The following is a 144,179-nucleotide window of genomic DNA, read 5'->3' on the forward strand; positions in this document are numbered from 1 at the left end:
GCCATGTTTCCCTTAAATGTACAATGTGCAACTGGCTGTTTCGAATGTGAGTATATGTGCATTCTGAGTGCAAAGTTGAAACACAAAGGGTGAGTTGTCGAAGCAGAGGACTAAAGAAACAAATACTGGAACTCTCTCGGACAAACACTGTGACGTAAACCTACCTCAGGTTCCCTAGCTGAGATCAGCTAATGTTAAGAGGAAACTGGCTGACCAGTGGAATATACTCTCACTTTGACTACTGGAATGAGAACGTCCTGATGCATTTTTTGGGGGAGATTGGTGCAAATGAGTGGTTCCTACCAGAGTTTCTCAAAAGCAAGTCCTACGAAAGAAGCTGAAAGAGCTCCATTCTTTCTTTGTGTATGCAAAGGGAAAAGTACCATTACAGAGACATTTATCCAGATAAACAAACTTTCCCTCAATTTCTCTAGACACACTTGAAAAGCAATTGCAACAAATATGAATTTGTATTTGATGGAACAGTAGGCTCTGACAGAGGTTCAGAAATGAGGACAGGTCTTTTTTCATGCAGTCAGGATTCCCTCCAAATTTCTGATTCCACTTCTGAGGAGCTTCTGTGATAAATGATGCTGGAAGCTGGAGCAAGAGATCTGAGTAAACTCTGATGATGCACTGCCTACTGAGCACCTCAGTAAAACTGACTGACTATGGATTAGGTGGGACATATCCTTCACAGGAAAGGTGAGAGGCCTCCAAAGAGGCACGTAGGCAGCCATGACTTTCTGTGTCTTGGTGGAGTCTCAGGCTCCTTGTAAGATGGGAAGCTCTTACAAACCCCACCCAAAGTAGTGGCATCCACCTTCCTCACGTTTCTGCGTGCAAAAATCATCGTAGTTATTTTTAAACAGAATACTTAAACTTACTGACCCCTGGTGAATGCATAATTGTGACACACAGACTATGGTAACGGCAGGATTTCAAGCACTGTTGGACAAACAGGTCATTCAGAGTAGTCTGCTTGGTACCTGCTTTCTGAGAGTACTTCTGAGTAACGCTAGCTTACAGATACCTAGGGAAGACCCTCAGAAGAATTGACCTTTCTCCCTATAATTTCTTTGATACCTCTGAGGTCAGAGGTCAAATTACCCAGAAAGTCATTTGCAATTTTCCTGCTGCCAAGAATGGCTTTGGAAATGCTGCAGTGCACATGCAGGTAGCCCCGTGGTTATAATGGTTTAGAATAACTCGAGGTTTGGTGATGCGTTTTTGTTTAAAATTTCTTAAGCCAATTCAACTTTGTCAGCTTTGAATGTTTCTAATTTAACACCTACTTCACTATCCTGTGAGTAATAAGATGAAAAATGAGATGTGGATGGAATTTATAAACTCTCAGGTAGTACAATAGTTTCCATTAATAAATAGTGAAAAAGCCTTTACTGGGTGTATTCAAAACTCTACTGAAGGAAAAAGGTTAAGGATTAAATGTGCAGACATACAGAGTTGATCTTTTCCATTTTCAATTTCTGTGTAATTTGATTGATACATATTTCCTGGTTTTATCTTATATATCGCACATGATTTTTCTATACTTACAGTTCTGCCTGTGTCTATAGTAATCAAGGTCATAACTATACACAAGGGGTCTCTAAATAATTAGGGTGGGTAGTTAAAGCTTCAGTGAATCCAATACAATTGAAACCCAGTGCAAGTGATCTGCAATTTGATTGTGTTAAAAACGATGCAGCATGTATAGAAATGAGGTAGTTTACCAAATGAATTAACTTCTTATAAATCATGGGAGCACTAAAATAAAATGTTGACTTTGTAAACTTAACACTGCTGATTTATATATAGATGTGATGAAAAGACAAAATAAGAAGCTAACTAAAGTATCAGCTGAGTATATTTAATACTTACAGATGACACTGCAATCATAGTAAATAAAGAAACATTTTATCTGGTGGTGGCAAAGTCCAAAATAAAAGACATTCTAGAATCCTAAATGCAATTTAAGATTATTTTCCTTGTTTTAATTATCAGAGATATATCATCTGAGACTCAAAGTGTAAAAAATGAAAAGCATAAGGCATAAAAAACTATGACATGTTTAAAAACAAAAGCAGAAATAGCAATGAAAACAATCAAGAGGACTTTATTTTTAATTAAGCATCGACAGAAAAAATAATGAAGTTTCTCTTCATTTGTAAATGGCTCACATACTCAGGTAATCTTTCTGGCTTCTATGAACAATCTTGTTGAGCAAAACTCAGCCAAAAAAAGTTATTAAATAAATATGTTCTTCAACAAACTGTCAGTGGCAATGCTGGATTCAAGCGAGAAACATAGAAAGTGGCTCATATACACTACTAAGCTGCAATAAATAATTACTAAATTAACACCAGTTGTTATTTGACTTTTCTGAATACAGCTTCTCCGTATTTCTATTGCAATAGCCCATTTATCACTTGCTTTCCCTGCATGGCTTAAAAACTCTTAGTTCTACATTTACCTCTGTTCTCCCCAAGCTACATTCCAATTTACTAGTAAGGTTATTTGGAGATATCACTTCTAGTCTTTAATCTTTGAGAAATCCCTTCACCAGATCATCGCCGCTGCACAACAGGGACTCATAATCATTGTACCTTATTGAGAGAGATAAAACCAAGGCAGACAATATTGATTTTACAGATATTTGAATACAGAGGGAAGTACAGAACCAGATTCACAAGGGTACTAAGGCTTTGAATTTATATTTTAAAGCTTTATTTCCTATGAAACCAGGGAGTGGTTGGTGTTAAACTAGAGTCGGGTATGTAAACATCCAAAAGCACTGAGGACTAGGAAGAATGTAGATTATAAGATCCAGGCCACCTCTTCAGACCTTCTTCCACTTGTACTGGTTTTGCCCATGTAGCATGAAATTAATTACTCTAACTTTTGTCTTAAAATTGCTTCATGTACAACTGCTGTATGATTATGTCCTGTCTCCACTGTCACTTTACAAAACAGGTGCAGTTTCCTTTCCAATTTAACCTTTTGAGAATGTCAAAAGAGAGAATAACTTATACTTTTCTTTGAGTTACATTTCAGAAACTACCTTTTGAAAACAGTTCACTGAAGCAACTAGTCCTTACGTTTCAGAGTGAAACAACACCTCCTTTTCTGTTATCTGGGAAGTTCAGACTTCAATGGTCGTAGGGCTCCCTTGGTCTCTTATTTTTTTAGCCTCAGTCAAAGCTAAACAGAGACAGTCAATCAAATTCCTGCTTAACTTTTACAATAAAGGCAAAAATAAAAGATGAAGGGTCCTTAGTACTTCAAGCTCTGGAAGCTGAAGCAACAAAAAAACTAGGAAAAAGTTAGCTGGATCTTGAATTTAGTAAATGAGATGAAGTTAAGCAAATTATGATCAACACTGAGTATCAAGAGACGATTCCAAATAATAAGATCTATTAAAATGTGTATCATCTTATGTGTAGGAAGGAAAATTCTCACCACTGTAATTAAACCTTGAGTAAACTGGAGAGAATGATGTCTGTAGATGCAGAAAGATAATACCACTTTCTCATTTTCCTATGTAAATCAGTTTCTGTATTTTAAGTATGTTTTAAAAACACAAATACATAGAGCCTGCAAAACCCATAAATCGGAAAGTGAGAGGGCAAACACCATGAACTCAATTAGGGTTTTATATTTGCCTGGCTGTATCTCTGTTATCAAAACTGCTACAAAGTCTGTGCTGATACACAACTGGTGAAGAGAATTTGATGACTATTTAAGTGAAACTGCTGGAAAATAAACTTAATTATTGTAATATCTTTCATAATTCTTTGAGAAGATGAAGTGGATGAAGAACAAGCCTCTAAAAATGTCCAAGCAAATTCTGATTTATTTTATTTTTTTAAATATAGCTGTTAACAGCATCTATTAAGTAGTTACAGGAAAGATCATAAAAGTTAAGAACGAACGAGAATACGACTTGCTCTTCTATGAGAAGAAGCAGCGTAAGTTTGTGGAGAAGCATGATCTTGTCACAAGCTGCCTGGAGATCTACTACTATCTCCCACATAGTTACAGCAAAGAGATGTCAGTAGACATTTCACTTAAGCATGTCAGTATTTTTGAAACTCTAACCTTAAAGAGGTAGAGAAGGACATATCTGGACTTTCCAGTGCACCTCAGTGCCCATGCTGCTTGGACACTTTCGAAAAATAATTTACTACACCTCTCTCAATCTCTCTGTGTCTAATTGTAACTGGCCATTTGTCCCTTAACAATTCTGTAGGCCAGCGGATACACTTCTAAACGAGAATTATAATGTTTAATTAAATAAAACTGAAAATTACTTGGTGACCTCAAATGGGACACTCCAGGGAAGAAAAACATGTTAAATATATCACACAATAAAGCACCAGTGTAGAAGACAAGCTACATCTTTTTGGAATCTTGTGCCTTTATAAATAACAAACTTAACTGGTAGGAGCAAGAAAGGATTTCTCAATTGGTGAGTTTTTGGCCGAGAGAGAAGAATTTTTGTCACAGTCAACAGCAACCTGTTTTTAGCTCATTCATATTAGCTTCTAAAAACTTGTGCAGCTTCTCTAACGCGAATCTGCTTAAGTAAGGGTTTAGACTAGTTTAAAATTGCTTTGGTTTGAAAACAGTCTGTTGATTTAGATATAAACAATGTTGTAAACATTTGATACATATCATTATCAATATACTCTGTGACAAAAGGGTTTTTCATCTGCTTACATTTCACATAACTATTTTGTGATCATTTTCCTTTCCTTAATGTACTTGCTGCTTCTGGGACTAAAAATGCTGCACAAATTCATCTCACATTTTAAATTATCTTAGTCATCTTTTTCATGCTCCTATCTCTCAGAACTACATTTACTATGTTTATGGTGTTTGTTTCTATACTTTGTTATTTCACAACTACAGGACTGGTAACTAGCAACTAGATATTTGATTGCCTTGCTACCACAGTCCCAATACTAATACTTTCTTCCTAACTTTTCCAGGAATCACTGATTCAACACAGACATAAACATAAAGGAAAACTGCATGCATCATGTATTGTTATGTAAAACAGCACAATGAATCTCTAGAGGATTCGTTAGGTACAAAATTGTTTGCCTGAAGAAAGCTGCACCCTCCTCATGACAGTAAACTGGCTGTGGTCCTGCTGAAAACAGGCAGTGGGATCTGCCTACAAGTGATTTTATCACTTCTTACAAGCCTGGGCTGCTGTATTCACATGGGTTACGTCTGCAGAGCTCCCCTGCCTGCTTCTTGCCAGTCAGCTTCCATCACTTTACAGTGATCCGATGTGTTCAATATATCAGTGTGTGCCATAAGCCCCTACTGCCACGACAGCTCTACAGTTTCTTGACACCTTCACAACAATTGTGAAAATCAAACCCTATCATTCAGGAAATCCACTCTGCATTCAAGTTATTCTTATTGCAATTTAATTGACCAAAATGTTGTAATGCTACCAGATAGAAATTGTTCGCTGTGATGCATGCACTGACTGGCATAGCTCAGATTTGTCTAAATGTCAGACTGACTTATAATAGCCTGCTATCTCTTTAATATTTTTTCTGAATTATTTCCTATCAGTAAACTTGGCATCTTGGTATTAGAGGAGTAAATATTAGTGGAATATAAACTGGGAAATCTGCAGAGCTTTCTGATGCCATTAGTTTAAGATGGGAGATTAAATTGTTAGATGTTCTGATGGAGTCCTGCGATGATTAGTTACTATATCCGCAGAGAGGTTTCCAAGCCATGCCAGATTTACTTTTTTTTTTCCTTTTTAAAGTGTTGTTTATACCTGGCAAGTCCTGTTTTAGTGGGCTAAACAACAAAGAATCTTTAAGTAGTGCCTTCCCTGTGTAACTTCACAGGTGGCTTGTATATCCATCCTAGATGCCTTCTCACTCAAGCTTGTGCATATTCTTTGTGAAGTAGGAGACATTTTTATTAACAGGGAGAGTAAAGGGTACAGAACATAGTGAAGACAAGAAGTAAAATGAATTTATTACTTGATCGGTTCCTATTCCCCACAGACTTTCGAAAGAGGAGAAGACCAATTTTGTCCACAATCCATTCAGACTTTGAATTTTGTATGGAACGAAGATTCAGGATATCTTCTTGATATGCACGCAGTGCTATCAGATGTCAAGGGTTTTGGCAGGAAGTTAAAAACCCTGATCTATACAATATACAGTATATGGAAAAAAAAATCATACCTGACAGTTTATAATTCTGCCAATGCTATAGAAATTTTTATAATGGCAGTAGAAGGCACCTCTCTAGCCCAAAGACTCTCTCCTGCCAAGCTTCCAAAATGTGCAGCTAATCATGATGAAACTGGAGCTGCTAAAGTTATAACCATTTTTTTTTATTATGGAAAGCACTAGACAAACTGAGTTAGAGGCTGCTATTCCTTCTATCACAATGCCTACACAGTAATGAAATAATTATGTCAAGCAATCGCTTTTGAAATAAAAATATGCTTGCAAATTTTGAATATATGGTTCTAAAAAAACATCTACATTGAAGATTGGAAAAGCAGTGCTTACATTTAGTTTGATAAGGCAGCAAAGACTTACAGGTTTCTGACTGACTTCTAGACTAAGGCAGGAACTTTTCAACAAATTCTTTTTCTGAAAAAAAGGACATCCTCTTTGCAGCCACCCTTTAAGTACTGGAATACTGTGACGAGATGCCTCCGAGCCCTCTCCTCTCCAGGGAGAGACTAACTCCATCAGTCTTTCCTCACAGGGCAGGTTCTCCAGTCCTTTGATCATCTTCGTGGCCCTCCTTTAGACGTTCTCCTGTCAGTCCGCGTCTTTCTTGAATTGTGGGGACCAGACTGAACACAGTACTCCAGGTGTGGCATGACAAGCACTGCGTAACTGATTTTGCAAATTTTACAGTTTGGAACGATCTTTATAAATGAAGATATTTTTTGCTGTGGCTTCTAACCCTATTTTTAATGATATCAAATTAAGGAAAATATAAAAAATTGCTCATTTAAATCAGTGGATTTTAGGTTTGAGAAAAGAGCTTTGGGAAGACAGGATATGCTTCAAAGGAAACAGTAAACAGTGCCATTTAGAAGACACAAAAATTGCAATTTGTATAAAAATATACAGAGAAAATTACAACAGAATTGAGGATTGCAGATTTGGATCAACACACACTGTATGACAGCAAAACTGTCCTGGGAGCAAAAAGGTTGAAAGGAAAAGAACGCTGCTTTGTCCCTTTTAGAGTACGAAGTGCTATTACCATCAGACTTTCTACATAGTGACGTCATAAATTATATTGTTGTAACAGTAGCTAAGGGAATGATGTCTTTAGGAGAAAGAGTTGTTAGCTATGTTTTTTTCTGTGATTGTAGAGAAGAAACTTTCAGTCAAAATAACTATTGCAAATGTGGTTAAAGACACCACAGAGAAACTGCTTTCAGAAGATTTATTTGTAAGAAACAAAGAAAATGGATTTTTAGATGTTAACAACGGAAAGCTACTAAGGCTTCTCCAAGAATACAGTATCCAAAATATTAAAGATTGGCAGCAGCTTTTTTTTCTTCTCTTTGGTAAGTAATACGTGTCTTTTTTTTCCTTGTTCAGAAACATACCTTCAGGTCTGAAGAATTCATTATCCTTTTACCATTTTTAAAGCTTTCAAACCTAGCAACATTGTAAAGCTACTCTTCTGCTTTTGCTTGCTATTTATCTATTTTCAAAGAAGATGGTAGACTTGTTTAAAGTCTCTGCTTGTCAGTTCCTAATTATAAGCTTTTGCCTTGTTAAATGTTTGTATACATGTTCTTATAAGCATTTACTTAATTCAAAAATTATTATTCTTTCCATAAAAAGACCCTAAATATAAAAATATTGTGTCCAGAGTCTGTAAAATTTAGTTTTTGAAAATAATGTTCAAAACGTCTGTGGAGAGACACAAGGAACATAGAGAGCTTAAAATACTGTATTCTAAAAATTAAAAGACCTTGCCAGTAATGAATACTAACAGTATATTGAATGATATGATGGTTTTGCAGCTGTATTCTCAGCTGCCCATAATTAGAATGAATAGTACATATATAGAGAACAATAATTATTGAGAATCTGTCCCAACATTGTGCCTCGGTTTCAAATGAACAACATCTCACGTGGACTTGTAAAGTATGCATTCAGGCTCAAAATTATCATCATAGAAAAGTGAAAATTAACACCTTAAAGTATGAGTTACTTCATGATTAACAAAGTTATTTACAGTAAAATTTGGAAAGCTAAGGTATTCCATAAATAATATTACATTCTAAAATGCCATTTGGTTGTCATTATTCTATTAGCAACAAGAGTTTTCTCCCTCTTCCACTTGGTAACACTGTTGTATATTACTTTGTTTTAGTAAGTATGAGAAAGACTGATGTCCACAACTTGTTGTTTTGCGAGCAAGCAAACAAAGACCTCAGGTACCTGAGTGGCTACCATGGAGAAAAAGTTAAGAAAACGCATGCCTGTTTACAAAAGGCTTGAACAAAAGCCTGCGGAACAAAGCTTTGTAGGGTCCAGGAATACTATCAGACTTCAGCAGTCAGGTTAACCTCAGTTTATCCTCCTCTTTATTTTATGCTTTCTAAGTAAATGGTCTGATCCATCTCTATGGCTACTTAGCAAGCAACAAGTTTTTGACAAGTTTTGTGACATTATTACCACCACCCTTCCCTAGCTCTCAGTCTGATTCTTGACTAAGGCACAAGATGAATTTCTGTTGCCAGGAAGCACAAAATCAAACACTAGGGCTTCCATTATTTTGGTGCTGGAACAAATTTCCAGTAGTAACGACTCAGTGGTTAACTCCTCTTGCAGCTCACGTAGCTGACAGGAAGATCTTACCTATAGTCATGAGGATACTGCCAACTTAACTCACACCTTTACATCTTCAAGCAAATCATCCTAAGCCTCTCAGCAACACATTTTAGATGTATGTTTATATGTACATATGTCTGCTTACTTACATATGCCACTGTTCAAATTGCTTCAGCTCACAAACCTACTGAGCATACTTTGTAGTACATGAAATGGGTGGCCCATAAAGAAGACTTTCTTTTTTATCTTTGTATAACCTTGTGGGCAGATACAAGCTGGTTTTGCTGATGGATGTGTGACTGCATTAATATGGCACCAAACCCACACGAGTAAGTTCTTTGAGAAGACTGGAGAGACAAGCTCCATCTCAGCAACTTGCTAACGCAGTCTCTGGCTTTTGGACTAGAGCAGACTCATGTGCTGTTTACTCAGAACGTAAAGAACTTGTTTGTACCTGCCATCCATACAACACTGTAGCTGTGCTTCACAAAGCTGTCTACAAACTAAGCATTACTAACATGACTTTTCTTCAGTATTATCTCTTACGTTGTTGGACCTCTCCTTTATCCTTCCCTTCTCTCCTGCCCAAAGGAAAAAAGGTAGCTGCCCATGCAATGGAATATTTCGGTTGTTTTCAAGTATGTAAAGCTTCAACTTTCCTTATCTGCTCCTGAAGGGAAAAACAGCAGTTCTATGTGTGAGGAATGTTTTGTTTTCAGGTATGTAAAACTTCATTAAAAAGACGCAGATAAAGAAATGCCTTTGTATAAGGAGCTGAAAGCAGTTAGAAAAGACCACCAGCATATGCAGGTCACAAGGTAAAGCGATGAGGGAAGCATTTGCACGAAATAATACAGCAATCAATGCTCTAAATGCAGTATTAGATCTTTCTGCATTCTGCATCTTCCTATAGCAGCTTTCTCTGGCTGATGACTGTAGCACTAGCTATTGTGGAGGCTTTATTGCGAGTCCAGAAATATGTGATAAAGGGTGAAATATGGTCCAGGAATCTGTTGTTCAGCTTTTTGAGTTATTTGAAAAAGTCTATTTTGAGTTTCTGCGCTCATAGTTACAAAAAAAATGAAAGCAGAGATTGTGGAATCTCTGACATCAGAAGGTAACTTTTATTATTATTTTAATCTTAAAAGAGTAGATACTTAAAGTCACTTGGGCTTGCTTTCAGCATTTGGCTCACTGTTTTTAATACTTATGATTACTGGATTAGTGATCCATGGCCTTCTCTCTTCCTTGCTCATTTCTGAAATACTAAGGTGCATGTGGATCAAATATTCATTTTTTTTCCTGGGACCGCAATAACTAGAAATGTATTTTAAAGACATGAACACTGATATTCTCTTCTAAAGACATGGTTAAATAAGCAGTGCTTTAAGGCTTTAAAATAAACATTAGAAAACAAAATTCAGTATGGAGTCATGAATTCACAAGAGGTATGTGCTAAGTCCTCTACATCACATATATCTCATGCAAATTCTTACATCTGTCCGTTCTCCTCTTTATGATCCAAGTGGTACCTGCTTAGGAGACAGAGAACAGAGACTACCTGAAGGCTTTTCTGAAATCCCCCACATTTGAGTTGGGGGTATGAGACAAAAGATGGTGAAAAAATACCTTTCTCCTTTTCCCACAATTACATTGTTAGTTAAAACATCCACCCTGGAGGAGAGGACTTCTCTCACTTCAGGTCTCACTTTTGCTCCATCCTTTCACCAACTTGCAAGAGTTAGTTGAAGTTGGTGAGAAATGCAGTGGCGGCAACGGCAGGTTCCGTGGCTGGGTGCTAGATTGAGGCGGGCAAGGAGGTTCTCAGAACCAGGGGAACCCGAGGAAGAGCAGAGACACCCACCAGGAGCCGGATGCTCTCACGAGTGAGGGTGATGTGGCTTGGGCATTGCCAGGAGCAACCACGGGAAATTTAAACACGGCAAAAACAGAAGCAACACTCAGTCAGCGAGGTATTTTAAAGACATGTGGATGAGGTGCTTAGGGACATGGTTTAATGGTGGACTTAGCAGCGTTTGGTTAACGGTTGGACTTGATGATCTTAATGGTCTTTTCCAACCCAAATGATTATATATTTCTATGAAGTTAATCCTTGGGCATGGAGTCAATGGCTTCAAGTAAAGCTTTTAGGATATACCTCAGTGAAAAATCAGACTTACTAGAGCTATGCTGCACTGTATTAGCACATGTTCCCATGCCATCAAGTCAGGACACCCTCCCAGGGTTGGTTGGAGCAGATGGTATAGGCAATGGTTTTCATGTATCTGTAGGTCTCTAACCCAAACCTCTGATCTCTGCATTTGGTGAATTAAGCAGACTTGGAGGCACAATCCTTTCTCAGGACACCACTTATGAAGAGAACTGCTTATTATCAGGAGGGTCGGAGACTACAATTGACTTGTGTAATCACTACATCATTTTTTTTCTTCCCTGTTAAAGACATTCTGGTGACACTTTGAAGAAAAGAAACTCTCCTTAGCTGTGGAGGAGAGGGAAGAGATGTGGTCCTCTAGTCAATGATTACACAATGCTCATTTTCTGGATGCTTATTTGCAACCTGATTTACAGACAGGCCGAGAACCTCTCACGGGACCATTTACCATCAGTGCAAGTTTTGCTTTCTAACAAGAAGTTAATCAGAAAGCATATTTGGGGGGGGGGGGGTAGGTGGCGGGGGGGGGACAGAAAAAAAATCACAAACTGGGTGCCTAGACTATAGTGCAGTAAGCATAAAAATTCTTTTTCTCTGCAGCATCTCTGCAGGAGCTCTCAGTGTTGATGGTATGGTTGAGCAAAACCAGTGGAACAACTCAGCACAGAAGAAAATGGCAAAGGCTTGAACTAAAATACTTACATATGGAGTAGGATTTTTTTTGCTGTCACTCATGCTTTATTTCCAATTTTGTTTCTCAATTTTACTTTTGCACAGACATCTTGAAAGCATAAATGGTAGGGGAATTAATATCTGTTACCAGCATGTATAGTTTTGTTATTTTTGAATGTAAAAGTATGAATACCTTTTTAGTAACTTTGTGCTGGTTGACTCAGGCCTGTGAATAGCACCGTCCAGTTATACAGTAGTAACTGGATTACTTTGGAACTTTGCTAAGTACTTCGCTCTCAAGCTGAAGAAAGGAAAACAGGCAACTGTCGTACCAGAAGAAAGTTCAAAACTGAGTAGGACGAGAAATATGAGAAAGTTAGAATCTGGAAATTCTCTGATGTCCCCAACAGAAGAAAGCATTGAACTAGTCACGGTTCACAGCAGAATAAAAGGGAAAGACTTAAGAGAACCCAGACAACTGAATCCAGGCAAACAGTAACATCTTAAGTAATCCACCAGCACTCATTTTCACAGGGTTGAAGAACCACCATTCCGGGTACTAAAGGACAGGCTGCTGTTTCTCCTGGAAGGGACTGTTAAGAACTAAAACTGCAAGCAACAGCTGAAAGCAAAGGAAGAGCTACAGAATTTGACAGCTATGACATTAAAAATACCCGTGTACCTGTATGTCTGAAGCAAATAATATTGTACCTTAAAAGCTTAAGTTAGGAGAGCATGTTTTAGCCATAGCTCTCAGGCCATCAGATCACCTGAAACAAGTCAGAATGAAAAAGCGAGTGCAGCACAGCATTTAGTGTGCTGTCAGTGCCCAATAACAGATACACTACTTACTGAGCTGTGGTTTTGTTGTCATCGTCTGGCAGCAAGATCATTTGTTTTAATGACCTTCTGCCATCATGTGAAAGAAATAGCTCTTTTGATTGGACATGTGGTAAAATTAAAGGCTAATTGGTATTCCACTGACAATATACAGTAGGTGCCTCATTGTGCTGCTGACAAGATCTGATGGATGCTGCTTCAAGAACATACAAGTTTAAAGAAAATTAGTTTGATAGGAAAAAAATTGCAGTGCCACATTTTCAAGTTATCTACTAGTGTTCTATTTCACAAGAGATATTATACTATCCAATTTAATACATACCAGGCAGAAGAAACCAGAATGACAATAATCCTAAATATTATTGTGGTATCTGTCATATGCTGTATAAGGTTATTTTTGTATCACAGTTTTGAAACAAGCACACCTGAAAACAGCAATAATTTAACCAGAGTGAAGACAGCAGAGTACCAGTTTATCAAAACAGGCAAGTCTTGAGGTCAACAACAGCTCTCCTATCCTCATCTCCGTTTTCCTACTAGAAATGTTAAAGGAAGTCCTGAAGATTAGTGCTGGGCTGCTAGACACCTAGAAACCCTGCATACGCTAAGTAGTTGCAAAGGTGTAGTGCGTCTAGAGTGTTAGAAGTGCTATATACGGCTTCAGAGTTTATCTAGTTGCATACAATTAGTACAACGCATTTTGGATACTATCTATTCTGCAGAACATAAAAGCTTAACTGATCAGAATTTAAGCTTACATTACTCATTAAAGACAACCTTTTAAAATGGCATGGGAACTCTAGATCCAGACTAAAGAATGCAAATAAGTGACCTTAGATTCTGAGATGCTGAGCGTCCATTACCTTCAGTGATTTCAAAGACATTTGGATATGAAAACTATGATTTTAAACTTGAGATTAGAAAGACAACTTCCTGAATGCATGCCTTCCAATTACCTTCTGTATCCAGTAGAGAGCCTAAAATACAGCAAAAACTGCTGTGCGCATACACGCTTTTGAATCCAGCTTTTAACTCTCCTAGCTTTGCAAAGTAACATGAACACTAAAAATGTATTCCAACAGTACATTAAGAAGCTATGACTTCCATTATTACAATCCATTTTCAAAATAAAAAAACAGTGTATCAAATGCCACATCAAAATATGGCATGTGGAATCATTTTTCTGTTATGATGAAGCAAAGCAGGGGGCAATAAAGGAGTAGACTGTGGCAAAGGGAAAAGTGGCCAGCCATAAATCCAATATTGTGTTCAGCCCAAATGAAGGAGCCACAACAGAGGTCATCCTAGTGCAACATCCCTTTTACAGGACACTGCACCTAAAACTGGAGACGATATGCCGCTACCACAAACATCATTCTTCACCATGATTTTTCTCATTGCAAGTGAATGTTGCATTGTTACCGCAGGTAAAGAAATTAAGGCAGTGAGTGTCAAAAGCCCAATGCTATCCCAATAAGATTTGCAGCCCACCTTTGCTGACTGAGACAGGGCATTTGAGATTCATACTTCTATTTATGCAAGCAAATGAGGAAAAAAAGGAACAGACAAATGAGGAAGCTGTCACTTCTGTGTTTGTCAAACATAACTTTTTCTAATGAAGCAGAAATTTGTTGATGAAAGAATTGCTACCCTTGTGTTTTAGACACACATAAAATGTGCATGTTCTATGATGCACAACCTCTTTGGCAACTTTTAGAATTAAATAAAAGCTCTAAGATCCAGATGATAAACTGTACTCAGACACTTTAACTATTATATTCCTATGGCACAAAGGAATATAATCTGCATCCTGGGATATCTTGTAATTATGTTGTAGATTCCCCTGTGAAGATATGTAATAACTTATGCTACTTAAAAGCATGCCATGCATGAATAAACGCTCTTATTCTCTCCCTTCAGCATCTTCCAGTCAATAGCATTTACAACAACGTATAAAATAATTGTATATTGCTGTATTGTGCATATTGTATATACTGTATATATATATAGCCTTGCTATATAACAAAAGTCCATTGTTCTACAATTCTGAATAGGTCTCTCTGGAGTGTGTTTATCTCTTTTTTTCCTTTACTCATTTTCTCCATATTCTTTTCTGGTATACTTTGCTGCTGCTTATACTCTTTTCCTTCCTGAAAACTCAGCCTTTCTGTCTCTAGATCTAATACCACCACATGTGGTGGGTTGACCCTGGCTGGACACCAGGTGCCCACCAAAGCCGCTCTACCAATCCCCTCCTCAACTGCACAGGGGAGAGAAAATATAACTAAAGGCTCGTGGGTCGAGATAAGGACAGGGAAATCACTCACCAATTACCATCACGGGCAAAACAGACTCGACTTAGAGAAATTAATTTAATTTATTACCAATCAAATCAGAGTAAGGTAATGAGAAATAAAACAAAATGTTAAAACACCTTCCCCCCACCCCTCCCTTCTTCTTGGGCTTAATTTTTCTCTCAATTTTCTCTACCTCCTCCCCTCAAGTGGCGCAGGAGGACAGGGAATGGGGGTTGCTATCAGTTCATCACACATTGTCTCTGCCGCCTTCCTCCTCAGGGGGAGGTCTCCTCACACTCTTCCCCTGCTCCCGCATGGGGTCCCTCCCACGGGAGACAGTTCTCCACAAATGTCTCCAACGTGAGCCCTTCCTATGGGCTACAGTTCTTCACAAACTGCTCCAGTGTGAGTCCTTTCCACGGGGTGCAGTCCTTCAGGAACAGACTGCTCCAGCGTGGGTCCCCCACGGCGTCACAAGTTCTGCCAGCAAACCTGTCCAGCGTGGGCTCCTCTCTCTCCACGGGTCCTGCCAGGAGCTTGCTCCAGCACGGGCTTCCCACAGGGTCAGAGCCTCTTCTGGGCACCCACCTGCTCCAGCGTGGGGTCCTCTGGGGTGGGTATCTGCTCCACCATGGACCTCCCTGGGCTGCAGGAGGACAGCCTGCATCACCGTGGGCTTCACCATGGGCTGCAGGGGAACCTCTGCTCCGGCACCTGGAACACCTCCTCCCCCTCCTTCTTCTCTGACCTTGGTGTCTGCAGGGCTGTTTCTCTCACAGATTCTCACTCCTCTCTCTGCTGCTGTTGTTGCACAGCAGTTTTTTTTCCCCTTTTTAAATATGTTATCACAGAGGGACTACCACCATTGCAGATGGTCTCGGCCTTGGCCAGCGGTGGGTCCATCTTGGAGCTGGCTGGCTTTGGCTCTCTCGGACACAGGGGAAGCTTCTAGCAGCCACTTACAGAAGCCATGCCTGTAGCCCCCCTGCTACCAAAACCTTACCATGCGAACCCAGTACACCAAAATACCCAAAGAACAGTAATTACTAGAGGTTACTTAATCTTGTTGCCCAGTAAAGCCAGGCTGCCGCTGCTATGGGTCCAGCCAGTAAGAAGGCTGAGTATGTCCTCTCAATAGGTCGAGATGCACACTGTACACATACACACAGCCGGCCACACGGATATGCAGACAGAAAACGCAGCCCTCACACAATCACCAACAGCACCAGCAGCCACATCCTGTTCCCCAGTGCCGCTGATTAGGATGAAAGCCCATTAACAGCAACACGTACAAGGATACGATAGATTCCTCCAGCAGCTGCTCTGAGACACTCCATCTGTCCCATAACTGGCCTCTAGATCCTCTGGTGTCTCCAGTTGCTGGCATCTCGACATATAAGCCCCTGAGGCCCATCGCCCCACACGGGTTGCTGGCACTCAGACCCCCGGTGCACATGCACACAGGCACACGCTGATACAGACGCTGTGACTCTCTCTAGTAACTGGCCTTAGTCTCTCTAGAACCTGGCCCCTGAATCCCCTGGTCTGACAGGGACCTCATGCACAAAGGCATATGCAAACAGGCTCTCTCGTAGCTGGTACCCCGATCCCATGTGTCCTTCCAGCAGCTGGCTTGGACCTCCCGCTCCCTCCCATAGCCAACACTCAGGGTGCTCTGGTTTCTCCAGTATGCAGCCCAGGCTTATGGCTGCTTCAGTACTTGGCTCCCAAGTCCCTGGCCCTTATCCTACTAGCCTGCTAGTCCAGCTTAACGTTCATTAGCAATTACACACACTGATGTACGTGTCCACACAACATGCATGCACTCCAGTCTCTCCATTTGCTGCCACTCCAGACACACAGACATGTATGACGCTTGGCCCTCTCTCCAGTTGCTGGCACTCAGACCTCCATGCACTCCAGTCTTTCCAGCTGCTGGTATCACAGAACTATGTGCCCCTGTGATCCCCAGACCCCTCTCCATCTGCTGTCCATCCACACAGAACAAACAGACCCTCCCCCAGGAAAACACTTAGAAACGAGTTCAGTAACAAGACTGGACAGGCAGCAGTGATCACATACAGGGCACGGCCAGAGAAGCATACTGACCAGCAGCCTTGCAGCTGGCTCCTTTTGTCACCTCTTCCCCATCTTCTCACATTTGTTCCTCCTCAAATCATGTTGATCCTCCTTTTCTCCACCTCGGTCCTTCCCCTAAACATTTTATAATAAATCTTGCATAATCCCACAATGACTCCAATGTCCCTCTCAGGGTGACGGGGTGTCTGTAGTGACCCAGGGAGCCTCTTTCGAGTTCCACACTTGGACATGAGGCTGATCCTCCCCCTTTGACAGCCCAGGTCCAGATCAGGGTGTTTTCCCTGACTAGGTCACTGGAGTTTCACCACCTGTCCCTGCTCCTCTGTGCTTGTGGTGATGAGCCTCTGATCATGTCATGTACAGCTTACACTAAGATACCTTCTGTGTTATTGTTACACTATCAAGCAAAGCTTAACAATTTACAATTTATTTTCAATACTGGTATTATAGAATAGAATAGAATAGAATAGAATAGAATAGAATAGAATAGACTATTTCAGTTGGTAGGGACCTACAACGATCACTTAGTCCAACTGTCTGACCACTTTAGGGCTGAGCAAAAGTTAAAGTATGTTATTAGGGGCATTGTCCAAACGCCTTTTAAACACTGACAGGCTTGGGGCATCGACCACCTCTCAAAATATTCTAGATACATCATAAGCATTGAAGACCACAAAATACAACCAAAATTACTGACAACAAGAACTGCAATAGACCCAAACTGTGAAGTTCTTGATTTACAAATAACTGGCGACCACATGCTCAGATCATAGGAGTTTTTCCACTGACTTCAATAACTGATGGATCAGGCTAAAGGTAAAAGATGATCTGCAGGGAAAAAATAGCATAACTTTAATATTTTATTTCCATTCTTTACTATTTTAATCATTTCAGGGCTTATTCTTTAGAAATTATTTGTAAACAGGCCTAAACTGAAATGCCATGACTGTAGCCAAGATTTGTAAGAAAAAGATATAAGTCAAAGCCCTACCCCGGCAGTTAGTGCTTCCCCAGGGGTTTGTGCAGCTAAGCACAGCACAAAAGGATCTAATGCTCTTGCTGTGCAGCTTCCAAATAATTGTTTCTTTTGTTAAAACCTCTCCTTTTCTGAGATGGAAAAGGAAAATAATTTGTTGACATGAGAATGAGCCACTAAAGAGAGACAGGAGCACAGTAGAAGGTCCTGGAGATTCTTACATAAGGACTTATGTACTGCTTGTTAGTATCACTGTTGAAGGATGTATGTTTACAAATGTTTTGTTACTTAAGAAATGATTGCTCTGTACACATGCTAATAAGAAAACCCCAAAGCTGAACTTGCAGCTTGCTGAAAATCTGCAGCCATTCAGCAGACGCAACTAGTAATGCTGTTTTTTCCTATATATAATTCTAAGTATTTTGAAAACCAATACAGAACAAATATTGATAAAATTAAGGACATTGCTACATTAAAATATGTCTTTAGGACTTAAAATATAGTACCATCAAATATGGAATTGCTAACTAGTTGTTCAGTATGGTGTTGGAGAGAGGTACCTATTGGAACAGTAACAGAAGGAATTGCTGCTTTGGAGATTTCTTTACAATTGTGAAATGCTGTTAATAGAACAAAAGGATTACTGGAGATTTTTAAGAAATAACATGGGAGTTTTGCATGGGGTTACACCTGTCCAGAAATTGTGTGGTAGCAGCTCTGTAGTTTAAAACAAATATTTTTGTAATTTTTAAGAGTTTTCATTTTTTTTATATATTTAGTATTTTTAATCACATAGCTGTTCTCAATGAAAAGGCAAGGGAATATAAAACTTCTCAAATTTTAAGAAACTTTTCAGAAGTAGAAGCTTAGAGGGACCACAGCAGAGCAGTTCTTGGCATCATGCTCAGGGCCACTTCCCTGCCCACTTACATCACCTCCTACATGTGTAATGTTGGACCCATACAACACGTTGTGACGAAGCCTTGCAATAGCTAGCAATTGCAAGCAAAGAGACTAGAACTGCATGAACAGCCAGCTCATTACTGGTCCCAATCTGGTAAGTTTAAAGGCATTTGCCCTGACACATACTCAGCAAAGCAATCAAGAAATTTTTGGGCAACTCTAGTCGCAACAGTTAAGCAGGTGGTATTATTTCATAAACTCTTCCACTTCCATCATATTCTTCCTCATTCATCTCTTCTCCAAGCTGAAAAGGCTGTCACCTCCTGAAAAGCCCTTCTGAATAGAAAAAAACTGAACAAAACACATAAAAATCCCAACAAGGATGATCTTTTCAGTTCCCAACATACCCTTTTTGAAATAGAAGCCTGGAGCTACACGTTGTAGTTAAGATGCAGTCCCATGATGGATTAAGACAGCTGTTGAACTTCTTCCCGGTTTGTTCTCTGTTGACTCTCTAAATAATGCTTCCTGTTTGTCTACAGGTTGAGAGATTTTTATACATTCATTAAACCATCCACAAGGGACACCAAGACCCTTGTTTTACTTGATCACAGCTACTCTGGAGCTCATGGTTGGACATGCATTCATATTAAGTCACTGGAAAACAGAAAGGGCAAACCCAACTAAAGCACTTTAATTTTACCACAAGATAAACTTACTGAGATCAGTTCAGGTACTGTGAAACAGATCTAACCTCCAGTTTTACCACAAATAAGTTTTTTAGGTGGATTGTTTTTACGAGCATTTTTTTTTCCTAGCTGATGTGTGTTACCTACTCAAATTAAAATTAAATAGAAAAAAGAGGATAGCATTTTAGCACTGAAGACCTGTTCTGTGAGACCAGCGCTCTGACACTTAGATCTGTAAATGACCTTGACAAGATGTGAGAGGAAAGTGCAGATTTGACACAATGAAACAGCTGGAGACAGTGGATGCATTCAAGAGGCTAGAAAAACAGGCTCCGTCATTTAGCAGCTGTAATTTGAAAAAATTGGGAAAAAAAAATAATTTACAACAATCAAATGCCTACTATTAGCGTCTTAGGCATAAATGTTGCATTACTGATATATTACAAGGGCATCCAGCAAGCAATATTCATGCAAAATGAATTAGCATTAAAAAAACAACACCACCCACTCCTGCATTATAAAAAAGAGAGCCTGCCTCTCTTCCTCCATGGGAAAAAAAAGAGTAAGGTTGAGGGACACAATTTTTTCAATACTTCAAAAGCTACTGCACGGAATAAAGCCGTAACCTTCTGACCTGCTGCTCTCTGTTTCTGGAGCTGTTCACAACACGTATTTCCCTTCTGTCCTTCAGTCAGCTGAACTCACAAACAGAAAGTTGGAGGTATTAGGCATAAAGAAGATAGATCTGTCACCTCCTGACTGGTGAGCAAGGTGGTATTGTGAAGAGCAGCAGACAGCAGGAGAATGATGGCTGAGAATGGTTTGACTGTTAAGTCGCTGGCGTAACATTCAGGAGCCATCAGTAATGCCAGATCCTAGGGCAGGATTCTGTGCTGCCTTCACACTCCAGCAAGCTGAAAAACCTTGGCAATTGACCACACAAGAGGCCAAATTCCAAATCCAGCTGGGATGGGTAAGCAGAACTGCACCCACTGTACTAGCAATATTAATCAATGTGATGGTAGAAAGTAAAACTCTGGAAGTGGTGGAGGAAGAAAGAGGAAACACAAGAGAGCCTACGCCTGGGACATACAGCAGTCACAGGGTCATGGCCAGTTGAGAAAAGTGGTACAGCAAAGCAACAACTGAAAAATACAGTATGCCTATTCAGAAGAAAGCAACATGTTTTCAGCAAGTTTCAAGCCTTTCTCAGAGGTGATCTCGGTCTTTCCTTATTGTTTTTTTGTCCACCCGTGCACAGAGTACAGCTTTCTTCTGCTAGATCATTAATTATAGTGACAGGTTCAACCAAACAGTGCTCACTGCAATACCCTACTGGGGTGACACTGCTTGCCATTTACCCACACCCCTGTTCACAACCAGTCAGTCCACTTCCAGTCCTTGCTTGCCACACACATACTCTTTTCAAGACTGGGAGTCCTCATACAAAACCTTTCCAAAGACTCTACGGGTCGCCACCACACCTAGCACATTCACCTAAACCATGGCTGCAAGCCCAGAATGACTTGTGTTTTCAGGGAGTACTGCTCTCTCATCTACTGTTGATTTTAAGTCTCTTGGCAGTATTTCACACCTCCCAATGAACCACTTCTGAACAACACTACATCTAAATTTCAGTATTTTTGGAAATAGGGTGAAACAACAAAGTCGGTACCGAGCCCGCAATCGGGACGGTTTTCGGAGAGGGGTAACTCAGTAACAACTAGTTTGTTATTAAGCAGGCATTCTTTAACACAGCGCTGGGCAGCACTGGGGATTGGTCCGCCATGAGTGCTCCAGCAGGTTAGCAAAGTACATCAGTTCATATACAGAAAAATCATACATATTCATCAGATTTCCTGGAAAGGGCAGGCTTATGTGGATGAGTTCCCGGAATTAATTTGCATAGTCCAAACATGCGCAGTAAAATTAGGGTTAGGGTCTTTTCACCCTCCAGTGGTTGTCCATAGTCTTCCTCACACTGTCCGCTAGTTGAACTTTGGGCTTCCTTTGTCCATACACGGTTATGGAATTGGCTCATCCACCCTTTAGCCTCAGAATGTTACAAAAGGGTCAGTTTGAACTAGTTCTTTGGCACCTATCTTGACACAAATGTCCCGAGTCCCTGTTATCAGTGGTATACTCAGGAGGCATAACGAGCTATCTCAAGGCCTATTTGATGTTGCCAGGCAAGAAGTTACACGTCTTAAAATATTCTGTTATCAACTCTGCTCACAAATAACTAAACTTATGCACGTAAAGCTTTTATGTATCACAGCAGGGTCCCAGGCAGGGACTGTCAGTGATTCAACCCTTCATTCTGAGGAGCAACTCGGGGCTCAGCCTTCCTCTCAGGTCACCTCCTCCCTACCGCTGACCCTCACCCCAGCTGACACGGGGGGGGCCTCCTGGGCCCCCTCGAGCTCTCCGGGCAAAGGGTGCCCCCCGCGGCTGGCGAGGGCTGGGCTGGGCCAGGCGGTCCCCACAGACCCGCACAAACCGCCGGGACCCCAGAGCTGCGCCCACCGCCCCCTCCCGCAGGGCACTCGCACTGCGAGGGGAGGCGGCGACAGATCGGGGGCGCGCCGGGGCCCTCTCTCCCCGCCGCCTTCACAAGTGCCGGCGGCGGTTCCACCCGACGTCGAGGCCACCCGCTCTCCACCGCCGCCACGCGCTCCGCCGTCCCCACGTGGCACCCACTTCGCTTCCCCGTAGGCCGCCGCAGAGACACGTGACGGCCGCCGCAGAGACACGTGACGGCCGCCGCACCCGGAAGAGGAAAGGAAGGGGGCGGAGAGCCGCTGGCGCGCGCGCGTGGGCAGCGGGCGGCCTAGGGTCCGGCGGCGGCAGCGCCCGTCCCGTCGGGGGGCGAGGTAACCTCCTCCCGTCGCGGCGGGCAGGCTGCGGGGCGGGCGTGTGCGCCTCATGATTGGGCTAGGGCCGGCAGCCGCGTGGCGGCGGGGCGGGGCGGGCCGGGCCGCTGGAGCTGCCGCCGGGTGAGGCGGGGCCGCGCTGGGCCCGGCCGGCCGCTGCATCGCTCCGGGGCTGCGCTCGTCCCCGCCCCCGGCATGCGTTAGCAGCCGGGGGACAGCGGGCACGCGCCGCCCGGAAAGCGCCGGGGCCGCCCCTCCCGGCCTGTGCTCGCTGGGGGCCGCGGGCCGGGCCCGGTCGCAGCCTCGGCGCTCTGGGGGGCGGCGGGCCTCTGGGGTTTGCGACGAGGACCGCGAGCGCTCGTGCTGCTGCGGGTCCCGGCGGTGGTGCTGGGTTTTTCAGGCTGATTATAGCCTTACTGAAAACTATGAAGTTTTCTGTCTTATGTTATGTTCACTGTGCCTCCCTGAAAAAGGGCTAAGGCAGCCTTCTGACATAGTCCTGCACGCGGCCTAAATATCCGTTAATTCGTAGCCTTGCTGGAGTATTTATGGAATAAACCACACAAATTTCATGCTTGTGAACGCTTGGCCCACAGCAGTGGTCTGCATGCCTAATGAAGGAGATATAAGATAGCAGTGTTAAAACACAGATGGAATGTGATGGCATAAAAAATGTTTTTCGTGGAGTGCTGAAGACTCACCCTGCTGGCTTGCCAAGAGCTTTGGGAAATCCCGTGATGGAAGGATTTTTTGATGTATTTTTTTTTTTTAAAGCAGGAATATACAATTTACAGTAGCTATTCCTTGCTAAGAGTGAAATTATAAGGCTTCTCTTAAGCACAAGAAAAGCCTCACCTAGAGCTCAGTTGGTGCACCCTTGAGAATGCTCTCATTGTTTAGTTTGTGTTAGAAAACGGACTCAGGCCAAGCTAAACAGAGGTAAGCTTAGACCTGGGGGTGTTTACAGCCAGTGACCTCACTGTGGTATGCAGTTTCATCTCCTGTTACCTGAGGCCACGCATCTTGGAAAAATACTGAATGTGTAAGAAATTTAAATGGTTCTTCTTACTGCATTGATACTTTGAGCAGGGTTTGTTTTGGTTTGTTGTGGGTGTCTTTGGTTTAAGCAACTTAATGAACATCTATTACAGAGGAAGATGTGATCAGTGCTATGCAAACTGTTAAGATTTTCTTCTTTTTCTGTATTTTTTTCACTGCTAAAAGGAAACTGCAATGGAGAGTACTGTGTCGGTCAGTTTCCTTGCATTGTTTTCCATACTACTGTGTGAAAACTATCATCATGGAGTGGAGACAGCTACTGTTGTGCATACACCAGAGAGAACTTTTCCAGAAAAGGCAGCTGGCATTAATATTGACTTGGCAGGATTAATACAGAAGTTTCACCTTCAAGAACTTTTTCATCGTTATGGAGAAAATAACTCTCTGTCGATTGAAGGGTTTAGAAAACTGCTCCAGAACATAGGTATAGATAAAATGAAAAGGATTAAAATAGACCATGATCATGACCATGATCATCACCTTCATCATAATCATGTTTCGTTGAGTAAAAACTCTGAGAAGACTGTTTGTCCAAACCATGACTCTGATGTTAAAAAAGAACACAGGAACAGTCACTCAAAGGAACCTCATAAAGTAGAGAATGTAGAGCATCAGCAGAACTTCGTACGCAGCAAGAACGCTGTTAATGAAATAGCAGCATCTATCATCACTGTTCCTGCAGATGGCCACTCTGAATTACAGAATGTGCAACCTGGGGAAATCAAGCCAGTTCCTCGTTTAGGTCTGACTAGCTCTAATACCATTAATGTCACAGGTGGAAGCAATGCAAGCTGGCTTGCTAACAGCAAAGGAAATGAATCTCATGCTTCTCCAAAGGAATTGGAAAGAGGAAGTTACCTGTATTCTAAACTGAAAAACCAAAATACCCAAGAGGTGAGACTGATTCTGTTGTACTCTTGGGAATCCAGATCCTCCGGGAATGTTGTTATGGCTTATTTGTCAGGTGGTTAGCATTTAACCGGGTACGAGCTTTGTGGTATAACAGTACTCATAGCAAAACACACACAAACAACTTTCCTTGAAACTTAATATTTTGAACGAATGTTGTGTTATGTTCACAAGCTCAGAGGAAAATATATATGCAATCTAGTTATTTTCATTTTTTAATTTTTTCCTAAAAAGAAATATGTACTTATATTAAGTATAGCCATACCCTTGGTTTTGTATATTTATACTAAATAATTTATTGTTTTATACTAAAAATGAAAACCACTTCAAATTTATAACTTGCTGTTCTGCCTTAAAGCCAGAATCTGACTTGTTTTCCTAATAATGTGGTGAAAGTTAAAAAAAAAAAAAAAAAAAAAATCTAGTTAAAGTACTGTTGTTCTTATCAAAACTGCCTTATAAGTGTTAGATAATCCTATGGCAGATAGTATAGAACTGCAGGGAAGTAACTGACACCTTCCTCTTTCAACTCCCTCCCTCCCCGTCTTCTTTAAGATTGTATGTAGAGACCAACTGTAAAAAAGATTGCTGCAAAATGTTATCTGTTACTTAAAATACTAAAAATTAGTGCTGATAAAGTCTGTAGTTGTGTTGTAGAGTTTTCTTGCACAATCAGATCCTTCTCCGTTAAAGGCTTTAAAAAGAAAGTGTCTCTCTGGGATCATAATGTATGCAGCTATGCCAGGTAATTCGGAGTGGGTGTTGTGTAGTGTATGATCGTAGGTGCTGAATTCACAAGTTGTTACTGTGTTCTGCACAGTCGGAGCAGAAGTACTACTGTTATTTAAACCCAGCGAGACTGTAGGTTGTACAGTGGGGAACTCTTTACTGGAGGAAGCGTATGCAGAACACATTCTGTATAAGACTTTCCATAGTAATCACTTAAACCAAAAGGTATTTAACCTTGTTACTACTTCCTTATATGGCCTCTAAAATGGGGTGAAAAGTGTTAGGCTTTTTCTATTTGCACAGCAAACCATCTGACCCCCCTGTGCTGAGAATGAGTGATAGTTACCTGTCATCTACCAGGACTCCCAAACTAGCTTTCTGGGCCAGAAGAGGAGTGGAGGTACAGTTCTTACTAAATTGGTTTGTTACCAGTTTTTAATTACTGTTGATACAGCTTTTTTCAGGTGGTGCCACTGCATTTCAATTAAAATGTGATGTGTAGGCCTCTTGAGATATATCATGGTATTTTGATTCTGGTTAATCTTTAACACATGTGTCTTTCCACAGTGTTCCAGTGCGTCAAAACTGATGCAGTCCCATGGAATAGGCACTCAAGTATTGTTGACTGCTACAGAATTTAGTTACCTCTGTCCAGCTCTTATTAATCAGATCGATGGCAAATACTGCATAGTCCATGCAACTAGTGAAAAAGCTGAAACTCCTCCAAAAAGTTACTCTCTGCAAATAGGTAGGTTGTTTTTTTAACATGGAATAAAAGCTTACTGGAAACCCATTTATGTTGGTTATAAATTTGAGAAACATACTTCAAAGTTGAAAGAAGTTTGTAATTTTCTTTTGGCACTTGACCATGTCTAGAGATAAATCTTTGTGGCTTACCATTTGTTAACATCTGATTAATCAAATGATCGGGAGAGTTTGATAACAGGAATGTTAAGCAAACAAAATCTCATACAGCTGTTATTTATTCTTGTTAATGTTTCCTTTTTTTTTTCTTTTACCAGCTTGGATTGGTGGCTTTATATCCATCTCTGTCATCAGTTTTCTTTCCTTATTGGGTGTTATATTGGTACCGCTGATGAACCGGGTATTTTTCAAATTTCTTCTAAGTTTCCTTGTGGCATTGGCTGTGGGGACTCTGAGTGGAGATGCTTTCTTACATCTCCTTCCACATGTAAGTATTAATTACTGTTTCATTCATTATCTCAAAGCAGAGAATTTGACACCTGTCTGTACTTCTTAGCGATAAATTTAATCCCTATTAATTAATAACTATTTGGTGAGTCATTTCTCAACCTTGTAAAATAGATTATTTGATGGAAAGGTTTCCCATTTGGAACTGTTTGTATTAATCATTTCACAATCTTACAGTGTAAGAACTTCACACCATTATCCCTCAATGTATTTCTTGTTCTTAGTCATACATGCTGCCAAATCACTCATTGTTCCTTGCATGCAAAAATTTTGCATAAATGTTTTTAGTCACTTACTGCAATGCTGCCTTTTTATTTTCTTTTTCTAGTTTAATGAACTTTATAGATAGCGGAAATCGCTCACTGTACACTTGAAATGTGGAATAGATAATCCACTATTTTCTGTTAACAGCCACTTATGTTGATTGCTTAACCGTTGTAATTTTTTGATCAGAATAAAGCATTTCTGAAGTCCTGGGAAAAAATTACTTGACAGACTTTGGAGTTACATATTGCTGTTATGTAATAAGGACAATGGAATTGCAATATGATTGCTAAATATCTACCTTTCTTGAAGCTCTTAAACAGACATTCCCCCTGCCCTGCTTCCCCTTCTCCCCCCACCCCCCAAAGGTAACTTATTCCAGCTTTCAGATTAAGATGGATAAAAAGGACTGCAGATCCTATGGTGGTTTCTGAGCCCTCTCTGTAATTCGTCAGGTTATTCTTTTACCTTTCAGTTAATTTTGCATTTTCTATGTAAGCCTATGTAAATCTAAGCGTGTGTGAGTGGGGTGTCCTAGAAGTTTTTCGATTCTGAACATATCAGTAGCCAGTGAGGAGGGGAAGAATGTCAAACTTGCTTTAAAGAGAAAAAAAATTACTGCTAAGTTCCTTGTAGAAAAAGGTGTTTGATGTCATCTTTGAGCTGTCTCAGATGGCAAAGTAATTGGTATGCTGCCTGTGACTACTACTTAAAATGCAGTTTCCTTAACAATGTCAGGAGTTTTTGTGGGGGCCGTTGTACATCTTGCATTGAGCAGTATGCATGTAGCTTCAGTGAGTGTAAATACCAGGTCTACTCTCACTCCTTGCAATGTTTCTTCCTATCAACAGATTTCTTCATAATTGTTTGAGTTTGTATACAGATCATTTATCCCTTGAAAATTGTCAAATCTGGACTCCAGACTTGAGGAAAAGAATGTGAAGAATACTTGCTATGTTTCTTATGTTGTCGGTTCTTTTTAATATAATGACTTTCCCCATTTGGTTCTTTCCTTAGTCTCATGGAAACCATCACCATCACCATGAAAAACCTCTGCTTGAACAAAACAAAGGCTCTATGTTCAAACATCTTGTTTTTCAAAGTATAGAGGAGAGTGCTTACCTGGATTCTACATGGAAGGGACTTACAGCACTTGGAGGCTTGTATTTCATGTTTCTGGTGGAGCATTTGATCACTTTAATAAAGCAGTTTAAAGACAAGAAGAAAAAGGTAGAGAAACTATTATTTTGAAGCTATATTGTATTGCATGATCATTTCCGAATACTTACAAAAAACCTTTTGAGTATCATATATCTGTCTGGATTTAATAGTGATTGCTGACTTGATTAGTGGTATAATTTCATTTATATTAGTGACGTATACTTTTAAGCTACATGATAACTTTTTTGTGTGGTCCTATTATGGAAGAGCTCTGAGCTATTTCCTTAACCAGACATATAGTACAGACTTGACACTACAATGAATTGTTTAATAAGCAAACATCCAATTGCACCCTTTGTTTTAACAGAGTGGTTTAAGAAGCTAATGTTTGTTATTGACTTCCTTCAGACATCTCAAGGCGATTATATAACTATGTTTTTATTATTAATTCTCATACTGGATGAAATAAATGGCCTTGTACAGTTATTGTACTCTTGTTGAGGGGGGCACTTGGACAAAACAGGTAAGGATGGCAGTAAGCAGTTAACAAATAAGCATCCAGTTACACTGTAGAAAGTGACTTCATTAGATAGCGTTTCATTTGGAAACACAGTCTGCCAAGCCCCTCGTTTCTTTCCGTTCTCTCCCCCCAAAAAGAAAAGCAATACAGCTTTCAGATTACTATGCTGGTTTTTATGTGAAAGGTAAATAATAACTGAATTTTGGCGGGTCATAAATGTTGGTAACTTGCCAATTATTGGTAACTGTACCCAGGAACAAACAATGATGTAATGTTGACTCAGTAAAAAAGATACAGTAAAAGCTGGCGATATCTTAAACTTTGCTTGAAGAAAGTTAGTAAACTACTAATTGCTTAGCTTAAAAATAGCTATTTTCTAGGCTACCACAATGACTGATAATCTCTGTTTAGTTTTATTGTTAAATTGGTCATTAAGGCAGCAGTGTCAGAGCAGATGCCATGCAAGCTCTTTGACTTCACTCACGGGAGGTTGTGTTGGTGGGGTTTATACTGAAGCTAAACCAACCGTGAGCAACACGACCGCTTTCCCTATCTCTAATTACATTTATTTGCCAAGAAATGATATAGAGTTCCAAGCAAAGCAAGTATTTTCTGGGTCCTTCTCTCAGCCATTGGGAGGAAGAGATTTCCTCTTAGACTAATTACATCCTTCTAAATACAGAGTCACTGATTGTAAATTGTTGTGATACAGACATTAGTGAGCAATGATTGGAGATTTTGCTTGGTTTTCCTTCAGTACACTAGAAAAAAAACATTATGCTGACATAACAATGGAGAAAAATTAGTGGAATAACTTTTACTCAGCATTTGACGTGTTTTGCTTCTCAGATGAACCCCTCTGCTTATTCCACCTGCAAAAATGTAGTATTTATGCATGTGGGTTTGTTTTTTGTGGGGTTTTTTTTTTTCTTCCTATGGAGCCTGAGGAACCTTTGTTGTCTTATTGTACTTAGCTGAGTTTCTTATGTTCCTCTTCTGCACTCTTTATATGGCTTCCATGTTGTCCTCTTTCTGTGCAGGCTGCATAAATGTTGTGACTATAATGTTGCTCATGTATATCCTGAAAAATAAGTAAAATATTCATAACTACAGTATTTTCTTTTGGAATAAGAAAAAAACCGAAGATGATGGAGAAAGTAAGAAGTTTTCAGCGAATGAAGAAAAGTTAGATGCAGATGATCGTAAGTCTCAGTAATATTGCGCAGTTGTTATTTTTTTAAACGGTGCTGCCACAAAATATCTGATTGATGGCAGCTCAAAGATCTGCTTCTTACTGTAGGTTGGATCACTACCTACTTGAATTCTTTTCAAAACAAAACCTGTCTGTGCATTGGTATGTAGAGGACTAGCTCTATTTGTTGCTTTCCTTTAAAAAGGATCGGTAGGTTGGAAGTAGTGAATTCACAGTTTTGAAACCGTAAGCCTTTTAATTCTGGATTTAACAGTAGAAGTCAAAGTCATTCTGTGAAGCTCTTCTGGCTGTGCCTGTTTCAAGTACAGCTGTGCCTTCTCTTTAGACTGTTAGATGTTATATGCATGATCCATTATTTAGATTTCTGTATGTCTTAAGTCTGGACTTTGTTTGACTATTTATTTATAAGGCTGATAATCTAAAATCCTAGAGGTTACTTCAAGTATTTGGATTGCAGATGATCATGTGTCCCCAAGATCAAGCTGTAAGCCAAAACACACCTCACTAGATACTTGTTAGCTCTTGTAGCTAAAAGAGGTGTTCAGTTTTTCCGAATAATTTTATAACTAATGAAAGAGTTGTCAGTAATGCAGGAAAAAAATGTATTCATTTAATTGCAGGGGAAGAATTTAGCAAGTTTTCGGATTTAGTTAAAATAACCAACCGTAGTGTGCCACTAATGTTTATATGAGGATGTTTCATGGTCTGTGTTGATGGTTGATGACTTTATTTTTCAGTGTTTATTTTTCAGGTGTTCAAACTTAAGCTCCTGCATTTATATGAAATACAGGAGTTTCCAAAATTATCTTTAATGTAGTCCTCTTCTGCATTCTTATTCTTCAGCCCTAAGATGAATAAATGGCATATGCTTGCCAGACATTTTGTCTTTCCGAAGCAATTGAACTAACAGCCTTCATGCTTTTTTACGTTTTAGGAGGCATTTGTGCCCATAATGTAGGGGCTGCTTCAGTAGTAAGGGACAGAAACAAAAAGGTTTTTCATATTTTGAACTGTTGAGAATTATCCCAGAAATCTGATTAAAGAAAAATAAGTTGTGGAAACCCTTGGAAAAAAACCTTCTGGTACAAGAAGCTGGGGTGTCAGTCTCAAGTTGTAGACTTCTTATAGTTTCTTCTTTACTGCATCGCTTACTCAACTTGTTTATTATATCTTTGCTTCCTCAGTGATTTTAAAAATGTATAATATTATACTCTGGGTTTTTGTAACAGGGCCTGAGGGATATTTAGGGACAGACTCTCAAGATCCATCACCCTTCATTTCTCAGCAGCCAACTGCACAAGAAGAAGAAGAAGTGATGATAGCTCATTCTCATCAAGAGGAGGTGGACAACGAATATGTATCCAGGGGTTGTAGAAACAAATGTCATTCTCACTTACACGATACTCTAGGACAGACAGATCATCTTAGTCATCACCACCATGACTACCATCATATTCTGCATCACCATCATCATCAGAACCATCATCCCCACAGTCACAGCCAGCGCTACTCGCGTGAAGAACTGAAGGACGCAGGGATAGCAACTTTGGCATGGATGGTGATTATGGGAGATGGACTACACAATTTTAGTGATGGCCTAGCAATTGGTAAGTGTTAGCTTGGACACTGCAGCTTTGTTGCATGTGAGGACAGCAAAGTCTTTGTGCTGTCACTTACCTCTTTATTAGGAACATAACTGATTAGTGGTGGATCTTTTGAAGCCTAAACTTTCATTTGATAGCAACTCTGAATGAGTAAGAAAAAACTACAGTTTAATAGCCTGGAGATCAGTGACAAATGAAACAGAAATTACGTGCTTACAACTATGTTTCTTTAGGAAATCTATAAACTTTACTTTATTTTCTACTTTTAGCAAAGTTAAAGCTAACATTTTTCAAAACTAAAACTAGGCTTATAAAACAGTATTTAGGACTTAGAGCTGACTTTATTTCAATGCCTGCAAGTGCTCAGCAGTTGTTTGTTTGGTTTTTTTTGACAAGCTTGTCGTCTTGGTCATGTATAAAGTAACTGTGGTTTTTCCACTTCAGTCAGGCCACTGGTATCATTGGCTTCTTTATTTCTTTTTCTTTTCCTGCTTCACTTGTTACACAGCAAGGTCAGGTTCTATACTTTGCATGTCTGGCTTTCCCTGTACTGGGCCCTGGATACACATCATGTGTTAAGTTTCCCCAGAGCACTGGTGAGCAGGGAGATGGGACCCTGGTTTCAATCTGCTTTAGCTTGAAGATTACCTAAATGGGTTAGGCAATATGTATGTGTGATTTTTGTGCTGTGGGAGGTAGGCATGCATTCATTTTTACTGTAAAATGAATTTGGTCCAAGGCATTGTGTTCTCTAAGGTGCTTTTACACTTCTGCAGTGCTGTCCTGTCACATCCAGATTCTCAGATCTTACCATCCACTAAAGAGCAGCATTGCAGTTCTTCCTAGTGCTTGTACTAACCTTCCAGAGAAGGTCTGTGCTGCTTTTTGTATCCTAGGAATGTGTGAGTAGGGCATTAATTAATAGGACATTGGTTAGCTATTACCTGTCAGAAATATGATTCATGGAGAAGATACCAATAAAATCACTATATATTTCCTTTATGCAGATTTTTTTATTAAGAGTGTATATATCAATTAAAGGAGTGTAGCATAAGTAGATTCCTTCAGATGCTCGGTGTGCTGTGCTCAGTCTCTCTTCTTGGAAAAGTACTTAAAAAAAAAAAAATTATTTTCTTAAACACCAGTCATGCTCTACTCCAAATCTTGTTCTTAAAGTTGAGTGCAATAGTCCTTTTTTTGTTTTTTTTTTAATTTAAACTGCTATAAACAGTTATTTTACATGTAAACAGAACATTTAGCTTTTTTGTTCCTTTTTTGTTCATGTCCCTATTTTTCCCCATGTTGTAGTTTTTCAGGCTTTCTTGAAAATGCTTCAGTGAAAAGATTTCTTTATCCCCAAAATAAGATTGAATATTATGTTTTGGACTTCTGGCAGGGAGGTCAGGTTTGGCAACTCACTTGTGTTTTCTAGAAGGAGAGCTAGACTACAGGTATTTTACTTTAACCTTTTAAATTTAAGTTACAGGAGGTTAAATCAAATCAGTAATCCTCAATTCTTATGCTAGTCTTTTGTAATCTTGACTTTAGTATTTAAGACTAATCTGTACAGGTATTGGATTAATTTCTAGCTTGTATAGCATACTGGGGTCAGTTCAGCAGTATCAGTCTTTCTGTAAATTTTATTGTAGAAACAAGTTCATTCTTGTTTGAGGAGAAAACCCAATAATAACTATTTTCTTACAGCAGTATTTGCAGTTGTTCAGATTCAGTCCGTTCAGAGTATAATGTGAAAAGAGACATTTGATTTAATCTCCTTTTTGATGAAAGTTAAAGCATGGAATGTAAATTTCCGAGTAGATCAGTAGTGAAAATGAGGTAGAAGGAGGAGGATTTGCATACAGATGACAAGCAGAATCAATTACCTCTTAGCATTAGGGAGATTTGGGAAGGAGCTATGACTTTATAGTTATGAAGGGAAAAGTGTGAGGAAGGTTAATAATGGCTTATTGAACAAGTGAGAGCAATAGCTTTTAGGAGTCCTGCTGTGTAGCTTGTTCAGGCTAATGGAAGTGTGGGTTTCCTTCAGTTCTGGATGTGCTCAAAACTATTATGGAAAAACATCAATTTGATGTTGTGAAAATGCCAGTATACTGGTATACTACTTGTATAGTATTTTGCCTTTATTTCAATGAAGATGTGAATGCTTATGTAAAGATAGCTTCAGCCAGAGTAACCCTTCACTTAAGTTCATTCATTTAATGCGATTTGTTATTCATAACTACCATCAGTTACTTCTTTTCCTCAAATCTGTTGTGCTAATTATATAGGAATAAGTTTTAAAAATGCTTATTTTTCTATTAAAGCATGGAACAGTTGCATCTGACTAATTTGTACAAAATGATCTTCTGTGATTTGAACTTTTCTGTGTAGCTTCAACTAAATAACTAAAATGTAGAACACTATTTTTACACTAATCTTGCATATATATTTTTTTCTTTAGCTCTTTTTTGAGAGAAGTGATGTCTTAAAAGTATATTTTAAGATACCATGACACTATTAAATCAACTTCTCAAGAGGGGATAATACCAGATATATTAATGTAGTCTTCAATTTGTTAATGTTTCAAGACAACTTTTTAGCAGTGAAAAATAAAAGTAGATATTCCTGTAATTTAAGCTTGTACTTTAGTTGCTATGTATCTGTACGGTATACAGCCATATCAGCCACCTAGGTACTTTGCAAAGCAGTCAGGTTTTGTTTGGCTTGCCTTTGTGGTCCCAAAATTACATTTATCATGTGTGATTAAGCTGGATTCTTGTATTTTTAGTTTTCCTCTAATAAGCAATAAAACTGGGAAAACCTTGTATAGAGAGAGTAATATAGAGGAATTTGTAGTTTATTGAGGATGCAGGCATGGGAGAAGGCAATTACCTTCTGCTTTCCTCTACTTATCTAGTCTCCTCAGAAACTGAAGCCTGATTGAATGGTGATGAATTCTCCTGTCTTAGTAGGAGATAACTGTAGCTATCCTGTCTGTCTCTCAAAACCTGACTCCAAAACTATAAAGCAGTGTTTGGAGGTGGTGGAAACAGACTGATACCTAGAAAAGATTGATGGTGATGACTAATAACCTCTTTTGCTAGTCAGGTGGCAGTAATTCCCGTCACTTACCTGTTAATTACTGTGTAGACTCCTGTGATGTTTAGAGTGCAGTGGAAAACACTCCTGCTGAGGGCTCAAGTCAAAACAGCTTTTGTCTTGCATGTTTTGCATCTCTGAATTAGACTTCACAAATAGTCCTAGAAATGGGTGACCTCTAGAGGTCATCTAGTCAAACCCTCTGCTTGAAACAGCTCTTGGGAACACTAGATTGGGTCAGCCATCGCTTTGCGTAGCCAAGCCTTGAAAACCTCCACAGATGGAGAGATTCCACCGCATCTGTGGCTGACCTCTTCTAGTGTTGCACTACTGTCTCTTAATAAAGTTTTATTTACGTCCAGCCCAAAGGTCCCAAATTGTGATTTGCAGTATATCCCCCTGTTGTGTCATCTGTCACTACTTTGAAGAGTTAGGTTTCTTCGTATTTGTGACTGCACTAAAGGTACTTAGAAGCTGCTGTTAGACCACGCCTTAGTCTGGTGGAGGGGGAGGTTAAATATACCTAGCTTCCTCAAGCTTTAGGCCTTATGTTGTAGACCTCTGATCATCTTGTCAGCCTCTGTTGGACAGTATTTATATCCACCTTGAACTGGGACATCCCAAAGTGGACAGAACCCCAGCAACAGCTTCACCAGTGCTTAGCAGAGGAGGGTAAGAACTTAGTCTGCTGGCCTTGCTTCTCCTATGACTACACAGTTTGTGGTTCACTGTACTTGCAATGAGAGCACACTGTTGACTCATATTCAACTTGTCCATCATAATCCTCACATCCTTTTCGGGAAGGCTGCTATTTCAGCCGGTCAGTTCCTACCTTGTACTAATAAATGAGGTTGTTCTGCCCCATGTGCAGAACTTCTCACTTTTCCTCTTTGAACTTCATAAGATTTCTGTTGGTCTAGTCTTCAGGTTTACCATGGTCTGTCTTGTCTAAAGCTGTAGTGCTTGATGTGTCAACTCAGCCCTTACTTTCTTGCCCATGCCCCTCAACTTAGTGTCATCTGCAAGTTTGCTGATGCTGTAGTCTGTTTCATCCAGATCATCAGTGAAGATATTGAAGAAAATGGGTCACAGTATTTGTCCTTGTGAACTCTACTTGTTACTAACCAGCCATCAAGCCCTGTTAGCCCAGCAGTCCAGCCAATGTGCAATCATCTGTCAAGCCCCTATTTCCTCTGCTTCCAGATGAGACTGCTGTAGGATACAGTATCAGAAATCCTACTAAAGTCAAGTCCTGTTATATTCACTGCTGTTGCCATCTCTATAGTCAGTTATTTCCTCAAGCTGGGTCAAGTGTTTGGAGAGGGATTTGAAGAAGATATTCAATATGGTCTTTCCAGGAACTGAGATGAGGCTGACTGTTCTCTGAGTCTTATTCTTTGCCTTTCTTAAAGATGAGAATAATGTTACCCTTTTCCCAGAGTTCCACTGGGGCATTCTGTAGCCATGGTTTTCCATAGATGGTAGACTGCAGCCTTGCAGTCATATCAGTCAACTTTGTCAGCACCCTTGGGTGAGTCCCATCCTGGGATGCATGTAAGCATTTCCAGTTTTTTCTAGGTATCTCTAAACTGTTGCTTCTCTGCTGTTCAGTGTCCCTTTCTTTCTGGAATGGTGCTGGGATCTGGCTTTGTCTATGAAGACTGAGATGAAGCCGGTGCTGGTACTTCAGCCTCTTATGTCTACTGCTTGGTTCTCTTCCCCATCCATCAACAGACCCAAATTTTTCCTGAACCTTGTTTCTCAGCTAGCATTCCTGTAGAACTGTTTCTTGTTATCCTTGGCATCTTGTTAGTCTTAGCTCCAGCTGGGCTTTGGTCTTCCTCCTTTTTGTTCCACTCTTTTATCTTCCTTGTTGCCAGTCTTTGTTTCTAGTGTGCTTCCTTTTTGAGTCTTAATTCATTAAGACACACTCTGCTTAGCTGGGTGTATCTTCTGTTGGAAGTCCTAGTGTTCCTGCACAAACAGGTTAGTTCATTTGTGCACTGTCAGCGTGCTTTACAAATCAGCCACTTCTTCTGGGCACTTTTTCCCCTTTGACTGTTTACCAGGGTATTCTACCCTGCAATTCCTTAAATAACCCAAGGTCTGCTTCATTAAAATCTAGAGTCCTTATTCTGCTTCTTCCTTTCCCATCCTTGCTCTGTATCCTGAGCTCAGTTACCTCATGCTCACTGGAGCTCAAGATGCCATTTTTTGCTCTATTTGCCATCAGTTCTTCCTCATTTGTGAGCAGCGGGTCACGTAGAACTCTAGTCCTGGCTGACTCTTCTATCATAATTTTATTGGGAAACCATTGCCAACACAATTAAGGAACATCCTGGATTGTGTGCCCAATGCTGTTACCTTCACAGCTGAAAGATCTCATGTGAATGGTGATGTCTTCTGTGGTTCATAGGTCGCCTTAGCTGCCACCTTTTCTTGATTAGGTGGTTTTTAGTCATATTTGTAGTGTTACTCTGATTTTGACCAAGAGATTAAATAGGCACAAGGAACTGCATTCATATGTAGTTTTATACTGGAGCTCTGTGCAGTCAAGGAACTCCTTTATGTAGATAGGTGCAAAAAAAAAAGTTACTTGTGTTCTGTCTTTTCTAGGCAGTTTGTATCTATCCATGAAAGACCAAATGAGCTTTGTCTCCACAGCATCATCAAGGCAGGCTCCAGGCAAGCAATGGGCTTCCCTGGGCAGTAGCTCTGGTCGGTAGGTCTGCCTCTGCCCTCTATCCTGCATGAGAGGAAATCTCCTATCACTAAAAATCTTTCCTTTCTTTTTGTATTGCTGGCCCTAGTCTTATGTGCTGAATGAATGTTCTGGGCTAGGCAGAACTCATTTATCCTTTTGCTGCTGCCAGGATCATGACCATGTTCTTTAGATTAGCAGCTGCAAGTGGGGACGGAGGGTTCTTCCTGTTGCCAAGTTTCACTATTTTCAAATACTACCCATCTGGGAGTTCACGTTTCCTGTTCCAGTGCTACTTTGGTCCTGCCTTTTTCTTTAGTCTGAAGGGGCTTGGGCTCTTGCCTCTGTAGAACCTCTTCTGAAGACCCTCTCAATCCCCTGTTCATTATCTGTTATACAAAGATGCCTGCTTACTACTTCTTGCATCTCCCTCGCTGAGTGCCACAGCATGCATCCCAGAGGTAAAGCTGCTGTTTTTGTCGCTGCAGGGAGGAGCATCAGTCATTTCTTGCAGATGAAGACCTGCATAGCAGTGTCCACCTTCAGGAGTTGCATCTGGGTAGAGGCAGCTGGAATACTGGGGTGGTGACCCCAGCAGAGAGAGGGGATTGTCTCCTGTGGTCTCATTGCCATTGTAGCTCTTCTGTAAGCAGTACTCCTGGGTCCCTTGTGTGCCAGCTACTGCAACATGGCCTCGTGCCTCTGACTGCACCTTGTTTGCTGGCATGCTCCTGGTAGCAGCTGAAGAGGAAACTGGATGTGGTTCTGCTGCACCCCTCAGTGAGGCTCTCCATGCAGCTGGGGACCTCCTGTGCTGTGTGAGAGCTGTGGTTCAGCTCTTCAGCCCTGCTGTGTGCTGCTTCCTCCTGAGCTGCTGCCAAATAGAAAAATAGCAAGCAACAGGAGTGGAGAAAACAAGAAAGATGAGGACTGTTGGACTAGTTTAAGGGGGTTTTGTGATGTTTTTTTTCTCCACTTAAAGTATGATAGTTCACTTATGTGCAAGCTGCCTAGAATTCACAATCTTTCACTGCTGATTTCACATGACTATACAGCTTCTCTTACTGTTGAGTTGGTTTCCCTTTTTCGCAGTGCCTGACTCTCAGAGGCAGTTGAGCTGCCTTCTTTCCTTTGTATCTTTAAAAAAAAGTCTCTTCTGACAATATTTCAATTTTTTTGCTTTTTTTTTGGGAGGGTTGTGTTCTTGAAAGGTATTGGGCTTAGTTCAGAAATAAGATAGTGAAATTTGGTTTGCTTTAATTGGAGGATTCTGTGTTGCTTCTGATTTTGAAACTTATGAATCATAAACAACAACTGTTCAGTTAAAGTTTAAATGCTTCCACAAGCATAAGAAAAATTTGAGTGAAACTAGTATGTCCTAATCTGATACAAGCATATGCAACAATGCTTCTGCACTTGATGTGTGAATATGCAGTTATGTTTTTATTTTTCTCCCTGTCTCTTCATAGGAGCAGCCTTTACTGAAGGGTTATCTAGTGGTTTAAGCACTTCTGTGGCTGTATTTTGCCATGAATTACCTCATGAGTTAGGTAAGACCGCAATATTTCCATATGCTGCAGATATAGGTACTTACAGGTGTGTTTTGGAGAATCATAAATTATTTTATTCTGGGGCACAGTAAAATTTGATCAGAGAACTTTATCTGTGTCAGATTGTTTACTCAAGAGTACTTTTAACTTACTTAAAGACTGTTTTATTTCTTAAGTGAATTAATCTTCCTTTTAAAAATGAAATATTTCAGCTACTTTGTTTAAAACTCCATATCTCCTGCAGTTACTTACAACTTGTTCTGTATAGTTCAGCTGTAGTTTTTATTCTCCTTTGAAACGTACGTTGTGAATTGCAGGAGAATGCATGTCAGAATTTGCCTTTCACATCTCTGTTTAATTTTATTCTTGTGTTTGTGCTGTTAAAAGGAAGGTCAACAATTAGTCAAACTCCTTTCTGTATAATATTTGCTGCTTTTTCATTAAGTCTTGCAAAGAACTTCTGTAGCTCTAAATTAAAGTTGGAACTACTTAGACAAACTATTTCGGAGAGAGATTTCTTTCAAGCTCAAGTGATTTAAATTCATTACCATAATTTCTTATGGAAATGCACGTGTCTTACGTTATAAGTTTAGTATTTGGCTCTTTTGCAGGGCAGCTCATGAGAACAGCACGTAGCTGCTTAGTTTAACTCGGAATGAAGCTGATCTTTCCAACTGTCGAATCATTTTGAATGTGCAACTGGTATTTCTTTCTTAGCTGTCATGGCCACAGTCATACCTGGTGTAGAGAATGAGGAAAGAACAGTTTGCTTGCACTTCTTTTAGGTTTAATTCTATAGACAGTAGAATGCTGGAGTAAACCAGTATGTGTATACATTGAACTATTTATTAAACGTTTAATAAAATGTTTGATATATTCATCTGTCTGTACAATAATGTTACACAGAAATACATTACTCTGGGGAAGATGTACCTGGTTTTATGACATGGGAGGAATTGAGTCTTGTTCGTCTTAATGTAAATTCCACGGGAATCATGGAACTTGTATTAATTACATGTACTAAGTGTTGTTAGTACAAATATACAAAATAAATTCATGTTATGATTCTGATAAGTTTAGATTCAACTATTCTGTTGGTTTTGGAAGCAAGAAAAATCTTTTTAAAACTTAAATCATGCTTCTTTAATCAGCACAGAAAATTTGCTAGAAATACCTTCTTTAACAGGGGACATGAAATGGCATAGGAGTACTGAAACAAATGGGACTAGCTGAAGTTTGCTGAGGATAAAATAGGATCATTCTGTTGTTAATGCTAAACATTTGTAACATACTGGTTCATCTGTTGTAACAAATTACTCAACTCAGTTTTGAAGATTGCTTTTGTTTACTTTAACTGGAGGTAACCTATGTTTTTATATAGAATCCATTTTATTTCCAAATAATAAACTTATATTATTTTACTGGTTTAGATCTACTTTATCTAAACAAAAATCTATTTTGAATTATGGAAAACCTGTTTCTGGCTGGTAGGCTATCATTCCTTCAAGTAAAAATAAGATGCTAAGGATCATTTACAGGAATTAATAAATTATTTCTAAATTTATGACACAGCTAGACTTAAAGTACAAAGAGCAGTTACAGGATAATAAATGGAATCATCACCATTGCTTTATGCAATTAAATGGGAACATTTTATTTTAGAGACTTCTTTAGAATGCTCACGCGTATGGGGTACTGCAGTATTTTACGGTGTTGGTTTAAATGCAAACTACACTAAAAACTGCTTCTTCCAAAAATCTGAAGACTTTAAGGTTATAAACTTACAATGTTAGCTACTGTGTTGTTCTTCATGTGCACTTCTTAATTTTCTGTCCCCAGTGATTTCTGATACTATGAAGGAAAAAAATAAGGCAGACAGCAGCATAAAAATAGCTTAGTAATCTTGTAAGAGGAGAACTCATGAATACTGCAATCTGAGTATGAAAACTTTATTTTTTCCCCTGTTATAGGAGATTTCGCTGTACTTCTAAAAGCCGGTATGACTGTCAAGCAAGCTGTGCTTTATAATGCTCTGTCAGCTATGCTCGCCTATCTTGGAATGGCGACTGGGATACTTATTGGTCATTATGCAGATAATGTTTCAATGTGGATATTTGCACTTACTGCTGGCTTGTTCATGTATGTGGCTCTTGTGGATATGGTAAGTGGCTAGGCCTGCTTGAATTTTATGCAACATAGTTTAAGAATTAATGCTAATTATAGTTTGATCTCAAAATAAATTCTTCCATCTTTTCTCCCTCAATTAACTTTCTCTACACTTGAAGGTGCTAATGAGTACACAGTGTAAGTGCTCAGTTAAATCTTCAGGTGGAAGAATGCTTTTATTTAGATTACTCTATGAACAGAGGTTGTTTGTCCCTTAGTTGTTAAACAGAGGCAGTTAACAGTAGAAGTAAAGGAAGAAGATTGCTTCTGGCAGTGGCTAGTATAGCAGATAGTGTGCAACTTGCAGTCTTACTGACTATTGGCACCACCAAATGTGCTTCGGCTTTTGCATTAAATCATTACTGCTTCTTAGGATGAAGGCAGAATTGTATTAAAACCTATACTGTACCTTAGAAGCATGTTGGTACAGGAGTACAAAGTATTTGGTGGATGTTTGTGAAAGCTTGACTATCTTAAGAATAAAGTTCTTGGTGTGGCTTGAGTAAATCACTTGGTAAATAATCATATCCTGAGTAAATGGCTCCACTACCTGAGGCCTCATGGTTGAAGAACTGGGTTTGAAGTAACTGTTTATTCTGAAGGCATTTAACACTTTCTTGTTTGTTTAGGTGCCTGAAATGCTCCACAATGATGCCAGTGATCATGGATGTAGCCGCTGGGGATACTTCCTGTTACAGAACGCTGGGATTTTGTTGGGTTTTGGGATAATGCTGCTTATCTCCGTATTTGAACATAAGATTGTATTCAGCATAAACCTGTAATCCTGTTTGCCAGCAAGAGAGCTTGGTGTTAAATTATAAGTGGTAGTTTTTTTCTATTGAATTACTTAATGGAGAGGTACGTTTGATATAGACTAGATATTTTTATTGGTGTGCTTCGTTGTTGTGTCCCTCCCTTCTCCCCCTGATAGAAATGAACACTGTAAGGTTTTTTCACTTAGGATTTAGCATTGCATATGGTACTGTGGAAAGTTGTACTTAGTAAAACATGGTTAAAGTGCCAAATCTGTTAAAGAAGTATTGTCTGGGGGGCTAGGGGTTTTTTTAGTAAATTTATTCACTGTTTGTAATTATAAGTAACATTTTTTTACTTCAATGGTTTTGTTGGTTTAAAGAAATAAAACAGTGTTTTTTATTTTAGCACAATCAAAATCAGTGGATACAAAGCACAGTGAGCAGTGTAAAACAAGAAAAAGACATGTAATGGGTAGCATGTGTTTATATTGGTAGAAACTCATCTCTTCTGCGTCCACCTAGTTTACTTGGAGTGGCAGATGAGTCCACTCCATCCTTTTTGCAGTGGTTCTTCTCTCAGTAGCTTGTGGATTCTTTGTGTCTTATTTCAGTTGGTTTCTACTCCAAACACATTATTGGGAAATCCTGTTTTAATTGTTTGCACCAAATGTTTTACCTGTTTCATCCCTTCTGATGTGAGTTGTTCTTCACAGATTTCTCAAATCAGCAACAAAAGTACAGCTATTAGATTGCAAAAGCATAGCTCTAGCTCCAATATACGTAAATTCCATCAAAAAGACTTTTAAAGTAGTGCTATATCCCTCTTATGCTGCCTGAAATGGCAAAGGTGTATTAAAGTCTGTTTGATACCAAGGGGAGGAGTGCTACAGGCTGAGACAAACAGTCATTTACTACAACAGCATTCTTAAGTAAAGTGTAGATTTACTTTGGGAAATGAGCTGAGTGGGAGAGCTGACTACTTTTAGTTCAGCAATAAACCTATGCTTGCAGAACAGATTCTTTGCAGCAACTAAAGCTGAGAAATCCGAAGTAACAAAATTTCTTTGACAGCATATATACGGAAGCAGCATGTTAAGGGTAGTTAACAGTGTATATGTAAGTATGTAGTTTGAGCTTACAGTCTTAATATTTTAACCACACTGAAAGTAACTGGAGGAAGGAAAAGGATGAAAAAGACAGTGGCAAAATAAATAAATTCTGCATTTGCAGGAAATGTGAACATCAGACAACTTCTATATAATGAATAAGCAACAGCATTATGGTACCTTAACTAGCTAGCTTTAAAAATCCTAGGAACAAACCAATTAGAACTTATTTCTGATTCAACTTTACCACTGCTTCAAATCATCAGCTGAATAAAAAGCTTGAACAAAGAGGAAGTGTTTGGTAATACCATGTCTGACAGGTTAAAACAGTCTGGCATATGCTGGTCTGGCATAAAATGAAAGCCAAAACCACTGTATCACCTCAGAAATAGATGTTTGGAATGAATTGAGAGGTTTGTGTTTTAGGTTTTTTTTTTTTTACTTGTTAAGAAATGGGGATTGCAGTTTCTGCAGCCAGTGGAATATTAGCTTTTCCTCCTCTTTCAGTCTTTCCTCAGGTTAACAAGACTGAGGTTTAATCTTCTTTCCACTGTGATGAAATCCTGTTCCTTACCTCCTTTCAAGTCAGAGGGTAGAGAAAGGTGTACTTCATCAGCTCTCCTAATGCATCCTGAGGGGAGCAGTAAGCTGTGGTGGGGTCTTGCCAGCTCCCCCAGGTCTGCACATGTTTGAACCTGTGTATCTCTTTGCTTGGTGAGCAGTTGTTTGGAGAGAACAGACTTCTCTTTTGGGACCACTCATTTTCCTCTCCCTGACTGACTTGGCATCACTAGAAACTACTCTGGTGCTGGGCTTTCATCTCTAACAAGAACACTGACAAAATACTGGTAGGTTTGTTCCTTCCCTTTATCAAGCACTTCACATTTTGTTTCTTTTATTCTATGCTAGCACATTTTGATTAAGCCTCTGCACTTTTGTTAAAGGCATATCTCTGAATAAAGGGCAGATGCAGTCTTCCAGAGGAATTCTTCAACGTGATGTGCAGAAGAATCATGCCATGGTACAATAGCCATCTGCTATGTTTTCATAGCATCTCCTTGATCATTCTGTGCTCTTTTTCTTCTAGCAGTTGTGTTCTAGCATTCCCAAGCTTTAATTGGTAGTATCTGTGAATATGATGAAAAATGGGTATGTATCTACCCATTGTTTCTGTATCTTCCATGCTTTTAAATTGTTAGTTCATTTGAACTGTCTCTGAGGAGATGGTAACTTCTATTTTTTCAAATTATCTAAATTCTTATGACACTTCTGCCCTTACTTGTGCTATGACTGTTTTCTGACTTTGTTGTAGCTAAAACTATGGCTGAAACCCAGGTGCTGATCTTCATCTTTCCTTTGCTTGAATACCAGAATCTCTGGCTCATCGAAAGCTGTTCAGTCTCTGGTGTGTGCATGTCTCAGCTTTCTTTAGAAAAACAAGTTCAACACACACAACCTGTCAAAACTGAATTTTTACTGCCTTTTCCTGTACTGACCTCCTGTTTTGTCTGTCCCACCTCATTCCAGATCTCTCAAAATGTGGCTGCTTTTCCTTTGGCAGTCTTTTCTTGCTGTCCCTGTTGCAGTTGAACATGCTGCCTGTTGGAGCTATCCTGTTTAAATGAGTCTTGCCTTTGCTGGGGGGAATGGTGCTGGTCACCACTAGAGCTGCCATGCCTCTGTGCTCCTGTACTGTTCCACACAAGCAAAATGCATTCCTGGGGAAAAAAAAAAGCCCATGGCAAAAAACTTCGGCATGGCTTCACACACACACACACCCCCCCCCCTTCCCTTCAAACCTCTCATCACAGCTCTGTTCTGCTGAAAGGGAGTGATCCAACCTCACTGCATCCTAGTGGATTTTGTAGGGCTTGGGCATTGTGTTTACCAGTGGTCTGATTTCAGAGTTGGATGGGTCCTAGCTCAGTTTACTTAGAATTTTTTTTTTTTACCAGTGGTTTTTGTAAGCCTACAGCCTTAATAGCTGCTGGTTCAGGTGGTGGGTGTGAAAGAGGAAGCAGGCATGCTGTCTACAATTTTTAAAATCAATGACTAAATGATGGAGATAAATCTAGAAGTTTCAGTCAGTTCTTGGCTAGCTTTTCATGTAATCAACTGCCGTTAAAATATCTGCATATCAAAACACATTGCTAATGTAACGTGAAAGATAAATTGCCTTTAGAGCATGTGGGCAGAAATGGCTTGATAAGCTAGACATGAGTGTATCCCACCCCTTCAGTGCTCTTTAATCTTTGGTGGAGAGAGGTCCATGACAAACACGTGTCCAAACTAGTAATTGAGAAGACTATAGAGTGAAACCTGCTGTAGGTTTGTACCAGTGAGATGACAAAAGTTTGTTTTCTTGGGTTTTTTTCCCTTTGTGAGCCTTGTAAAGTAGGATCTGCATCTGTTGCAATGTACTCGCACTGAAAATACTCATGGTTTGGCAAACTGATGGGGCACAGCCTCTAAACAGCCCTTTATTTTTATGCATCTAATTTTCTGCAGCGGTTCGTAATGTGCCTGCTTATTCTGGCTGATAAATGGAAGTGTCTCTGTTTTGTGTATCTGTCTGTACCTTAATTATGGTACAGACCTTAATTTTATATGCTGTTACAGCTGCCTTATTTAAGTGCCTGTGCTAGATGCAGGCAAACAGAGTAGGAAACAATGCTGGAATCAAAGCTGTTTTCTTTGTCGCATGTTCTTCTAACGCTTTTGGCCTGTAATTGTACAGAAGTGTTGTGTGTAGTTACTATGTGCAGTGGGAGTCAAAACAGAAGGTGTGAAGTTCCCGCCTGCTTGCCCTGTGCCGTTCAGGGGCTGGTACCCGTTCTCTGCTCAGTGATGCCAAACGTGTTGTGGGGGTGCAGCTCGGTGATGTTTATTTAAATACAGTCAAGGCTAAAACATCATTCAGAGGCTCTCCTGCTGCCTGAAGGTGAGTCCAGCCTAACGGAAACTTCTGTAGAAAAACGGGGTCATTCCGTTTGCCACAAGCAAGAAACAAAAAGCTGTTTTGATGAAATGCGTTTTTATTTAAAATACTGCATTTAAAAAAACTATTCCTGTATTGCTGTGCGCTGGAGAAAATAAACCACTGAGCCAGACGCTGGTTTTGAGCGCTTCCTCAGCCGTGCCGGTGGGGCCAGTTACGGCTCTCGCTCACTTCCTCAGAAGACAAGAAGAACTCCGTAACCCCCTGTGTCCTTACGGTTACCAACGCGCCCCGCCGCCTACCGGACCGGCGTCCCCGCGCGCGCGGGGAGGATTTCGCCGCGGACCCCCTCTCGCCCTCCGGGGGGGGCGGGGCCCACCCGTGCGTCATCGCGGCGCGCCGGCGGGCGGCATGGCGGCGGCGGCGCGGGGCGGCGCGGAGCGGTACTTTACGCGCTGGTACAAGCCAGGTACCGCCGGGCGGGGGGGGCCGGGGCCGGGGGCGGCAGCGGCGGGGCGGTCACTGGTGTTTGTGCCCTGTTGCAGACGTGAAGGGGCGGCCGTGCGAGGACTTCTGCGTGCTGCAGCACTCCAACAGGCGAGTGGCGCGCCCGGGGGCTCGGGGGGGGGTTGGGGGCCGCCTCCGCCCTTTCCTGAGGAGAGGCGCCTGCGGTCCGCCCGGAGCCGCCGGGCTCTGACTCCCGGGAGCCTCCGGCTCTCGTTAGAGAAGGAACCGCCGCTGCTTTCCGGCAGAACACGGGAGCCCCCCGCCGCCTCCCCCTTTGACTCTCGCAGGCGGCGTAGCGAGGGGCTGAGCCCCGGCGTCCTCCCCCCCCCCCCGCCCGCCGCTCCTTTTCCTGGCGCTGGGAGGGGCGCAGCGATGGCTGCCGCCTGCTTGCACTTGGGGTGTTGAACCAAGAGGCACCGCTCCTGCAGAAAGGCCTTGAGAGGGACAGGTGCAAAATGCCAGGCGAGCCTGGGTTTTCCTGGAAGACGGGAGGATGGGAGGGCGACAGATCTTAGCCTTCCTCTGCCCTTCTGTAATTGCTCCTCCAGTAAGAACAGTGGCGCTTGAACTCTTCCCCTCCCCCCGTTGCTCAGCAGATTTTTAAAAAGGCCCCTTCAGTGCCCCTAGGGCTGCCCTCCCGTCCCTGCATCGCTCCTGCTGAAAGGGCCCTTCACATCACCTCCAGGAGCAGAAGAGCACATTTCAAAAGGCTTCGCCATCGTGACATTTAGAAGGAGTCTGTTTAACTTGGTGTCTAGGAAATTAATTGGCTCGATTTGAACATTTAGCTTTTTCTATATACAACTTTTTTAATTGCTTTTAATTGTACATTTATGTACTATGGACAGTGAATGCAAGACAGGAAATAAAACGTCATACGTTGTATCCAGTCATTTGGAATAAATCAACCCTGTACCTGCTTAGTTCTCCAATAACATACCTTACCTTCCCTAGCTCCCGGCCCCCGGCTCCAGCCTCCTCTGACTGCAGGGTGGCTTGGTGGCATCGTGGGTGTTTCTGGGGTGTTCAGTCCCTGAGGGAAGACCAGAACTTAACTACTGTCTGCACAAAAATGGGCAGTGCCAATCACTCGCGTGTTGAGGGGAGCTGAGGAGGTGTTCGTCATTCCCAGTGGGTTGCCTGCTGCTGTTTGTTAGGAATTCAGAGGCCCAGGAAGGGTGTGCTGGGCACAGGGTGGAACATCGCCTCGCCGCAGCCTTCAGCGCTGGGGCTTCGCTGTAGCTGCTTCAGGCGGTTCACTTTCTCGTTCTTTGGAAACAGAAACCCAAGTACCTACCTGGGAATGACAGGTATGACAGCAACAGCAAGACAGGACACCCTCACTTTTGTGCTAAATACTACATATGTAGTTACTAGTCTCAGCTGTCTCATACAAACAACAGTTTAAATCCTGTTGCTATGGGGGAAAGGAAATAAAAATATACCACACTTTTTCAAATATCTATAAAGATTATTTTGCTGTTTTGAATTCTGAAATATCAGGGCCCTTGGCTTCTACAGCAGCTTAGCCAAATGCTCAATAAAGTATTTTACCATTATTATGTGTGGGGCTGTGGCTCAGTTGGATATTTCTAAGCAGTGTAAAATTCTCTGTTGATTTTTTGTTTTGCCAGGTCTCAGCTCCAATAGATGACAGCTCAAATAGATGATTTGTCATCTTCCTCCTAGACAGAGGCTAGGGTCAAGAGGAGGTCCTGGTCCCTGTGAGCTGCTGGGGCACGCTGAAAGCACTGGCCAGGATCCAGCTCCCTCTTGTGGGGAGCTGCGCAGAAGAACTTGCAGAGAGGAGTGCAGGGAGATGGGTGATGCACCTGCAGGGAAAGAGCTGGTTCTATGCCATGGTTTTCTCTACAGTTACTGTACTAAAATTCTGGTCCTTGCTCTAGTTTTTACACTCTTCTTAAACAGAATAGCTTCATCTCTGTTCATTTATTGGCAAGTTCTGGGCTCTCCGTGTTTGTGCATTATTTGATCCTGCATCTGACATTTTGTAAGTGGGAAACTAAAATTTGTCTCTGATCTACAGCCAACAATTGTCCTCCATGCTCCTTCATTAGCTCGGGTAAATTGTGGTTTAGGTTACCCTACTCAACCCCTATACTGTCACCCAGACCTGTCTGTCCTTGCTTCCTCCCTGAGCCTGGCAGGTGCCCGTCCTGTGACTCCTGCTGCAGTTAAGCTGAAGTATCAGCTTAACTTCCCTGCTAAACTAGTAAACAACAGCTTTCACAACACTGAAAGTTTTGCTCACATTTCTGACTAGGAGTGCAAATGAAGTAGTCAGTATCAGTTTTAAATCCTACCAGTATAGGCAGAGAAGGTTATGGAGCTTGCTTACAGCATCTAAGAGCATGGCTTCTCACAACTACAGCATAGTACTTGTATTTCTTTTTGCAGAATCTGTGTCATCACCTTGGCAGAAGCCCATCCTCTTCTTCAAAGTGGAAAAACAATTAAAAGCATTAATTACCAAATCAGCGCCAACTGTAGCAGACTCCAGAATAAAGTCTCTGGGAAGTCAAAAAGGGTATGGCTTTTTGATTTGGTTAGTTTTCATTTTACTCTCTCACAGTGCCTGGGACTTTCTGCCCTTTGTAGGATAGGAACTTACCAACTTACCTCTGCATTTTATTTTAAAACAGCCCCTCCACAGTTGAAAAATTCAGACTTTCTCAAGAGGTGCCTAACTGTCGCGGTGCTGTTTTTCTCCTCTCTCCCCTGATTTTAATCTGATGAAACTGCAAGTCTATTATTCTGCGAGAAACTTAATTATGGCTAAATCTGTAAGGTCTTAACAAGCCTCTATTTGATTTGTGCACATAACTAAGTTGGCATCTTCCCTTCTGCAGGGAAGCACAGCTATGTAACATGCAAGGACCTCCAACTATCGCACTTCCTTGCTTTGTTCTGAGAAGCTTACAAACTTCTGTTGCTGATGGTAGTACTTTAAAAAGCCCTGTGTAATTAAAAGTGTGTGTGTGTATATATATATATATTTAATGTTTGTTTATTTTTCAAATGCAGGGAGCTCAGTTTTTAACAGAACTTGCCCCTCTGTGCAGGATATCTTCATCAGATGGAGAGGAATACACCATTTATAGGTAAGGTTTTTCCCTTTCTCTTCTTACCTTGACATACCATGAACTTCCACTGAATCAAAACACTTTTGCAGTTGTATACGAGGGCGACTGATAGAAGTGAATGAAAACATTCTTAGCAACCCCGCTCTTCTGCAAGAAAAGGTAAGACACTTTCTTGCTTTTTATTTTCTAACTTTTATTTCGCTGCTAACTTCAGTCTTGCTTTTTAGCCATCAACTGAGGGATACATCGCAGTGGTTCTACCCAAATTTGAAGAAAGCAAGAGTATAACTCAAGGACTTCTGACGCAGAAGGAGTACGAGGAAGTTTTGTTGAAACGTCTTAATTCTTCTTCATGAAATTAATTACACAGTTATCATCTCTGTTTGATACTAAATAAGCTACTTCTGTTGTACACCGTAACTTTCATGGGATCGAAAGGCCTAGCGCCTGTTTAAAAGTGGAACTTTAACTTGATTCATACAAGAATAAACCAGTTCAAATAGTTTGTATATTAAAATTTGCTTTCTCTTTTTCTCTGAATTCTAGTACTACAAGTTTTTTAAATAAGCACAGAATGATATGTTGGAGAGTATTTATGTTCCACAGCCAGCTTTGTTTCTGCTCAGTGCAAGCATAATACATACAGAAAAATCATGTGATTTAGCTGTCACTTAATTTAGCTTAAACTAATACAATATGGAGTTTGGCAAAGGTGAAATGAAAATAAAAATACAACAGAAGCCTATGTACAAAGAGCAGATAAACTGGAAAATACGTATTTCACACCAGGTTGTATTTTCATGGCATCCTGAAGTCAAATAATGCCTTTTGTACAGAAGTTTGTCATAATCAGTGTCTATTTTCTTAAGTTTTAAATGGTATAATGTAAAGTCTACATAATACTTCAGTGGTTCTACATGCAATTCAAATTCTGCTCCGTAAGTTTTAATAAAAAAGGAAGCAACAACTGCCATCTACAAATAAAGATGGTAAAAGAAAAAGGGTTTGAGTCAAGAGTATTAATCACTTAGAAATACACTTTTGGAAATATGAGTCATGTCAACAAGATTAAAATTCAGTGGTGCAGCTATTTGAAGAGGGATTTTTTCCTAGAAACTACTTCATTGCAGGTATAACTAAGATAACATTTCAGTGCTTTAGGCCACAGCCTTTCAGACTATATTCCTGATTCTGCTTTATCAAACACATAGACTGAAATAGGCCAGAGATGAGTTTACAGACTTCAACAGTAGTGTTACATAGAGCATATGCAGCACAAAGTTCTTTATATAAAATGTCTATTAGCAGCATCTTTGGGTTGAAACATCCAGTAAGACATTCATAAGCATTAATTACAAAACTGGTAATCAATAGTGAGCATAGGCAAGGCATTCACATTATAAAAATACAAAACAATTAGACTAGTTGGTGTTGTAATTGCTAAGTAATGGGACATCTATTAGATGTGACAAAGGTCAACAGTTTTAATTCAAATTAACCTGGTTTGACTTTCCATAAATGAAAGTAATATTGAAAATTCAGCAAGTGTTATTTTCAAATGGGAGTTCCTGCATTTCTAAGTGCTGTAATTACTTGCTCTCTAAAAATGTCATGTTTGTTACATGATTTTCTAAAGACTTGGTGCCAAATGTCTCAGCTCTTCTTTCTGGAGTATGTGCATTTGTAGCAGTTCGTATTCTCTCTTCTCTCCATGGTGGAGCAGGTTTAAGACAGCCATTTCCTGCTTTATTCTGTATATAGAAAAAAATTTCTTCAAACAAACAAAAAACCAAAAAAACCCCAACCAAACAAAAAAAAAATCTTTAAAATACTGTAGATGAATCAAATACTCACCTTTCTCAGTAATTTGCAGCAAAGGGGAAGAAGTTGGCATAAGAGAGTCATCATGTTCCTCGTTTTCAGAATGCATGCATCAACCTAAACAAGACAATTGAGAGTAAAGTAAGACCACTCATTACTTTTCTTAGGCAATTGTTTAATGCATGAGATGAGATGATAATCTATTTCAAGCTTGACTAGGTAATATTTGTCCTTCATAAATCCCTTCTAATCAAAAGGTTTTGCCAACCTATTTTGAATTTCTCTATATAATACGTGTAAAGCAACAGCATCCTTCTGTTAACCCAAGACTTGAGCTAGGAAGCAGAAGGGAATGACACACATCCCAGGAGAAGGAACTAATAATATAAAACAGTAATAAAAGTGTCTTGGAAAGGAGCTCTTACCATCTGGGTATGATTCATCGCAATTCTTCACGTTTTCCCTTTTGTTTTATGTCCTATCAGCATGATTTAGAAAGCCATGCATCATGTAAGCCTTACCTCGGTATGAGTTACACTGTGAGTTAGCTAAATCTTAAAGCATTTGAGTTTATGCCTGAAGTCTAACACTCAGCACAGATCACAAGTCTCGCCCTCGACAAACATTAATTTGATAGCCTATTATCACTATGTAGTGATACATCACACTGTACAAACAGACTGGAGTTCCCATTTAGTTTAGCTAGAGAGTGTACAACAAACCAAGCGGTAGCCCTGAGGTGCTCAGTTTGGTTTTGAGTGGCTTGGATGCTCTAGCCAGCTTCAGTCCCTGCTGTAAAATTGAAACATCTTTTCCATAGCTCACTGGAAACAAACATCCAGGTGCACAGAAATGGTCTTGCTCATACTGATCATATTGCTGCTCAGGGGTACTCCAAGTTCTTCAAAAAGCCTGACCTCTATTCCCTGCTAAGGTTTGCGGATCTATTTCTCGTGGTGACAATGCTGAAACTTTTATGGCAGCTGTATACATACTTACTTATAACACATATGAATAATATCAGAATAAACTCTGGGCAGTCTAGGGTAGACTACCTACTGAGAAGCAAGCATGTATTTCAGTAACAGTCTTTGGCATTTGGAATTTGTTACATTTATGTTAAGCATCAATAATAACAGAATAACAATAATTACTACAGTATTACCTTCATTAATACTTTGATCACTGAAGTCCTTTCTTAATGAGGTACGCTTAATTACAGTTCATGTTTCTCTGAATGAAGTTCTAGTAGATTACAGTATTATTACTGTAATCTCTTGGATTACAGTATTATTATATACAATATTACTCCATCTCATAGTATTCACCTGAAAATACTCAGTTGCATCATGATAGAATTCCAGTACCTCCCTTTATCTAGTGGGTAAGCTGAGGGAGATGTTGATGGAAGTTCTTTGAAAGAAGTTCTCATCAGTAAAAAGCAATATAAAGTAGTAGAAGCCTACAGACAGCTTTCCACCTGGTTTTTTTGTGTTTTTTTTTTTTTTTTTTTTTTAAGAGCAGTCCTGGAACACCCTTGTCTTGGGAAACATTTCTGTAAACTCTTTCACTAACAGTGAAATCCAAAACCCAAATGATGATTTCAGTACTTTTAGTAATAAGAAGGAAAAAAATCCTATTATTTACATTATTTTACTGATTCTTAGACTCTAAAGTTGATAAGCTAGGGGTAGGGAAACTGTTCCTTAAAATGTTAATATCAATGATATGTCTGTGGCCACTGGACTGGTTAAACGAAACTTGGATAGCCATGCTCCCTAAAGAAAGCATTCATGTAAGCCTGTAGAGTAATACTATCCAAGCTATCCACTGGCAGGCTTCCATGTATGCTGGGGGCCAGTGTACCATATTTTGCCTCCTATCAAACTCTCAGCATGAATGAGGGGGTCAGGTCAGGATAAACTTCACTGAAGCCATTCTCTGGTAGTAGGGAAAAAAAAGGAAAAAAAAAATTTAAAAAGTCTAGAAAACAGTAGCACCCATGCTGAAGAAAATCCTTTCTGAGACAAGATAGTGTGGTAAATGGCTTGGATTACAGTTATCAGTAAGGGATGTCCAAATAGACAAAACATTTTCAGCAACGGGAACAGTTCTTACTGTTCTTCCTCTATGCTTCGCACATCAGCTTCTCAAAATACATTAAGTGCAAAACAGTACTTGAAGTAAATTCCTCTTCTACATAAGGAACAGGAATGATGACATATTGCATAGCAGAAAAATGCTTGCACAACAGCATAAAATTTTGTACTTATTAATTTTTATGGTCCTCTGTCAATCTAAGAAGTTCCGCTGTCATGAACTGTTTCATATTTTAACAGGAGCATAAATTAGTAAATTACTGTATTTCAAGACAAGTTAGATCTTACTTTCAGGAATATATGTAAGTTTTACCTTACCTTTGTAAATGTAGCACTTTTACCCTGAACAGAAGCTTTAGCTGTTATCTGGAGCTGCTTGCACATAGACATCAGTTTTTCAGCCTCCAAAAGAAGCAAAGGTTTGTCATCATCATGTACCTGAAATGTGTTTCAGGAAGACAAAACCACTCTGTGTTAAAGACCCTGATATTAAGTTAATGGGGAAGACAGCACAACCAGCTTTTAAGCAGTATCACTAGCATCATAAGCTGAGCAGCTGTTTTAGAGGTCATACATCACCTGATCAGAAAAGGCATGAAGAGCTGAAGCAAGCTTTGTGCCCTCTGTAGCAAAAATCTGAAAGAGGGAGAAAGCATGTAGAAAAATGAACCACAATGAAAGATGAGGCTCTTTTTCCTTGTTGTTTTAATAAACAGCATGCTATTATGTAAAAAGGTAGCAGGAAATATTTGTGATAGTTGTATACATATATGATTAACAAGTCAGCAGTTTGCAGTGACTTCTGAAATAACAAGCTACACTACAAATTGCCATTCTCCCAGATAAGCAAAGTTTAAAGGCTTTCCCTTTACATATAAAAAAACCTGATTTCCAATTATTTTTTTCACTGTAGCAGAGTTTTGTGGGTAGATGACACCTGCCATGTTTGTTTACTGTCCTGACAAAGGTAACCAGTCTCCTGTTAAACACAGGCATGTATCTTGGGAAATATCACACCACATTCCTTCATTTGACCCCTTGTCTTTTGTTTGTGTTATTCAAATGTTTACATCTTACCTCTTTCTCATGAAAATACTGCTGCTCAGACTAGGATGGCATATCTGTTAACACTACCAGGGGCTAAGCTAAGTGACACAATGAATACTACTAATGCACTGAAGTCCACTATATTTGCTGTAATGCCAGTCTGCTATTCCTACTCCTAACTGGAATCTGTCAGTTTAATGAATGCTGTCTTAAGCTGCTACTGGAACACTGAAAAGTCAGCTTTCAGAAAGTATGTACCAAGAGTTAGGGTGCTTAAAATCTACAGTTGCCAGTCAATTCATGGTACACTGTACTTATGTGTAAGGAATCAGAGAGTTAAGTTCCAATTTGTTCTTCACTCAGAGTGCCTAACTCCTATTTTGTTAAAAATACATTACCTCTGCTTGATGAAATAAATCTTGAGTAGTTTTCAGAAGTCCTTCTCCTCTGTGGGAAATAATGAAAGCAGAATATATGCCATGTATAGACTACAGATTATTTTGCCTGCTATTTGCAGAATTTATAGCATTTCTCTCTCTCTCCCATTCACACCACTGAACTGTAAAATATCACTCTTTTAGAAGATACTATGCACAACAATAACTTACTACAGGAACTGCATTTCAAAATATTATATAAACACCTCAGTGGCTAGAGCACTATTGGGAAATTGGCAGTGGTTCAGCTCTCATCAGCTGAACAAGGGAAAAATCCATGTCTCTGGCATACTGAGTATTATTGGACTAGTAGGTAAGAAAAAAATCTCAACTCTTACAAAAAAAACCTCCTAAATTCTTTGAATAAGAAAGCTGACATTGCATGGGCAAGTTTCAGAAGAACACCTTTCAGCACAGCAAAGATGAGTAATTCTAATCTACAGTTATATACCTGTGCTTTAATTCCCTTAATTTTGAAAGTATTTATGAACATGCTTCTTAAAATGTTTTCCATACCCAAGAGATATTTAAATAGCTGTTCTGCAACAAAACAGATGTTCAGCACTTCAAAAAACCCTAATTTTATTATTAAACAGCTTAGAAATTTGCAAGAATTTATAAAGCTTAAGAATAGAAATTAAAGCTCCTTTCTGAACGTGTCACAATTATTATAGTTTGAAAATGAAATTGTCTTATTTCTTATAAACACTGTTAATGCTCTTTTTCCCACCAAAACATGCTGCATACACTGTAATTACCTGGTAAATAAATACATGGAGTAGGCCATACTGGACATGCCCTGTCCATGCTGCACGATCTCATTCTCCTGATCCTCCCATTTTTCTGTCTCAGAATCCACATCAGATGTGAGCAGATGCAATTCTAGTCCAAGTTTTGCAATTTTTGCCTGTTCCTGTAAACAGTAACCATATTTACGGCACTTGAAAATACATTCTTCAGACGAGAAAAAAAAAAATTCAGTTTTTGTTTTTTGTTTTTTTTTTTTTTTTTTTTTACGAAAATGACGGCATCTTACCTCAGTATCTAGTTTGACTGGCTTTAATGCTTTCAGATTTGCATTATGCTTCTGTTTCAAACAAAAAAATAATAGTTTTAAATAAAAGGGATTAGTAATCATTTTACTAACAAATCATAAAAGGTGGCTCTATACTCAGAGGCAGACTTGGCAGGTGAGTTCCACTGGTTCGGATAAACTTCTCAGTATAAGCTGAGAACCTGTTCTGATCTGGCTGTTCTCCTGAAATGGCATGTGCAAACAGGGTCCGTGCCTACAGTCACCCTGAAGTTTCAAAGAAAAGACCTCCTCCACAGTTCTCAGACTCCACTTCCTCATGCAGTACCATCTCTTCCCCTTACCCTCTAAATCCTCAGTAATACTTAGGAGTAAATAAAGAGTCTTGATCAAGTACTACTGCACTGATTTTTCCATCAAAGATGCTACTGATATAACAGGGACTTGGAAGTTGATCTAGCTAGTAGCGAGCTGATCTAGGGTACAACCCATGTAAATGCTAGTGTGACAATCTAGCTCATTATCCTGTCACTTTGTTGAAGTAGCTAGAAACAAATACAGACACTTTATCTTTTTATGGGTTTCCTTCTTTTATTTAAGTCATGAACTATCTGAAATACTAGTCTGGTTGCGAGCCAAATATTGGCTCAGCCTGAACGATAATTAGTGGTACTGATGCGAGCGGACTATCTAATAAGGCAGAGCTTGCCAACTGCATAACACATAGACACAATAATTCATTATTTGTTTCAAATCAATTTGCATGTAGAGAGCAGCAGTTCCTGGCTTTAACTTCATGTGCTGGTGCTGTCACTGTGCAAAACCAGCAAAAACTAAACGGTCATGGGAGCCACAGTCCACATTCAGAAACTGCACTGGAGTGCAGAGGAATGGAAAGTACAAAGTTGGTGTCATAACTTGGAGGGAGAGGTGTGAGCCACTGGAGAAGGTTGGATGATACGAGTGCAGGACCGAGATCCTTGTCTGAGAATCTGAAAAGGGCTGCTATTCCTTAGTGGGAGTACTTGGGCAAATTAGGCTCAGTAATGCCTGCAAGGGGAAAGAAAAGCACTATTCATTGTGAACAGCATCAGAAATAAGCTCCAGGAAGTCTCCATCTCTCACTTGAAGAGTCTGAGCAAAAATAAAGTACTACTATTGAAGTTCCTACTGCAAATTTGCTGCTCAGTTTAGCTTTCATGCCATTTCTCTTTCCCCATCCCAAAATTTTTAAATATTCTGAATCTTATGAAAGTCTACCCAGATTAGACACTGTAATTCTGCCTATGTATTAGAAATGCTGATCTCATATAGAAAGATTTACCAAAAAGTGTAAGAACTGATACTTCTAATTGTCATTTGACTTTGACCATATTGTATATTAGAGATGCAATTCAAGAAATGCTGGTTTTAAGGCAGAGTCTTAAAAGAATCACAGAATCACAAAATCACTAAGGTTAGAAAAGACCTGTAAGATCATCAAGTCCAACCAACAACCACCACGATGCCCATTAAACCATGTCCCACAATGCCACGTCCACATGTTCCTTGAACACCTCCAGGGAGGGTGACTCCACCACTTCCCTGGGCAGTCTGTTCCAGTGCTTCACCACTCTCTCTGTAAAGAAATTTTTCCAAATATCCAGCCTGAACCTCCCCTGGCGCAACTTGAGGCCATTTCCTCTTGTCCTGTCACTAGTCACTTGGGAGAAGAGACCAACACCCACCTCTCTGCAACCCCCTTTCAGGTAATTGTAGAGAGCGATGAGGTCTCCCCTCAGCCTCCTCTTCTCCAGACTGAACAACCCCAGTTCCCTCAGCTGCTCCACATAAGACTTGTGCTCCAGACCCCTCACCAGCTTCGTTGCCCTTCTCTGGACACGCTCCAGCACCTCAATGTCCTTCTTGTAGTGAGGGGCCCAAAACTGAACACAGTATTCGAGGTGCAGCCTCGAAGGAACACAAAAGCCTAACTAGATTTGTATGTAAACACAAACTTTGGGCTACAAGGTATGGCAAATACTTAAGCTGCTGAGCAAAGGGTATTCAATAAAACCAGCACTCTAGCACAGGTAAGTTTTTCTATCCACAAGTAACTAATGAAATCTCAGAATATTTGTCAGATTTGTAGTTTTCTCCATTCTAGTATTCACTCACACTATTTGAATAGGAGAATTGGTAAAAACCAGATAAGCAGTTATTCCACTTTTAAAACATGATTTGACACTCAATACTATAGAGAAAAATATACCTGTGCATCAAGCACACACATGAATCATCACTACTGCTCTGTCCTCAACTATGGCATGGTCTAGGATGCCACTCATTACCCGCAAACAGCACAGTAGCAATTTAAAAGAGATGTAACAAAATCTGTAATCTAATTAGATCGACAGGAACAGTGTGGCTTCTGTGCAGGGACAGCGTGGGCACAGCAGACCTCTGATGGAAGTAGGGAGAGAAGAGGCAGAACTGAGAGTCACAGCACTGGGAAGAGAGGCAGTTCCAAAGGTTAGTGCATCACTTAGGCAAAGAAATTACTCTGTGAAGATACTCTGTTGTCTTATGGACGTAATCTACATTTCCTGTCTACTTCAAAACTGTGTATTAATCATAATCCCCCAAATCTATGAATCTTGCAAAATTCAAAAGGCGGCAGCAACCTTTCAAACAACAACAAAGCAGAACTGTTTAAATCCTGGGAACAAACTTTTTATTGAAAGTATTTTTAAAAGGCATATGAAGCAGTAAGTGGGAATCTGACTTCAAACCTCTCTTCTTTAAATTTTGGCTGAAGTCCAGAAACTATGTAGCTTAGTCAAACCGGTGAGGGACAAAAACCCTATCAGAAGTCACTGAACCAATCTTACTTTCCAGCCTCAATATTTAGTTCCATAACTGTGAAATTCACCCATGCTCACTCAACCTAACATTACATTTTATTTAAATCTGCAGATTGGATTTATAATGTATGACCTCTTCTGTTGTCATTAAGGGTCAGAAGTAGTATATTGTCTTTGAAGTCTGAATTGCATAACAGCAGACATGGAGACAAGGGATCATTTCACACCCAAATTCCTCAACACCACAGGTTAAGGAGAGAAAGCAAGAAGAGAAAGAAACAAGCTAGTGCTTACTGTACCTTCTGAGATCATTCTTCCCCTTTTTCCTACCCGTGAAAAGATTCAGTATGTAGCAAGTGAACCAAGTGATAGCTTACTCATGTAAGCTAACAAGGTTTAGGAGGTTTCCTAACACAAAGATGCTCTCAGAAAAAATGTAATATCAATTATAATCATCTAAGCTTATTAATTACCTCACAACTAAACCTGGACATTTGGTGTAGCTTTTTGCTCTGCATTAAAAACATTTAAGACCAAAGAAGGAAACAAGAACCCATTATTTGAAGAGCCTACAACAGGCTCAAACACGTCCATTTGTTCCGAATTGGTCAACTGAGGCAACGTCGTTTAAAAAAATCAGGTTACCAAGACATGTTTTCAGTATGTTGCAGTGTATTCTTACTGTTTTAATAGTAACAATGCATTTTTTATTACATAGCATGACAGTTGAGTACGTAGTAAAAAACATATTAATGAACAGGAATTAAAGCTCATGTACAATCTAAGTGATTAAGCCACTATGGTAACTACTTACATAATATATGTTTGTTATTCATTTAATAAATGGACAAAGTTTTATATTTTACTGCCAACCATCCAGTCAGGATGCATGGTACCCAGATATTGCTATGTCCTCATCAAGGTGTGACATGGAAAGAAGTCAATTAGTTAATAGCAGATATAAAGTAAATACAACAATGCCAAAAGCAACTTACCCCTGGTCTAGGCAGTGATAGGTAGACACGCTTCTCTCCTATGAAGAACACACACATTTACACCAAAATTTGTATGCAGATTTTAATCAGTCGGATCACATGCCTTACTTCATCCTTCCTTAAGTTGCAGTACTATAAAAACTAATTACTTACCTGCAATTCCTCCTCTTTGAATATTGCAGAGGATTCCCTCTCCGTCTTGTGCTTCCAGAGAGACAAGCCAAGAACTCTGTACTGTTCAGATTTTAGCTCTCAGCAACTGGCAGTTAAGAAAGCTCCTCTGAACAGTTTCCCCTCAGTAAGATTTCTAGTCCCCCGTCTGCAATCCACAAGTGACTAAAGAAACCCTCTCCAGTGACTGAGTAGCTATCACTACATGCACTCATTTTGTTACAAAGTACAGAACACACAATAGTAGTTCCACCTAAAGCTTTTCTTGGCATGGTTTGGGTGGTCTAAAATTTGGAGTAGGCAAAGCCACTAGTGAGAAATACCTAAGCAGGTCTTTTTAAGTAATGCCAATAAAACCCTCCTGTTGTACTGTACTATACATATCCCATGTGCATTGTATTTTACAAAGAAAAAAATTCTATAGCATTTTACATACTTATTGAATTATTTCTTATATCCCCAGAAGCCTCAGATATTCCAAGTCTGAGCAAAACAAACAGAGAAAAAAAAAAAATCTTTTTAGGTGTTACCTAAAAGTGGCTAAGAAGAGTTTATCAGCAAGAGGAAACAGTGCCTAGGCTCACAGCCTAGGATTAGAGCTCCAGTTACCAGAAGACTTAATTATCTACGAAGACTTACATTTATTACAATAGATTCAGGAGAGGAAAATCTGCTAAATAAAATAAAAATAAAATAAATAAGAAACTTAAGAGCTAGTGAAAAATAGATTTTACCTGAAGAAACAAAGGGCTACTATAATGGATATTGGTTTGCATCTTTATGCAAAACCTGGTTTGCATGCAGATGATGCATCTTGACAGACAAAGGACAAGCAACAAACCCCTACTACAATTGCTATTTCCTCCTTTTGTATCAGCTCCTAGAGAAATTCCGTTCTGAGTCCTCAAAAGACAGTTCTCTTGTGCATTCATGATTTTTTTTGAAAGTATGGTCTTTATCTCCTGACACCGCAGAAAGATCATGAGCTCCATGCTTAGGCAACTGACTCCTAAAAACCAAATTCCATTAAGGTGACAAGTGTCCCTCAGCCCTCTTGATAAGTATGAAAAATGTAATTCTTCCTTTCTAAGATCACCTTTCCCTTCCCCTACCCAGTTTTGCGAAAGATGAAATGAGCTATGAGAGCACAAACTGCCTAACTATTTTTTTCAGACTGCAGAGTTATTCAGATATTAATTGCCCAAACATGCATCCAAGCAGTATTTCTCACTAAAGACTGATACAAATTATGGAGAAGTGATTTACAACATCCTATGTATCAAAACATCAGCTAAAGGGCATGTAAGAAAGCATGTAAAATGTACCAAGAACAAAAGCTAACTTGTAAGTTTAAAATGCTGTAGCATAAAAGATCTCCTTGGTGCCACGTAAAAACCTGGTGCCACATTAAAAAAGAAGTTCAAACACAGAAAGCTTTGACATAACAAATGGAATACAAATGCATACTGACAGAACATACTCCTCGCACACACAAGGTGGGCATTCAGAATTATGGAAACCAAATGGAAAGAGGTGGTAAACAGAAATTAAAAAAAAAGAAATTTGTTTTTGCTCTTCAATCAATTCCCATTATTTGGCTTTTCAAGTTTAGTTGTTCACCATATTCAGAAAGAGGAAGGATGTCACTATTTATTTCTTGGAACATTAAAAAACCCAGCACAAAACAAAACAAAAACCCAAAACACACATACAAAAGAACCCACCTCACTGGACCCACAAATACCAGACCTTTCAAAAGCGCAGATCAACTCAGGCCAGAGATAATCCTACTTCATCAGAAAACAGTTAATTACATCAGTATAGTCACAGAATTTATATTTGATTCAGTTAACAGAATACACTCATATTTTTTCAGGTATTTAATTTCTTTAGTTTGTAAGTTATATCTTTGCTATAATAGCAAAAGGCATTTCGCCATATTACGATCTTCCTTTTATTTCTTCGAGTCTGCCTTTGTTTTTCCTAATATATTTTCTCTAACATGTTTTTCCTTTTTTATTTTTTCATTTGAAATTAGTTTTTGTTATTTCATCCTCTTTGTCTTCCAATTCTCTGCTTTCCAGTAGTTCCAGTCATGTTTTTCCCTCCAAAATATCTCTATTTCAACTTCTAAATCCTGATTGTTATCTCACTTCTTATCTGAGAGTAGGATGGCTGCATCCCTGCTTAACCCTTCTTTCTAGAACTCTCATTTCTAAATTCTGAAATTCTGATCTGTATCCCCAGTTCAGCAACTATGGCCCTTCCAAGTCCTCACGGTCATTTAACTCCTCTCAAATCAAGTGGGCAAAACAAAAGAGGAGGGCAGAAAAGGAAGTTATCTTCATAAGTCATTCTCTCACTTCAGACCACGTTACAAAGGAGCAATCAGGGGATTGTTCACGTTCTTCTCCAGCATGTTGAAACCAAAAAGTTAGAAGAAAAAAACCCCAAGAGATTGGCTGACATCCAACAGATTGGATCAATGAGAGGTACTTTCATTAGGTGACTCATCTCAAAGTGCAAGAGCGTCCCAGTTAAGCGTCTAACCTGAACTAGTAATTCTGAGAACAGACCCTCCCAGCTGACAGGAGCCAGCCTCTAGAGGAGCCCGGCTCTCTCCTCAGCCCAGCCCAGCCGCGCAACGTTTCAAACACCATCATTGTGCAGAATGGACCTCCTCACCGTTGGATTAAGAAGTGGTTTAGGATTAAGCAAAGGAAGTCCAACTCTACCTCACTGTACAGTTCTGCATAGCAGAGACATTTTCAAAATATACGTGAGGGTTACTGCGCTGCGGTGTGCTCACCAACCTTCCCCACCCCTACGTGAATGTGCACCCCCCTCCCCGAGACAAGCCCATTCCAATTTGGGCATGATCTGGCACGATTACATTAAAACTGAGCAAAATATCGCTTCATCTCCAAGCTAAATCTGGCTCTCTATCCATATGCGTTTTGAACCTCAGTATGAGAAATACCTAATTTGCTGATGCGAAAGAAACGCTGGATAAGGAGTTATGCAATTGCTCGTAAAAATAAAGAAATTAGTATAGACAACATGAATCTAGTGTAATCAGAAAAATGCTTCTTTTATTTGATGTGTCCAGCACATTTAGTCACCATTCGATTTTTGCCTCTTAAGCTGTATTCTGAACTCTCTAACAAAGCCAAACATTTAAATTGGTAGTACAAAAATACAAGTTTTTAAACTGAGGAGAAGAAAGAAAATATATACCTTCTGACTGTAATTCTATCTTTTGTTACGCACAATCACAATTCTACTAGGAATAAAGCACTTGTTACATTTTAGTCTGAAAATGAAGACACTTTTACCAACCTCAAGACAAGTATCATGAGTTACGAGAAGAATAAAATTGTATAAAATATTGTAAAACTTCATTGTGTTTGGAGGCAAAAGTTTTGTGAATGCTGCTCTTATAATCTCTTAGCAAACAAATATTTTAGTTTCATTTATTTATTGGGTCATCAGTCATGTTTTCTAGGAGAAAAAAAATGTTGAAAGTGGCAAGGTAATTTTACAGTATTTTCTGGAAGCAAAAAGGTGGAGGTATTTGGGTGAGATTTTTTCCCTTTTTTTTTTTTTTTTTGGATGAGAGTCACTTTGAAGTCCAACAAGAGAAAACAAGCAAACAAAAACGATTAGCCCGCAATACAGAGAAAAATTTTTTAGAAGATGGGTGGATATAGGAGACCAAGTTATTTCTAAGAAGATAGCTGACCGTCAATATGAAACAATCCAGATTCAGAGAGAAGTCCCTTACTAGGCCAGGCCACGAGACAAGGAAAATGGAGACATGATTTCTTAAGCATCATTTTGGCAATACAAGACCCAATACACCCAAGGCCATATAAAGAATACAAGCTACGCTTACTGTCTTACCAATGGTGGTATCAGAACACTTTATGCTGAAAGAAAGACTGAGCAAACGAGAGACACTAACAAGAACAGACTCATCTGGCTATGCCAAACAGAAGACAGTCTTCACTGCACCCAGGCCCACACACGCTATAACCTTCAACATGCTCGGCAACACCTACCCATTCTCTCTCCTTCAAGCAATGACATTGAGTTGCCTTGTGACGCTTTAAAGAAATTGGAAAGTACCACTTGTGGAAAATGACTGTTACCTGCTGTCAACAGCCACAAGAGAAGAGAAAGTTACTAACTACAGGAGAGGCTAAGAATCTGCTCAACACTTCAAGAACTATTTGTTTGGAGAGCTAAGTATATGCTTTGCTGTGGCTGCATGATTCTCATCTTATTATTTTAAAATATGGTAATATATGTGTGTATACACACACATGCACACATATCTATAAATATATAAAAAGGTTATCAATCAAGCCTGCTAGACCATTGTCTGAATATGAAAAAAATCAGATACTGCATGATCAGCTCTGCAAATTCCAAATTCATTGTTAACACATTAACATTAGAGTAATACCACATTTTAAGTTGTATTATATAAAATTTAATGCCACGTTTAAAGAAAGTCAGTATGTCCTTGGCTCCCAAAACAAACAAAAAGCCCACTGAAGGTTAAAAGGCCCATAAACAGGATCTCTGATTGTCACACTTCTTTATATGGCACTCCGGACCAAGATGGAAGAACAAGTAGGGTAACAATCATGTATTTCTCAAATGCCTCAAATTCCCAGTAACCTGCGCTACACACAATTATTGTAACCCCACTCAGAATTTCAATATACGTTTTCCTTTTACAAGTTTTCAGGCTCAGACACACATTCATCTAGCAACCAGCAGCAACAATTTAAGATATTACTGTTCTGTCGTTGGTTGTTCACCATCCTCACAACACTGGCAGAAAAGAACTGCTAACACAAAAACCTGATCAAGTACAGAAAGTTAAACTGACAAAATAAACTCTGAAATGGAAAAAGGTCTCACGTTAATAGCAAGATGAAGTATTGTATCATTGATAAATTAAAACCTTATGCAGGTTAGATGACACTTTTTCTGTATCTTAGATACAGAAAAATGAAGTCCCTTACTTAACTAAATCTAAACTTTTAAACCTGAGTGATTTTCTTAAAAATACAAGACATTCAGTATTACTATGTATTACATTCTATCTGTATGCAATTATACCTTGAAGACGGAAACACATAGCCGCAAGAAGTGCGACAGGCTACACTAAAGACATTATCTGAAAAAAACAAAATTAAGTTAGATAAAAATGAAAAACCAAAAGGCTTCCATTTTTAAGGTGAATTACCCTATGCTAAAAGTAAACAGTGAATTTTTTTTCTTAAGATTCCAAGGTTTTCTTTCTACATGTTGTACAAATACCAATAAACTTACCAACCAGAGAAAATATCCCAAGATTGTGCAGAGTCGTCAGAGATTCCATCCAGGAGAAAGGACAGCAGTTTAAAAATCAAATAACTACATTCACTACATTATGAAGTGAATACAAGGCAAGTTGACAGTACAGAATATACCTGTGTGTATATATATATTTTCCAGAAATATAGGAAATTAATTAAACATGTCACACAAACAATTTCTATCTTGATTGTCATGAACTGATAGGTCCTAGACAAATCAAAAGGTGGGATGAAAGCCCTACCCCCCTAATATTTGGACACCACTGGCAAAGAGCTGTGTTGAATACTTTTGTGTCCTTTGAGAGTTCCATTTGATTTTGCTGGAACTAATCACAGTGCAGAAATTTAAATATACCTAATTTTACACAAATCAGGCCTTTAGTTTTCTGGCTATTTTTCTTTGAAAAAAAAATCCAATAAGGACCCTATTTGACATCTATACAAAAATAATATGTGTATTGCCACCTAGATTCCACATTGCCATATGGGACGTGGGACTGTTTATTGCGCTCTTAAGAAAACAGTATTTCCTAAATCACACTTCAAATTCTTAGACTACATGTTTTGAAAACTACATTTTTCTATTTCTCCATAGCATTCTTACCTCTTCTTCCTTCAAACACATCATTGATTTCTCTTAACAACATAGACATGTCACTCAGTTGAGACTCCCAGGCCTCACAGAACACCTCAAGATTTTCTTTTGCAATCTTGCTAGATGGATGTAATGCCAGTGTTTCTGCAGCAGAAATTATCTGGACAGAGAACAAAATATTTGCTATTGGAAGTCCTAGCACATAGTGTTGCACATGAATTCACAAATGCCTTCACAGACAAAACACAAAATTAAACGGCTACTATTATGTCTTTGTACTGTATTCATTCGACATTTGCAGGCTTGATGATCTCCCTTGTGCATTCTTTTAGCTACTGCCCAACATTAAAGTGTAAGTCTTTCTTAGAAATGCTTTTAACAGTTCAACATTAGGTCTCCAAAAAACAGATACAAGTCATTTTTACTGATTTATGTCCAGTAGAAGTGGCCAGATAAAAGCTAAGCATACCTGTGGGCCAGTGACCTGAAAGGTATCTTCTGCATGTATGCAAGTAATCTCGAGGGGCTCAGTTCCAGAAACATGCCTCAGTAAGCGACACATCTAAATATTTTTTACAAATTTAAAGAGAAAAGAATGGTAAAAAATATGCTTTCATTAGTAGTGAGAAAAGGTGCACATGCACAAACACATATTCACAAACACAAAGTTATTGATAGTCCTTTCAGAAACTTATTGAGGACCACACAGCTGGGTGTCTCTCAGGGAGCATTTGTGATAAAAACAGGGCTAAATCCTGACTTGGAATCTGTAGAAAATCACCAAAAGGAAGACAAGTCTTAATAAAGAAATAAAAGTAACAACAATTTCACATATTTGTGACCGAGTAAACCTGAAAGTAGTCAGACACCTACAGAACTTGGAAAAATTGTAGCATAAACGCCTTCACCAAAACAGGCTTACTCAGCAATTCGCAACCATGTGGAAAATTCGTCTTTTCATCATTCAGGGGACTGAATTATCACTGACCAAATCAGCGTCAAATTAATTTAGGAAAGAAATACTGTTCACTTCCACAGTAAGCAAAATGTAGTCTTTTTTTTTTTTTTAACGATTAAGAGTGAACTTTGGGCTGAGAAGGAACATCAAAGTTTTCAGATCAAAGAAGAATTTATAAGACAGAGACAGCACACATGAAACTAACTGCACTGGCCATCACCAGAAACGCTATAAGGCCTCACATACAAACACTATTTAACCTCATGGTTATGCCTGGGAAAAAAAAAAAAAAATAAAAAAAAAAAAATCAGTGTCTCACTGGAACACTAATTAGTCACAGAAAAAGGAAGTTCTAAGAGCCATGACCTCTTAGTAGTCTTGGAAGTCCTATTTGTTCACATGTGTGAATACTACCATACGAAACCATGAATGTATTAGCACATGAAACATACACACTGCTTTTCATGAAGGAGAAAAGATTTTCAGTGGCCCTCGTGACTGACAAAAACTACACAAGATCTTAAAAACAGTCAAGTTCACTGCATTAAGAAACTTAACCTTACATTCCCAGCATTCTTAAAATGAGTCTTTGGATTCAGCTGTTGCTGGACGCCTACTGCTTGAAAGAAAAAGGCTATCATCTCTACTTGGATCCAGAAAACTATTTTTTAATGAATATTTTAGCCCCAATATATATATACAGATTGAGTCTAGATCCAGGAGGAGAATTGCACATGACTGTACATCCCTTCTACAACAACTGTATGCCACAGTGATGCCTCTGGCTCAGACACTACCACAAACAATACAAAATTCAACAGTATACTAGGAAAATAAAATAAAAATTACAAAAACACAGACCAAAGCCTTCCTAAAGAATACATTAAGACAAATCCAGCCACTCATTTTCTAAGCACCTTACAAAATGAAAGCAGCCGTGAACTTACCTCAACCAGTTGTTCTTTCTGCTCTGATAGCTTGCAAGTGTATTCTGCTACAGCTTCAAGATTTCCTTCTACTCCCGTGATTTTTAATGCTTTGAGAACCATATGATCTGTATGGTATTTTAGCAAATCTGCTGCCAAAGACGTTGCTGCACTGTGGACCTTGAGTAGCATTAAAAGAAGAAGGAGAGATAAACCTTGGAAGGAAAAAAATTCATCCAGTCCCAAGTCAAATAAACTTAAGAGACAAATTGATTTTTCCAAGGAGCAAAAAAATTTACTGCCACGAAAGCTCATACACAGTCTGCATATTATCCGCAGCTTTAATTCTTCAATTTCTATTCAAAGCAAAAAAATAAAATCCACTGCACTCCAAAATAAACCCCCACAACCAAATACGGAGAGAAACAAAAGAGCAGCTGGGTAAAATGAGGACATGAAGTTATCACACTGCTGCTTTCTGATAATGTTACAATTGGGAAAAAACAGGTGCATGAATTCATGGGGCACAAAGTTCAGCATAAGCATGGCACTCTACCTCAAGAAGAACACACATGAAACTGTGTGAATCAGACTGAAGCCACACAGCATCTGAGTTTGTAATATATTAGAAATTAAGTTCCTATGAATAAATTGAATTCTCAGTGATGCAAAGGAAAGCTTGAATATAATCAGCTTGTGACACAGCCTTAAAAAAGTAAAAAGCATCTTTTCTGCAAGGAGACTGAAGCCAGAGGTGGGTCTTGGAGAAGTCTCAAACACTCTCCCTACACTCCCAACAAGCAAGGAGAAGCTTCCCCTTGAAACACTTCCCTAAATCCAGACACACTTTCAGACCCATGGATCTGCTGAAATTGTGCTGTGAAGGACTCTGCTTGACAGCAGCTACCAGTGACAGCTGCTGCTAGTTCTAGTGACTAGTCACAGGAAGTTTACCTATGCCCTGTAATCAGCCCCTTTTTAAAAACATAGGTAAAAACAGAATAGCAACCTCTTTAGAAATAGCAGAGCATTCTTATGCTCGTAAGACTATTATGAGTCTTGTAATACTACACTCACTTTGCTGGACTGCACTGACTATACAACTGTCTGTTCAAGAAGAAAGTTCAAGTTTATGAATGCAACGAGCTTGGAACTGTGATACTGGTGGGCCTTGACTCTGTAGAGAAGAAAATGTTCTCTAGAACGATATGTTGGGTTTTTATTCCACTGGATTCTACTTATTTTTACCTTCCTGTGCAGTCCAGAATTAAGGGGTTTTTTACTTCTGTTTTTGTTTTGTTTTTTTTTTTTTAATTTCATGCAAGAAACCTGAACTGTTGCCTCAAAACCTGCTGTGACTGTTTTTTAGAGAGAAAAAAGCTGTGACAACCTGTTATAAACTATTTATATAGCATCGCTCGCATGCCATTAAAAATTAGCACAAACCAGTAATCTCAGAAATGAAGTCAGCTCTGAAGAAAGATCTGCAAGGCTTGTAATGTTAGAGTAGGAACTAACAATTCTCATTTATATATAGGCTACATAGAGATTACCTTTTCATTAGAGATTCTTTTCATCCTGATCTAAAAAAGAAATTTACTTCTACCTAATGCTGTCTCTGATCATTAGCAGGAACATCATGTCAAGGAAGGAACATACCTTTCATTTCTTCCATAAAGTGACAGAGATGAGAAAGAACTACTTTTAACAAGGCTGTCTTATGTTCTCAGCCACTCAGGCTCTCAAAAACATTTTAATTAGAGTCACAATATTTAAATTTCACCAATAGAGATGCTGGCTGCTGACTGATACACTGCAGCACCCAAGGTCAGACTGACAGAACAGTCCTCCTCAGCCATGTACAGAAGCATGGCTCCTCTGGGATCAATCCAATCACTACATAGAGAACAAGGAAAATGACATAATACTCTAAATTTACTTCAACAAGTAGCATGAATGCTGTGCATTTTAAAAAAGCTTTTACTAAGCAAGCTTTCATACTCCGCAGGTCCACACCCACTGAATTTGATTCATAATTTCTAAACCAGCACTCTACATTTTCACCTGCATTGCTTTTAATATGGAGCTACATCACAGGGCACAGGTAACCCACTATTTTGTATTTTATGCCACCTCTGTTAGAAAATTACCTTCTGTAAACCAGCTATTATTGTCACCTGACAAAATTCTTTAACTTAAATGTAGTAAATGCGTAGTCTTTGTTGCATGCCATTTTCATAAATAGAAACCTGTGGGCAGGACAATATGGCAAGATTTACATTTATGGAGCTGCAAGAAAATACAAGATATTAATGATTTCTTCCACATATTATATTTCAGCTACCTTTGGCTTTATGATCTCTGCAATTACATAGTCACATACTATTTTGACTGGGAACCCTTCCTCCTCATTCAGCACACAAGAGCGATGTTACTCAAAAAAGGATGATCTTACAGTTAAAGCAGCTGAATGTCACTCTGGAAAAGCTCTGCTACTGACTTCATACATAATGGTGACCAAAGAAAAAGCTATTAATCAAAGTGCACAAATTACGTATCCTCCATTTCCTGGGAGCCCAACACACAGCCTGACAGCAGAAGCGCAAAGCACTTAACTGCAACTGAAATAGATTCAAAGCACTGTTCAAATCTTCAGAACAGCTGCAGGAATTACAATCTGGAAGATGAAAGTCTTATGAGGAGCGGCTGAGGGAACTGGGGTTGTTCAGTCTGGAGAAGAGGAGGCTGAGGGGAGACCTTATCGCTCTCTACAATTACCTGAAAGGGGGTTTGTAGTGAGGTGGGTGTTGGTCTCTTCTCCCAGGTGACTAGTGATAGGACAAGAGGAAATGGCCTCAAGTCGTGCCAGGGGAGGATTAGGTTGGATATTAGGAAAAATTTCTTCACTGAAAGGGTTATCAAACATTGGAACAGGCTGCCCAGGGAGGTGGTTGAGTCACCATCACTGGAGGTATTTAAAAGATGTGTAGATGTGGCACTTAGGGACATGGTTTAGTGGTGGACTTGGCAGTGTTAGGTTAACAGTTGGACTCAATGATCTTAAAGGTCTTTTCCAACCTAAATGATTCTATGATTTTGCCTCTGTTAAAAAATATGCAGCATGATTTTTGAGCACTTGAGGTTTCCCAGTTACAGCAGCCGAGAGCTCAGTCTAAGCAAGTTCACCATACTTCTCTAACATCTTTGCACTTCTCTGTAGTGTAGTATTGAAACCCTCACTGTCCTTAGTCTTCATTTCTCTAGGAAGCCGTTGAAAAGACATCTGAATGCTTTGCAAGTATTTCGGAAGCTGCCAGAAACCAGCAATTCTGTATTTGGCTCAAATCTGTGGAACAGACCAGGCACCAATGCTATCCGTTAAGAGTGGGGGGAAGGACCCTGATCGGTAAGTGCAGTCTGTCCCCTGTACCAAATGAGGCAGCTATCTCATATGTGTATATAAGGTGACACTCAGCATGCTTGTGTTTAGGAAAAGAATTATTTACAACAAGCGCATACACAGCTGCCACCTGTCTAGAAAAATACCTGAGTATTTAAAACAGTGATGCATGCATCCGCAAGGGAAGTTTAGCCTTTACATTTAAAGTAATGATTATACACATAGTACTTATTTCCAAACACTTCTCTTTTATTATTGTTGTCATGAGTTAGTAAAGAGCCTATGTATCCAACAGATTTCTAATCAGTTCTAAGTAAGAACACAGAAGATGACTGCATACTAGCACCCTCATGTAACTCCGATTTAGTTACTCTTGTCTAAAAATACATACTACCCTTTTTGGGTACAGGATTCTGTTTTACAACTTCACATAGAACAAGTAAGAAATTCAAGCTTTTATTCAGTTTATGCTTGCTTAAACTAGACTTACCTCTCTTTTAAGTTCATTCATGCACTGACATGTTTTTAAAATGGCTACTTCCAAGTCTTCCATGAGATCCTTTGTCTTCTGGTTTTGCTACAAGCCAAAGAAAGTAACCGACAAAACATTACACAAAAAACCCATCAAATCCCACCTTCACATCATGTGTCATTACTTCAAGTTGCTTTAGAAGACAGACTTTTCTTTCTAGATGTAATGTTTCCATTTGCACATCCTGTGTATACTTTACTTGAAAAATTCTTCTATAAAAACATTTATCACCAAATCACTTCTAAAATAATAGTGATGCAAGCTAATTGACTGCTTATGTTCAACAGGAATTTATTTCTGAACCTCACTGAGCTTTTTTCAGGAAAAGAGTTTCCTTAAGCTTTGCAACTTCCAAAAACCTTCTGTCTAAACAACGGCAATAGTTTAAGGATTCTTTTTTTACAGAAACATAAATAACCTTTTAAAATAAAGCGGTACCTAAAATGTTCTACCAACGGTTCTACACTGAATTACAGAAAGGTTACTTAAAGCATCCTTGTAAGACTTTAGATCACTGTCTAATTTAAATAAGTATAGTAGCTAACAACATTTTGTTGAGGCAGCTTCAAGACAGAGCTCCCACTTTTGCAAACAGCACCCGTCTATGAAACAACACATATGCTGGGAAAAGTTGAGTAGCAGTGATTTTGCATTCTCCCCCAAAATATACTAGAAACAATTATCCTAGGTGGGACCATTAACATGGCCATAGCTGCAAAAAAATTAGCCACTCAGAGTCTAAATTAACATAAACATACACACCCAAAATATGCATAGGTGTAGACACTCACACTCTCCATTTTATTTAAAGGGAAAAAAAACCCCACCCAAGCCAATATGATAATTTTCTCAGGTATTCTTATTTGTTCCAAGTCTCAAAGCTACCCGTCCCTCAAATTTAATGCTTTTCTTTAAGTAATTTGTGTAAAAGCATAACATGACAAAATCATTTTTAACACAAGGAGCATAATGTTTTACACTCTAGTGAGAGTGTCCTTTTTATTTCTTTTACTTATTTAATGTGCACATTTTGGCTCCTTCTATGTGCAACTTCTTTTTTTTTTTTTTTTTTTTTTAAAAACACAAGTGATGGAATTTTCTAGCCAAAATAAGGTTACAGGAAAACCAGAAACAGGAGAGTAGCTTGTGCTCTTACGAGCTCATAGATTGGAAGGATTTCAGAAACATTTAAAATTTGATCATCAGCATTAGACTATCTGTTGTGCTCCAGCTAGTTTTCATTAACATATAATAATACAAACAAGAGCAGATCAGTGATGTCAGTCTAATTTAGACTTCACCTAGGTTATAAGACACTTCTGTTCCAAAATACACTCCTCACTGAAGACTCAGAGTTACTTTACTTGCTAAAAGGAAGAATGGTGAGTGGAAAGGGAAATAATTGGGCACTCCAAGAGCTCTACATATCCCCCAGTTCATGTACCCCCAAGGCACAATGTTTTGTTTTTTTTTTTCTTAAATCAACACTCCCACTTGAATTACATTAGTCCCTCAGAAAATATTCACCCTCCAATGAAGCTGCTGAGCTGAAACTGAAAAGCCAGTTCAGTGAGCTGATGCTATTTTATCTGCTTATTGCATCTTCAGTCACAGCTAGGCAGAGTTATTTATTAATGGAAATACTTAATGCATAAGCACCCATGTGCACGCCCAAGTATTTTCACGGATCATATATATGCATAGTCTTGTACTAGGCTCTCATTTCTACCACTTAATGTAGCATGTAAATTATTTAGAGGTGATCATTTTCCACCAGTAACAGAGCTTAGAAATACCCAAGTGTACTGGTTTTGACTGGGACAGAATTAATTTTCTTCATAGCATCTGGTATGGTGCTGTTTTGGATTTGTGATAAAACCAGTGCTGATAACACAGGGATGTGTTAGCTATTCCTGAGCAGTGCTTACACAGCTGCATACCAGGGCTAACCACCAACACCAAGCTAAACACAGTTTTAGTTTCTTATAGTTTGGGATTCTACGCAATTAATATTCTATATGTGTCTTCTTTGTAATAACAACAGTCTGTATTACCAATAAGATTTATATGCTCTTCAAACTGCACTACTGCATTAAGAACACCTGACTGCAGCATCTGATTCAAAGAGGAGAAAAGGAACAAAAATGCTTTCTCCTAAGTAATACACTCAGTTAAGTAAGTATCCTATACTGGTACACATCTGCCATATTTCAGAGTGTTGATAAGATTTTGTGCTATACGTTTCCCCGGGAACAAGACTGAAAGCAAGTCAGCATCAGAAACAGAAACCGCATTTTCCACCTCTGCTTTTCCTCCCCCTTTTGCATGTATCTTCTATCATCTTCAAGGAACAAGCTAAGACAAATGACATGTGCTTAATGTGCTTCTTCTCTAAAAAGGAAAACTAAACTACCATCATTTAAATCTTGTAAAAAGGACAAACAAAAATTGCCTGTAAGTCTTAGTGTCTCTTTCCTCTCTCTTCTTCTTTCCACAAGATTAAAAAAAGCAGTCAATTTTTTAGAGTATTTCCCTTTTCCATAGTTTAAGTGTTTTCTCAATATTCTGTTGAAAACAAGAAACAGAAACTGTGGTCACTGCCATGGGACCGAGACAACTGAAGTCTCTGAACTCCTCAACCAAAAGACCTAACTGTTTAAGACTGTGCAATGATGCTTCTATTCACCTTCTTGTTTCCACTTACACCTTCACTAAAATTAGGCTACCACCACTAGTAGCCTAATTTAGCCATCAAAGAATCAATGAAGCAATACCACTGGGACAGAACATACTGAAGCTGCAGAAGCACAGAACAAACTCTGGCTTCCTTGATCAGCTCTCACTGTGAGGAATACACACAGTTTTCTCTTCCTAGACGAGAAGAAACACTGCATTAAAAATTTCTTTCCAAAATAGAGGTTAAAAGATTTACTTTGCTAAAAAGCTCTTACAGCTTGCATCCACACTGAAACCAGCTGCTCTAGTTCCATTTTAGCCTGTTTAGACAGCTCCAAAATGTGTTCTCTGTGCTCATGACTGGTATAGGCAGAGTCTGTGAAGTCCTCCGTATGTTCCAAGATAACTTCCAGCATTGTCGAAAGGTTATCTTTTGAGAGAAAATAAAGATTCTCACGAAGACCCTCCACCTTATTCTGAAAAAGAAGCATATCAGTTCCTTGAAAATTTATGTTGTTATACAGTTGCGACGCAAATGCAGAAAGTAGATGAATCATTTTACATTTTATTTTTCTCCTTGGTGCTATTTTTTATTATCCACTTAATTTCAAAGTAATCCAACAATTTGCTTGTATCCAGACATCCAGTTTAGGGTTTGGGATTTTTTTTTTTTAATGTAATAATACCATCAGCAAATGCATTACTGTTCTACTGCTGTCAATAAAAAGTTTTTAAGTTCAGTAAGTTTCAGAAATTAATTGTGTATTCAGATTTTTTTTGGTCTTTCCACATTCATATAATCTATTTTGAGTATTTTTCTAAAAATTTACATGTGTCAAATTGAATACTTTGAGGCATTTTGCAAAAATTTCAACCAAATTCTAAAAGGGGGCAAATAAATAAATAAATAAATAAAAATAAAATCAAAGTGACAGACTCCAAAGAAATAAGACATAGTTGTTCATTAACTGTTCTTAACTGAGTATGAAAATTAGAGAAGCTTTTATCAGGAAAAATTGGCTGAGCTACAAGATAACAATTTCACAGAATCATTAAGGTTGGAAAAGGCCTGCAAGATCATCAAGTCCCACCATCAACCAAAAAACACCACCATGCCCACTAAACCATGTTCTGCAATGCCACGTTCTTTGAACACCTCCAGTGATGGTGACTCCACCACCTCCCTGGCAGCCTGTTCCAGTGCTTCACCACTCTCAGTAAAGAAATTTTTCCTAATATCCAGCCTGAACCTCCCCTGGTGCAACTTGAGGCCATTTCCTCTTGTCCTGTCACTAGTCACTTGGGAGAAGAGACCAACACCCACCTCTCTGCAACCCCCTTTCAGGTAATTGTAGAGAGCGATGAGGTCTCCCCTCAGCCTCCTCCTCCCCAGACTGAACAACCTCAGTTCCCTCAGCCGCTCCTCATAAGACTTGAATAACATTTCCTTTGAATGACAGTTTGCTCTTTTAAATGTTTGGATGAATAATTTTGTGTGCTGTTGTAAAAATACTACCAGTTACAAAGCAAGACTTCTTCAACAACAACTATTTTAATGAAGTTCTGATCAGTATCCTGATATTTAAGTTTATTCAACGTCAAGGCATCACCTCAACAAAACATTAGAGTTTTGAATGCATTATGATTCATGATGAGATGGCAAGTATCAGGTGTATTTTGGCAACGACAATGAAATTATAATCATGTCAGATTCTCTAACATTTTGGGACAGTTATTTAAGTTACCATTGCTGAAAAGATACAGCTCCACCATTTGGAATTAAAAAAAAAATATATTTTTTTCCAAAATTCTAGTTATGGGGTAATTTATTAGGCTGTAGAAAACAATACTATTTCTACTCTTACCTTGAATTCTTTGATGCCTGAATATATGCTGATGGGGGCCATTTCATTTTCTCCGTTTGGTCTAGAGTCAGTTACAATTTCTATTACCTGTTCCAAAGCTAGTCTCATCCGATGAAAAACTCCATCTTTGTTTATACGAGCAGATTCACAGTCTGGATGCCTCAGACAAGTCTTTTTAAAGAAAGCAAAGTAAGTATTATGAAAGAGTACACATGCAGTATAGCTTCCTGCTAAGGCAAGTGTAAAGAATGTAATATGATAAATTCTGTTGAATTGCTATTGTGTTAAGTAGAACTCATAGCATCACTCAGAATATATAAAGATTTTCCTTTCTTACACCCTTCTTTAGCATGAAGTTTAAAGTGGGGCTGACAAAGACGAGTCAGCTATCCTGCCAGATGCCACACTCTGATTTATCCAAGTTGTGCAAGAGCGCACATACTCACTCACCTTTGAAGCAGTTAGGAGCATCATGGTGCACTTCTCAAGAACAGCCCTGGATGCTGCCATTCTAGCCTTTTTCTTCTCATCCTTCAAATCCTAAACACCAAAAGAAAAAAATTACCTGACTATTACACATCATCTAAAATGTTAACTGCCTGTGAGACTGGAAAAAGGAAACTCTCTTGCAGATGGATGGGTTTGTGAGAAAGCTTCTTTATGTCTGACAACTGCTATTTTCAGCCTAACTCATGATCTAGAACTTGCTTTTTAGACAGATTTTAATTTATGCATTTATTCTTGGCTGTATTCAATTCAGATGTCAAAGAAGGAAGATCTCAGCAATACAGAGTGTGTTATGTAAACTGTCACTAATTTTGCTATCTTTATCATATAGCATTATTCATAAAACATCAAAATGAGGGGAAAAGAATAGCTGAAAAGGGAACAGTTTACAGGATGGAATTAATCCTAATTAACTCTAGATTGGCAAGAAAAAAAAAAAGACCAGATAAATCACTGCAGCAGTCCATTTCGACATTTCTATAAAAATCTTATAAAAATCTTATTTAGCAACTACAGAAAAATCTTTAAGATCAAGATCACCACATTTAAAAACAAAACAAACCACCACAGCTCCTTTCTGAAATTCTGACATTATATTCTGATACATCCGACCACACTCAAGAGGCTCTGGCATACTTATTATAATTATACTAAGGAAAAATGCCTGAGGCATGTTTCCTCCCAACAAAACTAACAATGCCACAGAGCAGCCTACACACTGTAAAGTGAGCATATCAAGAAAGTTCTGATACAATTTAAAAAGTACTAATGAAACACTCTTTCCAAGAGTGTCAAGTAGGCAAGGAGGGGAGAGTCAAAGACCAGTTAACATTAAAAACCAAAAATAGTTGAAAAGACTATCACTTACTAGTAATGCACCTTTCTCTTTCCAAGGAACAACTGCTATGACTTTTTCAGAGTAAAATAAAGAGAGTTCATGTCCAAGCAAGTATTTCCTTTCATTATACGTAGCTTTTCCAGAACTGATTCTTTGATACTGAGCATGTACTTAGCAGACTCAGAACACATCAACAGTAAAAGGAGTATAATACGTCTTTTTAGCAAAGTTCTCCAATGTTTTATCTGAAGGATGCTCCGCCATATCACAAAAAACTACCTCTATATGCATGATGTTGGCCAATTGTTTATACAAATTGAAATCTGAATTTTGCTGCATATTAAGGACCCTGTATATCTGTATCAGACTTTGGTTCAATTCTGAATGGAGGATTTGATTGCCAAGGGGAAGCAACTACGCTCAGAGCAGAAGTCTTAAGCCTCAGGAAACCTTTTCTTTACATGGAAGTAGCAGCAAAAAGCTTCCTGTATGAATGAAAGGCTTTAAAAGAGTAGCGGCATGCAAGAAGTAAAAAAACCATTACTCCAACATAAGAAGGTTTTGACCTAAACATAGAAAAATATTCCATAATAATAGTAATAAAAAAATACAAGCAAATGCTTTATTAGGATCTAAAGATTTAATGTTTGGAGTTTTCTAAAATACTCTGCTTTCAAATCCCTTCACTGTATGCAAACATCAAATGTTTCTGTCAAGTAACAACAGACAAATTCTCTACCAGAGTAATAAGCCAGAAAAGTTAGAGTCAAAAGACAGTGATTGAAGACAAAGGACCTATCTGAAATAACATGCATCCAGGCTTCTGGAAGATAGGCAGATCAAACAATGCAGTGATACTTCTCAGGCTGAGATTTAAAAATCAAAAGATGCCCTTTGGGTGGAGCAAGGAGAAGTAGTTAGGTTTCAGAGATAGGACACCAGCAATTGTTGTGTTCTGTAATAGTTAATCACCCCAGAAGAACACAGATCTTCCAGTGAATCAGATGAAAGTGGTACCTTACAGCATCTCTCACAGCTTTTTACTAATACTTACATTTTGCCGATCTCCAGTTAAATGGGCAAACTCTACCATTTCATTTCCAAACTGGCTGAATATTTGTACAAACTCCTGGAAACTACTGACTTTTTCTAGTTGTTCCATTGTTGCAAGAACCTGCAAGATATGGGAAAACACTGTAGGTTATCAAGATGCTAAACAGAAAACATTATTACTAAACTAGGAATATTATTATTTGCAGACACTTCTAAATCACGTTGCTTAAAATGTATACATTTTGTCACTATTTAAGCATTAATAACTCAACAGCTGGAAATCAAGTCTAAATTGATAATCATGCTTCATTCAAAATGAGTCATTTGTTGTCAACTCTCAAAAAACATTTTCCTCTCTCTTCCCAATATCGAGTAACAGTATTACAGGATTCAGTTTCCAGATTTAGGAAAAATGTTACTGTCAAATTTAAAAACGTAAGTACTTGAAATTAATATATAGATTATATCCCTATGTTTTAACTCTCAATATCACAGTTCAATTCCAGATGCATAACTTTCAAAGTCTAAAACCACAGCTGCAGAGTCAGACAGGTGTTTTAATGGCTGTGTGTATTTTTAAAAAAAGCAACAGCATTGCACAAAAGAAAACAAAAAAGTTACAAATGAGTTAATATATAGTTTTATATAACTTTCCACAACAACTTAGTCTAACTCTGAAGATTTTTATTAGCTCTATATAAAACAAGGAACTAAACGAACCCACGTTGTATCAAGCTCTTACTCAAGATACATAAAAGCATGCAAAATCAGCATTTTTTAAAACAGTCAGCAAAAATTATCATATCGCTTATAAATTACTGATGCTATCCTACTGAAGTCACTGCAATATGGTTTATATCAGAGATTAACATTAGGGTTTTTCAGGTTAGAGGTATAGCTGCTAATCCGCAAGTGATCTTTCAAATCCACTAAATGTCTTCAGAAGGGAAGACAGTGAAAGCAATTCTTTATTGTGTTTCAGACTGGAGATAAGATACTGCATGAAAATTTAACAAAAGGTACTTGAAAGGGAGAAACTTCAACTTATTTTCCTTTCCTATGCCAAAAGTATCTTCCCCCCAACTAAAAAAAAAAAAACAGTCTACATACCTGGTTATGACAAAATATCCCTTCCCTGCAACTCAGGCAAACCCTCCTAGAAGCACCCATTCTTTTGTAGTAGAGCAGCTGCTCAATCTCATAGTTACAATCTACATAAAGCAAATGTTCCACTAAATCCTGTGAGTACTGTGGAACTGACTGCTTTATCATGTGGTGTTAGACTGCAGTATCTGCCTGAATATCTTATGTTACACAGCCAGTTCCACAAAGGCTGCAGAAACAGGAACTTCTGTGATTCAAGTGTTGATGCATGAGCAAGGCTGGGGTATAAAGGACTTGGAAGGAAGCTGCACAAAGATGAAGATGTGAAAATAACAGTACAAGAGTGGAAGAAGCAGGGAACCACAGGACTGAGAAAGTGAGGGTGTAGAAAAGTGAATGTGGAGAAAGGAGAAAACATGCAAGTTAACGTCCAACTTTCTCTTCTAAGAAAGGCTAAAAAAATAATAGTAATTATGGATCAATTATTCTTGTTTCAAGCAAGTATAGTACTTTATAAGTATGGTCTTGGTTGCAAGCAACTCTGTTACAGTTACCCTAAAGCAAGTGTTCCTGTCATGACAAATCTCTTGTCAAATAAAAATTTCAGTAAAAACACATACATTTCCATTACAGCTAACAATTCTAGACATTCCAGGCAGAGCTGACATTCCAAGAAATTACACACAGGGAGAAACTCTACAGAGAGCTCTGAATTTGTCTAAAGCTTATTCAAGAAGCTGTTAAAATGCAAAATACCTGTGGTGTTTTCATAATTTTTCATTTTAAACTTTCTTCAACGTGAAACACAGATACTAATTGAAACGTACATTTTTAAATACAAGGTTAAAAATATTTATCAAAAAAGGCTTTAAGTTGCTATTAATATCTAAATTAGAACTTAGTATTACACAGCTACTGCTGCACTATGAATGTCGCCTTTCAGACAGCAGTCGTAGACTGACATCACTTCAGGGCACATCCATATTTTGATCCAATCCGCACAGCGCAGCAACACCCCCACTATCTGTCACTTCCCTATTCATCATTCTGGCACTCCTAACCTGACTGATGACAGTAAGCAGAGCAAGACGTTAAGCTCACCGATGCAGTGACTAAGTCTGATCGACAGTGAAACCAATTTTGTAAGGTAGGAAAGATGGTGGCAGGAACTTATGAAATGCACACAATCTAAGAACACAGGGACGGCAAAGGATGCAGAAGCAGGAACAGGATCATCAGGATCATCAACCAGAGGTTGGGTTCTGGAGCAGATCACCATTCCAGAAGACCTCTATCACTTCGTCTATGAGATTGGACATCCAATCACTAAGCTGTTTTTCTGTCCTTTGCCCTTGGTTGACTTAACTACTCTTGATTCATAGGAGGAAGATGATGACGACAATGAAAACAAAGGTGTTCAGAAAGAGGCAGCAAGCAAACTGGCACTAAAAGTTTAACATTGGGCATTCAGCCTCTCAGATGAAAATGCAGCTGAGATCTTCTGGAACAGTGACCCACTTGAAAAAGCCAGCATCTGCTCCAGTTGGCAGCACTGATGATCCTGCTCCTGCCTTTCTATCCCCTGTGCCATATTTATTATACTACTGTCTCTGAGTATTTGCGTGCACTTGTAAGTCCCTGCCCGCGTCATACCTCTACCACAATATTTCTTACAGGAAGAACTGCTTTGCTATCCATCATACCAGTGTCTGACAGACTTTTCAGGAGTGTACTCTATAAGTATCAGGGTATGTCTGTATAAGACACCATCATTTGTTTAATTTGCTCCTAGAGATTTAAGTTGCTCTACTGGTACCATAAGCAGAAGGCAACATTCTCAAACACATGTGGACTATGTGTAGAAAGGAGAAAGCAGTAAAACCTAAAAGACCACAAAGACTAGGGTGACTATGGCAATCAGAGTCAGACACACTTTGGAAGATGAGACTTCATTTTAAATACCTTCAAAATTAAATCCTGCACCTATGCTTACTACATTCGTATCACTGTATATACGACAATTGTTTCATATATATTTAAGACTATCATAAACCATGCCCTGCTGCTGAAAGGGTATATCCCTCCTCATCCCTTCATGATACAAGCACTTGCACAGTTGCTCTGTAGCCTAAATCTGTGTTAACACCAGCCACTTTTGGAAAGGTAAATTAATTCAGATCACTGCATGGATGCAGACAAAGGCAGAAGAAAAGCTCACAAAAGGCAGCAAAATGTATTAAATGCACCATTCTGGTCTCCAGTGCAAGAAAAGACCAAAGCTGCAAGTAACTTCAGCAAATTAATATTGATAAAACTGCTACCACTTTCACCAACCACTGGGAGAAGAAAAGAGCACTAAAACAGCAAATGAGTGTTGCTAAGTCTAAAGCCAGACTGAGGCAGGTATTGCTGTAGTTTTTGAATCCTGGACTCAACTAAGTGTCTCGGATCTAGAAGCTGCAAAATAGAGACCAGCATGTCTGCAAAGCAAAGCAGAACACAGGAAGGGAGGTAGTATGAGGAGTCAAAAGAGGAAAGAGGGGCTCTGCTCTGGATTAAGAGTTGAAAATTAATGGAAAAACCCAGGCCCGATCAGGCTCTCATTTTTCAAACGTGAGGTTTTTCTATTTTTGTTTTAGCACATCAGGGGAGGAAAAAAGAGAAAGAATATCCTACAGTTAAGACAGTGCAGTACATGAAATAGATTACATTCGAGGTTAAATGGGTCTTCATACATTATTTAAATCAACTAAGTAGTTTCAAGCTAAGTTTCAAGACATAAGTTAAACTGCACAAAAAACTTTTAATCTGTAAGCCTCACTTCACTAGCAGACTTTTATCAGTGTTCCTCACAGCTTTTTGCCTTAGATGCATTCACAATGTTCTCCGTGTCTTGATCCTGACAGTAAAAACATCCTGTCCTTAGCAAGTAGAAGCTTTTCTTGGCCATTTTACTGACATACTTTCCACCTCGCAGCAAACTTGAAGTTAAATAAGCAGCATACTAATTCAATAAAGCAATACAGGTCACGTAAAATGTAGGAAGTCACTGAAAAATTGTTATTTTATTCCTCCTGACTTACAGCCATCCCCTTTCAGATATCTGGTAGGTGAACAGGTGTAAGACATTCATTTTTACCCCTTTATTTTGCACTTTCCTAGAGGTACGATGAAAATACCAATTCATTTAGCACAACTCTTTTGCATTGGCTACAGGTATTAGTTAAACAAAAGAGAAGCTACAAATACCTTGTTTCTGGACGTTATAATTTGCTTAATAACAATTCTGTCTGCTAACACCAGCACCTTCGTGACTGAAGAAAGCAACAACCTTGCAGCTTTTACCACACCCGTTTTGTCCGTAAAGATCGTTATGTGGCTATCAGATTCTGGATGATCTAAGCTTGCCACGTCCGTAAGCTGTGCAATTGTTTCACCTAGAGGGGAAAAAATAAATAATTAACATTTCACACTTACAAAAAAAGATACCGGACCATTAAGCATTCTTAACTTTTTTACCTTTGAGGGATAAACCAACAATTTCAGAGCTACCTACAACTGTTTTTTATTTCACTTCACTTCCTTCTACTGACTGTTGGTGGCACCCTCTCCATATCTAAATTTGGACTATTACTCAGTACTGCCTCATTCTTCCATCTGTAACATACACTAATCTTCTTACAGTAGTCTCCAGATATTTGAGGCGGAGGGGGTGGAGCTGGGGAGCATGGAGGGAGAAGACAATAATGGGAGATATTTTTCCAGTTTTAATAAAGAAAGTCAAATCACTGTTGACACTTGCAGCATCAACCCACTAAAGAAGTGGGATGCAGCAAGGAAGGAAGAACTACAAATTCCCCTCCACTTTCCAAATTCCTGTTAGTATTCCCATAATTTATGGATTTCCTATTCCTGTAGAAGTCTTCAGGAATGAAGAATAAAGAGATTCCAAACAATAACTTTATAACTTATAGGACTGAAGCATTATATTGTAAATATCGCACTTCTATGTTCAAAGGAGGACCACCAAACAGTATCTTGCCAGAGACAGGAGAGAAAAAAAGGCCAAGAAGCACCGATTTTCAGTTCATAAGCATCTTTTTATTCAACTAGCTTTAATATGATAATAGTTAAATAGGACTATTTGACCACTTATTTTTTATGCAGTTAAAAATTCTACAATCCAATGCAGCCAATGGATTTCCTTGTCTGAGGAAAATCACAGGCCCCTGTTCAGTTAAACATGCTGCAGTACCCTAGATAATAGTGCAACAGAGGAAAGGCATAGAGCAGTTTCTATTCCACAACCACAGGACTGCTAGGAGACTGAACTCAGGCAAGCTGAGACATGCTTTTTGTTAGCATGCAAGACAAGATGATCACCCAAAACTAACCTGCAGATCATCCCTGAAGATAAAATCTATGACATTTGATCAAGTCCCCTATGACTCATCTTCAAAACTTCAACTAAGGTAATTCACCTAAGCAGACAAGATACCCATTTCAAAAGTCCGACAAAGCCAGAGGTCCCGTATGAAGAACCTGAGGGTGCATTATTACTCCAGAAATACCACACACAAACACTATGGAACAAGGAAGGCCTGACAGTCCTTCAAACCACAGAGCTCCACGTTTCATAGGGTTTATGTATAGATTTCTCTCCTCTGACAACTGTAATCCCTTGGGCTCCTAAATTGCCTGAATAGGTGTTGCATTATGGCAAGGAACTTCCAGTACTTTTTCTAGGACCAGGCCAGGTCATAAAAAAAAAATGGTACAAATAATCAGAGGGTCTCACTATTATAAATATGCAAATATGACAAACAGACTACAATCTGAAATGGGTGAGTTCCATAGCTGAAGGGCCTGAAAATGAAGCAAGATTATAAAAGTATGGCTATTATCCAAACAGTGAGGGCAGCCAGATACACTAACAGTGAAATTGTAGGACAAGTCTCCAGTCAGGCCAGGAGATCATGTAATAGCAAAACAGATTGGCCATTGCCTTCTCCACAGTCAAAATTCATTTCAGTTCAGGCCAGCTCTAGTTGGAACTGTTCAACTTTGTCAGCAGATTAACACCAATCTGTTCATTTGACCTCAAAATACATGTGACAACATAAAATGCTGTGAAAACATATAGAAAACAATTAAAATAGACATAAAGTGCTTTTTGTAACCAAGGAAGGATGCACATCATTATCCCTTTTCTTATGCTGTGGGATTCACCTTCTTGAAGATGAATTATCAAGTCATAGGTGAAGCATCTAATTATACAAAGAGTAATTAGAGAACGTAGAAAGAGCTGCAACATCTGCCTGTCAAAAGCTCTAGACAGTCCTAGAAACTTGAGACTTCTGATAACAGAACAAAGGCTTCCTTCTTTGCCTGCAGATCTGCAACTACAGGAACAGGAATGGTGCCCTGGGAGTGAGCTATGAGGAACAAGACCTGGTAGGGTAAAGACTGAGCTAGGGAATATTTAAGCCAGCTGGGCATACACAAGTCCATGGGACACATCTGAGAGTGTCAAAGGAGCAGTTCAGTGTCACTGTAATTCTGCTGTCATGTCTGAAAGATTGTGACAATTGGGACAGATTCCCAATGATAGAAGGGCAACTGTCACACCCATCTTCAAGAAGGGTAGCAAGAAAAATTCAAGTAATTATGGGCTAGTCTGCCTCACATCAGTCTCGAGGAATATTATTAAAACCATCCTGGAAGCCATTACCACATGAAGCAGAAAAAGGCAATCAGGAAGAGCCAGCATAGACCTGCAAGGGTGAATAGTCCCTTATGGACCTGAATGACTTCTATGATGAGATGACACCATCTCTAGAAAAGGAAGTAATGGATGCTGTGTATCTTAACTTTAGCAAGGCCTCTGACATGATCTCCCATAGTGTCCTTTTAAGTAAATAATGAGATATGGACTGGATAAGTGAACAATAGAGTGGGCAGAAAACGGATTTGACTGTTCTGCTCAGGGATGGTGATCAGTGGTATAACGTCCAACAGGCGGTCAATTTCCAGTGGCATCCCACAGGGACTGATACAAGGCATCAAAACTGTTTCCTGGACAATGGGCCAACATGTTCAACAAGCGTGTGAACAATACCAAACTGGGGGATTGTCTGATCCGCTGGAGGATAGAGCTGCTAGACAGAGGGACAGGCCGGAAAGATGATCTGACAGGAAGTTTGTGAAGTCCAACAAAGGCAGTAATACCAAGTCCTGCATCTGGGCTAGGATAACACAGGCAACAGCACAGGCTGGGATCAGGTGTCTGCAGAGGACCTTTGCGGGGAAAGACATGGGGGTTCCGGTGGACAAAGAGTTGAACGGAGTCAGCAATGATGGCCAGCTGCACGCTGGGTTGTTAGCAGGAGTGTAACCAGCAGGCTGCAGAAATGGTTCTTCCATTCTGGCTGGCGCTTGTGAGACAGCATCTGGAGTACCAAATCCAGTCTGGGGCTCCTCAGTACCAGGGAAAACATTGACAGAGTGGATGGAGCATGTGACATAAGGGGAAAGGCTGAAGGAAGCAGGTTCATTCCATCTTAAGAAGAAAAGGCCAATGGCAGAGTTTATTGCAATCTACAGCTACCTACCTAATGGGCAGGTATGGAGAAGACAGTTTGATCCCAGAGGTGCATGGTTATAGGACAAAAAGCAATGGACAAGATAAAAGAAAATACTTTTGCCACTGTAAGGGTGGTCTAACACTGTAAGAGGTGTAGAAGAAGTTGCACAGTCTCCATTCTTAGAGTTAAATGTCTCTTCCAACCCAAGTTATTCTGTGATTCTGTTTATCCATTTTAAATTGTTAGTTTTCAACCTTCTTAATTTAATCATTTTCTGTACTAAAAGAAAAGGCAAAAATAGGATAGCACCATTTATTGCTTCCATTTTACTCCATGTCTTCCTTTAGGGCTATGTAGTCAACTGGCAGAGAATACTGAAAATGTTATGACACTAACTCATTCTTGGCATGTGTTTTCCCTTTTAAATTAACCAGTCTTTCCCAGTTTTGGAGGGGGGAAAAAAAAAAAAAAATCACAGATGGGCATCTAAAAATGTGCTGCTCCAAGTTACGTTCCACTACTATACTGTCATTGTAAACACTGACACAGCGCAAGACTAACGTTAGGCAAAATCTGCTACATGACCCTCTGCAGTGTTTTATGATTCTATTTTGAGTCAGTCAAATTACAAGGTTTATTACAAGGAAATAGACATAACAAGTCTGAAATACTTCAGATCACTGATTATACCCTTCACAAGAGACAGATACAACATCTGTCATCTTTCAAAGCCTCTGCAGGATATGCAATTGATTTAAAGACTCCCTACTTTTCTTAGCAACTGAGATGCTTAGTGTTCTAAATCCTTTAGTGATGAAATCTATCTTCTACACCCAACAAAGTGTCCCTTTATTTTTCAAGGCACCATCTAATTTATCGGCTAAACAGAATTATGAACAGCTGTACAACATCCTCTGTCCTAAACAGCAAGGGCTTTCTGCTGCCCATGCCATCAGAACATGGGATTCTTTTATACAAGTCAATATTCTTGGCTATAATTGGCCAGGAGATTTTATTAGCTTGCTTGGGAACACCAAAGTTGTTCAAAATGGCACTTGAGCAGCTGCATTCAGAGACTGAATTTGGAGGACAGCTATCCATACGAATTTCTCTGCACAAAGGACTCTCTTACCTTACTTAACAGTCCACAGATATAATATTGGCACAAAAAAACACCAAACAAAAAACCAGCAGCAAACATGTTTGATATACTGAATTTCCCATATAAGTCTTCAGTTAGATCTCAAATAGATAGCTCAAAGAGAGAATAACTGACCCATGCCAAGGTAAATGTAAGGCTTGACAGAAAAGTAAACAGTCTGTATCTTCACTCCTCTACATTGAGGCATATTACTGCAAAACAGGAAATAAAACTTACAGCCTAGAAAAATATAACCATTTGGTGAAAGAAAATACTGCAGACTACTTTTAGATTCTGAGCTCCTCCTGGATACACTGGTAGGGTGAAAAAGCACTTGGCCACATGTATTGGGTTTGCATGGCAAGGTTTTGGTAGCGGGGAGGCTACAGGGGTGGCTTCTGTGAAAGGCTGCTAGAAGCTTCCCCTGTGTCCGAGAGAGCCAAAGCCAACCGGCTCCAAGATGGACCCACCACTGGCCAAGGCCGAGCCCATCCGCGATGGTGGTAGTCCCTCTGTGATAACATATTTAAAAAGGGGAAAAAAAACTGCTGTGCAACAACAGCAGCAGAGAGAGGAGTGAGAATCTGTGAGAGAAACAACTCTGCAGACACCAAGGTGGGTGAAGAACGAGGGGGAGGAGGTGTTCCAGGCGCCGGAGCAGAGGTTCCCCTGCAGCCCCTGGTGAAGCCCACGGTGATGCAGGCTGTCCTCCTGCAGCCCAGGGAGGTCCATGGTGGAGCAGATACCCACCCCAGAGGACCCCACGCTGGAGCAGGTGGGTGCCCAGAAGAGGCTCTGACCCCGTGGGAAGCCCGTGCTGGAGCAAGCTCCTGGCAGGACCCGTGGAGAGAGAGGAGCCCACGCTGGACAGGTTTGCTGGCAGAACTTGTGACGCCGTGGGGGACCCACGCTGGAGCAGTCTGTGTCTGAAGGACTGCACCCCGTGGAAGGGACTCACACTGGAGCAGTTCGTGAAGAACTGTAGCCCATAGGAAGGGCTCACGTTGGAGACATTTGTGGAGAACTGTCTCCCGTGGGAGGGACCCCACGTGGAAGCAGGGGAAGAGTGTGAGGAGACCTCCCCCTGAGGAGGAAGGCGGCAGAGACAATGTGTGATGAACTGACAGCAACCCCCATTCCCTGTCCTCCTGCGCCACTTGAGGGGAGGAGGCAGAGAAAATCGGGAGTAAGGTTAAGCCTCAAAAGAAAGGAGGGGTGGTCAGAAGGTGTTTTAACATTTTGTTTTATTTCTCATTACCCTACTCTGATTTTGATTGGTAATAAATTAAATTAATTTCTGTAAGTCGAGTCTGTTTTGCCCGTGATGGTAATTGGTTAGTGATTTCCCTGTCCTTATCTCGACCCACGAGCCTTTAGTTATATTTTCTCTCCCCTGTGCAGCTGAGGAAGGGGAGTAATAGAGCAGCTTTGGTGGGCACCTGGTGTCCAGCCAGGGTCAACCCACCACACCACAGCATAACTGGCAAGTCAAGCGATGGAGATCCAGACTGCACTGCTCTTGTAGCAGCTGAGATTATCGACGTAAACTTTGGCAATTTTGGCTTGTCAGCTTTTTACTTGGATCTCTGAAGAGAAAACATATGCTTCACATAACAAATAGCATGTTTTCAAATTAGGACATCTCTGTTTGCAGCCAAGTTTACTGGAGCGACCATGAATTTTCAGTCTGAAGTTTATCTAGAGTAGTCCTTCAAATCACAAAAACACTCATTCATCAGCAGCATGTCTCTAGACATTGTGACTAATGGTTGAGGGTTTTTCAATGGATTTCTTACAGTACCATGCTCAATTTCTAAGCTTTTTTTGTTTTTAAATAACAAAAATATCATGAACTGCATCCCCAAAGTTTGAGGCCGGCACAGTGATTCAGCAAGAAATATACTGTCTAGGACACCAAAAGGCAAGTTTCTCAGGCTTCTGAGGTTATTTAAAAGATAAAAAGCAAGCACTTACCCACAAGTCCACTGTTTATCTTAACAGATCAGTTTTAAATACAGTAACCCATGTCTTGGAGTAGAGTACTACTCCCTTCTGCAGTTAAGGACATTAATGTTGAAGGGTCATTTATTCACCTCCACATCTGGAAGCTCAAGATTGTCTCCCTGAAGCCACAGTAAGCAGAAAGTCTGTCACACCTGTAGGTACTTCCACTTGCTTAAACAGGAAAAGCTTCAAGCAGAATTTCCCATGATTCAAATGTATTTGAAAGAAAAAACAAAATCCCACCACCACTAACAACAAAGGAAACGTTCTTCTAGATGTGATCTTCTTGAAGGCTGCACTTGCAGATGTAAGAATATACCTTTACTACGAGCCACTGAAATATCATGCAAGGAACAGTATTTAGTATCTAGGAAAGTAGTTTCTAGCATGACACTGACATTCTCTTACAGTATCAGAGAACATAACCCACTATTTGCCTAGACAGAAGCTTCTGGGGGAAAGAGGAGGGTGACAGCAGGCACTTCAATCAATTATCCATACTTCACATTCAATCCACACACACGGCACGTTTGCAACAAAAGTTGAATCCAGCAAAAAGACAAATACAATTTGATTTTCATTCTACTGAGGCAAGTCATCAGATGACTAATGTGAGTCATCTTGCTGAGTCCTGATGAAATATGGGTTGACACTGACTTTCATTCAGACATTCAGATTTAGAATGCAGTGACCTCAATAGCATAACACTCAAATTACTTCAAATACTCCACTGTTTAAGCCTGAGAGCAATAAACTCTAAAGTTGTATTCTCAACACTCCGCTCTTTGTCTGTAGTAACATCATAAAATAAAGAGCAGTCAGGTGATTTCTTGTGGCAAAAGATCCTCTAAAAATCAAAGCCAACACACAATGCCATTCCCTGTTCATAAGATGACAGCAATTTAAGTAAGTGACAAAATCAGGTAACAGATCAGGCCTTGAATGAACCAGCAGAAGAGGGGTAAACAATTAAATAATAAAGTTCTTACATTATTCCTGACACTAAAAATAGTGTGCCAAAAATGGCACAAGCACAACAGTTTACAAATTTCACGAGTAACTACATACCTGCTCTCCTTGCCTCGATGCAAGCAACACTCATTTCCTCTTTCAATTCATGATTTTCATTGGCTATAGCTTCACCTACTGTAACAAATCTTCCAACTGCCAGGTTAACTGCTTGGCCCACTCGCTGAATTGCTTGCAGAGTCTTGTCTGAACGCTTTGGTTTATCCTTATGATTAATAAGAGTAGTTATCTGTGAACAAGAGAGTTAATTATTAGAACTGTATGCAAGAAGACATTCTAACTTTAGTACTAAAGGCAAGTTTTGAACTGAATCAGTAACAGATTTTTACCATACTTAACTAGTAAAATTTAGTGTTGAGTCATGAGGTATCATTTAACCTCAGACAATGAAAAAAAAAAAATCTGGAGTATAATTAAGTTTGCTCATCTGCTGTGATCTCAGCTTATCCCACATCTCAAATGAATTGAGGGATTTTGTTTTTCCTCCCATTTGCAGTATTAAAATAAGCTGCCCTAGGTCTCTCAACAGGCTTTCGCACTACAGACACAGTAAACTCTGAGAAGTACAACAGTAGACATATCAACACCATTTTTGGTTTGCCAGCATTGGAAATCTTACAAAGTTTTTGTGCTGCCAGGTAACTAAACACACTCATCAATTACTATTTGGGAGCTTTGGCTGCTTTAACTGAAATAAGCCTTTCTAAATGATGTTTTATCCAATTGATTAAGGCAGGCTTTAAGAAAAGCAGTAGCACAGTCTTTACACAAAAAAGAACCATTCACCTTGTAGAAATAATCTGAAGCATTCCAGCCCTTCCCCCATTAAAATATCCACTGTACTCATAACTTGAACATCCTCCATAACATGTGTTTTCTAGAATTCAGAAGAAGTTTGCCATTTAGATGCAAGTTATCAGTAAAACAATTTGTAAGGACATTCTTATTCTGAATTCCACATCCTGTATCAGCTTTTCTGCCCTACACTACATTGCACTACACATTTCTCTTTGGATCACACCAGCCAGAGATCACCTTCTGATTCAAACAGGCTGCAGGAGACTAAAGATTTGCCCAGAACACCAAACGTGAGGAAACAAAGAGATCCCTTGCCCACCCAAAGAGAAAGGTAATGCAGAAGTAGCTTCTTGACCAAGGCAAACAAACATGAGAACAGCGTGCAATCCTGCCACTCAGAATTAACTAATTACAAACTGCATTACAAGCAGTATAGGAGCTTTACATTTTTTGTATGAAAATCGTTTTCTAGTGAGATGCAGGACAGAAGTCGAATTCTGTAGTCTGAACATCCTAAACCAGCATAAAAAGCCATCATTGTTGCCAAAGATAGTCCTGCCTGTCCTTGCCTCCCTCTCCCATTTTTGTAATGAATTTATCTGATGTGAGCTAAACCTGAGCTGTGGAGAAGGTGATGTTTGTTAGTTTAGTTTTCCTCATAAGCACTTGCCCAGTCCAGTTCACTGCACAGCTGTATGAAAACTTTTGGTGGCAAAAGGGAAAAGGTGCAGACTGGAGAGAGAAAGATGGGCACAAGTGCCGCATTCAGCAGGAGCATGGTTTAAAATGCCCACAGAACTGCACTGTAAACCACATCCCCAGGGGCTTAAAGATGTCTGCTGAGAGAATTTCAGAACATGAATGAATGAATTACATGTTTGAACACCTCAGCTGTACCAGCGTTATCACAGATGTCTTTGTCTGCTCCTCAAAAAACCATAAATCACCGTTCACTCACAGATTCTCCTACCAGTCAAGCCTATGGTAGGACAAGAACATAGGAGCTGTACCTGTAATGCTCACATTGGGTCCAAGCAAAGAGCAAGAAGCAGTGTAGGAACTGTTCCGCTTCATAATTTGATCAACATCCAAGGCTTACCCTTCAGATATCACTGAGTTGTATTTCTGGGGGACAAAATAGTGGTGGTTTTTAACACCTTACTGGGACTAGTTTTGAATGCCAGGAGCTGTTTTACTCAAGTCTGCAGTATTAAAAACAGAAGTTGGTCAAGACATGGGAAAGATACCAAGACAAACAGCTTCATATAACACCTATTTCAAGTGTGATCAATGTTATGACATTAGATGTAGCAAATACAGCCTGTACTAATATAGTAAAATTTGCATAGGATGTTATAAAAAAGTAAGTAACAAACAGCCCCGAAATAGGAATAGGTAAGTCATGATAAAAGAAGGAGATGGAAGATGATAGGAAATATATATCAGCTAATGGAAAAAGGGCTTTCTTTGGTTCTAGAAACATGAGTTAGACATATACCAAATGTAAAATGCTTAATAATGCCAAAGGCATGAGGAAAGTTCTTCCGGCACAGATGGGCTTCTGCCACCTGAAGAAAACATTGCTGTGCAAACAAGAAGAATGTGTAATTCTAAGAAATATCTTTCTCTTTCCTTCATGAAGTGTTAAGAGTGACAGGTATAAATCCAGGTATATGCTCCATTTAAAATAAAGTTATGAAAAAGCAGAGGTAATAGCAACTGCAGTTTCAGATTCTTTTCAAGACTTAATCAAACATATAATTAACAATCAAGGTTAAAAAACTAACAAACAAGATCTTAACTGGGCAAGGATAGGAATTTCCCTTGTATGTTAAGTGTTAAATTGAAGGAAACTGTGATGCTAATAAGCAGCACAAAGATTATGTAACCAGTTCAGACCATAGTAAAAAAAAAAAAAAATAATAATCTCTAAGCAGTACAACTGGAGGAGTGTTGGGGAGAGGCATACAATACCATTTGCTTCAGGATACAAATAAAGCAATGAGCATTAGAAGGCCAATAAGCTCAGCTTCTAAAATAAAGAATAAGTAAAGTTTTTGCTCCTGACTTTTAAACAACATTTAAAACAGATATAAAATTGGACAAGTTAAATGAAGAAAAGCAAAGACCCACAAGAAACCTAACAAGGAACTTTCTCCGCAACAACCAACCACCTTCCTCCAAAGATACCCTAAGAGCCTATCAAAAACTGAATGAGTGAAAACTTGCACCATTTAAGGATATTTTAGATTACAAAGAATTGCTTTTCCCCTGCAGCCCGTCCATTTGCAACCAGACCAGAACTATTACTGCTGTGTTTCTTTGTGTTTTTTTTTTTTAAACAGTAGGAACCCCGATGACTTCAAGAACACTATCTAAGCTCTCCTTTAAGCTTAACACCTCCCGAATATTTAGTCTGTTGTATTCTGATCATGTATCACCCAGTCACTAACATCTGTGGTGTTTGGGCAGGAGTTAACAGCTGAAAAGATTACCTGCAAGTCTCTCTGAACAAGAGCAATACGTTACATGCTGTTTACTTAAGAATTTACTGATCAGGTCCTAGAAAGGAAACCGTCCTTTTGATGGTATTCATGCTCTGTTTAATGTGGGCTCTTACACTATTTCCATGGAATGCTTGTCTGAGATTTGAGACAATCAGCTTAAGGAGTGTGCAGTCTCAAGAAATTGTCAGTTATGATCTTTTGTCATTTGTTATAACCAGCCCCAGAAAAATGGCCTTTTCCCAAGTACTTTACTGAAACTAACATATATAGCCATAAAGTATCAAGATGTACTTCACGTTTAAGGAAACAAGCTCAGTTGTGGCAGTTTTCGAGCAGCTGTTTTCAGGGCTTTTTGAGCCTTCAGATACTGACATTTAAGTCGTTACAAGCTTCATGCTCAGGAAGCATCATGAGCGTATGCGCAGCTAAAAATATTCTAATGTCTATTTATTATCAGTGTAATTAAGTCTTGCATGACAGAATTAAGTGACACTTAAGAGATTGCATTTCAGGAAGTATTTATAGACAACTATAAATAAAACCAGGGGAAACACAGCTATTTCACAGCCACTGCTACAAACACAAGAGTTAAACTGAGAAGTCGTGTTGGAAAATACCCTATCCACCCCCCTCCCTGGGTAAGTACCCACATTGTACACAGGACAATTTAGACTCTCAAAAGTAGTATTTGTTACTGCCTCACACTAATCAGTTTTCCTGCTAGAAAAAAAATTCAAGATGTTTTCTCTATGCAATGAGGTTTAGCTGTAGTCCTGGAGCATCCTTAGAGTAACAGCTCCTCTTCCATTTTGTGTATTATCTGCTTTCTACTTTCCATTAACTTCATAATGGTAGACAATTCCTTTCTAAAAAACAAATGTAACACCAGGAATGGAAAGCCTTTGCTAAGAAAATGAAATAGCACTACATACTAGGGAAGAAGCTACAAACCCCTACAGTAGAAGTGTGCTGTAAAGTAAATTCAGTTGCACTCAATAGGACATGTAGAAAACTTGGTCAAAAGGCCTTTCTCACAGTGCCCATACTTTTATTAGTTCATCTTGAGTTTGGGGGCGTGGGGTAGGGAGGAAACTTCTAATATTACATTGTAGGTACTGTATCTCATTAGGTCTTGTGTACTACTTAAGGACAAACAGGTCTTCAGACTCATTTAGCCAGACAGCAGCACACGTCGTTTCAACACCCACATCTGCTACAGAATACAACCACATGTGTGAGAAAGCACAGAAGCAGCAGCTGGCATTTGACATCCAGTCCACAAGCGCTACAAGCACAATTGTCACATAGACTTCTCATCACAAAAGACAAGAGCCTCAGGGATCTTGATAAGTGAACAGGGACGACCTGCTTACCTGTCCTAGAAATCAAAAGTCTATTAAGATTAGATGCCTGTCCAGGCATTAATGAAAGTCTTACTAAGCATTTTCTACAATTTCAAGCACTGAAATATTTTTTAGAAGTCTGGCTAATGTACAGATTTTTAGAATTGGAAAGCCTTATCTTCCTACTTAGTTTTCATTTTGTAGGAAAATCCCACAAATAAACTTTGTAGAAACTCAACTTCGAAAGTTTTCAAAGGCTGGAGAAGATTAACCAAAATGAAATGCAACAGCATTAACTACTAATGTGCTAGTTAACTGTAAGAATCCATATTCTACTTATCCTGAAAACGTTATTTGAGACAGCTGCTCTGCTTTATGGGCACTTGAACCAGAACAGTTTCTTTTACACGTTATTGTTCAAAAGGGGCAACCAACCCCTTCTTGCAGAAATCGCACAGACCCCAACACATCATTAAGGACTTTGAGTCACTACTTCTGTAAAAGAACAGCTTCCAAGAAGTGGTATGATCCTGCTATCCCATATTTATGTATTTTCCTCATACTGCCTATGCACTGGTGTCTAGAAGGGCAGTACAAACACGCTGCATGTCCAAGGCTGCTGAGTTCTGTTACGCTTGTGGTATTGAGACTGTTCTAGTTGTACCTTTACCTGAAGGCTTTTTAAAAGCATTTTCTCATTGCTTTTGTACACATCTTTCATAAAAGCCCTCAGGGAAGCAAATGAAATAAACTACTTTAACAACCTGTAAGCTGGTTCACTTATCTGTGGGCAAATGCTAACATGCTTAGAGGAACCTCAGGCAATCTTTCGCGTGTAGTGTCTAACAAGCTGATAAGCCACCTCTGAAAAGGAAGAAGGTACAATTCAGGACCTGCTGTGACAAGTAGAAGCTGGCAAGCAACACAAGAACAGCCCTACCAAACCAGATCACTGGTATACCTAACCTATTACATCCTACAGTACCCAAACATGGTTGCCTAGAAAAGAGCATAAAACAAGCAAATGAGACATTAGCTATATCGCAGTTATAACCAGATTTTTGGTTAACTGCAAATTGTACACTTCATTTTAAAACACCACAATGTTTAATTGTGCACTTCTCACAAGCACAATAGCTGCAACAGGTAGAAAATATTATCTGGAAGGGGTGAGAACAGTCCTCTTCACCTCCTTCAGATCTAGGCTTCAAAACCTACTTCAGATGTCTTTGTAGAGTTTGCCAGGGAAGACAAGAGTACACAACTTCAAATTCGAATACAGCTCAATTATTAGTACCATTGCTACATACTTGTTATACATTCTTGGAATTGTTAAGAGATCAAAAGAAAGGATTCAACTCCCAGCAAGACTGTACTATAGCAGTGAATACCCTTTCTTTGTGCTGAACGCATTCCTAGAAAACCAAGGGCCCTTTAAATTTCAAGATCTAAACCAAACACCATTGAGAAAATGATTATGCAAAACGTGATACAGACGAACTTGTTCAATTCAGATGTAGTACTTTGATGTCACCAATTTATTTCCTCCAGTGTGTTTTTTTGGGGATTTGGGGATTTGTGGGGTTTTTTTCAAAGTAATGAAAACTCTGGAAACTTCAGAATTCTTTTTTCAAGTGAAGTTAAATTATTTCCAACTTATTTTGCAAGTTGTTGTGAAAAGGAACTCCGGAAAAACAAAAAAAAAAGGAATGAACACAGCTGACTAGTTCTTGCAACTTGTGGACTCTTAGACATTATGTGGAGGTTTGAATTACTTTACTAATGTTACTAAAGTAACACCACTGTAGAGGAGAAATATGCTTGCTTTTTAATGTTCACTTTTCACAGACTCCTTAAAAACAGGAATCACCGGTGATCTGCAGATATGAAGCAGAAAAATACACGAAAACTGACCTGCACTTCTGCCATCCTCCCTTCTTTTTTCCACACAGGGAAGAGAGGAGGAAGAGACTGATCACTGGAGAATGCTCAGTGAGGCCTGACCACAGTCAACCAAAGCTAACTTGTTTACTCTGATTGTTACATGCCTTACAAATCAGAGGACTGCCCTATCTTTCCCCCACAAAAGGTGTCTTCAGAATTTCTATAGAAATGAGTGGTGATGATAAAGATCTTCATTTCCAGACAGTTCAAATTCCAGCATCTTTCTCTTTTTGAAAAGATGTATGGAAGTTTACAGACTGAAATTTGCACCTTTGAGCAACTTGACACAAATTAGCAAAAACCATTTTTCAAATTGAAAGTCCAATTTAACCTCTTCTGATTATATGATACATGCATCAACAAGTATACTGAACATCAGAAAACAGGCACTTACCTATCATAAAATGCATCCAAAAATAAAATGGCCTTTACTGCACTTTTCATTGTGAATTGGCTTTCTAACTCAACTGATGTCTTGAAGTTTGCTGAAATCCATTAACTACCTCACTAGAAAAAGTGAACATAAGCTAACAGACCCATTAATTAGGTTTAGGGGTGTACAAGCCAGTACATTTTCCTCTGCTCCTGTTGCCCTCTAGTTCAGTGTCTTCTTACCCAAATAGGTAGATTTCATAAACAAAGCTATTACCCTTTTTCATTCTGTACCTAGAAATCCTGGGCATGAGCAATCCTAAGTAAACAAAACCAACTCAGAGGGAAGTTCATTGTTTAAAGTGTACTGTCAGATGTGGTCAAAACAGATGGAGACATGTTTTCAGCACCAGAGAGATGCAAGCCTCAGAAATATCTCAATTTACTAACATGATCAGGTAACCTCAAAAACAGAGGCTGAATGGCAAATGATTATTGTGGCTTTCCTCCCTAACTTGCCTTTGTTAATGTACCTAACCTTCTACTGCTTGTGCAAACAATGCCCGAGCCAGCTCTGAGCTGCTTATTCAAAAAAAAGCCACTGTGGTGGATCTAAAATTCAGACATTGTAATAAAGGTTGTAACAGGGACAACACACTGATACCACCTGCAATTGAGAATTCTCTCTCTTCAAATCGGGACTTGCTCCTGAAGATGCAGAAAGAGTTGCTTGTTAGTCCCATGAACAGGCAGCATCACTGGCATGAATACCAGCCACTCAACCATCTTGCACTGCGTGTTGCAGGCAGGAGGGTTCCTCCAGCCTTTTTTAGAGAAGGCTTCCTTAGCAGCATTTTGAGATACCACTTCAATTCAGAGTAACACCTGGTATTTCATCTTGAAAAGCACATACTTGCCCTAGGGATTAATAGAGAAGTACAGTGTGCGCTGGAAAAGGCTATGCAAATCCAACTACTATCCACCTAGGGGAGTGTAAAACAAAACAAAAACTTCATATAATCCAGGAACCATTACCTTATTTATGTTAAAGACCCTGTATATTCTTCTGATTGTTTCCTTGAAGAGCTCAAGGGCAACTCATTCAGTTGGAAAATTTAAGAATATTTAAAGGTAACATTGAGATACAATACAGAATCTTTGATAATTAAAAGGGAACATTCCATACGTGGTCTAACTCCTACATGTTAAGCACTTGCAACTTTGGACAATATTACCCTTCTAAACAATTTTGACACCTGTGAATGAAACAACAAAAAAACCCACCCCAAAAACCATGTTTACAACATTACGTTACCACGGCACAATTTTACTTTATTGCTATTTGAAAATACATTATTTGTGTGGTTTTAAGTGTTTATATTCATTCTGCTTAATACAAAAAGTCAATATAAAAATGTTTCTCTAAGACAAAAGCATCTGCACAATTTTTTATTCTTCCATATACATCTGAAAGAACCTTAGGATTTGCTCATAAATTATTTTTGTAACTTGTGTTTAGGAGTTATCTTACCATTCGAGAATTCCTTTTATATATAAAACCAAGAAATCATCCCATTCAGTATCTAGAGTAGATTAACAGTTAGAAGTTGGCATTAGAGTCTACAGCACTACTCATTTATCCCACTAGTTTTAAACAAGGCTATTGATGGAATGCAATATAACTCAGTGAGTAAAAATTATCATTTAAGGCTCTATCTAGCAAGGGTTATGCTTTGTCAATGAATTAATAAACATGAAATGAATTGATGCAGAAAGCCATAGGTTCATAGTACCATACAGCAATTTTACTAAACTATAATCAGAGTTGTTTGCAATCATTAATTCATAATTCACCCTTTGGGGATTTCCCTACCTAACCTGTCTAAAACCATCTGTTAACAATGCTGAATAGCAAGAAAGTTGCTCTAATTCTTTTCGTGCAGGATCACTGTGAGGCAGTTCTGATTTAATACTCATTCTGCTGGAGAACTACAAAAATTTGTTTAATCTATAGAAAAGCCATTAATCAGATCTCATAAATTTGAAAGATAATATTCCATAGAAAAAGAGCAATTGATTTTCAGCTATGTCAGTAAGAAGCATCTTACTTCAGCTACTTGAAACATTACTCTGACTCATTTATCACATCAAAGACTAAAGTACTGAATATTATAAAGCAGGAGCCAAGCTTAACTCAAAGCCAATTTCACCATCCAAGGGTTCACAGAAAAAAAGCCCTCAAGTCACAGCTGTTTCATGGTAGTGCTGCTGCTCATGTGATAAAATGTTCAAGTGTAATTTTTCTTGTAAAGCAGAATATCATTAGTGATGTTAACATCATTAATTTTTAATATAACAAAATAATTTCATTTACCTATTTAGAATATTCTAAGGCATCCCTGTGCTCCCCAGCATACCTTAAAAATCACAACTGTAAATTATTAGCTATTTCCCTTTCACTGTTTCGTAACAACCCAGCTTCAATGACTAAATAGCTCTCAATTAAAAACTAGCCTCAGTAAAAGGAAACCTACAACCACATCAGCCCAGAGATACAACTGATACTGTGACTGAAGTAATCACATTATCTACAACCAGATGACAAACTCCTAAGATTAACTTTCCTGCATAAATCAAAGAGAAAGAATCAGGCTCCTTTAGGGACACAGAGTACCTCGTGTAGGCTGAATAACAGTTGAGCTGCTGCAAGCTTCATTTTCCAAAAAAAAGAACTCGTATCGAGTGGAGGATTCATAATACAAAACACAAGCTCACAACTTAACCCGCAATACCTATGGAACCAAAGGGAGCAGAAGAGTCAGTGAGTTAGTGGCTAATTGACACTAATGAGGTGCAACTTTGTACAAAGACAGCATACTGTATGCTTCCAGACTCGCCAGCAGAGTTAAATGCATACGACTCTGCATCCACAGCACAGTTGGTCTGCGGTACAGGATGTAAACTAAAAAGAGTTTAGCAGCAGGTTTGCTTTACTTAGTACAAGTTACAACGCAAGCCTCTAAGCCATAATTCATAATTTTATTACTCAACAGTAGTGCCAAGTCTCAAGTCTAAAGCGAACACCAAATTAATTCACAAAGAAGAAAATCCTGGAAAAGGGGAGAAACAGCTTCTCAAAGCTTGCAAGTTACCAGAATTTTTAAAGTACTGAAGGATAAAGACTAGTACCCAAGAAGCATTTTAAAAGGGGTGCGCTCAGATTTTTTTTTCCTCAGATACACTGAAGAAAGCAATGAGTGTAAGACTAATACAGATTACTCTACTTTTTCCAAAAAGGAATTTTCCCATCTGCCAAAAACAGCCATACAGGGCAAAGCGCAAGCCCTGGCACCATACTGGAGCAAGAACAGCCAACAACATAAGAACCCTTTAGCACCTTAGAGGTGGGAAACAGAAAGACCTAGAGGTACCAAAAAAAATGCCTAGTGAAACAAGGCAGCCAAGGGACTTGCTGGAATAAATCTCTCAGTACATCTGCTGCATTGGAAATGCAAGTAAGTTGAAATTGATGAGAGCTTGGACTGAATGCTGAAGTTCAGGAAGGGAATGAGACTACACATATTCCTTAATTTTATGAATGTTGTCCAGAGAGCATGAGACACTTCTATTTAGTCTCTAAAGGAGAGAGAGAGAGAACGCATTTGATCCGCAACAAGTTCAAAAGTAGGTATGTAATAAGCCTGTACTGCAATACAATATGATGACTACAGACATTCAAACATCACCTTTTATACAAGACTGATGCATGTCGTGGAGGAAAAACAGATAGGGAAAACATGGTGGTTTTTTTTTCTCCCCACAGTCTTTGTAGACTTCCAAGAATAAAAAGCTAGTTATATCAAGTTAGAAGTCTAACAGTGCTCCTAATAGAGGACTCTGCTTTAAAGCTGTTAGCAAAAAAATACATTAAGACAAATCCATGACTGAATAATTCCCAAGAATACTAGTTTTGCAGCTATTAAGTTTAGAAGAAATGAACAGTCATTGAAAGGTATCATGTGTATGTATGCCACTTATCATATATAAACCTCTTACATAGGTTTTGGCCAATGCGGGTGCCACACATGCATACATCCCAAAAAAAAAATCTTATGAAGCTCCCTTGCTGCATCCAGAGGAAATACCCTTCAGTAAGGAGACATACTAAGGTCCACATCTACAACTATATTGAAGAACTGAATGCGAGTTGCTCTTCGGAGTTCTGCTGCTATTGGGTACAACATGAGCAACCCAGTAGTTTCCATTGACCTGAGGACTTCCAAGCCAATGAGACCACAGAACAGCTTCCCCAAAGACACTGCTAGCCTACAGACAAAATTCAAGACCGGTGTAATGGAAAAGTAGTGTACTGAACTCCAGGTCTACAGTTTTACACTTCTCTTAAAAATCTCTTTGATAGAACATGCTTGTTCAGTTCCATGGAGAATAACATCAGTTCCACTAAACATACAGTAATTTACCAGCTATTACAGTCCGTTTTTTCAGGAGCTATAACCGTGATATACTCAGTTACTTCCTTAACACAGCTTTGCCCCATCCCTTCGGCAGAAAATAAGAACAGAGCAGAGCAGCTACTCTTACCTGTGCTCAACTATAAAAGAAAGTGAAGTGATCCCTACTCCAGAATCTACGTGATGTACTCGGCAAATCTGCGTGGAATCAGAGTGACTGCAGAAGAGGCTATGAAAATATTAGATAAAACGAACTGGAACAACTTGCCAACATTAGATGTTATTCACTAAGATTTCAAGGGACTCGAAGATGCAATGGATTACATCAACTTTCTCATGCAATCTCCTCCTTAAAACTAGATAGATAGTTGAGGTATGGAGCTTGCCTGCCACTTGTACAAGGCAAATCAATTAAAAAAATTAGAACAGAAGTAGAGGACACCCAAATAAATATGATGTACTGGCAAAGACTCAACATGGTGTTTGTTAAAGGAATTCCTGCCTCACCAAACAACCAGATTTCTCTGCAGAGATCACAAACTACATGGATAAAGAGGCACTCTGCAGAAAAAAAACTAGGAAACAAAGTCCAGAAGAAAATTAAGAAGGCCCTTTGTACGAATATTTAACTAATTAAGAGATAGAATGATGAGAAGAAAGATGAAGGAAGGCAGGAAGTAAATGATTGCTTACTTTAATAGAGGAAGATGACCAATGGAGTGTCACAGAAACCTGCACTTGGACATGGACTATTCTACATAATCATAAACAGGGAGGAGAGATAAGCAGGTAATAAAATGATGAAAATTTGCTGGTGATCCTAAGTTATTCAGGACAGTAGATAAGGTCTGACTACAGAATTGCAGAAACATCTTGCAACACTGACCAGGGAATAAAATGTCAGACAATTAAAAAAAAAAATCATTGCAGATTAAAGTGATATAGATGGGAAAGTACCATTCTAGCTTCATATATGAAAGCTAGGTCCTAGCTGACCATTACTCCTCAGCAGCAAGATCTTTTCATTACAATACATACCTCCATGAAAAAAATCAGACTTGTTTATGATGAAAGGGACTTCCAAGGTTATCTAGTCCAGCTCCCTGCTCAAGCCAGCTCCAGTTAGAGCATGTTGCTCAGGGCCTCGTCCAACATCTCCAAAACTGCAGACTCTGTAGGTGCTCTGCACACCTCATCCACTGTCTGACCATGCTTACATTGGAAAAGGCCTTTTCTTGAATCTTATCAGAACTTCCCATGTTCCAACTTCTGTCCATTGCTTCTTGTCCTATCACCACACACGTCTGGGATCAGTCTATCTCTGTCTTCTCCATACCTGCCCGTTAGGTGGGTAGTTGTAGAACACAGTAAACCCTGCCATTGGCCAGATGAAAAATCACTGCACATTAAAGTGATACAGATAGGAAAGTACCATCCTAGCTTCCCATATGAAGCTAGGTCCTAGCTGACCATTACACCTCCCCTCTTGAGGTGGAACAAACCTGCTTCCTTCAGCCTCTCCCCCTATGTCACATGCTCCATCCACTCTGTCAATGTTTTCCCTGGTACTGAGGAGCCCCAGACTGGATTTGGTACTCCAGATGCTGTCTCACAAGCGCCAGCCAGAATGGAAGAACCATTTCTGCAGCCTGCCAGTTACACTCCTGCTAACAACCCAGCGTGCAGCTGGCCATCATTGCTGACTCCTGTTCAACTCTTTGTCCACCGGAACCCCCATGTCTTTCCCCGCAAAGGTCCTCTGCAGACACCTGATCCCAGCCTGTGCTGTTGCCTGTGTTATCCTAGCCCAGATGCAGGACTTGGTATTACTGCCTTTGTTGGACTTCACAAACTTCCTGTCAGATCATCTTTCCGGCCTGTCCCTCTGTCTAGCAGCTCTGTCCTCCAGTGGATCAGACACTCTCCAACTTGCTGTAGGGGGAGTTCACGTGTCTGTTGACCATGCTGGCCCATCACTCCAACATTCAGATCATTAATAAGGATGTTAAAGAATATTGGCCTCACATCAGTCCCTGTGGGACACCACTGGTAATTGACCAAAAAAATAACAGAGAAAAGGTCACTGATTATATACAGACCTCTAGCTTGATCCAGTATGGCTATTCCAAAGTCATGCCTTCAGTCTGAAAACTGCATCAGTGAGCTTTTCACGTAAATGGGAAAACATCAGCTGCTGGTTCTTCTTTGGGCTCTAATACATAACTCCAGAAACTTCTGGAAAAACAGAATACTGGCAGAACATTGTGTAACATTATGTAACTATATAACGTTTACTGAAATGGGAATTATTTTAGCTAGCTTCAGAGAAAGCAAGGAAACAATACCATAGTAAAGAACAGGTTTGTTTTACCCACCTCAAGGCATGTACCACTGTTAACTTATTCAGAATCTAAGACTCACAATAACAAAATTCAAAAACACTGGTATCACGGGCTTTGTGTAGTTATGTAAGCTTTTATTTTGACTATATAGGTCAAGACAATTCCAAAACCTCTGACAGAATCTCCTGTAACAAGAAAGTTGGAAAAACATGTTCAGAAACATGTGGGCACACAATCATTCTCCAACGTGCCTATGACAAAATGGGCTTTCTGAAGGTTGAGCAGTGAGCTGTAATCCATCCCACAGGTCTACACTCAAGATGCTGGAGGATCGGTCACCTTCAACTACGAAAACTGACTTTGTTCTTTCAGGAACATATGCAGACAGAGCTCAAAGTTCCCCCACGGTGAACTTTTCCCAAGTGTCTGACTATGAAGGTTGACAAAACCCTACTCTGCAGTTTCTCAGAGTGCTTCCTTAGAACAGGTCCAGACAGACAGACTCCTACAGCTGTGAAGATACCCAACTGTTGCTAGACTAGCAAACAGGTACATAATGGCGGCTGAGGAAGTCGCTGGTGGAGCCACATCCTGGAAAGTGCTCCCCCCCCCCCCCCCCCCCCCCCCCCCCCCCCCCCCCGTCTTCGCCTTTCCTCAACTGTTTAAATGACTTGTTATTAAATGAGTCAGCACTGACCACTTTTAACACCCTTCCTGACTTGTGTTGCCAAAAACTTTCCATAAAAAAATAAAACTCAACATAATTAGACTGGAAATGGGTAGCAGCAGTGAAGGAGATGTCTATGTTTTAAAGAATGCTGTACTACTTACATGTGGAACTCTGAACTAGACACCTATCCAGGAGAACAGAATTCTACTTGTTCTGAAGAAAATTACGGGGTTTGGCCCCAAAAGCCGTATTTTCTGAACTGCATGCCACATACTTTGCACAATACTGTAGAATGATTCTCTTCACAGTACAGATATGCAGATAGTGAAAAAGAAGTGTTCGCAAATATTCTTAATACTGTGGCTGAAATCTGCCGTCTTCTTTTGTCATTTGTGGCACTATTAGAAAAAGGCCACATCAGGGTCTAGGAAAATGAAGACCTAGGTTAACTCTGTGAATAGTAAGTTTTAAAATCAAATTTATTAATAAACACATCCAGTAATGACTCTAAGGGTAATTTCTCCTGCCGGAAAAACAGGAATCTTATACCACTGCTCAAAGCAAATATACTCTGATACTATATAGCCTGTAAGAAAAATCAAGCTGCACAGTGCAATTAAAAAAAAAAATCAAACAAAAATAACCCTCACATTTGCTGAGTAAGAGCAAGCGGTCAGACACGCATTTACAGGATTACACAATCAATTAGGACGATGTGCTATACAGTACATGAATTTAAGTAAGAATCAATGCAGTCTTTTTTTTTTGCCTAAAGAAAATGGATATAGCTCCACAAGAGAGACTGAAAGTGAGTTTATCAGACAGGACACCTTTTGTTTCCTCTTTGCTTAAAATAAGTAGTGAAAAGCAGTAGCAACATTCTTAGGTTTTTTTTTTTTCAGTAGTATGCAAGTATCACGTAGTGCTTCTCAGCTTTTAACAAAAGGGTGAACTGTGAAGTTAACTTCACAGCAAGAACAAATCCCTTTGCAAGTGTATTTCATACAAGCAGAAAAACAAGAAAAACAAAGTCCTGAGCATTACTGCTGATACATAGCTTATGCAGAATAGAAAAACAAATTATGAGATTAAGTACTCTATAAACACCCTTTCTGCATAAATACCCAAACAAAGCCAGCCAGTGAGACCTCTACTGAGTAATCTAGATGAAACAGTACAGACAGAACTGATAAACCAGTACAGTAAGTGGGGCATTTTATCAGGTAAGTGTAGGGAGCTACGGCTGATACCGTCAACAACTTCAGCCTGAATCTGAACAGAGCTCAGTGCTCACGCTTCAAGGGAACAAGCTCGTCTGAAGTCCGGAGCACTTTACCAGGAGAACAGTAAGCTCTGGGCATTCACAAATGCTCAGACACCTTACACTGTATACAGGGGAAGTAAAAGATGCTTAGCACTTCTGGAAGATGCTGTCACAGGTTTGAAAATGAAAAATCATACATGACATATGTCTCTGAGGATTCATTGCACATATAATAAGACCACTGGTCTTAAAGAATATTCCCGAGGAATAAGAATGTGTCACATCTTCACAGAAATCTGTTAAAAGCAAGAATTTAACACACGCAATTAAATTCAGCCTTTGCAATCGGAGGGGGTTTCTGTTTGCTCTTAAGCTTCCTAAAAGTGGTCTCCATATTTTACCTCTCTCAATTGTTTCAGGAGTAGAAAATTCATTGAACTTTTATCTTTAATTTTACTTTGCCTTGGAGCAAGTGGTTTAATCCCTTCGATGGGCTTCTTCGAACTGACTGCGATTTCTTCAAACAGAGAAAGACAAATTACCGTAAGTACAGAAACACAATTACCCATCACAAACCCTTCCTGCAGCCCAGCTGTACAAACACAAAACAAGGTTTACAACAGTTTGTTTCCAGATGGGCTATGATGGTATAAACATAACTTGACCTCACCAGGACTAGTTACTTTTGTATAGCTGTTACACATTGTTTAAAGATTTGTCAGATTGGTTTTGACTTGCTAACTTTAATAATCAGTGCTCAAAGCACAAAAATGCTATACAGCAAACACTGTTCTGTTTTCATGTATTATTTTTCAAGAAAAAAAATTTTATTGGGTAGATCAAACGCCAGTTTTGTAACTAAAGATACGAAAAAAACCCCAAACCAAAACACCAGCACCGAAGTAGCTGGTGTATAATTACTTAGCAGACCACTCAGAAGCCTGACTTTTATTTTTTGAAGCTCATTCAGCACTGTGCGGGACACGTGAAGAGGTCACCAAGACACAGTCTGCATATTATTTAACTTCTTAAAATTCGGGTACTGTCCTCGGGCGCGGCAACAGCTCCAACCAATGCAACGCTCGGGCCAGACCGCGAAAACACAAAGCTTCTCCGAACCCCCTGGAAGTCGGCGGCTCTGGCCAGCACCACGCCGGGAGAACAGGAGAAGGCTCCCACGCGGAAAAGCATCGGGCGAGAGACGCGGGCAGCCGGGGCAACTCGGGCGGCGGTGCAGGCGGGCGCGTGAATGGCTCCGCCGCCCAGCGCCCACCAGCCCCTCGCCCCGCCGACCCCGACCGCGGCGCCCCGGGGCTCAAACCGCCGCCGGCTCCGCAGCGCCTTCGGGCCACGGGCGTTACGCAACGGCACCGCGACCTTGCGGGGAACTTCGGAGTCTTTCTCGGGGGGGGCCACATGCGAGCAGCATCCCCCCCCCCCCCCCAGCCACGCTCCGGCCGCAGGATACCGCCCCGGCCCGGCCCGGCTGGCGGCACCCCGGGCCCGGGACGCGAGGAAGGGGGCGCGGCTGAGAGAAGCCGCCGCCGCCCGAGCGGCCGGAGAAAGGGGGGCTACGAAGCGCCGCGACCCGAGCGCGCCAACTTCGGCGGCGGCCGAGCCCCGTCCCAGGCGGGAAGGGGGAGGCGGGCTCCCCGGCGGCAGCCGGCCGCTGCCGCCCTACCCCCGACCCTCGGGGGCTGCGGGGAGCGGTAAGGCTCGCGCGGCGGTATTTGTACCTGCGACACCAGCGGCACCAGCGTCTGCTCCACGGAGCGCGTGCGGATCTCCAGCCCCGCGTCCGCGCCCGCGCACAGTCCCGACGAGGACGAGGAGGAGACGCCGCTGCTGCTGCACGGGGACGTGGCCATGGCGGGGAGCCGACCGCGACCCCCGCCGTCACCACCCCGGCTCCCTCCCGGCCAACTCCGCTCCCGCCGCTCGCACGACGGCGGCCCGCTCCGCTCCGCCCCGCCCCCCGCCGCGCCCCTCCCCCGCCCGCCGGGGCACCGCTGCCCTGCCAGGGCGCCAGGCGATGCCGCGCGCGCGCGCGCTCAGACCCCCTCGCGGCCCCTTCCACGCCCCTTGGGAGGGAATTTAAAGGGACAGCGCCCGCTTCTCCGCTCCCCGCCCCGCGGAAGCGCCAGCTCCCGGCAGCCGCCCCCTCCCCTTGTGGCCCCCCGCCCCCCCCGCCGCCTTTCCTGCGCCTCGTGGGCGCGCGCAGCCTCCTCTCACCCCGGAGAGGAGCCGGCGGAGGAGGAAAGCCGGGACCGGTCCCCGCCGCCACTGCTCCCACCGAGAGTTTCTCCGTCGCTCTCGTCCGAGGCAGGCGGGGGCGGCTGGAGGGTCCCTGCCCGGGTGGGGAAGCCAGGCTAGCCGGTGGCCCTCGAGGAAACAGGAGTCCGGGCCGGTAACCGGCCCTGGGCTTCAGCGGCAGCGGCCAGCGCCAGCCTGGGGAAGGGTGCTCCGAGCCGGGAAGTCGGGGGCGCCGGTGCGGGGGCAGGGGAGGGTCCGCCCGGGAGCCGCGCGCTCCTTGAAGAGCGTTGAGATCGCGGTTCGCGTGCTGCATAGCGTCTGGGCGGAGCGGGGAGCTGTCTGAAACTGGACTCCACCGGCTGTTCTCTTAGCAGCCTCCCAGCGAAGGGAAAAAGGAAAAAAAAAGGCTTCTCCCGCCTTTCAACGATCTGTATTCTATACCTGGCCCACGGGCTGCTTCCCGAGAACAGCTGTCGCGTGTATCTGGTTTTGCCCAGCCTTGGTGCCAAAGCAGACCATCTATGATGGATCTAGCAAGAAGGTGGCAAAAGTAATTTAAAAAGAATGCAAGTGTGGGCTTTGTGGTTTTGTTATTATTCTGGTTTGGAACCGGCTAAACTCAGTCTCCACATTAGTTTGTAACCTGTATTTGAAAAGTATCAATACGTGAATGCTTACTGGTCTAATTTGGCTGTATGTATTTGATACGTCTGATTCTTCTACAGGCTGGTCTACGCAAAATTGTGGAAACGGAACGGAGCTCTTCTGGCCGTGATCCAAACCACCAAGGTGCAAAGCAGCTCTAGTCCAGAACTGGGGTAACTCAGTGCAGCGCTGCACGTGAGCCAACAAGCCCTATGTATAGGGTCTGGGCTAGTAAACCGCTCTAACATAACTACTTAGTTTCCTGGTCAGAACTGATGATTTGTGTTTGACTGCTCAGCTCTCAGGAAACACCACTCCGTAAATGCGTCTTTGGCTTTTTTACGCTGTTAGATCAAGGCCTTTGTATCATTTTCTGTCTTTGAAAAGATTTGAAAAGATTTCTGACCTCTTTTGTACAAAGCACGATTTTGAAACCTGGACATAAGATAAAGGACAGCATTTGTTGTCCTTTGAAACCTGGACATAAGATAAAGGACAGCATTTGTTGTCCTTTGGAGTCCTATGGAGTTACCCATATTTATTAAAAAAGAAAATTGCCAGAACTGCAAGTATAACCCTAGATAACGAGACGACCCTATTCCTAGCTCTTCAGGAAATTGGTTTCCAACAGGTCTCATATTTTCTAAAATGACATCTTGTGTAACATCAAGTGTTATAGGAGAGAACTGAAGGCTTAAATCTGCCATGGTACAAAAACATCTAAATGATGGTGTAGACTTGAAATAAATGCTAGTCATGCTTGATCAAAGTGGTTTAGAGCACACTTGAGATTTCTTGGTTTTTTCCTCCTAAAATTTTCATTTTCTTACAACATCTTTCATTCTTTTTCAGGTGATTTGTTTTCCATTTACTTCTCAATACCCAGATTCTAACCCTTTGAAAACAATTGTTGTTTTCTCTTACGTTTTGGTAGAATACCGAGGTCAGGTGTGGTTACAGCCTCCCCAGGACTGTACACTGGTACAGGAGACTTCTGGATCCTATGAGCTGAAGCATACACCAGGCAAAGCATCAGTAATACCAGAGAGAGAGAGAGAGAAGTGCATTCCTTTCCCCTCTTCCCCTTGCCCCCTTCTACTTGAAGTTGTTTCCTCTTTCAGAATTGTTAATTCCCACTCACTTACTATTTTATGAATGTTACTGTAATATAAATTATCTACATCATCTACAGATATGAATCTGTGATTCACATCAGAAATTAACTAGAAGCACATGCACACGTGGTTTATAATTTGATGTGGTCAGCCAAGTCTGCATCACTTAACTTCAAAGAAAGATGGCTGTCTGTCTTCTTCAATGCAATAGTGGATCAGACTTCCCAGGGGTAACATTTTCTGATTCAAAGCAGAGTTAGAAGCAGAGGTTAACAATGAATTTGAAAGATTTTAACTTCACATTAAAAAAGAAAACAAGTTTGGTATAAAAATGGTACCGAAAATAGCAGTTTAAAAATAATTTTCTACACAGATTGGACAAATGATGGGAACTTCGGAATGCCATTCTGCAGACAGAAGTCCTATTCCCAATCTACCACTCTCTTTTCCTGCTTTCATTTTGTTTTCACTAGAAAAGCCGTGTTAGTGCATGGTGCTAGTGACAACACTGTCTAGTTCTCCCACTTCTCCTCTTCAGGTGCTTCCAGTTTAAACATGGAAACCGCATGCTCTACTTCTGGGTCCTGTGCTGGGCAAACAAAATGCGTGTTGTGATGGCTTTAATTTAACACAATTGAAAAGCTCTAGCATGCTGCAGGCTAACGTCTTTGAAGACACCTTGAGGAGATCTTCAAACATGATAGCCCAGAGCTTAATTGTGCTTTTTAATTATGTTAAGACAATTTGAATGATCCACTGTGATAGATTGCAACCACACCTTTGGCATGCCAACACATACTTCTGAGGGAGCACTCTAAATGTGCAGCGCATAGCACTAGAATATTTTGCATACTATCATTTTCAGCCCACATGATGGATTCAGGAAAGCAATAGCCCATCATCCCAAAAAGAATGTCCCTCATGCCTGTAGGACGGGAGGACCACTGGCCATGGCAGTGTCTAGACAGCTACTACTGTTTAGCTCTACCTTGCATCTGAAAAGCATTTGAAGTATAAGGATAGAGGACAAGAGTAATGCCTAATGGACTGTATTTCTAACTTCATAACTTTGTCAGTGGTCAAGAGGAAGGAAGGTATTCCTATCATCACAGGAATATGAACATGTCAATCTGTTCCTCATATTGTTTCCAGACTTCACTCAAGGATGTGACACCTTCTGCTCCTCTGTTCATGATCTCCCACAAGCTTGGGTTCTGTAACTGGTGACAGGTCCCCATACAGAAGGTAAACCAGTTTTCCCTCATGTAGCTCTTCACCTTTGTCTTTCCTATCTGAAGCACCTTTTGTAGGAGAAAACATTACTATCCAGCACAGTGCTGTGCCAAAACTCTCAGTCTTTTCTCTAAGCTAATGCTCCCCACACCCTGACAGTGACAATGCTCCTGAGAAGGATGGCTGTTTTGAGCCTTTATGCTTAGGTAAGCCTCTGACCATGGATTCTGGCCTCTTAGCTTTGATGGGAATGATATGAAATCTACTAACGAGTAAGTGCATCTTATTCTACCGGCACCATGGCTTGTCTGAAGAGGCTGTCAGTCAGCCTCAGCTTGATGGACTAGCTAGCACCTCCTCTTACCTTCCAGCTAAGATGTTGTGTGTTCCCTGGTCTGTTTAAAGCAAAATGAGATGGATAACACTTAAACAGTTTAAGTAATGTTTTTGCTAATCTGGTCATTTTGACTGGCGTAAGGTCAGTGACGAGGATAGAAACCTTTTCCACTGGAAGAAACCTTGTGTCTAACCCTTAGGAAACAGGTTGTTATAGTTGTTGCATATGTGCTGTTGAGGCACAAGCAGCAAAGCAGATGCCATTTAATCCGTCAAGACAGGTTTGAACTTGTGTGCTGTGAAGAGGAACCTAACAGTTTTTGGCCAGAAAGAGCAATTGGTCTAGGAAACACAAACTGCAGGGAGAACAAGAAAATACTAGTAAAGGCCAGCTGATGTGATCAGGGGGCTTTTCAATAAGTTTTGATAATGAGCACTTTTCCATGCATGCTTATAATGAATCAGATAAGACATAGGAATTATGAAAATTAATAACACTTTGAGGATGAATTCCAAGAGCAGGTAATTGCTCTTTATCCTCCCATAGCTCTTTATCCTCCTCCTGCCCATATCCTCCCAAATATCCAGGGGTGAGAGGAAGCAGTGCCTCCGTTGCTTCCTTATCTCCCAGCTGCAGTCTGGAAAGCAGAGCTGAGTGGGCTAAGTGTCAGATTGCTCCCTTTCTCTTTCCTCCAGGTGAGAATAAAGTTAGAGCAGTGTGGGAGGGGAAAGCACATCACTCATCTTTCCAGATGAAATTTAGAAATCCACTCTAAGATTAAATTTTTCCCTTGATTACCTCCAGTTTCCTCTAAAACTTGACAAAGTCGTATTTCTTTTTGTTTCAGTGGGGATGTTTTGCAAGGCAACTTGTGAAATCAGTAGTTTTAAAGATGACTAAAAAATTTTAGGCTTTTGAGAAATGTCAAAAGATGGGAGGCAAGCATTGCTTGAAATGTCTAGTCCTGATTATTAGTGGTTATTAACTCCAAAGTACATTACACTTCTTTATAAAACCAAACAATCTTTTATGTTTACTTTGTACCCCATAGTAAAATACTTCACTTTACAAAGATAACATTACTTTTTTACATGGAAGGCATTTTATGTGACTATAGAGTGACTACATATTTTTGACATTTTGTGAATTACTAGTTTCACAATGGGATTGCAACAGTTACTACAGGAACTATGAAGAAGAGGGTGATGTAAAAATAAGGTATAGACATATTCAAAGGACTATAGCTAGTGTCTATTTTTTATTCTGAATGATTATCCAGAATGCCTGTGTGCCTATAGAGCCACAGGGTGATTTCAAGCAGTGGTTCCCTTTGAGTTTACAAGGTGGTAGCTGCCAAAGTCTTCAGCAAGTAACAGCTATTCGGCCATGCTACTAAATGTGGTACCCCTCCAAAACACTTCTGTTCCCTATGGCTATCACAAAGAAAATAAGAAACCTTGTTTGGATGATCAGATATTGATAACCCATCATGGCTTGACTGCCTCTTTTACAGAGCCCATAAGAATACAGTTACCCATGCTAGTTCTGCAAGAAGTGTGAGGAGCCAGTACGCTTCACAAATCCTAGCACCATCAAAAGACTTCTGCGATGAGTAGCTTATTTTTCAGAATACGTCTAGGTATAAAGCATACATTTCCTGTGACGTGCTGAATGCAAAGAGCACGGAAGCTTTAGTCAATGGATCAGAATTAAAGAAAGATTGTTAAAATCAGGGTCTGAAGAACGTATCCTACCTTTTCACTGAAGTTTCTTACCCAAGCCACCTACAGTTGTAGCAGATGTGAGCCTGAGGTAGGGAAGAGCAAAGGAACAATTTTCAATCCTGTAAGATTTTTTTTTTTAATCATAGTGTGAGACTTTATTGGCAAGGAAAGATCTCCACTGCAAGAGTCGCCCAAGACTTTCCATTGTAAGACCCATGCTTTTCGTTGCATATGAATATGCTGAACTTCAAAACTTTGGTGTGGTTCTCTGACAGGTGTTTGTCTGAGAATGATTCGTTCTTTCATTTTTCAGAAGAAATGGCATAGCTTTGTCTAAAAAAAGTGAGGTTAGGGCAAAAAAGGCATTTGTCAAAACTGAGCAATTCTTACCATCACTTTGCCAAGAAGATCCTGGCTGGCTCACAAAGGTGAAATTTAATGACATGTATGTAAATGGAATGGGACAGTCAGAGAAATGCCTTTTGTAGTCCCTGCAACAGTTTTCCTAAAGTTAGCTGAAGAATAAATTTCTGAAACCTCTTTTTTACTCATTTTGAGGAATTTATTTGTAGACTAACAAGTAAATTTTCTGAAACTTCCACATACATTGAGCGGGACTATTTTTTGAGAGGCTAGTATAGGGGCCAAATGTAAGGAGTAGGAATAAATGAGAAAAGGGCAGGCTGAAGACGAGCACAGCAAGTGATGTGAGAATAAGGGCCAGGCTGAGAGGGAGACGTGTAAGAGGAAGCAAGTACTGTGCTAGTCAGAGATTTCAGTGTTCTCCAGCTGCAGGAACTACCTTCACAAAGTCTTGTCTGTGTGACAGTCAGGGACTTGTGATGTTTACACAGGTATGAGGTACTGAGGAGAAGCTGAAGCTGTTCTGTAATCAAGCCTGGTATTTTTTCCTTCATTTAGAGTTTCCTTGTGTTGTCCTGTAATAAATATTGTTATATGTAAATATGTAAATATTGTCTAACACTTACTAACCTTGGTGTGACAGCTTTTGGAGGTGAAAAGTCTTTGGCCTTATTTCAAAAGGGACATCTGAAAAACACAGTTTCATCTTGAACTGTTAGTAGGAATTAATATGCAGTTTTATAAAATCATACCCTAGGAAGGGTAGAGTACAGGACCCTTTTCAGACTAACACTATCTAGGTTTATCAATGCGTTAATATATTCTTCAAAACTCCCAGTGCTGCTGTAACATATCAGGCAAAATCAACTCCTAAATGATCAATTCCTAGATGCTAAGCAATAATTTGGGGTTTTCTCCTTGCACTCTGTGAAGTTCTTCTTTCATACATGTACATTTTTCATAGGACTGTGCCTGAGGCTTATTCATTGCATCTAGGACCCAGTTCTAAACAGGAGCTAGCACACTAGTTTTAGAAGAAGGTATGAGCAGCTTCACAATACGCACATACATGATATATCATCCCTCATGAAAGTCTTAAACGGACCTGCAGTTAGGGATTGGATTAAGCTCTGACGCCAGATGTTTTATCTCTTTCAAACCTTCTATCATCCTAGCACTGAGTGGGTTTTTTTAACTGTTCCTGTGGGTTATAAAATACATATGGAGGATTAAAGGTTTGAAGAAATCTCTAGCCTGCAAAATCTTTAAGAGCATTTGCCACCTAGCAACAGCCAGGAACATGTGTCTCCTCCAAACAATCTGCAATTGTGTGATTCAGAAGAAATCTCCACAGTGTTTGTAACGGCAATTGTAACTTATGTAGGAAGGGAAAATGCAGCAAAAGGCTCCGGTTACATCACTGACAAAAGGATTTCATTACCATAAGAAGTCCCCTAACAGGGTGACAAATAATCAAGATTAAAAAGAATGTGTGAGACCAGCAGAAAGGGAAACAATGGTGTTCCTATTATAGCCGTGGCCTTTACAATAAATGATATGTCAGCTTTTTCATTTTGAATTGTGCTGAATAACTTAGTGATTTTAATTCATCAGCAAATGCATACTTAGATTAGAAGCTATTTTCTTTTCAAATTTGCATTTGCTAGCTTAGTCATGCAATAAATACCACATTCCTTGAAAAGTTTGAATTATCTGTGTATTATTTTTAAATATACTGTTTATAGATGTTAACAATTTAAAAATACTCACAGATACTCTGTTAGTTAGCACAGATACGTGAGGAAAGTATGGAATTCTATGAGAGGAAGGGTAATTGCAACACGCATGACCTGTCTGACTATCAAACTCCTATTGGTCTGCATTTTGTGATGCTAATGAGATAGTAGGAAAAAATTACACAGATGCCAATGCACGTGGGTTCTATTTAGATTGCTCTTATGCATAAGTCTTTGCAACATCTAAGAATATGTTCCACTGGATATCAGTTATCCCAGTTGCTCTATTTTCCTCCTTTTTTTTACCTCCTTAGAGGAAAGAAACTGGGGATATCCAAGGACACTGTGTCTTTCATACCTCCCAGACCTCCAAACTGTTGACAATTGTTAGGGAGTTTTACCCATGTGACATTGTTAAATTAACCTGGATGTGTTCTAAAAAAAATGGACAGCTTCTAGACTCATGGCCATGGCATTACTTAAAATTCTCTATTAACAGGGTACTAAAAAATACTTTGTTTCAATGCAAGTTCTTTTTAAAACAAGGGTCATAGTTGCTTAGTTAACAAACTAACTTAAACCCAACAAAGTCATTACTAATATGCATTACTAACAAAATACTTTTCATGCTAAAATATAGAAGGTGTATTGTTGCTAAATTAGACTACTGTACTATTTGGAGAAATCATTAACCTAACCCCTCACAGGCAGCTGGTAGGATTCAATTCTGTTTCTGGCAGCAGGAGAGTACATGCTGGAGTATCAGAATTGGAGCAGAAAATTGTAAGTGCAGCTGAAATGGAAAGGGAAGCAGCAAGCTATTGCCAAGGGAACACAAGGAATTTTGTAATAAGTACATTCAGTGAGCTTATACTAAATATAAAAAGTTCCAGAAAACATGACGTAAACAACCGAAAATTTAGAAACCTCTCTTTTTCAGTCATGTTCAAAGTATTGAAAGTATTTCTTAGAACCTGACATTTGTACTGAATTGCCAGTTCAATATCAACCTTTTTCTGGAAATACCGTAATGTAGACAGGCCCTAATAGGCAGAATTTTTGAGAGCAAACTGAGGGGTTGGAGTGCAAGGAGCATGTTGACAGATTATTTTTTTGCTCTAGTCACTAATGGTAGCCCTCACTTGGCAACACTTCCATTGATGTAAATTGGTGTGGTGCCAAATAAGGACTGCGTGTTTAGGTATGTTCAGGACACTGTACATGTTCCTCTAATAGGAACAAGTTTGCAAATCACAGGTGGAAGTCACTTCAAAGTCCACGCTTTCTTGTTTCACAGTTTCTCTTCTAGCAATTAATCAGAATGTGAAATCTAATTGTGTGCTTTGGATAAGGAGAAAATAATTTCCTAATCAAATGTTTCTTTGATCCTGTTTATGTATAAAGAATGGCAAAAGTCCTGCTTCTCTGAAGACAGGAGAAACCAATTCATAGGAGACAATTTGTGTTGTCAGAGTTTTGGGCCTCTTGTCAGCTATTTAGCCCACAAGTGGCTTCAAGATTTTCAGGACCTTATTTAGTGTCTATACCGATATATGTACCCATTTTGATTTCTTACAATACTATGTATTTTAACAGAGCAGCATAATTAGAAAAATATCACTCTATTTCAAAACAGTATTTTTTTTTAAATCTAAAATATCACAGAGTAATATAAATCGATGATTACACCCTGATGGAATTGCTCCCTACTACACCTGTCATGCTCAAATACTGATACGCATCAGGTAGGGAATCTCAGCCCTTTTAGCAGGAACTGTGCAACAACTGTATTTTATCTACTTCTCTGTCCTTCTCAAAAGTGATGGTCAAGGTGCTGAGGGAATACAGCAAATGATAACATTCTTTTAGTTCTAGCAGAGCTTGTCCTTGCCTTTGAAAGATAGCTGATTGGGATTTTTTTTTTTTTTTTAAAAATGGGCATGGCAGAGACAAGATGGAAAGTGAAAATCCACATAGATCAGTGTAGCCTGGTGTCTAGGTCATGTATGTAGCATACAGAACCTGATTAAAATCCCTGCTCAGCCAGCTTTAGACCATAGTCTTGAAACTAGATTCCCACTTCCCATGTGCATGTTCAGCTGGGAATGTTTCTGGGTGGTGCCTTCTTTTGAAGCACTCTCAGACAGGCTTTGTCTTCATCCTGATACAAAACAGAAACTGCTGTGTTCCCCACAGTTAATTCTTACCTAAACCTAGGAAAAATTAATAGATTCAGTAGGAAATTTTCAGTCTTAACATTTTACTAATGTACTTATGATTTACTGCCCTTTTATTTCAAAATAGAATTGGGACTAAAAAGTGTGATCTGGAGTAGCTCATGTTACGTTTAGCAATGTTCCTGCAAGTTTACCTTTAATCCCGAACAAATGGTGCTAGGGTCCACATACGGATTTAAGCATAAATGTTTCTTTCTTCACTCCTAATGTTCTTTTCAATATCTGAAGATACTTTAAGACACTTCTCCCCAACACCTTCCTAATAGAAACTGAATGAATACTTTTGACTTCTAAGTCATGCATCATTTTGATTATTCTTCTTAAAACTTTCTTTAAAAAAATCCAGTCATATCTGAAATAGGAGTTTCAGAGAAAGTTCACCATTCCAAGGGCACCTCATAAAAGGCATGAGCACCTGTCTTCAGACAGGGATTTTGTGTATATAGGCTGATCCCAATAGACTTAATGTGCATGATGAAATTGTACTATAGCCATGAAATTTGTATTAGACTGTTACTTTTGTATCTCTTATCACTATTCCTTTCCAGTTAACATTCTCCTCATTTACATCTTGAGTTTGTCATCCCTTAGGAGATATTTTTTTCCAGCTTTTACAGAGCTAAATGTTCATATGATTGAAATCACCTGTTTGTCATAGTCCTCATTTTAATACAGCAAACCTGCTTATAGTTAGTTCTGCTATACTTGGTTGCAATCCTCTAGCAAAGAAGAATAAAACCCAACAACCTGTTTCACTACACCTTACACTTCTCCCATTAGGATTCCACCGAGGGAAATTCTGTGGTGAGAGTCAAAACCCTTTGGACACCGGCCTAAAACTGTTCCCGGGGAAGTCAGCTGTCATCTCCTGAGTCCTCTGGGTCAGGCACAGGCCAATAAAAGGCACTTTTGTGAATCCCCGCTTCCTGTAGCCCATCTTCTAGTAATCTCAAGCTCTCTTCTTCAGAGACTTCTGTATGCTGGCTTCCTACCACCTGGCAACTTTTCTTACTTACCAAGGTATCCTCTGTTCAGCACTATGGATGCTCTCAGTTTTTGGCAGGCTAATGTGGAAAGATTTCTAGAAGGAATTAGGCGCGGGAAGCATGCACCTACTGAACCTCACAATATTTATAGTCGTCGTGACTCTACTTTTGTCCTGGGCTTCTAGAGTAGATAATGAGAGACATTTTGTCCCTATTTACTCAGCTCTTTCTACATTTATTTCCTTTCTAACAAGATGGATGCAAATTGGGGGGGAGGAGAGGAAACCCTTCCCTGCTCTCTGTGATTATGTGACACAGCTGCTCACCCTGCACAGTGCTGATCATCAAGTACCCCAGTAGCTGTAGGGACTGACTCCACCTTCTAATGATGAATATCATTTATGCCTCTGCTTTTCAGAGATACAGACTCTTCTAGTCAAAGATCAATGACAACCTCTTCCAGAGGGGAAGTAGATTTGCTCCCAGTAGGAACACAATACCTTCCTCTTGTTCTCTCTTGGCAGTTCTGCTTCGGAAGAATTGGTCACAGATTTTCTGGGGGTTTTTTTTAAGAGTTTTTCCTTTGATCCTAAGAATGCACTAAAAGCTGATGCAACCGTAGTTAGCGTTCCCTTTTCTGGATTATTTATGTGAGGCTGCTGGGAGAATTGCTGTATTCAATTCTTTGGCTTTTACTTTCTATAGATCCCAACCTTGGAGAGCATCCTAGGTCAGAAGAAGTAGCGAATGGTATTATTATCCCACAGGACCTCATACTACTCCAAAAAAAGAAAGGGTATGCTTGGTTTAGCAGAGTAGGTGTTTTAATGATTTCTAGTTGAGACATGTTGCTGTGAACACTTTCCTTTTCCAGTGGATGATAGACGAAATTTTGAAACCGTTAATTAAAGGGAAACTTAGAAGAGTTTGTTAGATGGGAAAGTAAGACTGTATTAAGTTCAGCCTTGGTAGAAGACAATACTGGGAACTATGATCAAGGATAAAAAGGCTAAATTTAGCCCATTCCTTTAAATTTTTTATCTGAGATCAAGATCTTATTGTTAGTAGCTGCCTTTCTTTGTGCTAAGTCATGGGGTTTAGGTTATATGCTTCCATATCAAAAAATTTCAGTATGATCCAACATGGACATTTAAACTCTTCATACTTTTCCAACCATGCAGCTGTTAAGCACTAACTAGTTCATCATAACCATTCAATCTGAGAAGGCATTCTTCAGCCAACTTTTATATTATTTCATGGAAGAGTTCAGTATTTTCAGAGGCGTGTTTAAAATATAAGCCTGTTGGCAAACAGAGATAGCAGAGCCTCCCCTGTTTCACAGCACTAAAACACAGAGGACAGGCAAGGCAGGCAGACTCAGCAGGTTTAATAGACAAACCTTTCTATTTAGAACAATTTCTCTAACATATTTTGCTAAGCTATAAGTTGAATATACACGGAACTTTTTGCTCCAGTATAAAGCAGAGGAAGGAACCTTCAGCTATCACCATTTCTGACCTAGGACTTAAATACTCGGAGAAAGCTGTGAATCACTAAATCTGAGATTTGAACAGGAATCTGGAATGCTACAACAAACTAAGTTCCCAGATACTCTATGAATATGAATCTTAATGTTTATAGGTATGTAACACATCTGAGTTCAACAAAATAAAGAGATACAGTATTGAGTTACAATATCTAGTACTAAGTTACAAAGCTGGTAGTTCCTGAAAATCTCTTTGCATCTGAAAGACTTGGGAACTATGTATCAGTCGTGGTAAGGAAAACCTGAACCAGCAGTTACATAAAATTGGAAGTGTCTTTGTGCAGCAGCATCTACTTATGTACCAGTAATATGGTCCAGACATCTGTGATGTCTTAGGGAAGACTATAAAGAGCATCAGCGTTGTTTGCTGACAGCTTATCATGTAATTTATAGCAGCCTGATGCAATGAATATCGCTTCTTTCAAATTTTTTTCCAGTGTAGGCTTTACTGGAAAATGCTAGACAGGGTTTTCCTTTAATTTCTTATACTCTGCTGTTTGCTTTTTGAAAGCCAAAAATTAGGCTAACATCGTTGGTTACAGATTCCCTGGTAATTTCTTTTACTTGTTTGAATATAGAGTTTTTTATCAGATTTCTACAGTGAATATTTACCAAAGTAAATTCAGAATTACTTTCACAAATATTTCATAGTGAGACTGAAATGAATTTTATGCAAACATATCACAGATGGTACCATTCAAATGAATGAATGTAGAAAATAATGCATAAAATTGATGCATCAAATTAATTTAAATATTTATGGAGAAAAATGTATCCAATACTCTTTTCAAAAATTTTGTGTCCTCTCATTAAAAAATGCCAATCTCACAGACTTTTCTGGTCTGGGATTGTTAAAGAAACATTGCCTTTCCTATTAATTTCTCCTAAATATTTTTTTAAAAGCCTCTTAACTTATTTTCTTTCACCAGCTAATGTGTCTAACCTGTATTTCTTCTCTGTAATTAGTTTTTATATTTGCTCTGTAATCATTTTCTGTGTCACTTTTCTCAAGGGAATTTGAATGATTCAAACAAGTGGACTCTATTTTGTTATCATTTTAATTATATCATTTTAATAATTTCTTTATTATTTACAATACAGTTTTATGGATCCTGTCATCCAATAACGCGGTCCGCAGTAACCAAAAGCCTGCTGATGAAATCTCTGTGCTTAGATTAGTTCTCTGATGTTTGTCACTTTTTCCACGGAATGAAATTTACCCGGTGCACCTGAAATATGAGCTGGTGCAAAAAGATTGCTAGAGGACCTGTGCCTGCTGCGCTTCCATCCCCTGCCGTTGCTCAGATAATCAGGTGAGCAGCACATCCATCACTTGTAGCAGATGAGCAGTGCTGCTGCCTTTTAAAGTGAGAGACCTGGAGGGACCTTACCTGCAAAGGGCTATTTACATCCACAGTGTTGGACTGATTCCTGTACGCACTGTCTTCCAGGCACAGCTTGTGACTTCCAGCTCATTTTTTAATAAAAACATTACTCAAGTTCTAAATATTTCTGACTGATGTTAATTCTGTTTATCAACAGGTGTACTATGTTCGCTTATAATTGTCAAGTTACAAAAGATGCTTATTTATTCACTGTAAGAAAACTGAGATGGCTTTTGTATGCTTTAAATATGTAAAACTCATGAGTACTTGCAATCAATGCTGCATCCTATACTTTCCAGTTAAACTCCGCTTGATAAATTTTGGTCTTTATACAGTTCAACTTCTCAGTTACCTTTCTCATCCGGATTCTGCCAAAGTAATGCTTTTTTTTTAAAATTTTAATTCTAATGTGAGAAAAACATATAGCTTTCAGTTTTAGCTAGAATTGTTGTTAACCAAAATAACACAGTTTGCCATTCCTTTCAAATTAATTTCTCAGGCTGCAATGTGGTCGGTGCAGTTAAAAATGTGGCAATAAAACAAGTAGTCTTATAAATTAATGTACAAGATGTTCCAAGAATGCAGTCAGAAGAGAAGGAGACAAAGAGGACTGGTGAAGGATACAACACTGTGCAGGCTCATTTGCAGTTCTACAGTGAACGCCTTTATGTGGCTGGTGCCTTTTCTTGCCCCTCCTTCTGAAAAGCAAGAGACTTCCAGGAAAGACTGAACTTTAATTCATTTTGGCATTTCTTACAGGGAGGAATTTACTAGTAGCTACAGCAAAAACAGCTAGTGATTTAGGACTAAAACTTCAACATATTTGCTTTTCCTTTAGCTCCTTAAAGGCAAGACTTTTATTTTATAACGTAACTAGATTTTTTTTTTCTTTCTCTAGTTTGCAGACCAAGTTAGGGGGACATAAAGAGTTCAATTTACTTTGATATCTGCAGCAAATCTGTAGCTAAGTCAGAAACAGATGCCTAGGTTCTTCTGTCCCCTGCTCTAACCATGAGACTCACTGTGTGGTTTTGCCAATGCATATGTGATAGCCCATGGTTTTTGAACCGATAGCATTCTGAAGAGTTAGGAAGCTGCCCAAGTAGAAGCCGAGTCATTGGTGTAATATATTTTTAACTGGTGTCATCATCTTGCCATCCACTCTACCCAGCATCAGTTTAGCTGTGTATTTCTCTTGCAGCCCATCCATTTGCTTCTGCTCTGTTGCTGCCAGAGAGGGTTTCTAAGCAGCTGTTCTGCAGTACACTCCACTACTTATGTAAATCTCTGAGGATATTCTCATATACTGCTTAGGAGAAGTTAGCAACCTAAGAGCTACATGAGGGGCAGTTAGGCATCATTTATATCTAGATTATAATTCTGATTATAGGGGAAAAATATGCCAAACGTGATATACACACAAAGATAGTACATGTATAGTAGATGGCTCCTTATTTAGCATATTTGTTATAGTAAAGCCCAAGGATGCTTCAGGCTTACTTTGACACTGATTATTATTACCATTAATGCAGTGAGAAAGTATACCAGCCAAAAAATTGGAGAAGTTATCAGTTCCAAGACATTTAATAAAGTTTCATTTAATAAAGTTTCATAATTGCAGAACAGAAGGATCACTGCAGAGACAGATAACAGTAAGGAAAGAAGCACAGAGGCTGAGTCGAGTGGCAGGGTTTTTTGGTTGTCAAGCAAATTGGAAAACCGACTGATACAACAGTTACACTTTGTTGTAACACGGTGCTAAATGGAAAAACACCCTTCAGACACTGGTATTGTTGAATCTCATGGGGAACCACTCCAATCCTTGCATAATACAATGAAGAAGCTTTACTACCCTAAACCAAAGGAAACCCAGAGCAGATACTTTTAACAAAAATATTTAACTGTTTCTCTCTAAAACAAACCCAGAACATTGGCTTTCCACCAAGCAATTCAACCTATATAAAGGAGAAGAGTAGCTAAACTGCCCTGGGAACTCTGACTCACAGTGTCAGGCGTCCTCCTTGTTGCAGAGGGGAAACAGTTTGCACCACCCTTTTTCCTGGCACAGCCTGTTTCCTCCTTTCCTGCTCCGAGATGCAGACCAGCCCGCTGACCCATGAGGCCACAGTGCTTTACGTCCTCTGCCCACCTCAAAAAGAGGGTAAATCAGTCCACCGAGAGCTCCTTGCGGTCTCATACAGGACAGCAGGCAGCCCTTGCTCTTCTGTGCAGGCATTCAAAAGGGCTCACAAAAGGGCTTCAAATATCTGTACAAATGTTGACATTTTCGGTGATGTTTTTAACTTCATAAAATAAATAAAAATGTTACTAATCTGACAAATACTTTAGTGAATTTACTACTACTTTTTGGCACATTTTCAGCAATTTCAATATGGTGAAAACTTCTGTTGTTCAGTTTATCTCAAATATACTTTATTAAGGGGGGTAGAAAAGGTGTACCTACCACTTAAATGCATCAAATACGGTTGCTGAGTCTGAGTGTGTGGACAAGGTTTTATGCTAGCCCTCTCAAACCTGACCTTCAGTTCTGGTTTACTGGTCTCCTCTCCTACCCACTCATGGAACAAATTAAATTGATAGGTACACTCTCAGTTCTGCTGTAATTAATTTTTAAGGTCAAGGAAAGCATCATGAGTTCAGCTACTGATGTGGTGCTGGTCCTTTGTGGCACAAACTTCACTGTCAGCTGGCCTTCCAAGTCACACAAACTATATCCAGGTCTGTAGCACATGTCTTCATTTGGTCCCTAGTTCTGTAAGTTCTGGTAGTTGGACTTAATGATCCTTATGGATCCCTTCCAACTCTAGATACTCTATGATTCTATGACTCGAAGTTGAACCTCTACCTCTGCAAATTGCATCCTTCTCTTCTTGTTTTCCTCCAGCTTGAAGCACTGGGAAAAGTCCTGCAGGTAGACATGGATCCCATGGTTCTCTGCAATAGCACTCTCTTTCCAAAGCTGATTTCAAACACAACATACCTGTCCTCCAATTTCTTGCTCAGAAAAAAGTCTACTCCACTCCCTTCTTCTGTGCTACTCCTTCATGAGCCTTCCCAAGTGAGATCTAACTTTCCTATCTGCTGGGTTATGCATTGAAAGAAACTGGGGACAGATCAAATGGTGATGGTGATCCCCTCAAGAAAATGTCCACACATTGCCTGGGCACCTGAGACCTAGACTATGGCAACAACCCAGTCATGACTGGGTTTCCAACCCACTGAGAGTCTGAGATTGTTGCAAGATGGACAGCTTCATTAAGCAGGATATTTTACTGTGAGCAAGTGTACTAGTGCTTTCTGCTCTGCAACAGCTGGCTGAGGATTATGGTTGGGGATTCAGAAGTGTTGCTTTGAATATACAGATCTCTAGCTGGCCCATGACTTATTTTCATGAGACTCTATTTTCTCCTGTATTGTGCTACCTTGCAACTGCCGTGTTCAAGTTCGAGACTTTTAGCTGAAGGATCTAGTGGCAGTGCTCTTTGTGCTTTTGCTATTTGTTTGGGAGGGGATTTCCAAGCATGGAGGAAACTGTCATTAGTTCCATAATTGTATTATGGTTCCTTTTTGTCTGTGTCTACATACCAAAGGAGACAGGAAACAATGAATCAATTCCTTCAGCAATATTCCATTACTGTAATCTTTACAGAAAGTTGGTATCAGTGGTATGAGAATCTTATTTCTGTTGCTTCTTGAGAAGGGGAAAATCTCTTTTAATATTTTTAAAAATCCTTTTTCTTCCAGCTTATGCATCTTGTGGACAGATGACTAAAATATACCATGGGTTTGGCAATGACTTCACAGTTACTGCTTCCCAGTTTAAATTGTAAAACTTCTGACATACTCCATAAAAATATCTTGTAAGTTTTTCTCTTGCGGTGAATTTTCATTATAAATTGCTTTATAAATTCATCATGAACATAAAAGGAAAAATTCATGAAAGCTGAGCACACTATAAGCTGTACTTGGCAGCTGCACTGTGTAATATACGTGACAGAAAAATGGAAACAGAAAAATTAATAGAGAGTGGATATGAATATGAACTATATCAGACTTGTTCTAAATCACTAACGTCTGACAAAAGATTCATTTTCCAAAGATAACTTCTACATTATTGGATTTCCAACACTTTAGTATAAATTACCATTCCTTTGAATATCTTTTTGAAAAAGAAAGTAGAGATTAAAGGAAAATTATCAGATTTACTTTCCAGTTAAACTCCAGTAATGAAACACCTATCTAGAGATGCATTTCTTTCTTGATGTAGGTCAGGCTAGTAAAAAATTTTTACATTATTCCTTTTCTTAATAAAAAATACCTAGGCAAAAAAAATTACACTTATTTCATTAGGAGATTTCAGGGATGGCTGACTCGAATTGAGACAGCTTGGTTTGAAATGTTTTTATTTCTCAGTTCAAATTACTCTCAGTCAGGCAGTCTCCCCCATCATTAAGCTGATACAGTGCACTGTGGGGGCCAAAGGCAATGGCAAAGGCAATCTTTCTGGGAAGCCCCGACTGTTGAGAAGAATGGGAATGTGAGTCACATCTGAGGTACCAAGGGAAGACCAAGCGATAAGTTAGTTTCAAACCAAGACAAAATTATATGGTTTTACATTTCTTAACTGAGATTTGCTAATTGAAAATTAATAAATCAATATTTTGGCTTTTGATTATCATCCATTTTTCAACGGTGGAATTCCCAGGAAGTACAAATTCTCATTTTTAATACATACTACTAGAAACTAAAATGCACAGTGGACCTCTTAAATGGCCTTTACACGAACAGCTACCTAAGAACATCCTCTCATTTAGACTTCAGCTCTACAGGTCACAGGGGCAGAAGAGTAATAGCTTTCCAAATTGCCCAATCGCTAGTGCTGTTTCAGAGGATTTATTTCAGATTTGTGAAAGTTCTGGGTCCTGAGCAGCTGGGCTGTTCTGTGAGTCCTATGCCAATGCTGCAGGGATTGCGATGGTGTAAGAACCTAGTCCGAGATAAAATGGCAGGGCACTGTGCAAAGTGGTGAACTAGGATTTAGGGGATCTGGATTCTGGTTTTGTCTTCCTAGGTTTGGCTGCTTGCTGGCTCCCTAATCCTGTATGTCATTTGTAGAAAGATAAATTTCATATCCACAATGGTGGCAGCCAGCATGCCTTGTCTGTTGGAGTAAGCTAGCAGTACTCCGTATACAGCAGTCCCTAGAGGGGCCCAGAGCATTTAGGAACGGTGCCTTGGCAAAGAACTGCTCTCATTGCTACAAGCAAAAGAATCCCATTGAAATAATTTTTCTATTCAGAGTATTTTTCTTCATAATTCAGCCCCTACAGTTTTATTCATGTTCTTCCAGGGCCTTCCAATTTCTACATTTTCTGTGCTGGAGTAGTCAGGACTCTGTGTTATTCCAGAACGTTTGCATTTCGGTGTGGGGATAGTGCATCCTTCTGTTCATACAGAACCAGAGCATGGCCTACAATACAAAATAACAAAAGCTTTAACAGATATGGATAAAATCCTATTCTGAAGAATTTTACCTCTAAGCTGTGTGATATTTCCAAGTATTTCACTTTCTGATATATACCGCAATGCAAGCTCGTGTTTATAGACATTGCTATTAAAGACCACTGGCTGAACCCTTGCTGAACAACATTTTATTTTCCTTGTTTCCGCTCAGCATGCGTCTTTGGATTTCTTTTTTTAAACATTATCACAGTCACTATTAAGAATCACCACTTTCCCATCACTGTCTTTCCCAGAGTTTCCACAAAGACGAACTCCTGCCTGATGCTAACTGACATTTGTTTCTTCCAAGGTCAACAATTTCTGTTTCTGTTTAAGAGAAGATACTCTTTTATTCTTGGACATGAGATGCTGACTTCTGTTCTCTTTGGATTATCTGTGTTTTTTATAGGACTGAGGTAGTGAGAGATAAAAGGATAACTGGGTATGGACCAGCTGAGAGGTTGGCTGGGCTAAGTCTCAGGAAGGTCCTGTGGCACAAAAAGCATTGCCAAAGTTAGAGGATGGATGAAGAGGAGGTACAAACTATTGGACAAGCAAATGAGGAAAAGTATTAAAGCCTTGGAGTAGGAGGTACTGGTTGGCTTTGGGAATGCAAGGTGCTGGGAAGGAGCAAGAGAGAGATCACAGAGAGGAGGAAAATGAAGAGGGAGGGGAAGGAAAGGGAAGGGGAAGGGAAGGGGAAGGGAAGGGAAGGGAAGGGAAGGGAAGGGAAGGGGAAGGGAAGGGAAGGGGAAGGGAAGGGAAGGGAAGGGAAGGGAAGGGAAGGGAAGGGAAGGGAAGGGAAGGGAAGGGAAGGGAAGGGAAGGGAAGGGAAGGGAAGGGAAGGGAAGGGAAGGGAAGGGAAGGGAAGGGAAGGGAAGGGGTAGATGTGGCTGTTCACTCAACTCTCACTCAGGTTTTGGCCTAACACACAGCTCATGCTAAAGCCTGATGTATGCTTGGGAGTATTGCCATCAGGTGAAAGTGAGAGCAACATGTATGCCGGACACAACAGACAGGAAGAGATAAGGGCCATCCTGCAGTCATTATCACCTGCAGCTGATACCTCCTGCAGCCATTATCTCCTGCATTTTTGCAACAGTCCCTGTGGACCGTTTTTTCAGAGTCCACTGGCTTACAGAGGTGGTATAGACCAAACTTCCAAGCTGGGAGGTATAAGTATGTCAGCTCACCCAAAAAAACTTCTGGAGTGGATTCAAGAGCAGCAGGACTGCTGAGGCTCTTGTGTTCCCTGGTGTGATACTGGGGACACCCGCACCATGATAGAGGAGGAAGGAGGAGCACTCTCACCCTTGGCTGGGGACCTGTCTTACACATAAGCATGCGAGAACATGTGAGTTGGTAAGTTTGTGAGTTAGGGAATCTGTGAATTAATGAAGTAGTGAATTAGAAACTTAACAAGTTAGGCCAGTCTATTAAAAACAGATTGAGTCCTTGTTTGATTTTTACCTAATGAGCTCATGAACTCAATTTTGGTTCACAGGGTACGTTGTCCTGTAAATTTGAGAGGTCAAAACAAACCGTGACGTTAGGACTGGCACAGTGTGTTGGGGGAAGACAAGCTGTCTTTGTTTGCATATTTGGGGGGGTTATTGGTTGATTGGTTTAATTTTACACTGACTGTTCTTGTCATTTTTCTGTTTGCTAGTGTCCAACAGCATTATTTCCAGGCATTTTCAACTTCGTCACTTCACTACTTGAAATTTACTGGTTTTTTTATCTGAGCATAATTTGCTAATGGCAGATTATTCCCCTCAATCCCACAAAACAAATTCCACTCTCTCCCCATGCTCTCATTCCCCTTTATTCACCCTGTGTAAATGGTTTTGAGGATTTGAACAGAACTTCTTCAGAACAAGGGATAACAGAGCATGGGAGAACAGAATAGGAAATAATCAGATCTTAGAGCAATCAGCCAGGCAGTGGGTACTATCTCAAATTTTTTTCGGAAATATTTCTTGGTACTATCTAAGTTGCTGGAGATGACACCAGATATTTCAAATTGCCAGGAAATGATTACTCTAGAGTCCATCTTTACTTCTGAAATTAGCTTTGGATAGTCAGAAGCCGGAGCCTCAAGGGATCTGAGGTTTTATTTTGCTGAATACCTTACCTAGTCCTGTGTTCCCATTTACATTAAACCAAACACAAACATCTTGAACTATTTATACTTGGGAGATTAAAGAGTAAATAAACTACCCAAAGATAAGATAACCAGCAGTTATGACAGAGAGAGGAAAGAAACACAGGTCTCTGGGTTCTTTGGGGATAAGGCACCAGGACACTTTGGAGAAGCATGACTGTTTTCCAAGCACCCAGTAATGTATGCATTCAGGTAATTTTCCTTAATATGCATGTTTTAATTTTTTGTGTATTTGGTCTCAAACTGCCATTTCTAAGCATTCTTGTCCTCTTCTCTCATTTTTATCTGCCGTAGCATTTGAAAATCCTTACAGTAGGGCAGAATCATGTAAATAGTATTTTTTGGTGCTTCATCAATGAAGAATTTTAAGATTAAGACTAATGTGTTTCTATATGATTCCAACATACTTCCTCCTACAATTTCATAGTTAATCATAAAACTAAATTAATGACAAATGACAGTTTAAGTAATGATAAGGAGCATTTGAGTGTCTGCTTTAACATATAATCCTTCTTAGCACTGTTCTTAAGAATCTTGCATTCTTTCCTTAAAGGCCTTTCTGCTAACATCCTTTTGTGTCATACTGTCACCATTCTCATTTTACAGAAATAAATAATCTTCCTGTAACTGGCTTCTGGCAGGACACTGACAATGTTTAAGAAGGATCTCCAAGTCAAAGCATTGCTACTGATCATTGTCCCTTCCCCTGATGACTGATACTGCTGATTAGTTAAATGGATAGCAGAACTATTCAAAGCACAAGAATAATAAGTGTAAAATCACTCATCACACATGAGACAAGCAGCTGCTGCTCCGGTCCCACACTAAGACATCTGAGGCATGTGAAGATAGGATGCCTGCAGGAACTGGTCAGCTAAGAGTATTTCAGCGGTCCTCCACTCCGTGTTAGTTGCTGCTGACCTATATTCAGATTTTGCCCCCAGCTTGAGTAGTCTGAAGAGCTGCCATCCATCAGGATATGGAAAGTGCAATGGTTATGTCTCAGCTGAGTGGTTTTAGCTGCACTATTGTCTCATGTCCTCACTGCTCCGGGTTATGCTGCTGCAGTTGCGCTGAACTTTGAGTACAGCTCTCTCCATGGCAAATTCCAGGTGATTTTAGAAAGCCTTCTCAGGATTTAGGAGATTGTGGGTTAAATCCTCCAGAAGCTGGTGCTGTTTTCTTCTGAAACTGGAAATAGGAATGAAATTGTGATTTTTCTCATAGGGTAAAACAGCTTCTGTTGAAGATTTTGGAAATCTGCCACAAGGTCTATGCAGCAGCTGTTGTGAAGTAGGGGGACATGGTAGAGAGCTGGGAACTAAGACCAACAGCTGCAGAATTATTTTTTACAGCTGTCTCGTGCTTTTTTCCTTTGATATGCATCTCTTGGTTTTGTGGTATTTGAGAGCAGTTTCTCATGACAAAACCCCACTTCTGAGTCAGGGTGTAGGGTGAGAACCCCTGAGTGACAAGAAGGTTCCCTGCTTTTTTGTGATGAGCTGCCCAGAGAGCACTTCCAAAGGGTTGAGAGAAAACAACCCTTTTTCTGTGGAGAAGATGTGCAAGAAATAGTCGTTACACTTTTGGAGACCCCTGGTAGGTGATACGATTGAGGAAGACTGCCCAGTGAGAAACAAAGTGCAGCCACCCCTCTGTCCTGTGTCTGAAGATGTAAGCCGTTCAATGAGATACTCATGGAAAGCTACCAACTCCTGAGCTGCCCTTGTAAAGTTGTTGTCCTCACCCCCCAAGTAACACCTGATTAAGGTACCCACCATGCCATGACAAATATTCAGACCCCTAGGATCTCCAAGTTTTGCAGGGAGGCATTGGTAGAGCTGAAATGTCCTTTCTGTGTGCCACCTCTAATCTCCTCCCAAAGTCCAAAGTACCAGAAACATATTGTGTTTCACAGATATGCCATAGTGACTCATCGTGGTGGGTCTTTGAGGATGTGGATAGAATTTCCAGGCAAGATTTAAAAATTCTGGACTTTACAAGAGCAATTGAAATGACATGATCACATCTGGATGGAACAAAAGAGGGTAACTAAGCAAAAACATCAGAAAATATTTTAAGTAGGAACTCTGTAAGCTTTAGGTATATGTTCACAGTTCCCTCAGATATATAATTCTCTGCTGAATCTCTCAACACATATTATTCTTCATACATATTATTATAAAACAACCCAATTCCAGCTTTTTGTCACATTTTCCCTTCAATCATACTTATGACATGTTGAAAATTGGTATTTTTTCCACAGGAGGTGGCTGAGAATTTGTTTACTGATACAAAAATGTGAAGTTAGGTTTCTGAGAGCCGAGGTATGTTACTGAATTAATCCAGTCTCACACCTTATGCTTTGTTCTGATGTGTTTCTTAGATAAAATTTAGCTCTACGACAAAAGAATGTCATCTGTTCTTTGTCATAACACTCTCTGCAGAGAATGCATAATTTCAGAAACCTCAGCATATAAAATGAAACTGCTCTAAGATTACACCGTAAAAAGAATTTTAGCACACTGTAAAAGAAATATAACTAGCATTCAGTTACTGAAAGTGGTTTTCCATAATCCACACCTTCATCATCTTTAACCAATTTAAAGATTGCATTTGAGAAACCCTCATCTAACACACAGAGGTGACTTATAGAAGCTTGAAAAGCTTTTAAGTTCTTTTCAATGGCATTACAAACAGACAACCATTTCTAGCAAATAAACCTCAGAATATTTGTGTATTCTGCTGACAAAATGAAACATACCCTTAAATTCCTAGACTTTTTGGCATATGAGAGTGACTAGAAAGCTTTTTTGCATAACTTTCAAATAAAGAATTATCAGTTACATACATAATTGTTTTATGCAGCATATGAACTGAGCAGTTAGATATTCTTGAATTAATTCAGATAGATACTAGAATATTCCCTTTGTAAACCTATATTAATATGAATATAACTATTTCATTCCAATTATCTAAAGTATCAGAGGTCACTGAGAAAAGTATGTCCTTTTCATCAAAGTCTTTAATTATTTTCCACTTTTGAAACAGGGGCTATTATATTTTTTGAAATATATAAAGCTTTTTTTCCTCCAAATTATAGGTGAAAGGGTCACCCACTTCAGATTAAATAATCTACTGTCACAATCATGATTTCTTTGCTTGGCACATTTTTTATTGCTTCTGTAGAAGTCACTTCTGCTTTTTTCTCTTTCTTACCAACAAAATGAGTTGTTTCTTAGCAGAAATGCTGGAATTGATTTTTATGATTTTCTTTTTTACTATGCTGTCCTAAGCTTGATGATCCAGCATGAAAAACTGGAAAGCTCTTATCTTTTTTGATCTATGTAGAATTCTTCTGCAGTGAAGAGGTATCTCTTGTTTTGCTGATGCGATGTTTTAAATCATCTTTAAAGTCATGGCCATCATGTATATAGGTATATAATTAAACATAAATAGAAATACATGAGGGACACAGCCAACCCTAACTCACAATCACTTACTTGCCTCTTTAGTGCCTGTATACATGTCCATTAGATAGACAGGCATCACATATGACTGTATATAACATTTTAAGCAGGTAGCACAGTCCTGTAGAGGATTATTATAGAGTGTAATTTTGGCTGAAGATCTTGGAAGTAGACTAGAGCTTTTCTGGAAGATACGTAATGTATCTTCTTACACTTTGGCAGCAGCTGTATCTTTCCATATTAAGTTTATGAGCGAACTTATGAAATTTGGGGTTCAAGATTTAATGCAATTGCTCACAAGTCTCTCTGGGAGTAAGCACTCACCATACTTCTCTCAACTGTTCCTAGTCTTCAAAAAACAGAAAGAATTTCCATTTCATGGTTTTTTGGGGGATGTGCTCCACCTCTGCTATCTCTGGAATGCTCATGTGGTCTTTGTCCTAAGCTCAGAAGGGTCCCAGCTTGCTTTCCAGTTCCCTCAAAAGGCCGTAACTCTTCCTTGTGCATTGTGATAGTGTGTGTGTGAGAATACATCAGTGACAAAGTGGAACCCCCAGTTGCTGAAATTCTCCTTTATTTATAGGATTCTGAGCCTGTTATGAAACGTCATAAAGCTCTGGTAAAGCCGCTACTTAAAAAAAATGAAAAACCACAGAAACCAGAAGGGCTGGTTTGTTTCATACTTCTCCCCTTCCCACAGTACTCACTAAACATGTGCAATAAAACATGTTAGACTTCAAATAACATTAAGTATTTTCTGTTCATATAGACCTAGCCCTACGTGAAGCCTTTGAAAGGTTTGGGGTTTTTTTTTGCCACCCTAAAAGAAAGATGCCACCCTAAAAGGAAGATGCTCTACAGCCTCGAGGTGGCCAAAAAACCCAAGCTGCTTGATTTTGTCTTTAACGAAGCTGTGTCTAAGTCATGACGTCTACAGACAAGTGCTTTCAGACTGCATGTTGGGAACTCATGGAAGTCCTGCAAATTAAAATTTGACTTTAAAAAATGGGTCACTTCACCACCCCCTTAAAAGAGAGCAGCAGTGTGGGCATTGGACCCAGCTTGAATGAAATGGGAGGTCACTGCTGGTGTATGTTTGCACCTGCACATCTTTTGCTCATTGTCCTCACTTAGCTGACCTTCCTGGAATGGGATAAAAACCTGCCTTCTGGGTTGCAACGTTACCATCATTAACAGCTTTGTATTTCCCTCCTTGGCAAAGTGTTAAGTAAATAGCTGAGTTCAGTGTGGTTTCGTGTCCTGTAAGTTTCAGTTTTCCCTTTTGCTGCAATTTGGTTTTGCAGCTCCACTGCCACAAGGAGCTTCGAAACCAGTGATGGGCCCCAAGAAAATTTTATCATTGGGGAGGGAATGTGGTGGGACACGGGTGTTTAGCATAAAACCATGTAGCATCTTTTTGTTCCCGCTGGTAATTAGGTCATCCCCGGTAAAACAAAGGGACAGCTGGATATGTGCAGCAGCTATTTTTGGCTTCTGGAACAATCATTTTGGTTTAGAGGACACTAGGTGCAAATTAAAGAGAACTATAGCTGTCTTCAATTTTTGAGGATTAATGACTCGCCAGTTAGCCCTAAGAAGGGTGAGCAGGAAGATGGAAGATAATCTGTTTTAGCAGAATTTGTGAGCTGCATTGTTACCAGCATTTGCCCAGAAGAAACATTCAGGCATGTCATGTTTACAGCAGCTGCTCTGAAGTCTGAACAATCGAAACACAGATTTCTCCCGACACCCTGAAACTGAAGTAGGCCACGCTGAAGCTCCTGCGCGCAGATGAAAACTCCCAGCTATTATTTTCTGTTTATTTACCGTGCCTGTGGAACGGACTGTGCCAGCCCTCAGTGATTTCCAGTCCATCCCGCTGTGCCTGCATGGGCAGAGGCACCACAGCTCTCTCGCGGCGGTGGGAAGCAGCCAGGCTGCCTGCAAAGGCAATGCTGAACGTGGCGCTGGGTCTATCGCTCCAGAGAGCTTGCGCTGCCCGTGGTGAGAGCCAGGACTTCCAGCACACAGTGCTGAGCTGGACGTTGTTTCCCGTAGCAATCCTTCCCCAGGATGAGTGATAAGGAGGAGATTAAACTTGCAGTGTGATCCTGCTTCTGGCTGTTGGAGACTTTTGAAGAGACTGTGACGGCAATCACTTATGAGCTAGGAGATTAAAAGTAGCTTCTCTTCTTTTAAAATGCAGAGCCACCACTCTGGCTCTGGTGGACATGAGACCCTCCTGGTCACAGGAGAAGAGGATAAGAGCTCACTTGGAGGATAAGAGCTCACTCTGACTTAATCCAGTCCAGCGATAGAGAGAAGTAGGAGAAAATCAAGCATTTCAAAACATAATTATGCCAGAGCCAGTAAACTGTGCACCAAAATATCAAACCCTGCCTGTTTATGTGCGTTCAGGAATAATTTTACATCAAAGCAAATCTTTTTTTTTCTTACGGGTGAGTCAGAAGGCAGCGGGATTTTCTCCGCAGAGAGCTGTACAGCTTTTTCTTTAGAGAAGCAAGGTCTTGCACGGGTGGCATCGAGTGGAAACCAGGAGACCTGCTGGACCAAGAGTCGTAAGAAGTGGGATTTCTTGTTCAGATGAGCTTGATTGTGTTAAAAAGTACCAAGAGGCTGTAGCAGAGCAGTGGGCTAAAATCCCAGCTATTACCCCTTATAGCTTTCAGAGGGCTACAGCACGTAGCTTCCACCCTGACAGAGTGAAATTAAAGGGCATGTTTCAGCCTTCAGGGCCATGAATAGAGTTCAATGAACTGCATTTTACAAAATTGCCTCTGTTTCTTTTGGATGCATGAGTAACAAGGCTGGCACCTCCAAGCCGTTAAGAGCCCAAGACTGCTCCATGGGCCATATGTAAAGGACCTTTGCCCTTCGTTTGAGGCTTAGTCTCAGGTTTCGTACGACTGCAAAGACACTGCAGTTTCAGAAATCTTAATATGCTCATTCCTTGAATAGGAATATCCACTAGTCAGTCTAGTTTCCTAGTAACTAATGACCTTCTTATCTAGCTTAATTTCCTGAAACAAATTTTCAAATGCAAACTCATCATAGTTTTTTCTTCTTCTATTGATTCGCTCAGCCCTGTTCACAGGCCTGAAGGGTTACAAACCGTCTCTGATCATACGCTAATGAGTCATTAGTACTGACTGTCTGTTAATGTGAATAAATCACCCCTTCTTAGTCACTCTTTCTCCAAATAAAGAAGTCTATTCTGATAACAGAAATGTTATAACCAGCCAAGAATCAGTGAGATAAAATTAGAACAGCTCTTCCTCAGGGCTGCCAGGAGCAGGGCTCAGCTGGCTCTGCCTTCGCCTGGCTGGTCCCTGCTACCACCGCCCCCTTGTTTTATCCCCTTGTTTTATTTAAGCATACGTGTTCACTTAACTACACTTTGAGTCTAAGATTGCACAATCGTCTTTCAGTCAGATTTTAACCTCTTTAGATGGCTAGAAACAAAAGGTCAACACTGTTACTAGCTGTGTAGCTTTACTGAAGCATGACTTTTCACCATAAAATTGGCACAAGGTCATTTTCAGATATTTTTACACTTTCATTAGCAAAGGGGAATTACCCATTCACTTCTAGACAAGGTTAAATAGCTGACAAAAGCTACAGGTTAAATATTAAGCCATTGGTCCTTCAATTCAGGTAAGGAATTGCCATTGTCTTCAAAACCACTTGAAAGTTCAGGCAGCATCTTTGAACTGGTACAAGGAAAGACCACTTTTAATTAGCACAAGGGAACTCTACAAATTTTGAGTCAGACTCTACTGTCTTGCACCTTCATACAACTTTGCAAGAGTAACAAAGGCTATATATTGCTGTTTGAAAAACTCAGCATAGTTTTTTCAAGAACAGTGTTTGCTTGTGTTACATTCAGCAGGACTGAAGATGCAATCAGATGAGACGGCTGAGCTGACTTCACAGCTTTCTATTGATAAAAAATAGTTACCTTTTTTTTTTTTTTTTCTTTTCTGGGCTAATTTCTACTACTTTCATGAGCTCAGCTGCCTCCTTGAAAGGTCAGGTAGCAACAAGTTAGCCCGGGGAAGAGCTGGGGACCACTGGGGTAAGAGGAAGAAGGAGAACGCTGGTGACAAAAAGGAGGAGGAGGAGAAGAAGGAGAAGGAGAAGGACTGCTCCTTTTAGTAGCCCTGGATCAGTTCAGCCTATTTGGTCTGACTGGACCCTTGGGGTCCTACAGTAGATTTGCAATAGCCCAAAGTCTCCACAGTTCAAGCATTCAGACCCAGATTTAATGAAATGTTTAGGCTCCTAAAAAAACCCAAAAACTTATTTTTTCATTTGCTTTTCAAAGAGTTTGGTAACAACTAGGATCTATACCTTATTGTGTTTGGGTCTGTGGAATTATGGTTATGATGATAAACTTGAACATATGAAACAAGCTGAAGTTACCCGTTTGCTCACAGCTTGCGATAATAGCTACTGTAGGGGGTAAAAAGCCACCTTCATTTCAGACAGGCACTGACTGCTTCTAGAGTGCATGATTTTGGTATTTTTTCTAAAATGTTACTGAATTTGGTATTTGTACTCCAAAATGCACTAGCTCATTGCATTTGGCCACCAGCAATTTCTCACCCCTTTTCATAGCCAGGACGTGCTTGCAGTTCAGTTTTCCTTCCTGGTTTTCCTCACATGGTTTTCCGGGCTGCCTGAATTATGGCACATGATGCCTGAACTGCTAAACCTTTACCTGAGTAAAAGCATATGCTCCCATTTACTATCTGGGCATACTACCAGCCCTGGAGTACAGTATGCTCCAGCTTAGCTCTTGAAATCTCCTTGGGGATGTGGTTCAGAGCAGAGGCAAGAGACGCAGCCAGCATTTCTAAAGGTGGCCACGACCCACGTTCTGCGTGCTGTGTGGCTTGAATGAGTAAGTCAGGCAGAAATAGGGGCTAAAAGGTGGCAGTCTGTAGCTGCGGAGAAATAGGGAATTTTTTAAACTGTATTGAACACGTGAAGCCTCCTAATTCACAAAAGTTCAAAGTCAAACTTATTACCTTATTAGAGTTGTGTTTAAAACTGCCTTGAAAAGGGCTGGAAAAGCTTAAGTGTCCTAGGATGGCCAGGAGGCCGTTTAAGAAGGTGAAGTGCCTCAGCTCAATTTTGTGGTCTCCCAAAACGGACGTGGTATTGACTGTGGGTCCTTCCAGTTTCTTTTTGTTCAAACTAAAAAAGATGCTTTCCACACACCTACTTAAACTTGCGCTGAGATGAAGAAGGAACTTCCCAGAGAGGAGATGGTTGAGTAAAGATCGCTTAAAAGCTTTTCCTGACTGCACCTCAAATGCTAGTTGTTCCTGGCTGGCTGCGTAGTACCTGGCTGTATGCTGATGTGCTCAGAGCAGCAGTGGGTCAGGCAGTGCACTGGGAGAAAGGTCCATCATAAAGCACAGATGTAGACGTGTTTCAGTGGTGCTGCAGGTTTTGTGCAGTGGGGAAGAAAAATAAAAGCTTGCTATTGTAAAGTTTTATAAGCAGCATCTACTGTTGCTTTGCTTTTGATAACAGATACTTGGCTATTAATGTAAAATTAATTGAGGTTCATCCTGAGGGCGCTCACAGGGCATGTGCAGGACAACCAAGGGATCAGGCCCCGCCAGCACGGGTTCATGAGAGGCAGGTCCTGCTTGACCAACCTGATCTTCTGTGACCAGGTGACCCACCTAGTGGATGAGGGAAAGGCTGTGGATGTTGTCTACCTGGACTTTAGTAAAGCCTTCGACACTGTCCCCCACAGTATTCTCCTGGAGAAGGTGGTGAATTGTGGCTCAGACAGGTGCACTCTTTGCTGGGTAAAAAACTGGCTGGATGGCCGAGCCCAGAGAGTCGTGGTGACTGGAGTCAAATCCAGTTGGCGGCCGGTCACAAGTGGACTTTCCCCGGACTCAGTTTTGGGGCTGGTCTTGTTTAATATATTTATCGATGATCTGGATGAGGGGATCGAGTGCTCCCTCAGCAAGTTTGCAGATGACACCAAGTTGGGTGGGAGTGTTGATCTGCTTGAGGGTAGGAAGGCTCTGCAGAGGGATCTGGACAAGCTGGATCGATGGGCCAAGGCCAATTGTATGAGGTACAACAAGGCCAAGTGTCGGGTCCTGCACTTGCGTCACAACGACCCCATGCAACACTACAGGCTTGGGGACGAGTGGCTGGAAAGCTGCCCTGCAGAAAAGGACCTGGGGGTGTTGATTGACAGCTGGCTGAATAGGAGCCAGCAGTGTGCCCAGGTGGCCAAGAAGGCCAACGGCATCCTGGCCTGTATCAGAAACAGTGTGGCCAGCAGGAGTAGGGAGGTGATCGTCCCCTGTACTCGGTGCTGGTGAGGCCGCACCTCGAATCCTGTGTTCAGTTTTGGGCCCCTCACGACAAGAAGGACATTGAGGTGCTGGAGTGTGTCCAGAGAAGGGCGACGAAGCTGGTGAGGGGTCTGGAACACAAGTCTTATGAGGAGCGGTTGAGGGAACTGGGGTTGTTCAGCCTGGAGAAGAGGAGGCTGAAGGGAGACCTTACGGCTCTCTACAATTCCCTGAAAGGGGGTTGCAGAGAGGTGGGTGTTGGTCTCTTCTCCCAAGTGACTAGTGACAGGACAAGAGGAAATGGCCTCAAGTTGCACTGGGGGAGATTCAGACTGGATATTAGGAAAAATTTCTTTACTGAGAGAGTGGTGAGTCACTGGAATAAGCTGCCCAGGGAGGTGGTGGAGTCACCCTCCCTGGAGGTATTCAAGGAATGTGTGGACGAGGCATTGCAGGACATGGTTTAATGGGCATGGTGGTGTTAGTTGATGGTTGAACGTGATGATCTTACAGGTCTTTTCCAACCTTAATGATTCTGTGATTCTGTGATTCTGTAATGTAAGGCCTCCCTTATATTGTATTTTATAGATGCCAGTGCAAGTCTGATTAACTGTGACAGATGGATGAGGATGCAGTCCTCTTTCCAAACAGTGAGAGGTGTCCTGTAACATTTACATAGGTTTGGGGGTGCTGATCACAGCTATGGGACTGTTTTTTCTTAAGTAATACTCTAATTCATTTAATAATGCAAATGTGGTCTCAGCAGAGCAGCTCTACTGCATAATGACTAATCTCTGTCACAGCAGGACGCCGAGAATGAGTTTCTCTGGGAAGCTGTGGGTATGCATAATGAACAGCTATCCCTCATAAAGTCTTTTTAACCAGGAGGCTTTCTCAGATCATTTGAGCTGAATGAGTTTGCACTTTGTAAACACAAGGGTCCAAGCCTCTGACTTGGGTTAAACACCGCTTCTACACTGAAGTCAGTGAACATTTAAATAAATTGACATCCTGGCCCTAAGAGTTAACTTTTATGCTCACATGTGTGACAGGAAAGCCCATGTAACTCTATACCACCCCCAGTTAATGCATGTAGAGTACGGGATACTGCTTTTTGTGTACGCGTTTCATTTTCCCTCTAACAACGTTTGAACACAAGTCACAGCCAAGGACTCTGTATCTGTCAGTATATTACAGCCAAATTTGAAAAAAAAAAAAAAGAGGTGTTTCAAAGTTGCGAGTTTCCTGTACGTTTGAAGAAAGCAGGTGAGAAAGGGGAGAGACCATGTGAATGGGTAGTACTCTAGTACTTTGTTGAAGTACTAACTTTTAAGCAAATTTCCCATTTGCCCACTCTTGCTTTGTGTAGTTTCATGTCACGGGGTGGTCTCAGTGTGTACAAAAGGGATTCCTTTCAGATGAAACTGAACTGGGAGATGCTCTCTAGGATTGTCTTTAATGTACTTCAGTCACATATGGGCATATAGTCCATGAGACCACGCGAGGGATGCTCAGAAATCCCTGAAATGTATGTAGCAGAGACCATGATGTCCTGTTCCTCTCTATGGACCTGGTCCTATTAGTCTACACTCGCTCACTAATAGAGACATGGCCATCAGCACCCTCACCCAAGGCACCCCATCCTGGTTGACATTAAAAAGTCTGTCAGATGCTGTCTCAGTGCCCCAACTTCAGGAAAGCTTCATCTGGAGTTCATACCTTATTAGATGCCAGGGAGCCTAATCTTCCATCAGAGCGTGTCTCTGTTGATTGCACCTCAGCAGGGAGAACCCACTGAAAGCAAGCAGGCCTCCTGAGGTCTGGTGTTCACAGGACTACTAACAGAAACAGCTCTGCTTCCAGTTTGGGATTTATACAAGTATAACTGCTAGAAAAATCTGTCCCGGGCATCTGGACCATTGCAATTGTTCTTACGCATTAAAAATCACTTCAGCAACACATTTTGTGTTTGGGAGGCTGTATTCCCTCAAGGATTTGCAATTGGATGTCACAGCATTATAATTAGACATGAGAATCAGTAAGTAAAAATTACAAGTTTGCCTTGGATGGCAATCCTGAATGTCAAGGCCCATAACCTTTTAAAAATATAGCTATAATACAGGTATAACAGACTAATCTTTTATTCATAGGATCACCATCAAGGAAATGAATCTGCGTTTCTTAATATGACCATTGACTTGACAAGATTTTGCACCCCGAATTCAGGTGCATCTTTTCCTTATTTCTCTTAAAGAGAAGCTAAGTCTGCCTTGTGCTCCAGTAAGAATAATTTCCCAGTATAGATAGACCCAGGAGAGTAAGATATTCTTTTTCCTTGACTGTTTCTATGTTGACTACAGAGGTCAGAGCAGCCAGTCATAAAAATTCAGATGCTATTGTGGTGAAAGTCACTTTGTAAAACAGGCTGGAAACATCTTCTTATGTTTTTTACTTTTTTATTACTACATATTTAATGAAGTAAGAAAGATAAGTTCTTTTCATGCCAAAGATGCAAAGTAGATGTGCAGGATCAGTTAATAATTTCTGCCTAATACTAACACCATTTGCAAATACTGTCCCCCTAGAATTTCACACCAAACGGGTTTTGCAAAAATCTAAGCCTGTAAATTTCATCTCTTAATTTTTTATCACACCCAATGTGTCTGGCAGAGGGAAAGCCCATAGCCCATAGCCCATAGCCCAGGGACATCACACCAACTCTGCAGTTGTACTGTATAAGCTCAGCAGCTACTGCTTCCACTTTGGAGTGGAAATATTCCAGTCTTCTCATGGAAATACAGCATAACAAATCTATTTCTTCTGTTAAAAGCTGGGTTTTACCTTTATTTTCTGGCTATGATAACATGATTCTTTTTGTTTCCCCACATACTTGTCCAGTTAAAATTGTAATTATTACAAAGCCATGTCTGGCTTCTCTGACTTTAGAGTTTCACAAAGCAAGTCACCACTAGGATGGGAAACCCAGGATGGTCTGTTGAAAAGCTGATAAAAAGATGTCTAAATTTGGTTACACATAGAGTTGTAAAAGAAAAACAAAGGGAACCTCCCTGGGTTATCTTCTGGGGTCCTTCTTCCAATGCTTGGTGGCAAGCATAAACCTGAGGACTGTTTCAGAAGGCCAGATCTTTTTGCCTGAATTTTTGATCAAGTCTTCTGGACCTAGACCTCCTTCCTGTCATGATATGTGAGAGTGTATATGACAACTATAGTGGTGTGTCACCTAATATAATGTTCTGCCAGTGAGCAGCAAGGAAATCTGGGAGGGACTACTGGATAAGGCTCAGAGGAAAATTCATCATAGATTACAAACATGGTTTTTTGGGCTTGTTTTAAAATCAGATGTGGAATGTTCATGAGAGGGAAATTTAGCTCATGAATAGTATTTGAATTTTTCTATTTAAGCACAACCACTATCCATTTATTTAAATGTTGAAAAAAGAGAGAGACAAAGAAAGATAAATTATTTCCAGTTCCCCCATTCAACCTTTTCTTTCACCTGATCTGAGAGACCTTCAAGGGAAAATAGACTTAAAGCTATTCTTTTGTGAAAGTGATAATTGATAAACTGGTCTGAATTTCACAGCCATTCTCAGGAGCTATACAAATACTGTCTGAAAATGAAATAGGATGTTAAGGACATTTCTTATAAAGAGATCACCCGAATTTTGTCACTGGAGTTATGTGACCTAAATTAATTTGTTTGGCAAGGTGTTAGCTAACGTAGAATAATTTGAAATGTTGATATTTTTATCTTCACAAACCTACATAAATCTACAATCCATGTAGCTTAAATTGTCACTGCAGCATAAATCAAAGGTGTTAGTATGTCCCTTCTGAGGATGGCATATATGTTAAATATCTATACTCATACACCAGATTAAATTTCATAGTTAGCAAGATGCAATAAGCTTTAAGAAATATACTCACTAAGGAGGGTGCCCAGAAGCTTTTAAAAAATTATATTCTCTATTAATATGTTTAAAGACTGTCACTGTGAGCAAAAAAGCACAGATACAGAAGTTTAAAGGAAATCCTGTCTCTACTCTGCCCTGTAAAGACCAGCCTCTTCACAGCATGGCCAGAACAGCCAACGTGCTCAAGGTGGCTGATGATCACAGGTGAGTGTCTCTGGCAGGAAACCTGCAGCTGAGGAGGGATACTTGAACCCCAGCCTTGATGTGAGCTGGGGACGCAAGTACTCCGATTATGAATCTGGCACGAGGACTACCGGTGAGAGAAAAAACAGGGGAAAACAAACGGCATTTGGCTGACTCTTTGCAAGAAGTTTCTCAAGTCTTATTGATGCCTTCATAAAGCTAATGTCTTTATAATGCTTCAGGAGTCTCAGAGGTTGTTGGGGAAATTGCCTTGCTTCCACTTTCAGGAACTGGTAACACTGTATTCCTTGGCAAAAAACTCTTTTTTTTTTTTTCTCCTAGGGGCTCAAAGAAATGTCTGTTTGGGATCCCAGAGAATCACAGCCCCTAACATCTATCATTTCTGTAGATTGCTAACACTGTTTACCATTATGACTAGGACAGGAATTTTGGAGAGAAGGCTCGGGCAGCGCTGAACAAGAACAATGAGAAATTGTCAAAATATGTTCTGCAAGCATCCCGCAAAGCACTAAAGGTTGGTGGTAGTAAGTGCCTTGCTCACTGCTGGCTGCAGGACTCTGAGCCCTGCCTCCGCGCAACCTGTCTATTTTCCACTTAGTTGCCAGGGTTTTTTGTTTTCTCGGACTGTATTCTTTTCCAAGTTCTTTAAAATAATTTCTTTTAGCTAATCTGCTCTCTAAGATGGTCTGAAAACCATTAGCCAAAGGCTGTGTAAAGAAGGCAGCGCAAGCGCAGTAGTTCTGTGTGTTGTTTAGTAAAATGAGAAGAGCGCTATGTTGCTAGTGCTCACATTATTTGAGAAAGTGTTCTCAAAATACCTTAATCTCAAGAGATATAACATGGCAGTTCCATTTTAGCCCCTAGGCTACCGTGAACTAGTACGACACCTGACCCACCTTTATCACGGGCCTCTGTATTACGGACATAGGAATGTGAATATTTTAAAATTGCCACTCCTGAACAAAGTGAGCGCAGTCTGTCCCAGCTTTTATCAGATCACAGTAACAGCACGTGTTTGCTGAATGCAATACAGTCCTAGGTTTTAAATGAAGTGTACCCACTGTGTGAGATGACCCATAACAACAACAGCTGTAGATGGGGAATGGTGTTTGCCTTTGAAATATTCCAGACTTTGTCCAGCTTTTTCAAATTGTATTGTGAAAGCAAATAAACTTTTGTGCTTAAACATACCTTCCCTGCTTTATTGCTGTAACTCATTCTCACTGTATTCTTTTTTGTTGGATAGGAATGGT

The 144,179-nt window shown here is 40.0% G+C and overlaps 3 protein-coding genes across 3 annotated transcripts; 2 read left to right on the forward strand and 1 right to left on the reverse strand.

Annotated features, from left to right (window-relative positions):
- Window positions 1–22,353: 22,353 nt before the first annotated feature.
- SLC39A6 (solute carrier family 39 member 6) lies at window positions 22,354–41,627 on the forward strand. Its single transcript, XM_059836094.1, has 10 exons — window positions 22,354–22,381; window positions 23,606–24,334; window positions 25,646–25,826; window positions 26,101–26,270; window positions 27,572–27,784; window positions 29,368–29,437; window positions 30,678–31,055; window positions 38,322–38,402; window positions 40,373–40,563; window positions 41,198–41,627. Exons 2-10 carry the CDS (start codon window positions 23,615–23,617, stop codon window positions 41,348–41,350), a joined length of 2,157 nt encoding a protein of 718 aa, XP_059692077.1. The 5' UTR covers window positions 22,354–22,381; window positions 23,606–23,614; the 3' UTR covers window positions 41,351–41,627.
- A 4,151-nt stretch (window positions 41,628–45,778) lies between these two features.
- ABITRAM (actin binding transcription modulator) lies at window positions 45,779–49,487 on the forward strand. The gene is made up of 6 exons (XM_059836068.1): window positions 45,779–45,836; window positions 45,913–45,964; window positions 48,293–48,422; window positions 48,920–48,996; window positions 49,068–49,137; window positions 49,206–49,487. The coding sequence occupies exons 1-6, from the start codon at window positions 45,779–45,781 to the stop codon at window positions 49,332–49,334; spliced, it is 516 nt and encodes a 171-aa protein (XP_059692051.1). The 3' UTR covers window positions 49,335–49,487.
- Window positions 49,488–49,632: 145 nt separating this feature from the next.
- On the reverse strand, window positions 49,633–107,588 carry CTNNAL1 (catenin alpha like 1). The gene is made up of 19 exons (XM_059836067.1): window positions 107,457–107,588; window positions 90,048–90,237; window positions 82,500–82,687; window positions 78,148–78,267; window positions 76,199–76,288; window positions 75,749–75,919; window positions 74,159–74,359; window positions 71,166–71,252; window positions 67,297–67,455; window positions 65,861–65,953; window positions 65,401–65,551; window positions 59,254–59,291; window positions 55,419–55,469; window positions 55,141–55,295; window positions 54,344–54,392; window positions 53,478–53,534; window positions 53,217–53,336; window positions 50,833–50,916; window positions 49,633–50,729 (listed from the first exon to the last, which is right to left on the reverse strand). Exons 1-19 carry the CDS (start codon window positions 107,586–107,588, stop codon window positions 50,568–50,570), a joined length of 2,298 nt encoding a protein of 765 aa, XP_059692050.1. The 3' UTR covers window positions 49,633–50,567.
- Between the last annotated feature and the right edge of the window lie 36,591 nt (window positions 107,589–144,179).

The sequence above is a fragment of the Gavia stellata genome, chromosome 3, assembly GCF_030936135.1.
Source record: "Gavia stellata isolate bGavSte3 chromosome 3, bGavSte3.hap2, whole genome shotgun sequence".
Lineage (NCBI taxonomy): Eukaryota > Metazoa > Chordata > Aves > Gaviiformes > Gaviidae > Gavia > Gavia stellata.

Bases quoted from the DNA above. Each gene is read 5' to 3' on its own strand.
- SLC39A6 (XM_059836094.1), top strand. From the start codon at position 23,615: ATGGAGAGTACTGTGTCGGTCAGTTTCCTTGCATTGTTTTCCATACTA. The intron at 24,335-25,645 runs GTGAGACTGATT...GTCTTTCCACAG, and splicing joins AAAACCAAAATACCCAAGAG to TGTTCCAGTGCGTCAAAACT. The intron at 26,271-27,571 runs GTAAGTATTAAT...TTCTTTCCTTAG, and splicing joins TCTTACATCTCCTTCCACAT to TCTCATGGAAACCATCACCA.
- ABITRAM (XM_059836068.1), top strand. From the start codon at position 45,779: ATGGCGGCGGCGGCGCGGGGCGGCGCGGAGCGGTACTTTACGCGCTGG. The intron at 48,997-49,067 runs GTAAGGTTTTTC...ACACTTTTGCAG, and splicing joins GAGGAATACACCATTTATAG to TTGTATACGAGGGCGACTGA. The intron at 49,138-49,205 runs GTAAGACACTTT...CTTGCTTTTTAG, and splicing joins CCGCTCTTCTGCAAGAAAAG to CCATCAACTGAGGGATACAT.
- CTNNAL1 (XM_059836067.1), bottom strand. From the start codon at position 107,588: ATGGCCACGTCCCCGTGCAGCAGCAGCGGCGTCTCCTCCTCGTCCTCG. The intron at 74,360-75,748 runs GTAAGAGTAGAA...CTTCTTTTTCAG, and splicing joins CAGGCATCAAAGAATTCAAG to AATAAGGTGGAGGGTCTTCG. The intron at 67,456-71,165 runs GTAAGTCTAGTT...ATGCTACTCAAG, and splicing joins TGAATGAACTTAAAAGAGAG to GTCCACAGTGCAGCAACGTC.